General features: G+C 46.9%; 1 protein-coding gene across 2 annotated transcripts; it reads right to left on the bottom strand.

Moving 5' to 3' along the window:
- Nucleotides 1-22647: 22647 nt before the first annotated feature.
- Nucleotides 22648-100666, bottom strand: LOC119461469 (DCC-interacting protein 13-alpha). Of its 2 annotated transcripts, none has more exons than XM_037722787.2 (21): nucleotides 100228-100666; nucleotides 98102-98200; nucleotides 95818-95877; nucleotides 92741-92815; nucleotides 91217-91304; nucleotides 84210-84251; nucleotides 75586-75698; nucleotides 68923-69101; nucleotides 61824-61982; nucleotides 58875-58959; nucleotides 58651-58748; nucleotides 53638-53767; nucleotides 52272-52351; nucleotides 50510-50644; nucleotides 46377-46504; nucleotides 43790-43898; nucleotides 40458-40544; nucleotides 38309-38396; nucleotides 35610-35660; nucleotides 32840-32893; nucleotides 22648-29907 (listed from the first exon to the last, which is right to left on the bottom strand). In XM_037722787.2, the coding sequence occupies exons 1-21, from the start codon at nucleotides 100279-100281 to the stop codon at nucleotides 29761-29763; spliced, it is 2061 nt and encodes a 686-aa protein (XP_037578715.1). In that variant the 5' UTR covers nucleotides 100282-100666; the 3' UTR covers nucleotides 22648-29760. The 2 variants fall into 2 exon arrangements, with proteins under 2 accessions (XP_037578715.1, XP_037578714.1); XM_037722786.2 differs by having other exon boundaries at nucleotides 22648-29910.
- Nucleotides 100667-144179: the final 43513 nt, after the last annotated feature.

A 144179-nucleotide genomic window follows, 5' to 3' on the forward strand; every position in this document is an offset into this window, starting at 1 on the left:
GGAGGAATTTACTCAATCCCCATGCGCTGCGCTCACGACCGGTCGTGGCTGCGCTTCGGCTAGAGTGTACTGGAATACGGTCGAGTAGGACGAGCGGCTGGGGCGGCGCATGCTTTGCAGTGAGGCGCCCGACGTGGAAAAATACTGTGGCGGCGCTGCGATAGAAGGGGATTGGGCCGTATCAAAGTCGCGCCGTTGGAAACTGCTGGTGATGCTGCTCGGCAGGGTCATTCGTACTACTTTGCGCGCTGGTATTTGCGTTCAGACCGCTCAAATGGATTTTCACTTGGGTACCTCGATGCAAAGCGGCGCTGGCATTGAGGCGCTATATTTTTCACGATTGAAGGGCCACCTTAGTGGCGGTCGCCCAAATCACATCTGGTACCGGTTAGTTTGTTCGGTGCTCCGTCGGTCGGCAGTTGTTACTGAAGCTTTGATGCTGCTCCGAACGCTGACTATATTATTTTAGTGTGCGTTTTTTCTTCTGTGTTGTGAACATTTTCTGTCCGTGAAGTTTACAATGTTTTCGCCGGCGGACTTAATGCGTTTTTGAGGACGAGTTAGGTCGTTAGGACTAACGACCTAACTTCTGTGCCGCCGGTTAGCGACAGTGTGATTTACTTGCACTTCGGCCCATCGAAGTCGGCAACTGCACAAAGGATTGGCATTCAAGGAAGAGAAGTATACATTCGCCGCATCGAATGCTGCGTTCATCAGCACTCGTCCGGGATCCAGCTACAAATGCTGAGAAGCATCTGCCTTTGCTCGAATGAAGCCCGGTCATTACAGAGAGGTCGCGGCACTTCGTGATGACGGGCAAACTTTTTGAAAGCTTCCTTCTGTACGCACAGGACAGTGCTGATAGCGTCCCCCTTCGTAGTCGATAAACCCGCGCATTTTGGCTACAGTGCGCACGGACCACGCAGGTATGGCAGCCGGCGCTTCAGGCGCTATAGCTTCACAGAAAAGTGAATGCAGCAAAGAAAAAAAAAGCCCTTATCTGTCACTAAAGCGGTCGCTGCAAACGCGTGAGTTGGCTGTCCGCTGCCGCGCAGACCCGTCAACATTCACACCGCACATTGCCTGCACCCACTTTACCCTTTTGGCTGCATGCAGCGATGCCGCACCTTTTTGCTGCATGTGGCGATGCCGCAGGGAATCTGAAAAATCTTATATTTCCTGGCTTTTTACTGGAGTTGAAGCATCCCACGGCGGCGCACTGCTGAGGCATCTCGCCAGTGATTTCAGCATACACAGCAAAGGCACATGTTTGATGTAATAGTTCAGCAGAAATCCGCTAGGTGGAGATAAGTAATTAAAGGGAAACTGAGACTTCCACCCAAATGCAGCAATTTGCTACAATGGAAACCCGGGTTCCTCGAAAGAAAGCCTCGCAGTTGCAGAAAAATTAGTCCTGGTCCGGGACTCGAACCCGGGATCACCGCCTTTCCGGGGCAGCCGCTCTACCATCTGAGCTAACCAGGCGGCTAGGCGGGTTCGAGTCCCGGACCAGGACGAATTTTTCTTCAACTGCGAGGCTTTCTTTCGAGGAAGCCGGTTGGGTTTCCATTGTAGCAAATTGCTACATTTGGGTGGAAGTCTCAGTTTCCCTTTAATCAGCAAAGTATAATCAGTATACCCGACGACTACGCAGCAACGAAGGAGCGGGCGAGGGAACCAGCCACACCGACGCACTGGCTCGACTGGCGACCCACCAAAAAACATGGTGAGTGAGTGAGTGAAATAACTTTATTGAGGTCCAGAGAAGACGCAGGGGAGACCCCGCGCCACCCGGCTAGTCCCACGTAGGGACCGCCAAGCCGAGCTTGACGGCCCGATCGTGGGCACTCTTGACGGCCAGGGTTTGGTCGTTGAGTTCGGGGCTGCCCAAAAGCGCAGCCCACCTATCCACGCTGAAAAAACATGGTGGCCGCGTGCTTCCCGCATTGTATTGCGCGCGCATGCGCAGAACCCCCCCCCCCCCCCCCCCCCATGAAAAAGGTACATTGCCTATGACTGTCGCGCTCGGCGCGGCCAGCGCGACCGTGGCGCGATATCGACAGTGGCGCCGCCTACGTCGGGCCTGCCGTGGCAGACGACAGCTAACACGCAACCAGAGGAAATCCGCGGAAAACTTCGATCGCGCCCTGCGGAGAAGTTTTTGAGGCGCGATTTCGCTTCGTCAGTCAGCAACTGGCCTTAATAATGCCGTTTTGGAAGTAGCAACGCAACGATGCGAGACGGAGCAAATAAAGTGTGCAGCAAGCGTTTGCGCTCGCCGGATGGTAAACAAAAACAAAAAAAAAAAAGCCTTTTGCCCTTGCCTTGTCGGTTGTGGCAACTGAAGGCCCAGCAGCATGCCATCACAACAAAGTTCTTGTCCCTAACACGTTTGATCCGTTTGTGCGTACAGCACTTTCGACGCACAGGCCCGAGAATGGCGGTCGGAGCGCGCTGGAAAGAAAAAAATATACAAAAGCGCAACGCGTGCTTCCACGTGACACGGCTTGGCCAATGGGGGAGCGGAGGAGGCTGGGGCGACAGGAGACGGCGAGGAGGAAACGCCGGGGTGAGCGCGGTGGCGGCAAGATTAAGAATGGCGCTACTTTTTATATATAGGGGCTTTAACATCGACGTACAGACGCTCTTTTTGCTGCCAGTTTCGGTTTCAAGGAGCCTGCTAAGGGGAACTAATTGTTCGCGTAGCTCCCACATGAACTCCGCTATTCAAAGTTTGATCGTTGGTATAGGTAGTGTCGAGGACGGGCCCCAAAGTACTCATTTACTGTAGCCACCTATTGTTGATAATTAGAAAGTTAACTACCGTAACTTCGCTAATTACGCATGTAAGTGCGGAAATTGCTCTGTATCTAGAGGCCGCCAATCCGTACACTCGAATGGTAAGCATAACCTGACCAAGGTTTATATTTTTCTAATTTTAAAATTGTGGTGCAACTAAAAAAAAAACACCCTGTATGTAACTGGATCACAGTCGCCGTTATTTAAGTGGGTTAGCCGCTCATACTGACCCGTCTCAAGGTAGAACAACGCGGCTCATATACGCAGATATGTGTGTTTTATTCTACGTTTTTACATTATTTCATATAAGCGATGTACCTTTTCCTCAATATTTGACGCTAACAAAGATCTGTGGCTGTAGATATCGATGTAAACAAATGCACCGCTTTGCTAAATCCGACGCGGAAAGCTGCGCGCTCGAAGACTTCTTATATATGCGAAATGTCTAAAGAATGTGTAAAAATAATAAAAAAAGGCGAGGTGCAAGTGCAGAAGCCAGTGACAACAAACTGCAAAGCAGCCGCGACGGCAGACGGAACTCAGCGTGTCTTTATCGGCCGCACTGTTAACAAAGCAACGCACTCATGCAGGCCTGCTCACCCTATATACATTATAAGTTGGTGAGGGCTATATGGCTTCCAAGAACGATATTCTGCCCTGAAGAAGCCATTAATTATTATTCGCGATCCACGAAGCGCACAACCGACGCGCATTCGCCATGGGCGCAGGTTTACAAATCAACCGGCAAAAAACCCGGCACCCTTCCAAAACGTTTCCAGCGGCGTGCAGCAGAGGGCAGCACAGGAAAATGAAAAAGGCGGATTGTATGAGGGCGACAGTGTGACGACCAAAGCATGACGAGAGTCGGATGACGAAGCTACAGTGTACACTGTAACGAAGCTATAGAATAACGACGGTATGACAACAAATGCATCACGACGTAATTACAGCGATGGCGTGACTACGATGGCATGACGAGAGCCGAATGACGAATCTGGAGCAACGAAGATAGAATGACCACAACGGCATCACGACCATGATCGCATACGTCGCCCTATCTGGAAGACAACGTAAGATAGATAAATAGGCAGACAGGCTCAAAATAGCTGAAGTGGTCATATATTCTAATCGCATTCAAAATGTCATCAGAGAGTATTCGGAATTACACTTTCACGCTAAGAAGTCCCGTCACCGATTTCTTTGTCATTCGCCGTTCCCACTTGAACCTTCCTTTAAAATAGGCTTTTCCTTCGCGTACGTTTTTGTGAGGAGAAGCGCACTTGTGCGATTGCCTTGTTGACATTCCTTTCATCCCGGTGCCGACAGCGCACGACTGTTCTCCTGCGAATAAACAGGCCCCATAATTTATTTTCCAGACGCGGGCATGACAGTGGACAGGCCGGCTGGGCTTGTGGTGTCTTCACCTAAGCCCACACACTATTTCCCATTGAGATAAACGTATTGTCTTTGTACCTGAGGTTGATTATACTTAAGTATTTGCCTAAAATATGGCCCCATTGCGACAGTAAACGCTGATTTAGAAGATATAAGCCATTTCTGTACAGGGTTCTGCGGTCTACGTTCGAGGACACAGAGCCGGGTAAACCAGTGACCACGAATATATTCAGCCTCTGATCAATCAAGATGGAACCGCATGTAATGGTTATTTAACTTATTTCATGCATGAAACGTGTTTTCACTCAATCCATCGGCTAGCTGTCCAATGTCTCTCCTAGACTCCACTTCTGGTTCGTCAGCAAGGATGTCACTGCTTCTGTTCGACGCGCCGTACGTCGTTGTGGGAACCAGTTCCCACATATTTTAAGAAAGTACCATCTGCAAAGCGCACTTTTTCTTTTTACTGAAACGAGACATCAGCAATGTCCATACGTTTACATGGGATTGCTTTGGAAATACTGTCTAGTTGTCTATTCTAACTCATGAAGGTGTTCGTGATGATGATTTCGTATTGTGGTCATCCTGTCACATTGACGAATTCACAAATGCACTTTTTTTAAATGCGAAGCATTTCTTGGCGAACATTTGCCACTTAGACTCAATCTCGCACGCGAAAGGAGGAAAGTTGGAAGGCAGCGTGAGGGGGAGGGGGTGCGGCTTCTACTCTGCCAGCAACTGCGTACTTGTACTTTGCGCGGCTGCGGGCGATCGCGCGCACCGTATCTTGAAAGCGATCCGCACTCGGATCCTACCTTTGTATGCGCTGTGCTTTCGCCGCTCAGTTTCGGTTGAAGCGATAGACCGCACGAACCTTCGCCCGCTGCTGCTGTCGCACTTGTTCACGCCAGCGTTTTGACCGCGGTTGTCTGCGGTCATTCAGTGTGATCTATTCATGTTTGCTTGTGCGCGCTGACACCACGCTTGTTAATCCTGTTAGTAAGCGAATGTGTCCAAGTTTATGCAGCCGATAAAACTATTATCCCTATTCCGAATAGCTCTCTACTAATTTGCTATCGAAATTGATGCTTCGCCTTTCGGGCGAAACTGCGACATTTTTTAGAGCGGTATACGCAGCCCGCGTCGAAGCCCCAAAACAGCTGTATGACCAGGCCGTCGGTGCGAACACGCAGCCGGACGCCGGCGTGGGTGATACGTCACAAGGGCAGTTTTTATCTTGGGATGTGTGTGCTAGGGCCACGACTAGACCGTCTAGGGCAGGAGAAGGATAAGCTAGCTAAGCGGGCTGGGAAGCTAGAAAAGGAACTCAAGATCGAGCATAAAGAAAGGAAGGAAGTAGAAGTTAAGCTAGCCAACATAGAATTGAAGCTGAGGACCATCATTCCGCAATGCAATGGTGAATACTTCGATGCGAGCACCACTAACGGCGCTGGCTCAGAAGCGAGCACAGCTAAGGAAGCCGAAACCACTACACCGGACACCGGAAAGCAGTGGCGAACACGTCAGTGATGGTCACGAAGGGACTAACTGATGTGCCGACTGCGGAAGGAGGAGGAAAGAGAAAAATGCAGATGGCAGGGAGGGTTAACCAGAATAACGCCCGGTTGGCTACCCTACACCGGGGGAATGGGAAAGGGGAACACACAGATGACAGGGAGAGAGAGGAGGGAAGGAAAGAAGTAAATTAACGGTGAGTTCGCTGACGCGTGCGATATTGCACTAATAGTCACAGACGTTGACACAAGCCCGTCTTCCTCAAGAATCACAAAAGTGCCTTCATCGCTTTATGGGCCGACGAGCGATGGGGGCGGTGTTCCAGCAGCACCTGCACTGCGGAAGAAGTAACAAAGCCAAGGGGAAGGGTAGGACAGGAGGGCATCGCGGCCTCAGTTGCGGCTTTCCGCGGCGAGCAGGAGAAAAAGCGTTGAATTGTCTTTACTAGGGATTCCAACACGCGTAAAGTAGAACCGATGATAAAAGAGAGGGTAGGTGCAGGCGAACGAGTTCAGGTTAGCGCACTTGCGAGTAAACGGATTAGGGAAGTAATAGCCAAAGCTAAGCAACAGGTGTGGGGCACAATGGAGGATAATGGAGTCACTGGATAATGGGCACAATAGAGGATAATGGGCACTATGTAGTCACTCCGCCCATTATGACCAAGTGGTGATAATGGGCGGTGTGACTGACGTACTGCAAGGACGGGGTCAAGGATCGCGAAGAAAATAGCCAAAAGGGTTACCGACCTGAGGAATGGGTTAGAGGAAGTTCAAATCGCAGTGTGCACGATGCCAGAGCTTGAAAGGTAGGGGTGTGCAATTGAAAGGGCGGTGCTTGCAGTAAACAGGGAAATTTGAACGCTAGCTAAGGCAATGAATTTTACGGTCACTGACATCAACCGAGAAGTGCACCGAGCAGGCCGCGAAGGCGCTTTTGTGCGTGTCGGGATAGATTTTAGCGATAGTGTAGCAACACCGGTCGGACTATTAGGGTGGATGCTTGGGCGAGTTGGTCGTATAGTTCATAACGGCGGTATTGCGTAGCGCGCGAATGTAGGGAAAAGGACAGAGACGAGAAAAGTGCACTAATTTCCAACTTATCTTTATTTGCAGACAAGCATAATATACAGGGTGTTTCAGCGAACACTTTCAAAATTTATTTAAGGTTGCCTGTGGCAGATAGCCCAATTCTAGTTAATGGGCTGGTCTACTCAAAGAGGCGGACATTACTTGCACAAAAAGTTTAATTGCATAATCAACTAATGAACAAAAATTCACTAATTATGTTTTTAAGTAATTACCTGATGGCCCGTATTGCAATTTACAAATTGTAGCCGTGGAGTTCGCAAGGCGGATCCACTTGGAACGAATTCTCGGGATGACACCAGTTTCGGGATATTAATTGCCGAACTTTGCGGAGAAATGCATTGGAGTTCCAGTTAGTTTTTTTAACAAAACGTCGTTTTATGCGTTGAAGCACAAATTTAACTGGAACATCAATGCATTTTTCCGAAAAGTACGGGAACTAATATCTCGAAACTGGCGTCCACCTGAGAATTAATTTCAAGTGGATCCGGCTTGCGAACTCCAGGGCTACAATTTGTAAATTGCAATACGGGCCATCAGGTAATTAATTAATAACTTAATTAGTGAAGTTTTCTTAATCATTCGATTATGCATTTCAATTTTTTGTGCAAGTAATGTCCGCCACCTCGAGTAGACCAGATCATTAACTAGAATTGTGCTATCTGCCACAGGTAACCTTTAAGAATTTTTGAAAGTGTTCGCTGAAACACCCTGTATATTGATATACTCGGAGCGGAGAATCTTCGAAACCTAGTGACGGCTCCGAGAGTGCGCACGTAGCCACTGATAGCCGAATGCTTCTTAAGTGTGATGGTTGAAATGAGCTGGGCTTGTCGTTCTGCCGTACGTGCACAGCACCACCAAATGGCGCTGACGTCTGCGGCGGCGCGCGCCGTTTGCAGGAAAGAAAAAAAAAAAAAAAAGACCCAGAAAGCCAGCCTTCGCGCACAGCGTTCGCCGCAAGCATTTCTCGGTAAAGATTTCCACTTGAATTAATGAAGCGTTAACGCAGAGCTATTATGGAGGTTATTAACGGTTGGAATTCCCAATTTATTCAACGTGATCCTAAAACGCCCGCCTTATTCACACGAAGGTGTTGGATGATACAGTGATAGAATTTTAATCGTCCATGGACGCGGGCTGGGTTATATAGAAGCAAAAAACAGCATTTGGTGACGTATTCGTATGTAGTCCATTTCAATATCGGCAGACGAGCTAGAATATCTTATTGCACGTTGAACGCATATACCTGTGTAATCATGAGCACTGTTATACAAGTTAAGGGTTGGGTCTGTGTTGGTGCGCGAACGCCTATACCGACAAGGACGTGTGGACAGCCCGTCGTGTACGTTTTGTGGCTCCTGTGAGACACTTGAACATCTAGTTTTAGAGTGTCCCGCATTCGTTGCGCAGCGTGCATTACTAATTAAGGAGTATAGACTTATGGGGCTGCAATGTGCGACCCTTGACGATTGCCTTTTTCCAAAGGGGAGCGCTGCAAGACGTGACCAGGCCCATCGAGCCTTGCTAAGTTTTCTGAAGGACACTGACTTGGCCTCCCGTTTATAGACATTATTTGTATTTTGTTTTGTTTTTTTTTAAATTTTTATTTGTTCTGTCCGTGTCTCCATCATTTCTTTCTTTCCTTTTTTCTTTTCTCATATTTTCATTTCCTCTATTCCCTTCTCCTATAGGAGTAGGCAGGCGTTGTGCCCCTCTCGGTGGCAGTTGTCAGCTTGCTCCCTCCTTAATCCATTTGTGTCCTTGTGTGTATATGTGTACAAATCAAATAATAATAATAATTGTGGCTTCAAAATTATCTGCTTGTGATTTCTCAGTTTTTTTTTTTGTATGTGCATTATCAATTTACACGTACACTATGACATTTTGAGTTGAATAAGTATACGGCTGCATAAACGGAAAATATTGTTGGAGGTTAGCGCTGTGTGTTGTCTAGTGTGTCTCGGTGCGCGTCTGTCGGTGTGGCCTGGGCTATAACAAAAAGGATGCCATGCTACCAAGCTCGTATAACTTCCTCATTGAATTTCCTCTCCCTCGTTTCACGAAAAACACGCGGTATTCATTCCCTGTTTCAACTTTATATAGTTCTGAAACGACACATTTTTGGAAACCGCATTAGCTACAAAGTATAATTACGAGCGTTTTGGCATGTTTGAAAAAGAACGTGCATAACCCCACACATACTTTTTCACACACACCGCACTTGACATGCCCAAACCAACATTCACTCTATATTCGATAGTGCAAGCTCCAATAGTTCTCTTTATAAATTTTACTCCACGCCTGCACTCAATATACTACTCAAGCTACACAACCCACCAGACATTCTTATCGTGTGGCCGCCTGGGCACGATTCCTTTCGGGGAACATAGCTGCTGATGCTGCAGCCCAAGTTCATACCAACCGGGCATCCCTGTAAGGCGATCGTGCTCCAACGCCCGTCCAAAAACGATACAGACATTCTAAAACATTACAGATTAGGCAGACGGAAATACCCACCACTCATACCACACTTATTATGGAGGAATCTGTGCAGCTACGAAGACTCCAAACAATTTTTTTTCCCGCACGCCCCATTATTGCACGATACATCCCACACTATAATAGGTGTCAGTTCTGCGGAATAACCAATACGCTGTACCATATGGTTTGGAAGTGCAACGGTATCACGGAGGTGTCACCAAATAGAGCGACATCTAAAGAGCAGTGGCCGGACCTGCTGACCAGCGCTGACCCGGAGGACCAGCGACGGCTGGTGAACCGAGCAACGCCGATAGCCGAGGGCTATAGGCATCCCGGACTATGCAAGTCACCCATTTGAGGGCGACATGCACAAGATCGCCGGCTCTATTTTTAAATAAAGTTTATTTCATCCTCATCATCCATTCCTGCAACGGACATTGCCCGCCACATCTGCCAACTGCTTCACTGCAAAAGGCGAAGAGGGCTACGCGGAACGAAAAAGCCGAGTTTCTGCGCGTGTTGTGGAGATGTCCCGGCCCAGCAATGACATTTAGCAGCCACGACTGCCCTGCACTTTTACTTCTGCTAAGCTGGATGAATCCACCTTAATGAATCTGCTACAGAATTGATAGATGATTTTAGTCATAACCTTCTGGTGCTCATAGAGCTTGTGCACAAACGTGCCACTGATGACTTCTGTGCCGTCTATGAGTTCATGTTCCAGAAATTAACTGCGGAAGTTTTCGAGAACATGGCGAAGATCGAAGCTTTGAAAATAATCTGTTTCACTGTTGTGAGCATGCTTTACCGCCATTGACAAGCAGCTGCTTTCCAAAATCGTTTGTTGCATAGTGTTTACCAAGTAGTTATCAGCAGTAATGCGAATGACTGAGTTAGACGCCTCAACAAATCTTTGCCACCTGCTGTGGGCTCTTCCAGGCATAACACATATACTGGAGCCCTTGCTCAGGTGGCCTGGCTTCAGCAGTGACTGGCATGCTGGCTTGGGCAAGTGGTGTCAAGGTGGCTCGAATTACAGAGCCTTGCTGGACTTCCAGCATGACGCATTCGTATTTATTAGCTTCCTTTTTTTGTTACTTTCTATGCCAAAAGGCAGCCCTCCTCGAAAAAAAAGGCAGCAACGATAACGTTCTTCCGTACAAACATATCCTTGCCACTGAAGTACTTAAGGGTTACTAGGATCATGGCATACTGTAGGCGGTGGTGACGCCTACAGGCCACGCCAACAGCAAGCTACATACTTTGATTCGGGCATGAAGCAAATCACTTAGTTTGCAAGTAAGACGTTTTTTTTTTTACCTACACGAGTGTAGCTAGTGTAGGAAGTCGCCATTTCTTTTAACTGGTGTCGAAAAAGTGTAGCTCCGCCCACCTACACGACGCCGAGCTCTTAGGCGCCCGTTCCTGCGGCGAGCGGCGAGGTTTTTCCTTGGCGTAACCGAGCGAACGAGCACAGCGAAAGATGAAAGCGAACGCTGAGCGCCGCGTGAGAAGAAAAAGCGTAGTGCCGCGCAAGACGGGCGACGACCGCTACGAGATGGCGCCAAAGGAGCGCGCCCAAAGAAAATATCTACGATAATTCTAGGGGAAGCTCTTTGTTGTTTGAAGCCAGGACGGGAGTATTGCGGACTAAGATGTACCGAGTCAAGTACCAAGGTATAGACACGTTGTGCTGTGCGTGTGGAGAAGAAGAGGAAACGGCTGAACACCTCAGACTTTTCTGTAAAGGGCTTAACCCTACAGTGCAAGGCAACGGGGCTGATTTTTTCAAAGCATTGGGGTTTGGGGACAGTGAAGGCAAAATAGACTTTAAGCGGGTAGAAATAACCAAACAGAGATTATCTGATTGGTGGATAAAATCAAGGCAGGGGTGAAATTTCACCCACCACAAAGTACAAATTATGTTAATAGTCATGGCTAGGTGGCGTATGCCACCACCCGATTTAAAGGGTTCAGCCTCATCCGTCCGTCCGTCCGTCCGTCCGTCCGTCCGTCCGTCCGTCCGTCCGTCCGTCCGTCCATCCATCCATCCATCCATCCATCCATCCATCCATCCATCCATCCATCCATCCATCCATCGTCTACGCATCTGCGGCAGCGCCGGCCCAGCGGGGGAAAGAAAAAGAACCAGAAAGCTCGAGTATTTTTGCGCAACAAAAGGACACAGACACGTGGACAAGGACAGCCCAGTCAGCCAAGTGGAACACACGTGATAGCCGCTGCGTGGTGCTGCATTCGTCTGCACGAAGTGTAGGTAAAAAAAAATGAAAAAAAAACTGCAGTTTGGCACGTAAAACCCCATCATAATTTTTAATTTGTTAGGCTGGAAACTTTAACAGTATGTATGTGCGGGCGTGAGTTCAATATCGCACAATTAAATATTGACCATATTACTCTGCAGATAGACCTGTAGCTAACCTTCAGTGGTTCGAAACATGGAAGTCTCTTATCCCTTCCAAATGCGAGGTAATTTCTTTTAACCGTAACCACCTTAACTCTAATTTTTCCTGAGGACTTCCCCTTCCACAGCGGGCAGCGCACCAGCAACTGCATACGTCCACAATTTAAACACAATAGCGGTGAGCCAAGTACGTGACATCGCCATATAGATGTACTTCCTTTCAGCCTTTTTTAATGCGAAAGCATTATATGCCCTATTAAGCGAAAATCTCTTGGCGTGACCGAAAGATGTTACCAAAAATGGCCGACGGCGCAGAGTGAAAACACGTCAAGAAATCCTCGGATTGACGTCAAATTTGTCAGCGAGGTTCCTGTAAACAAAGTCAATAATTGGCTTTCAAAAGAAAATCTGCTACTTTTCGGTCTGAATGGGAATCGAACCTTGGCCTGTGGGGTGCATTATCGCGACGCCCAGGGCGTTCTCTTTGAAGAGGTCTGGCTTGCTGGGAGTGTTGACGAATTTCAAAGTGCACATGTTGCGGGTATGCTCGTTTGGATGGAACACAAGTTGAGGCCAATTAAGTCGTTCCCTAGCTTGCAAACGTCACTACGAATGTTCTTTCTTAAAGGACCGACGGTGTTGATATGTGCCTCTTAGAGGCTGCTTGGGCTCTGCGCTGCGCAGCAAGATTAAAGGAGCCTTCCGATGAGAATCCTGCAGACAGCCAGAGTAGCTTAGGTGACTGTGTAGTGAAGCTTTCACTCGATGCCGTTATCTCAGTTGGCTCCAATGATAATTCGGCGCCGCAATAGGTGGATAGCAAAGTCAGCTAGCGACTTCCGGTTCGAGGGTTAGCGCTTCTGTTGCTTCGTTCAGCCTTGTCAGCAGTTTCTACAGTGCGATTTCCCGCTGTTCGCAAAGAAAACACGCTTCAGCAACGTGATTATGGTTGGCTGCTCGGCATTAGGGTGCGCGAACTCTTCCGTGAAAGGAAAAAAAAAATGTTTCGTTTTCCATGGAATAAAGCGCACGAACGTAAATGGGCAGTTGCCGTCACACGAGCGACCATGAACGGCGAGCTGTGGGTACCGAACGTAGGAGCCAGAATATCTGAAGATCATTTCGTCACAGGCAAGTGTTTTGGCGAATAACTTCGTCTACTAACTTTCTTGTACAAATGCCCCTTTTTTAACAATCAATTAAATACATACAGGTGCACCCAGCAAGGATCCTCAGCACATTGATTATGTGCTTCTTCATTCCGGCACAACGAAAAAGGCAACTGAGGCTGCACGAAAGAGGGAGGAGAGGTAACCTCAAAATAATTCGTGAACTTTTCGGGTACTTAAATCAGTGCTTTCTCTCTGCAGTTGTACACGACATATATGCGTCTCTTGAGAAAAAAAAAAAAAAAAAAAACGGGAGACTGCGAAGGCACAGCAGCCGGCGACATGGCGCGCGCTGGGCACCGCTGCAGACAAAACAGCGGACGAAGCGATCGACTGCACCGTTTGTTATGGGAAGCGTTAGAATAAACAGCCACTTATTAGGTTGACTTACCACTTATTAAAAACTACTTCGTAAGTTAACGAACGTTTATTTGCGCTCGACAAACGTTTGCGCTAGATAAACGTTATATGATTATTTGATGCGACACAAACACGTTAGGGCATGAAATGCCTATGCCACCTAAAATACACGAGTCAAGGGCGCCAACATAAGTACGAAGGAGCGATAGCTCACACAGGTTACGTACGTTTTGGAACTGCCCAGCGGTGCTCAATTGCATCGTGGTTTTTCACCAAAGTTCCGCAGTATATAAAAGAAATTGCCCGCCAATCCACCCTGTGAAGGTGGTTGGAAAGCGAAGCTTTTTACGCCACCCTCACGGTGACTGCGGCGCACTTTATATGTTCTTTCCGCCGAGCCTTATATTCACGCTCTTCTTCTGCCGTCTTTACTTTCCGTGGTCTACCCATAGTGGGGTAGTCTAGAAAATGAACCGAAGCAGTTACTAGACTGGAAGGGTTTCGAATGACCTCAACCCTCTTTCAAGCAGCTGCATAAGCTTTGCAACAGCTGCAATCTAATCTTACGGACCGCGCCGAGCCTGTTTCCGTTGTTTGCCCGCAGCCCTTATCATCCATCATGTTGGCTCATCACTTTGAAGCTTGTTTTTGTGGTTTTTCTTGCGAAAACGAGTGCTTAGTTGTACGCTGAATGCCTGAATTCAAGTAAGCTATACTGCTATACCTGCAATTGTTAGCGGTTCGTCGGGATCGTTTTTTGATTACAACGACGGACACGACAGAACCCTTGGCTGGTAGAAGTACAAAGCTTCGCTTTAAGAACAAAGCGCGTGAAGCAATTAAGGGCATGAAGTGACGGCGGCATAGACGGCGTCGTGCTCTCGAACCGGAAGTTGTAGCAGAATATGCCCGGAGCCCTCAGCTCCGGGTCCGTTTGCCGGCGTTGCCGTACCGCTGCAGCTTTGCGAGCCCTCAGCTCCGGGCCCGCATGCCGGCGTTGCCGTGCTGCTGCAGCTTCGCGAGCCCTCAGCTCCGGGTCCGCTTGCCGGCGCTGCCGTTTTGCTGCAGCTTCCCGTGCCCTAGAATCCGGGTCCGCTTGTTGTCTGCGTCGCCGTGCTGCAGCAGCTTTGCGAGTCCTCGACTCCGCTTGCAGTTGAGCCACCACTCTCGCCTTGCAATGCAATTTTTCTGTTCTTTGTCTGACAAAAGCTGCAAAACAGGCAAACATATGTACATACCAATCCAGATGTTGAACTGGTAACCGTAAGCTACAGAGAGCCAGCTGCAGTGTTGGTTCATGAACTAGACAGATGGAATTACTGCACTTGCAGAATGCGGAGATGCAGGCAGCTCGCCTATTTGAGTCGCTTTCTTGCACCTAGCAGAAACTGAAAGCATTCAAGAAAGGGTGATCTACCATTCTAGCCCAACTTAATGCTTCTCTGATCTTACTTTAAATGGCCTGTAACACCTTTCATTGCAATAGCTACTTTATTTGCTTTACCCCGCTGTTCCCATTTTTTGTCCCAGCAATCATGCTCGATCACGCCTAGACTAGTAGATGATGTAATGACCACAATACTCTACGACTCACAAACTACGTCGTCTTTGTTTGTGCACAGCGTATGTCTACTTTCTAATACTATTTTTGTACTTTTCTTTGTATGCTTGATATATTTGTTTCTCAGTTTTGTTTGTACCCACACCTGCATGCATATGGGCCTGAAGAGGGCCTGCAGTATTTGTAAATAAAAAAGTCACAGTTTCGCCGGAAAGGCGAATCATCGATTGCGATAGTAAATTAGTAGAGGGGGGATAATAGTTTCATCGGCTGCATAAACTTGAACACATTCGCTTACTAACTGAATTAACACGCATGGTGTCAGCGCGCACAAGCAAGCATGAATAGATCACATTTGATGACCACAGACATGCAACCACTGTCAAAACGCTGGCGTGAGCAAGCATAGCAGCAGCAGCGAATGAAGGTTCGTGCAGTCTATCGCTTCAACGGAAATCGAGCGGCGAAAGCCCGGCACATACAAAGGTAAGAGTCGCGTGGAGCAGCAGCAGTTAACCATGCGTGTTAACTGAATTAACAGGCATGGTGTCAGCGCGCACAAGCAAGCATGAATAGATCACACTTGATGACCACAGACAACCACTGTCAAAACGCTGGCGTGAGCAAGCATAGCAGCAGCAGCGAATGAAGGTTCGTGCAGTCTATCGCTCCAACGGAAATCGAGCGGCGAAAGCCCAGCACATACAAAGGTAAGAGTCGTGTGGAGATCGCTTTCAAGATGCGATGTGCGCGACAGCCCGCTGCCGCGCAAAGTATACAAGTACACAGTTGCTGGCAGAGTAGAAGCCGCACCACCTCCCTCCCGCGCTGCCTTCCTCCTTTCACGTGGGAGATTGAGTCGCCAGTTCCCCTTGTGCCCGGTCGCAAGATACGCATTTGGTGCTGCAGCTAAACGTCGCCTCCCCTCCCCCTACGGCCCTTCGCACGACGGAAGACGTCGTGTTTGCTCTCCACCGTGCGTTCACTCTCCGTGAAAGCTTTCACTTGCACATACAGCATGCAGTGACGATTTTATCGGCGTGCGACGCCGACGGCAGAAATCTGCTTGGAGTGTCCATGTAATTGCTATCGCAATAAAATGAGTGAGACAGTGTGAAGCACGGAGTGATGATTTCAACTAATGCGAGTGTACCTAGTTTATAGCTATATAATATAGATGGCAACTCTCAGACCTTGATTTGCATATTTGTGTAGGAAGGGCTTTTGTATCAATACTATTTGTCTCATAGGACTTTCATTACTTCGTGGGCCTTCTGCCATATCCAAAGACCATTTTCACTACCTGTTCCACGAATGTCCAGTTTTGGAATTGACCCGAGGTCCTGGCTGATGTTTTCGGCATACATACCCGGTGCTGGCATTTCCAATTATATAACCAGCAAGGGCTTTGTGTCACAGTCATCACTGGCAGTTACATCAGAACTCCAAGTGCTCATGCCAACCATGAAGCAGAATGCATAATGCAGAGTGCATAAAAGCAGTTTTCGACAAGCACATATTTAGCTAAGGCTGTCTGAGCTTATGCACACTGCAGAAGACTTGAGAAATTTTGTTTTCTCTCTAGCCAATAGACTAGTTGGAAAAACAGCACTCTTATGGTAACAACTGACTCTCCAGTGGTGTCTTTCAATGTCAGTGAATCAATGCCACTCATTGAAAAAAGCATCAAATTACGAGGATATCTGGAGTGTGTTCAGGAATTCGATATTGTCCTCCATCGATTGGCAGTAAGACTTCTGCTATTTCAGGAGGAAAGAATGTGAGCTGCAGTTTCAGCAGCAGTTCCCTAGCGGAATCTACGAATTTCCTATAGTTGCTCAGCAGTTGCGAAAGACAACACAAAGGGGCTCATAGATGTAATCATCCAGTTTTATTCCAAAGAAAGGTTCTTGTAGAAAGCATCTAGGTACAAGAATGCACAACTAAGCGATCCGTATAAAGACAGAAAAACACAGCTGAATGCTACAAGCACCACAGAGCCCGCTTCTCTTCACAGAGGCACGCTCCAAACAGCGCAGGGTGAGGCCAGATGCATTTAAAGCACAGTGCACAGTTTGCAGCATATCATGACAGCTCGTCTCCCGACATGATAGCGACAACTGAAGGTACAAGACACTGCCAAACAACGCATTGTTGCAAACGCTGCACATGGAGTACAATTCTTCTTTGCATAGGTGCGCAGATGCTTGCAGTCGAGTCAACTGTGGCAAAGCGGCCATTAAGGCTTAGCCATCAAAATACTGCAATGATACACATCAAAGAAACTGTGCATTGACACGAGCGCACTGGCTGTCCCAAAATAGTGCTTGACACTGTGTGTAGCGGCTTTCCACAAATTATATTAAACTTGTATATTGACTTACAATTCACTTCAATAGTGCATGTGGTGCTCTTATGCAATGACAAACAAGCTCTGTGAATCACATTTGGAGAACATTCAAACAGAATTCTAATGAAATCTATGCAGAATCTGAATGAAAAAGAATATGAATGGCAAAGAACGAAAAAAAAAGAACATAACAGCATTTATTTCTGTGGAAGTTAAAGAAAAAACAATATTGCTTGTCTAGACTTGCAGAATGTGTCCATTGTCTGACAACTTCCTCGTCGAGGGGATACATATATTGGTTAAAGCAATGCAGGATCAGTAAACACGCATTGGTGTGAGAAGTGCCTTATGAAACTATAGACAATTAGTACATAATTGATTCCCAGATCTCAGGCTGTTAGTTATGGAAGTGTTCACTGTTGTGGCCGATTGCTTAAAATTGTGTGTTACTGATGTGGGCATTATCCGTGCTTGTCCACGGTAGAGAGTACGAAAAAAAAGGGGGGGGGGGTAAAGGGTAGGGGAAGAGAAGAAGGAAAAAAAACCTTGACAATCGCTCACATTATACCAAAGAAATGGACCAAAAAAACAAGGGCTTCATTTGCAATGTAAGCCAAAAAACAGGGTGCCAACATTCCCTCACATGCAAGGGATTTGGAGTGGTCATTTAATTTCCAAACACAGCCACAGAAAAGAGTCGAGAAAGGCCTCTGAACATGTGCAAAGGGGCTGTGATTTCGTAGCAATGCCTTCTTCGAGGCTATTCCTTTTCGCGCTTTGTCAGTTGTCAGAGTACGGTGGCTGTGAACGATGGCTAACAAGTCTTATAAAATTAAGCAGAAGGAATCGCCACCCAATCATGGCCCTGCAGTCCAAGGCAGCAGCAGTATGAAGCAATGCTAAATTGAAGTAACCATGTTGGAGGCATGTCTTAATAAAGGGACCTCGCAACACCATTTTTTCAAGCATCAGAACACCACAGAGTGACTGCGATGCCTTTCAATGAATATATGCCTGCATAAATTTTTGAAAAGGACCTACTAATAAAGGAGATATAAAGAGTGCAACGTTCACTTTTCCCATTCCTTCTCAACACATTTCCCTAAGCTGGTTCAGTGCTGAGAGCAATGCCCTGCTTCTTGCTCTGTTCTCACTTTCTCTTCTTTTCACAGTGCACTTAAGGTAACCACTCAAGGCTGGCATGTGACAAAGCTGCCAGGGAGTGACAAAGAAATGGCGACATGACAGGGCAAGAGGAACGTACGTGTTAACAGTCTCCGTTTCCCTGTTTGCAAGAAGATTGGAATTAGAGGAGTGTGCATGCATTCGTGAGCTTTCCCTCGGGAGTAACTCATGCATGGTCACGAACAATTGCCCAAGGACTGGCATCTGTGGGCTGCTGCCTGCTATTCTACGACGTTGTAGGTGGGTCATAATACAGAGGGCCTTGAAAGCCTTGGGCAAGAGTGAGCAATCTCTTATGCGAGAACGTAGGCTTCCTTCTGCATGCAGCGGAATATTTGGTTCGCATGTTCATGGAAGCACTGTCTCCAAGACGCGAAAAATTCCTCAATGTGTTTGAAAAGTGTTGCAGAAACCACAACTGTCAATGAGTGTTTTCTAAGAATCTTTACTGAAGACATTTGACAGGAGGATGTTCCACTTTTGCACATCTAAAGCCAACAGCAGCGCATACAATCAAAACCAAACCAGGTGTCAAGCAGGTGTCATGCAGATTTGCCGTATACTTTGCAGATGATATAGTTGCACATAGGTCAAGCCTTTGTTAGTGTACATTTCCCCACTTCTGACATCAAGAAGCACATTCTTTTGGGCCAGTTGGTGAAGCATATTAGACAATGAATTGCAAAAGCACAGGGCCAAAAGAAAACAGACAGGACAGGTGCTTACTGTTCATCTTGTCCTCTAAATCTTCCTTTAGTCCTGGACTATTGCACTTCATCAGTTTGAAGCAACTGATACTCTGGGTTGCTACTAGTATTGGTTGTCAGCGGAGAATCCTGGTCCTTGAAAAGTTAAAATGGCTGGAATCTATGTGAGGAATGACTTCTAAACAATTTTTATCCTCAACACTGCATGAACACATTACCTGACAACTAATTATGCTGTGGGAGGTCCCATGATACCCAGACCTTAGGCAAGTTGCTTTGCATAACTATTCATTGGTTGTTCTAAGCACACAGTGGCCATGAAGGATGGTGCAGTAGACAGCCCAGGATTGGCTTCGACCCCATGGAGTTCATCAAACATGTGCAAAGGCTTAGCAACAAGACCTGTCAGCACAACCACTTAACCTACAAATGTAGGTTACAGTTGAAACGTTAGCAGACTTCAGAACACAAATTTTACGTGGAATGTGCCACGGCACTGCATCAGAGTTAACTAACTTCCCACATTTATATGGCAATGTGGGATCCTGAGGACATTTTTGCATGCTGCTAGAAACAACGATGCAAGATACTGCAGATTCAGAGGAAGACAACATTAAGAAAACAAAAAAGATCTAGTGCACACAAATATTGCAAGATGTAACAAAAGCAACAGTAGACACAAGCAAAGCTATGACACATCTTGAACTTGAATGAATACTTAGAAGCCTAAAACTGGATAAGATGACAAACAACCAATCTAACAGCAAAACTTCCATATGCTCCAAGCCTGCAGTTGTGGTGATGCGAACAGTAGAGCACGTCACTGTACTTGTGCGTGAGGAGGGTCAGGGGAACTAAGGGGTGTTGGTATTTAGTTGGTAACCACCGTATAAAGACAACCGAGACTTTGATCTCACACACTTTTCTTGGCTTCGGTGACTGCTGGTGTTATATTGTAATTACTATGACTACTTGACATATATATGTGTGCAACCGTGCTTACAAAATGTTTAATACCACCGTCGACTGGGCACTTTTGATAATCAGTGCAGCCGATAACCACTGCGGTTTTCCACTGCCACCATATGGCTGTGTTCAGTGGCCACTAAAGAAACCTGTTGCACAAGTCTGTTGACAACAGAAGCACTTGTAGCATTGAAAGTACAGTGCTGATACACGTGGCTTGGTTCACCACTACGAAGAAAAAAAAATACAGGACTGAGCACTTGGAATGGTGCCACTGTCCTTGCCACTCTCTACCACCTGTTGCTGGGATGTAATCCTCAATTTCAACAGTGCTGTAGTCGTGAGGTCAACTGTCCCATTTGGAGCGATTTAGGTTCACAGAGAAGCATAGCAATGGTGTTTTGCATATCCCCTACTATACCTCTTGTAGAGAAAAAGCAATTTAGAAATCATTCAACGAAAAAATGGTTCTTCTTAAGTAAATATCTTTGTACTGCATCAGCTACACTCCATTCCCCAATAATGTCGGTCTTGAGGGAAGCCTGTGGGGTGTGCACCGACACTTGAGACTGCTCAAGGTCGAGCAGACCTCTGGTGAAAACCAAGACATGGCGAAAGGACATGTCCATCTGTGCGACCACACTTCTCATTGGTGGGTGACCACTATAGTTTCCGATGCAGTGTTGTGTGATATTGTGAAGTAGAGTGTAGGTCACTGCTTGCAAACTGATCACCATGGCAATTACACCTGCACATTTATAAGTGCCGGTAACAAAAAAATGTGCTCTTCGTGGTATATGTACAATGACTAGAGCATTCACGGTGTTCTAAGCACAGCAGGAAACATTAGTAATTTGTCTCACTGTATTACTGTTCTGACCTGCAGGATTGAGGTGTGGGACAACTGTAGATTTTCAGGTAATAACCTTGCTAAGCATTGGAATTTCAACTGGCTAATAAGACTAAAGGCATTTCCTGCACTTTTATCTGTATCAACAGGTCATGCCAGTGGCCAACACATCAGACTGCTCACAATGTTAAAAAAACATTTAGAAATACATTAAGTGGAAATGCCGAAATTATCTACGATCCATCACCATGAACAACCTTTTCACTTCAAAACTTATACTAGCAAATAAAGGCGTGTATCGCTGAGGAAGTATTTTCCTTCCGAACCCACCAAACTACCATCGTATTTTTTTAAAATTCCATGGCTTTACGTGCAAAAACCACAATTTGATTATGAGGCACACTGTAGTGGAAGACTCTGGATTGATATTGACCATCTGAGGTTCTTTAGCATGCACCTAAATCTAACTACACTGGTGTGACTGCTTGCAAGGTACAATTATACTGCCAACTTCTCTGTGAGCGCGGTGAGCACAAGAATGAAACTGCTTTAAGACGAAATGCAAAAAACCCCATGTTCCATGCATTGGGGGCATGTTACAGATCCCCTCGTGGTCAAAATTAATCCAGAGTCCCCCACTACGGTGTGCCTCATAATCAAATCGTGGTTTTGGCATGCAAACCCCAGAATTCAGAGTGCTTTGAAAAGCTTCGAGAAAACTTGGGAGAACCCATAAAAAGAGAAACTGAAGCAATGTCAGTTGCTGCAAGCAACATTAAGTTGAATGCACCACTTCTTGCCAAATCGCTGGAACTAAACATCATGGGGATACATCTTCAGGGTGGGAAACCACTACACCTTGAGCTGGCAACAGCTCTTCTGAGACAGAACAGTTTAAAACATTGTTATGTTACTAACAGTAAGTTATGAAACATTCCGAATTAGTTCCTTCTTAGAAAAGCCATTGGTGGAGCATATGGTGGAGCATAACATATTCTTTATGTTATGTGTCCACAAAGGAACAGTGGGAGGAGTTCCTAAGAAGCGACCACCACCACATCCAACTCCATGCAGTCCAGAGGGCCCACGACATCACAACGGGATTTCGCCTCCCGGTGACATCGTGGGCGGAGCCACCGACTTGACCTGAGGGAGCCTTCGGCTCCCCCTGGCCAGTTTCTCAGGACCAATAAAAGTTCTTGTCACTGTCACTGTCAGAGCAGTTTAAACCTTTAGCCCCCCCTCCCCCCCCCCAAAAAAAAAATAACATACCAAATTTCCCTTTTTTGTTTTTTATATTTTTTTGTAATTCTTTTGTCATTTTGATTCTGAAAATATATTACTTGATTCTTGATTGCATGTTTTTTCCGGACTTCTACAGCCCTATAATGCTGAAATTTAAGCCAGAGCCAATTACCGACCGTAACTCGTCTTTGGTGGTGGGAGCAGCACAACATTAGGCTGAATGAGTGTGACTCGTCATTGGTCATTTTGGTATGAACTCCCATGAAGAGTACAGCTCGGGATTGGGGTTAAAGGGTTAAGGTACACACCTAAGTAGAGTGGTGCAGTCAGTGTGTCCACAGCGGGACAATACTGCCCCCCTTGATACCACTTCCCCTCCCAAGGTCAGTTACCAATATCTTTTGTCAACAGCTGGCCCTAATTAGACAAAAGTTACTTGCAGCAACTTAATTTTCTAAAAAGGACACAAACGATGTCTTATTTAATGCTCAGATCCTATGCTTAAAAATTTACGACTTACATATCACATGGCTTTTTTTTTTCAAAAACAAAAACAAAACAAAACAAAAATAAAACTGCCTCTTTTTGGATATCTCTGTGATGTGTACGGTATGATTGTGCGTACTGAACTGCTTGTTCGTGTGAGCAACATGTCTTGTTAGGACCAGATTTTTTTTTCTTCATTTTCAGGGCATTGCCACCTGGCTGCAACTGCGGATGCCATTATATTGTGCAATCTGTGCAATACTTGCAACAACGCACGAATATTTGCCACTTCAACATTACAACACCATATGCTCCACCAATGGCTTTTCTAAGAAGGAACTAACTCGGAATGTTTCATAACTGCAGCACCAAGGGGGGCCTAGAGGCAGATGCAGGACAGATGTTAACCCTCAGTCCTTTCTTGTATTGTTCAGTGGCACAACCACTACTGCAGTGATGCCAATGCACAAAGTCAGGGCGATGACAAGTGCAAAGGGACATGATAGGAGTGTTGAGGTGGGCTGAGTGGTGCAAGCCAAGGAGAATGATCTAGTTCAACACAGGATTCAGCAGTAAGCTTGTGAGGGTGGTCTTGTACTTCTCCAGCCTAATTAGTGGCTACGAGGTCGTCGTTGCCAGAATTTTAGCTGTCTTGGTGATTTAAGGTTCAGTGGTGCACGTGGGGGGGCCGATTCTGAGGTGCGCCCTAATAGCGTCTGGCCCTGTCAGGACTGTGGCGAAGATGGTGGCTGGTAGAGCCGTGCACTTAACGTATTATATCTGCTCGCAAGGTCAACTTCCATGTCATCATAACCACAACAGCAATGGTGCTACAATTTCTACACTGCTGCATGCGACAGTTGCGACTCATTAGATAGCCCAGCCATATATGATCATTGGAACTTAACATGTTCACAACTGTTGCTGCTGCAAGTCCACGAGTACATTTTTACACCTGATGTTTGCCGAGAAGTTCAGAACATGCACAGACAGGAGGTAAAGAACAGGTGGATTAGTTTGAGCATGCACATATGGAAAACAGGAAGTGCAAAACAATAGGATCACTGCAGATTGTGTGTAGGTATATTCCAGACTTCCAGAATAGTGCAACTTTGTCTTGGCAATGCAGCAAGAAAAAACGAAAAAAATTTTTGAAGCCTCCTTCATCAAGCATAGCAGTTAATGGTGTGTTAAACTGCCGCAAGTTGTGCTATCTGACAAAGGAATGTAAACACCTTCGGAGCATGTTCTACGCTTGACGCACATGGCCTGACAACTGTGCTGAAAATGTGGCTTCTATCAATGTTCTTTTTTATTTTCTGTTGATGCTTCTGGTTTTATCATGTGTGTGCTGATCGTTTCATACCATTTCAGTAACAACTATTGTGGAGAGTAAGGGCATGTTCATTTTCCTGTCCATGATGCTTTGCACTTCCTGTTTACCAATATGAGACAAAGAAGCACTTTGGTAATACATGTGTGCGTACATGAGCACGTGCTTCCCTTTTCATGTATTTTCCAGGTTTGAAAAACCCGCCTCATACCGTGACTAAAGTGTACTGCTACGTAATGCGAGATTTTTTTTTTTTTCAAGCACCATGGCCGGACTAACAAGTACTTGAGCTATTGAAACAAAGATGGCGCACCTTATATAATATTTGTTTAATTCACTTTCTTACACACACAGTATTTCAGTGGTGCAGCATGGCACAACCTAGAAAGTATAGCAAGGCTGACGCCAATGCCCGACTTCTCTGTCTGGAAGCGCTGTTCACATGCGGTGAGGAGCAACTGAGCAGAAGTAACAGGCAGAATGAATAAAAAATTACAGCCAGATGGTATTTCAAGATGATTTGTGCACTCCTTGTCACTTTTCTAAGACAATCGCTGTAGTTGTAAGCGCAACATTAGGCTGCACTATAATCATAAAATTCACATTTTAGTTTGCTCCTTTCAAGATGGCCTAAAGTTAGCCTGTCTTGTCACATACATGTGAATATGCTATTTCATGGCATTTTCTTTTTACTTTACCAGAACATTTTTAGCGGACTTGTTCGTGAATGCCCCATGTGGTAAGAGGACCTGCATGACATCTAAAACCTGATCTTCGCCACAGATTTGGTCAGAGTAAGAAAGGAAGAAGCCGCAAATAAACGGTGACTTTGCATGAGCAAGACAAGAGAGCACCATCGTCATTAGCAGCAGCTTAATTGTGTTCACTGCAGAACAAAGGCTCCCCATAGCCATCTAGTTATTCCCATCTTGTGCTTACTGCAAGCAAACTATATACTGAACTGCATGAGTTCATCACTCCATCTGGTCCTCTTTCACGTCTGCATGTGACAAAGAATTGCCCTGAGGGTGGAGACCCTTCTCTCGGCATCCAGTGTGTTGCCCTAACATGCTGTTAATTGCTAGCTCTATGCATTACATGCCCTTGCTGACACCCATTTCGTTCTCTCATCTTCAGCTAGAACAATGTGAATATGTGTTTGTCCTTCACAAGCAGGGCTGATAAAGATAACTCATTCGGCAGTTTATATTGAGGAATACAAAATCAGATAACCAGCATTTTTCCCAAGTATATATTTACAAGCAAACAGGCCTTGCCTTTCTGTAGATATAATGTCAAAGCTATGGCACCATACACACGACAGGTAGGAAATTTTAGGGCTAATACATGACTGCTAGGGACTCAAGTGCACCATCGATAAGCATAGTAACACATTAGACATCAAACTCTGTTGAAGTTCAACTGCCAACAATTAAATTTTAGGCAATGTAATGTCATTTTCTGACAAACCCTGTAAAAACCAGAGGCAGCTTAACTCATTATGTACCCTACATTTAAGAGCATTTTGCACATTGCGTTAACATCACGTGGTGTCAAAAAAACAAACAAACAAGAAAAACAGGGAGAGCTCCCAAGCTTCTGCAACATGAACAAAACCAAGCAAAAGCAAAAGTTTCTTGTGGAACTTATTGGATCCTTTATGTCCTGTTGAAATGCGTTGCCAAGTAAAATAAATGTTGAAAAACCACAGATGATACAGATGGCAGAAGAACACAACATTTTTCTAACAGAATAGAATACAATTTAATTGCAATCATGCTAGAGATCCTTAGCATCTTAATTTCTACGGTTTGCAAGAGCTATAAACCTTAAAACATACACAGAGAAACATTCAGGTCCAGTTCATAGAGTTAAAAAGAGGTGACCGGCCTGTACCATATAAACTAACAACTAATGAAACACTGATACCATATGCGCAGGTTGCAACAAGAAAGAGATAGACTAATATAAATTGCAGCACTTCTTACGTGGGATTACTCAAAAAGTGAAAAGTGGCATCACTTGTACAGTCTCTGTCAGAAGTTTTCGGACCAAGGCATCTCGGACAACACTTCATTTTCCTAGAAGTTTGTGACTGTAGCCAGCAAGACTGCACAGAACTGTGTTGTCTACACATAAAAGTACACGCTGGAAATTTAAATACTATGTACCAGGCCCTGTGACCAAGATGTGGAGATATTCAGTTTTTTCTCAGATCTCGCAGTCCGAAAACTTTTGATGCAGACTTGACCACAGCACAACATCGGCAAGCACACGGAGAACTCTCAAGAAAACGATGACAGAGTTTTAGCACCTTGAAAAGTGGCATGCAAAGTGTGAATAAATAGAGGGGACTCGTAGTACTTGCACGGAATGCAAAGCCAGCTTTGTGTATTGCGAACTTCTGCTATTTTAGAAACTTATTAGCACGAGAAGCCATGTACCCAAATGATGCTTAGCATGTCTGCTGGTGCCCTTCAAAGTGACAGCCACAAGTGTCACGCCAATCAACTCGCCGTGTTGAACTGTTATACTTGCTGATCGACAGTAGATGGAAGTATAGTAATGGCTTTCACTCCATGTCATTTTGATTTGGTGAGGAAGTACTATCAGCAAGGACTTCGCCCCACATTTCTTTGTTGCATTCTCAATTTTTGGGGCTTCTAAGCCTAATGAAGGATGTGTTGCGACAGTGATGCCATTGACAGGATGCAGGAACAGAGTTTGCAGCTACTTGCTGTTTTATATTATCTTCCGAAATTTTTGGAACCTCTTGGCACTCAAAGACTGCAATTTTCACAAGATTATTGGCACTTCTCAGTGATGACTAGTTTTTCTTGCTTGAGTACCTTGAAGTTTCCTTGTATTGCCAGTGGTCAGCAGATGGTGATGTAAACTTTAATGGGTTTCTTCATGCAGTACCGTATACATGTCAGTGATAGCATTTGGGTTATGGGCAGCAAAGCTTTTGCGTGCAAGTCGCGCTAAGTGCCTTGCTACATTACTTTTACAGAAAAAAAAAACTCTTCGACATGGGTGTCTTCAAGACTTTGCTGCGTGTTCCTTCGTACTGCATTGCAGTGAAGCATAAATCATTACCAACTAGCTTGCTTTACTGTAACCCTTATGGGGTGCCACTGTGCATCCGATGAATAAACAGACATAAGCCACAAAACTACATCAGGGAACGAAGTGTCCGAACATTGCACACATTGCTTAAAGGGATACTAGAGAGAAACACTATCAGTTTAGACTGATATTTAAAACCCCATTTCCATTAATTTTGCAGTAAGAGTTTGATTACTACAAGATAAAATAAAGGCCAAGCTTCATTTTATTGAATTTTGTGCTGAAGCAATGCCAGTGATGGTACATCATGTGTGGCATCACGGATTTCAATGTATGCTCTTCGTACTTGGTAAATTTTTGGTCCAGTAAAAGTTATCGAAACTAGCCAAGTTCTGTGTTTGGCTCTTTTAAGATACAATGTGGTCCGTTATTTCCGATAAAAGGTTAAATAGGTCAGAGCAGGTGCTGCCAAAATCCATTGTGTCACTGCAAGCTTATGTGGAAACTTCAAGGCAGTGTCGCCACCAGTCTTCGTTTCTGCGTCTTCTGTGGCTAATCAAGCCACTCTTCACTGTAAGAGTGGCACTTCTGGCGTTTTAGAAGCATAATTCACTAATACAGCTCAACTTACTTTTCTCGTTAGTGCCCATTTAAGGTGAAAACGACAAAGAAAATAAAAGCGCTCTAGCTTGCTGCAACTTGTCTGCATTTCAATTCGTGCTAACAGGAGTTTGTCAGCTACTTGACAACATAAAAGGTACAATAGTAAATCTCGGTGACTGACTCGAAGCTGCTTTTTATCCGGCACTGCAGATCAGAACACACATTTGCCTGGGTGACTCAGTGCAAGGTGATGCGTTCTTCTTGTTGGTAGATTCGAGGAGACTCGTTTAGAATCTGCCGGCTAAACGCACTCTGCCCCTGCGCTGACCTGACTAGAAAAACATGCCTTTCCCGTCTCTGTGCTGAGGAAAGCTGCCCCTAGTCAGCCACTGTAAGTTTGCACTAAGACAATGGTGCATATATATTTCTTTCCTTGGAGATCTCTATGAAGCACACTGTGATGGCTGGCATGTTCATCTTTTCACACCTGCTTCATGCTTATTTACGAAGGCTCTGTTACAGCTTGTGGTGTTTGTCAGACATGGCTGCGAACAAAGCTTTTTTTGAGATACGAAAACTGCAAAAGTGCGCGCATACTTCGCAACATTAGTGTGCAGCCCAGAGAGAGGAGGTGTGTTTTGAGGGACATCTGTTCGTAAGTAACACAACCCTGAACGGCAAGATGCAAGCTGCATGCATGAGCCATGATATTATTTAGCTCTGTCTACAGTTTCTGCATTCCCAAAATTTTTGCGGCTAGCTGCACATTGTTCTTCGGGCTACAGGGAAGCGTCTCGGTGAGCTCAAAGAACTTGTCTTAAGCCTATCTCATTGGTGTTCACAAGTTCCTGGTGGCACGAAGTGTCGCAAGTGACTCGATGGTACGTAATGTAATTAATGTACATGCCACAAAAGACCTATTTGCAAACGTTGCAGTTAACTCTCTTCACACTGTGCAGCTTATACTCAGCACGAGAAACAGTTGGCGTTCATACTTTATAGGGCATGCATTTAGCAAAAAAAGCTGTATTCTTGCTGAGTTCTTGTTTGCAGCCCAGTACTGTCTTGGTCGTGCATGCAACTGCAAATCTAAATTCCGGGCTGCTTGCCCAGGCTGAGGAGACATCCACATTCTTCAGAGATTTTGCGTCTCCTTAACTGTTCACACTGACTGTAAAAAGTCTTTGCCAAAGGTATAAAGCCACGGTGAGTGTGATCAGGCCCGTCATGACCGATTTCTGAAGCACTCAAGCTGGCATGAATAGGACCGCACTTTGTGTAACAGCATAACTCTGTTGAGTCTGCCGCGTATGTGGCTGGGCGCGAAGCGCACGAATCTCCGTGGCGTTCCTCTCTCTCCCTCCCACCGCTCTCTCATGAGCTTTGGTGTGCCCTGTGTTGTCAGGATCACTGCAGCAAGACTTGTCACAGTTGCAGTAGCTTCAAAACTTTTCACAGAGACTACACATGCAAAAATACTGAACATAAACAGACTTTCTAAACAGAATCCTGCACCAATATTCTTGCCCCTGTACTTCCCAGCCAGCTTCCATGCCATTACAGTTACAGACAAAAAATTAGCATTGACAGTGGGCACACGCTATAATAGTACACTGACAAGATCTTCTTGACAGTATTACTAGGAATGTTTTTCGGGGCCTACAGTCACTCTCAAGATTTAGTTTCAACCTTGTAAGATGAACTCTACATCTTGTTACCTTCTAACCAGTGAGTATGCCTAATACACACACGCTCACAAAGTGATTCCATGGCACCTTTTATCGAAACAATTCACGAAACCATTCTGTGGTATCTTTAGTTAACACAATCACGAGGTAATCTAGCGACAACAACAACAACAACAAAAAATACACCAGACATTTAGCCGTGCCACCACATCACGCAGGAGAACAGTCTCACGTCGACCTCCTCGGGGAAACATAACATCCACTGTTGACAACTTTTACTGAGCTTGCGCAGCTGATCAACACAAGAGGTTGCTCTGAATGGCCAACAGAAACGAGCGTTTCCGGCTGGAAAGCTGAGCACACTGCCCACTATAGAAGGGCAACCTAACAAAGCCTGGCAAGACGCCCAGTCACTCAAAGCTATTTTAAACTGGCAGTCCCATGCAACCACCAAAAAGAAAAACTGCTCAAGAATGCGCGTGTGGTCAGGTTGCCTTGGTGTCCCCCACTTCTAGAGGTGCAGTTTTCGTGCCTTCTCCAGCAGTAGCACCCAACTCAACTTTCTTGGTGGTAGAAGGAAAAAGGGCATTTTCGTCTGCCGAGAGCTTCAGTTTCTGCAGGAGCTCTTCGTTCTGCTAAAAAAAAATATAGTGAAAAAAAGATAAGGTGATGGAAGGCTTTGGCCACACTCTGGCCTTGTTGTATACAGCAGATATCTTTTACTGAGCTACACTGCACCGCAAGAAATTGCGAAATTACATGTGTGCACCCCCTGCATCCACTGTAAAGTGGCCTGCGTGTAAGGAAGCTGCAAAAAAAAAAAAAGAGCATTCTGCAGTGGCAGCCCCTGCATCTTCTAACAAGTAGAGCTAAAGCCAGCGCTTGCCTCTACTTCACATTTGAAGGAGAGCCACACCAGCTGTAGCCCGCTCGCAGGTTAAGTGCCTTTGTTCTGCTCATGTACCGTATTTTTCGGTCTATAACTTGCACCTTTGTACAAGACGCACCCCCCTCAAAACGGCAGTTTTTCTGTCGCACCGGTGTATAAGACGCAGCTGTTCATTTGGTAAGCGATTTAAAAAGTACAGTGACGTTTCACTCTGTGAACGCGGGTCACGTGCAGGCGTACGAGTGCCATATATATTGCCACTCCAGGCGCATTTCTGCCGTTGTGGCTGCCGCCGTATAAAGTCCAAGGGTGATAACATCGCCCCCGCGCGCCGTATACTGTATGTGCGAGTGAAAGCGTGCGACGGTGACCCGAACTGCGCACAAGGGAGGAAAGCGGGAAGGCAGCACGGAAGGTAGGGGGGGGGGGAGGGCGGCTTGCACTCAGGTAGCAACTGCGTAGTTTGCACAGCGTCGCGCGCCGTATCTTGACAGCAATCTGCAGGTGCGACAACTTCTGGGTCGGTCGACCCACGGTTGGCCTGCCACCCCTTTCGTTGCTGCTCTGTCCTTCTCGCCCGGCGCTAGGGAACTCGATCACGAGAAAAACCCGCCACCTCGATACGCGCACAGAACCCGTAGCAATTAAGTCAACCTGCGCGCTTCACGTGGCCATAACATCGAATCCGATTTTGAGGGTAGTTTTTCCAGAAAAAAGAAAAGTACATAAGTCGCACGGTTCTATAAGTAGCACCGACGTAAAATTCAGAAAAAAACCGTGTCTTATACACCGGAAAATACGGTAAATGCAAAGCTAATTAGAAAATAGAAGATTGCTGTTTCCAGGTAAAGTACTACCTTTGGCTGAGTACTGATATCATAATAAATCTTCCATAAAGTTTGCAAGGGCATTCAGGTTTTATTCTAAAACCTGTGACACAAAAACATTGAGTAGGATCCGTACAGTGAAATTACATGCAGGAATTGAGAAGAAAGCGCTTCTTATGCTCCACACTATAGCCTTATGTCTTTTCATGCCCTGAGTGAGACAGTAGCAGCATATTTTTACTTTCGAGACATCATCTCCACTCCAGAATAGAAAAAATAATAACTAAATGTCCGTTTCCCTGTTTTGATGATGTGTTTGGCAACTGTTTTGGAATATAGCGAGTGGCAGCACGGTTGTGCCCTCTAACCAGGTTATTTGGTTGTGTACTGCTACATGGATGCAAAGAATATGTATGTGCATGGGAACGCAGCACGCATGAAGCCACCAGCCATCTTGGTTTGCACATAACACTTGCACCTGCCGCAGATTACCTCCGGTAGCATAGACAGCCATGTGCAGCTACGTCCGGGCTGGAGGATGAAACATGCACTCGCCTTCTACTGACATTTCACTCACAGTGATGTGAGTACTTATATTTGGTACTTATATTTGGTACCAGTATTTGGTACTTGTAAAACAAAGAGTTTTTGTCTGAATGTCATGCGGGGGCAGAATTGCAGAATCGGCTCAGCTGGAGGTCAGTGAACTGGAAGTAGTGAACTATTTAAGAGACACGATAGTTCACTGACCTCCAGCAGAGCAGATACCTCCCCCTCCACGTTGTCCAGGCCCCTTCCACGAAAAGAGGAACCTACAATGACACGTCAACCGGCTAACACACGGCGCTGCCTCAAATTCCTTCACCGACGATCAGTAGTGCTTTATCTTTCTTTTCAATTCTACACCCTCGCCGCTAACACACCCTCGCTCGTCACTTCGCCCACCCGCCTTAACCTCTCTCCCATTTAGAAGAACCGTACCTATATATACTGTGCCGAGGAGAGCATATGTCGCCTTGAAAAAGACAAGTCCACTTGTCGAAACGTTTGGCTCCTGCTCTCACCTTGTTCTCGCGTTCATCATGATCTGGATATGGTATTATATGTAATGCTGATGCAAGAAAAAATATTTTGGCACTTGAAAGAATCTAGAACTTAGTGAAGGCATTTCGCTTTCAACAAAGAGATATGCACCAAAGTTCACTTGCAAATAAGATGCAAAATCGGCACTGCACCGCGATTGAGAAAACTTGCGTAACACTCGGAGCCCCGTCAATGGAGTAAGATAAACAGGAGTGGCCGGCTTGCCTGACAAAGCAGTCCACCTTATGTCCTGCCAGCTCAAGCTTCGTGGAGCAACACATAGGTGGCGTTGAAATTTACAGCTACCCCTGGCAAATGCTGCACAACATGGTGCCTATGTCCTTTCCCAACGCCGACAATGGCGTGAGCTCTTGGCATAGCAATGTGTCTGTCGCAATTTTTTCCAGCTGCAGATAACAAGGTGACACACTCAGATGCAATCGCAGCCGGGTTCGTTATGCTGGCTTGATCGGACTGGCCAAGGGGCACTGAGTGTTCTCAAGTGCAATTTGTTTATTCTTGGTGCCCTATCCACACAACAGCACACACACTTAGCACTAAGAGCTAGCGCAGGAACACAGGATGCATGTTTCAAAGGTGAAGAGAAGAGAGGGAAGTGGTGAATGAGAGCATTGTAGAAAGTTAGGTGCAATGCATCGCCATGATGAACGTTGGCTATGCCAAATGCCCTGCGAGATAAAGTCAATGCTTCTGTCTATCTTCCTTTGTGGCCTTGCCACACTGCAGTGAGACCTCGCCACTAACCTTCTCATCTTCTTTCTGCGCTTGCTTTTCTTGCTGTTGTTGCTGCTGCTGGCCCTGTAGAAAGCGAAAAGCGTGTAACAGCCATTTGAGTAAAGTTGCCGTCATGAAGACATGCGAACAAAATTAAATTAAATTCTGGAATTTACCATGCCAAAACCGTTATCTGATTGCAAGGTGTGCAGTAGTGGGAAACCCCGGAATAATTTTGACCATCTGGGATTGGACACTCAAGGAAAATATTACGATGAGCTACATCGATAGTTTATTCATCAAGAAATCTATCAACATTTTCTCTGTGCAACTACCGTATTTACTCGCATAATGAATGCACTTTTTTTCCCAAGAAATATGCGCCAGATTGGGGGGTGCGTTCATTATGCGGGGTAAAATTCTGAGTGATTTTTTTTTCCCGTGGTCACCTATAAAAAAGTCGCAGTTTCGTCCCAAAGGTGAACCACCAATTGCGATAGCAAATGCGTAGACAGCTATACAAATTAAGAATAGTAGTTTTATCGGCCGTGTAAGCTTGCAAACACTTGCTTACTATCTAAATTAACAAGCATGGTGTTAGCGTGAACAGGCAAACATGAACACATCACATTCAATGACCGCGGTCACTCACTGTCAAAATGCTGGCGTGAGCAAGTGCGACACACACAGCGAGCGAAGTGACCTTCGGGCTGTGAATTGCTTCAACGCAAACAGCGGCGAGAATGGAGCATGCACAAAGGTATAAGCTGCTGTCTCACCTAGACTCAGCCCCCCCCCCCCCCCCCCCGACGCAGATCGCTTTCAAGATAATGTGCGGGCGGCCACGCAAGGCACAGTTAATGCACCGTGGCCCTCCCTCCTCCTGGCAACATGCGTGCGACACAATATGGCGTGTTTCCTTCCCGCTTTCCTCCCTCGAACGCGGGAGATTGAGCCGCAATCGTCGGCGCCGACGGCAAAAATGCCCCTGGAGTGTTCATATGATTGCTATCACAATAAAGAAATTGACACATGGTAAGATTCGGCGTCCGATACGGAGCCTTGATACAGTCGTATCTGCCAGACGCAATATTGGACGCCGAATCGTACCGTGTCTCTTCTGCTTCACGGCAGCAAATTCAGGGTGCGATCATTATGCGAGGAAAAGAAAGAACACACTTCTTGATGTTAAAAGTGGGGGGTGCGTTCATTATGCAGGTGTGTTCTATATGCGAGTAAATACGGTATTTCACTTTGTTGCATAGAAAATCGCCCCCGAAGGCCCCGCTGCTACTTACGCATTTGAACTGCCTACGTCAAAATGGACGTGTCGATGCAATTTCCATGTGACGTCCCTCTATGCCACTTTGAGGATCAGCCAGTGCTGACGTCACACGTGAGGTACAGTTAAAACTCAATATAATGAACTGCAATGCAACGGAATTCTCAATATACCTAAGTATTTAATTTTTCATAACTTGTCCATAGCACACCATGTATCTTGAACCTCTATATAACAAAGTGTGTTTACAGACGATTTCAATGTAACGAAGTTTCACTGCCGTTGCGAAGGTATACCGAGACAATAAATAGAAACTTGCACGGACGCGGATGGTTTAATGATTAAATTACATGCGGATGCTCGCAAATACACCTCTCAAATTGCGCTAACAAGAGCACCCGCCGAAGCGGAGCAGCATCATGTTCCATGTAAATTCCAAGTGCAATAAGATCCTATCGCGGCCTGCGCGCTGTATGCTTTCGGCGCGAGTGAAAGCTTGCGAGGGTGATCCGAGAGGCATGGTGGCTTGATGAGTGCTCTCTTCCCGTGCAAGCAAGAGGAAAGGGGGAGGGGACCGAGCTCGCGGTAACGTGATTCAGCGTGCGAGAGGGCAGGGTGTGAAGGAAGTGGGAGGCAGGCTCGTGTGCGTTTCTTTTTCTAGCGAGTCCGTGGCCATGCAAGGATGTTAGCATGCCTGAGCGCATACGCAGCCTGAGCGCGGCCTGTTTTATAGATAGCTGCCGCGTTTTCAAAGACTGGGTGAGCCGAGATGGTGTGGCATCGTGCGCTGTCTGCCCGTGCGTTTAGTGCTGGAGGTTGTGTAATCTTAGAGTTTCGGAGACGCGTCAAAGCGAGATGCAGACGAAGCATTCGCGTCCTGACACAGGCGCTATTCACGATAGTGTCGTGCCACTGCGGGCGACACTATCGGTCGCGAGGTCGGAGAGGATGCGAAAGTGCGGCTGGCTTCACTTAATACCGCCGATGTGAAGATATTGTCTACACAGCATGAAAGCGTATCTTTCATCGCTGACTTTCAAATTAAACAAAAAACAAAAACTCCGAATGCCCGATAATGTACAAAATTTTGTGGCCCCTTCCGTGTAAAAAACCATCGGTGACTTTACTTATTTGCTAAAAGACCGAATTTCAATATAACAAAATTTCGATGAAACAAAGTAAATTGCTGATTTTACTGACTTCGTTATATTTACGTGTAACTGTACTATAGTTAACAAATGATTGTGCCATCACTATTTTTTTTTGCATCATTTTTTCCCTTGAAAGCTCTGTTATTGATAGGAAGACGAATTCCTTATTACAGAAGCCTAATCTTGCAATCTAGCTTGACTTAATATTTTTCCTTTGCTCTCTCTTTAACGGGCACTTAGTGCATGGTACAGAAGCTTTTTTGCATTCAGCTCCCCTCATAATGCGGCTGCCATGGCTGCGATCGAATCTGCGACCATTGAGATACGACGATGAGTGATGCGGACATGCAGATGTATGTCTTCTTACCATGAGAGCTTTGAGGGCAATGTTGGCAGCCACGGAGAGGGCATTGCACACCTGGAGGTGGACAGAGAAAAAAAAATTATCAAACAAGCTGCCCTGTGCAACCTTAAGACCTTAAAGCTTGAAAAATACTATAAGGTCGAACCAAACAAATTAGTAAAGCTTTGTGAGAAATACTACTTGTTTTATTACGCATGATGCTGACTGCATTCGAAAAATTATAAATGATTTTTAATAAACTTATTATACAACAAGTCAATTACCACCTTAATTATATGACAAATAAAAAATAAAACAAATTGTTAACTTGTGTTATCGTCTTGTTTCTTCGTGCAGTGCTTTTAAATCAGCGCATTCTTTAAAGAAACTATACTGCCATCTTCCTGTCTCGTTAACGTTCTCTCAGTGGTAACGACCGAATGGAAGGTCATAGCCATAATGTCAAAAGACATGAGTGTCTCAGTGCTAACTAGCATACAGGAAAGCTGCTATAAATTGGAGGAACTTTGGACTGACATGTATGAATCAATTTGCATGCCTTCTTTCAAAATTATGTCAATGGAAGAAGCTTTCTCATAAAAAAAATTAACAAATAAATTAATTTTTCCAGCTCTAAATCTCTCTCTGCTGGCAATAAAAAGATAATAAATCCAGGCTGCGAACATAACATGGAAAAATTCCAGGAGATCAACAAAGAGCTGTTAGTATTTTGTAACATTTTTCGCCTCATTTCTGGTTTATCATGATGCAGAGCTGTGAGGAGTGACAGCTAACACTGCACTTCCTATTTGCCGTATTTAGACGATTTATAACGTGCACCTTTTCCCCCCAGAAAATGGATTTGAAAACTACCTGCGCGTTACAATCAGATACAAAACTGAAACTCTGCTCATGGCATTGGCTACCATCAAAGCCAGCGTCATCGCTGTTTGTCATCCGAAGGTGGCAACAGAACAAGTTTCACGCAGGTTTGCAATGGCGGCACGAAGCTTCTGTTAGGTAAGCACATGAAAGAAAGTTATTTGGCATGCTAAGCTTATCAGAGCCTCGTCACGTGTTTTTGCAGTTTCGGAGGCTTGCATGTGTTTCAGGACGAATTTACGGAGTGGTTAGCTGAGGCGTAGGTCACCGTTTTGTTCACGATTGTTGCAGAGTCATTAAATGTCAAACTCAGTGGACCCCATGGAGAACAACATGTGATCCAGAGGCAGCGATAAAGAGCTGTCTATGAACTGACATTCTATAAAGGTAAGCTCTCCAGGTTTCTTCTTGTTTCTTTTGCGACAAGTGGAGGCCTGCCACTTCTATGTTATACAGTTAAACCTGCTTATAACGAACCTCCATTTAACGAATTCCTGGATATAACGAAGTTTTTCTATTCCCCGCCGTTACTTCATAGAAGCACATGTATTTGAGACCTCTACGTAACAAAGTGGCAGCGGGAGACCCCCTCGAAATAATGAATTTTCCCCGCCGACAACCTAGAGATTTCGCCCCAAATTTTGTCATTTTTGCGCGAGCAGCAACCGGAAGCACCTTCTCCGCGATGACGGAATGCGAAGTGGCGGAGTCGCGCTTGGCGCGGTCGAATTCACGGCGACCACGAGGCGAGAGCGAGCGCATGTGTGCGTGCGTGCAAGCGTGCACGAGGCGGGCCTGCATCCCTCGACCCGGCGATCTTGCCGCCGCGGGCGTGACCTTTCCCCCTCCCTTCATTCAAACCTGATCCCGCCGCTTGCTGCAGCTGGCCTAGCCCACCAAGCCGGCACTCTCCTTTTCCAGTTGATGTTGCCGAAGAAAAAAAAAAACGTTTTTTTTTTCAACGCGCTGGCAGCATCACTCTTTGGTTACTGCACAAGTCTCTGCGCTTCACTAACCTGACACTATATAAGGGCCGTTTATAGTCCGACATAACGTGAGCGCGCGCACGCTACGTCACGTTGGTGAAAACGACCCCCTCTATAGTCGAACGCACCGGCGCAGCCAACGTAACCGGTGGCTTCCGACGCGCCCCGACGGGCCCGTCGCCGAATTGGCTCTTAGCCCATTCGCGCGTTGGTCACGCCGACTGCGCCGACCCACAATGCCATTTCGCGTGAAGAAATAAAGGCGCCCACGCCGCTTCGCCGACGGTCGCAGGCAGCCGTTCAAAGCGGCGCGCGGGCTTGGGATCGTTCTGCGCATGCTCTGAAGATAACAGCAGACGAACGTTACTAGAGTAGCAACGTTGCAGCCGACGGCACGCGCGTCGGAGTATAGAGGAGATGGTGTTTCGGCTGGCGCAGTGCAACCGGCGTAGCGTGACTGGCTGCAAACGATGCTGGCCCGCGCGCCAATAACATCGGACTATAAACGGGCCTTATACGACGCTACGACGCCATCGGTAAGCGGTAAGAATAAAGTAAATACGGTAGGTAAGCGTTTCTTTTTCAAATTTTTGTGCCGAACATGCATATAACGAAATCCTCTTTATAACGAAGTTTTTTGGGAATTTGTCAATTTCGTTATATCCAGGCTTAACTGTGTAATCAGGTGTGCATCAGTTTCGGGGATGAGTTAGAATCTGGTAAATACGATACTTTCTGTAAAGAAAGCGAGGCATAAGGGGTGTGGAGTTTCCAGACTGGGCAGGAAGTGAGACACTATTGGCAACAGCAAGGACCGCTGCACACACCAAAAAAGGTACTTGTGCCAGCACTCACCTCCTCTGCGCTTGTGTTCACTTCAAAGACGTGGCACCTGTACGTGGGCGGTCCTTCACCCGAGTTTATCGTGATGAAGCCCAGCAGTCTGCACAAGGCCACAAAGAGGAACCTCTGTCAAGTCGCCGGTTCGTGAGACACTGTACTCACTCGTGGACAAAAAAAAAGAGAAGCTTTAGCCCGGAGCAAATCTATCAACAAGTCCCTTTGTCCAAATGTTGGCTCCAGGCTGCAGCTTACGTTCATATCAAACTCGCAATCGACGGCTGCGAATTATTATAAAGGGTGTATTCCAATTCTGGCCAGCATTGAAGACCGCCTCAGCTGATCGCTAAGAAGACAACTTTGAGCCCAAATAATGGAATACATCTGGAAGACATCTCTGTGACTGGACGCCAACTTGCGTCCACAATAAAAAGCTAGGAAAAGCACATATTATTAGGGGTGTGTGAATACCGAATGGTAGATTTCGAATCGAATATCGAAAATTAGAAAAATTTTCACAAAATTTATTGCTTACAAATTTTGGGCAAGAAAACATGGTGCTGCAGATGGTGCTACACATGCATTGCACAAGCATTGTATAACAAGAATGTAGCAAGCTATCATTAACTTAGGTACAACATAGAAATCAAGATATACGGCACAGTCTACTCTTATTAGAGGGAACACCAAATTAGTATGCCAGCACTGATTACAGCTCAGTTCTAGTATATGAAGGTCTGGAAAATAATTTTTTTTCTCAATAGAATTACTGTGAGGATATAATCAATTGCTTTTTTTCTTTGAAACTAATGAATTAGTGATGTTCCGCTGCACTGAATACCAATGAAGTCCGCAGTTTAATAGTGGACCTGTGTTTTGTGGAAATCTTTTATTTATTACATAGAAATTTTTTCTACTGCATAGAAAGACGTCCACACTGCCAAGGCCTAATGACCTCGGCAGTGTGGCAGTGACGAATGTTTGCCGCTGGCGGGTGTGGTTACGGGCCGCAAGCCATCCCGGAATGCCTGCCGATAATATGTTCATACGGGTGGCTCATCCGTGACTGGTCTCGAGATCACGTGTGCTGGTTAGACAGGCTGTTGAAGCGGCGTGGAGTTCGTTGCCGCTTATCCAACACAATCTGTGTGCCTATCGGCAACTAATCGGCTCGATCTTCACATTTTACGAAATACGCTGGCTCTTGTTGCTGTTCCCTCTGTCCACGTTGCATAATCATTTCGGTTAGACCTGTTGACCTGGGCGAACCTTGTACTGACTGAAGCAGCTCTAGCTGATGCAGCGCGTTCTGTGAAATGCGGCATTTGGGCGTTGTGCGCGTGATCCCCGCATCGAGCCGACGTCGGGGGCGCTCACAGTGACAAGTCTGCTACCGAGTTAGCAGGGCGGCCCGTACGCGGCGTGCTCGACGCTCCTTTTACGCCAAAACGGAAGAGAAACGCTTGCTTGGGCTGCAACGAGCATGGGGAGCTCTGTGCGTCGAATATACCGGGTGTTTCAGCGAACGCTTAAAGAATTCTTAAAGGTTGCCTGTGGCAGATAGCACAATTCTAGTTCATGAGCTGGTCTACTTGAAGAGGGGGACATTACTTGCACAAGAAATTTACATGCATAATTGACTAATTAACCAAAATTCACTAATTAAGTTTTTAACTAATTACCTGATGGCCCATACTGCAATTTACAAATTGTAGCCGTGGAGTTCACAACGCGGATCCACTTGGAACGAATTCTCAGGATGACACCAATTTCGAGATATTAATTCCCGAACTTTGTGGAGAAATGCATTGGCGTTCCAGTTACATTTTTAACAAAACGTTGCTTAGGCATTGAAGCACCAAAAGTAACTGGAACAAAACTTATTTTTTTTTTCTCCCTCATGGAGGGTGTAGTATGTCCAGGAGGCAAAACTAAGTTGACGGAGCTGTTTGGCCCAGTGTGCAGTCTGATCTACTGGTTGCGGATCCAATTTCTGTTCGACACCAGTCACACATTTTGCTATGCATACTCACTGCAGCTTCGCGATGTTCAGAAATTGTTCTATAGTATAAGGTATAATTTGATTTAACCAGGTTTGATATAATCAGGCTTAACTGTACACAGCAAAGTTTTCAAGGCCACTACAGTGAACTGCGCCACTTGCCTGTTGTTCTCCTTGTGGACTGTCCAAAAGGACACATCAGCCAATGGGAAGCAGGCACGCACTGCCTGATGGGAAGGATCTAAAATCCTGCAAAATGCAAAAAACAGGGAAAGGAAGGACTTCCTTGCTATGGTGCACATTGCCAGGGAGTTCTTTGCTTAAGTGGACGGTAAAGAGAAACACAAAATCAATTCGGATTGGAAGGGTATTCTTTCAAAGCTCTATAGATGCTCCCGTGATGGGAAAAGGCCAATTATACCTAAAGGACAAATGCTTTTTTTCCTTCCTTCACCCATACCATATGGTGAAATAAAAGATAATTTTGTCCACCACCCTCACAACGTTGTTGTCCCAGTTGTTGTAGCCTGAAAAACCAGCGTATCACAATAAAGTTTTTGTTCCCCCCCCCCCCCCCACACACACACACTGAAAGCCGTGGTGTCTGTGCATGTATTTCACAGGCGGCAACTAGCGATCCGAGTCTAGAAGGTAAGGACATCGTCATGTGCATCACAAAGAAGTTGTTCTTCAGAAGAAGGCACCCTCTGTGAGGTCCTGCTGCTGCCACCGTAAATCAGTGCAGGGCCCTAGGAATCCTCAACATCTGCAGACAGACAGACAAGAAACTTTATTTTGCATCTGCAGATTTAAAAATATTTGTGCTCCTACCTCAGCACAGATAACATCCCGGATACCACGGCATTTTAGCACATCTTGGGCCCTTCTATGCAGAAAAGAAGTCCCAAGAAGCTCTGGGCTGAGTTGTTGCTTATTCACATATTTAACGTAATCACTTTTTATTAATACAGTCGAATCCATTAAAAATGAACTCGATAGTCCCGTGAAAAGTGGTCGTTATATCAGTAGTTCGTTATATATGGACTCGCTCTTAAAAAAAGCTCAAAAATGAACCACACTGAAGCTGGTGTCAGCAGTTACAATTCGGCAGCACTTTAATTTGAAAACGAGATTTTCAGTGCCATTTTGTTCCCGGTGCGTTCCCGCACCTAGTTGCAAACTTATATTAGAAACATCCACTTAAAGAATGAAATGCGGCCTCATGTAGCTCTGTCAAAACGGTGCCCGGTTCTTCGAAACTGCAAGCACGGCCACCATTTTTTATTCGAGAGCTTGTGATACATTTTACTACCAGAGGAACATGACTGGGGCCGTATTCTGAAACGAATAACTTCGGCGATACTATCGCCTTGGACACGCCTCCGGCAACGGCGCACACCAACTGGCTGTTTTAGCAAAACTGAAAAGTAACTGGCACCAGCTAGTAGTTCCGTCTACGTCAATTTGACATCACTACACTCGAAAACAACACACCCGAGCCGCTCTGCACTCGCACGGTGTGCTCTCTCGTGCGTTGTGAAGCGTTCGAGAGTGTGTGTTGGTAGTGCATGCTGACATCAATATGCAGCCGGTTGAGTTATTGAACATGACTATCACTGAGGCGATAGTATTGCTGAAGTGGACAGTTTCAGAATACGGCCTCTGTATTCTGCACACGAGAGCGAAACGTTCTAGTTGGCCAGTAGCGTAAACTTCGGAAACTACTGCAGCATGCCGCCATTCTGCGAAGGTCTCAGACGTCACCGTCTCGGCATTACAACTGCCCATCAGCAACACAAGAGCCGTAAAATTACGTTACCTATGTAGCTTCAGGCGGAAAAAAGAATGCAATGTTCGAAGGGTAAACCGTCACCGCAAACCGTTATCAACAATCGGCAAAGCGTAAACGAAGCGCCGCCGAACAGTGATGTTCTGTTCATGGCGTAGATCATTTGCAACAATGCGTGGCGGCAGCGCGTGGTGCAGCATTCTCGCAGACTCGGGCTGCGTCGACAGGAACGCTTGTGCGGCCGTTGTTTCCATGGTGGAAAGAGGTGGTCGTTCCTAATCATTGAAATAGGCGTAATGCACATGGTGCCGCACAAACAATTGCGCAAACATGAGTGGCGCTGCTGTGGCAGCATCTGATTTCGCGCCAGCGCACTCTCCGCGCCATGCTGTTTATGTTGTACACCGCACGCCTGCAGGCATGCCTTGAAAATGCGTAACCACGCGTGACCTTCTTTGTGGCTTCTGAAATCTGCGTGAGGCAGTCACTCGCTCATCTCGAAAGCCGTATCATAATACGGTTGGACTGAAGTAGGGCGCGTGCTGCCGTGCGCCCAGTTTGGTCGCGCTTCTGTGTTTTGGCACTTCGCATGTGTCCCCTTTTTACCGTGACCGGGTTCAAAGCGTTTGTTGAAGCAGTACGGCAATTTAAAAGACGTTCGTTATATCTGGAAGCCGTTTACATGGGGAGGGTCGAAAAATTATAAATGCACTGAAATGTGGTCATTATAACCGATAGATTGTTATATCTGGGATCGCTATAAATAAGTGGGTTTGACTGTAATCAAACAACCAGTCCTCAGCATGAACTCAAAATTGATCTAGTCATGGAATTTCAAGGTAGCACTGCCACATGCCTTTCTTGCATCTAGTATTTTGGCTTACTAAGCTTCTGCTAAGGCTGACCTACCTGGTTTTCCAGACCTGTAGACCACTAGCTTACCTCAACTCCATATGCCATTTTAGTGTCCCTTTGTCATGTACAGCATAGCTAACGAAGTAATCAAAACAGAAATCAATGTTGGCAACTCCAAGTGGGCCATTGACTTTTTGATGAACATACCTGCCAACCTGTGAACATTAAAACTTGTAAAATCCGACAGACACGATGCTGAGGAGAGGGGGTGGATAGCTTGTTCTTGTTTTTTCTGTGCTTGCCCTGAGTACATAAATTTTGAGAGATACCTACGAACTTCATCAATGATGATGTTGCCGAGGCACAGCACACAAGCAGCAGCAGCAAACTTTGGAGCAACAGTGAAGATCAACAAGCCGCACATTGTTTTTTGATCACAGTGACTTTTTAAGCAACTTTGCTATTGTCAATTTCACCTGCTTCAGCAATTTGTCTTCAGGAACCTGCTCGAAGCAGGTACCCCTCTTGCATTCTTTCACCATCAGGAGACTTACAATAGAAGGTTTGCAGACCGACGAGCGAGACAATTTTGTGAACAGAACTTCTTTTCGTAAATATTGACTGAAAATTCATAAAATCAAAACAAAACTAGCTTAAATTCATAAACTTAAAAAAATTACGGAGAGTTGACAGGTTTGCATCGTCTTCCTGTGAACCTTTCTGTCACTTGTGAATTGCTCAGGTGTTGCCACACTGGTAATGCGGATATGCAGCAGCAACTCGCAGAAAGCATTCAACCAGCCTGCAAAATGCAGTCGTGGCTGATCGCAGCTGGCCAGCAGCAACTGACCTCAGTTCCTTCTGGCTGACCACCATGTGTGACTCGGCCATCTTGAAGACATTGTGTGCCATGCGGGCAGCCAGGATCAGGCGCATGGTTTCGCAGACCAGCTGGTCTCCTGCAATAAGATGGTCCACCCAAACATATCAGGTACCATCTCAAACAGGGGCACACGACAAGGGTGAATGTGCCAAACTGCGCAGCGAAAGCTCGCTGACAATTTTAACACGAATGTGTTTTAGGCCGGCTTTCAAGAACGACTTCCTGCAATGGATGTAACGGATGTGACATGCCGCCATCTAGGAGTGGTGAAGCGAAGTACTGCATCGTGACATTAACGAGCGCCGACAGGGAGCGCTTCGGTAGTCACAGCGCAGTGGAGGCTCCAACACGGTGTAGCCATAGAATGAACCAAGTGTAAACGGCTTCTTGACTTTGTACACTCGTCATTTTCAACGAAGTACGTACTGTGTAATAAATAATAAAATAAACATTATTAAATGTGTCCGACAGCAGGATTCGAACCCAGGACCTCTAGTACAGAAGCCCGACATTGAAACCATTATGCCATGGGGGCATTCACCGAAACGTGGTTTAGAACGCCCTTATCAATTTCTCGTGGGCAAGTCAGCGCGTTGAGACACCTCGTGCGTTTCAACGCCACTCGCCAACAGGACGCAGTGCGCGAAGCAAACATGCAACATGGTCGCCGTCCCGCAAGTCGTGCGCCTTTCGCTGCAGTGGACCATGAGTTCATGACGCTAACATGCAACAGCTTCTGTGAAGACACGTTTGACTTTCGTGCTCTAGCAATTCCTATGAAAGAGGGATCAACCATAATTCTTTCCTTGTTATGTCGCAAAACTGACAGTCACCAATGGAAGCAGACAGGAAAATAGTATGGGCAAGTGAGCAAGGTCTGTGGCCTGCTGATTCAGAAGCTTTCCTGGTGGAGAAAGAGGTGCGTTTCCTGGGCTCAGCTCACCCACAACAGCAAGCATAAGGCACTACAATAGCAGGGGAACAGTGAAGTGGCATTCACCACTCGAACTGAATGCACAAACAGACAACAATGAAAAGTGCAAAGAGAAAGAAGAGGTGAAATGCATTGTACAGTCGGCCACAACAGTTTATAGGACATAGCACTCGTGAAAAAGCTGAATCCCCCCAAGCCTGGGCACATAGCCTTGAATTGAAAGTTTCTGTGTGTACATCAAGCCTTTGTGACCTACACAGTGATCCATTAAATGCGAAGCGCTATGCATTATTAACAGAGCAGGAATTCACATTTGTCATGGAACTCGTGCTCTGTAAACTATTTTGGCTGACTGCACATACCACTCTGTGCCCTTAGTTCTCTGTGGTCAACTCCCAAGTATGTATACAAAATTAAATTGCCCAAACTTTAGTCTTAGTTAATCAACAAACACAAAGAGGAAATGTTCAGTCACTTTAGCTTTCCAGCAGCGTGCTATAAAAAAGTTAATTTCTCCTATGCTTTCCCTGGCTTCATTGTACAGTTGAACCTCGTTGGCAGGATCCTGTTAATCGTCAACGCCTGATGAAGTAGCGCAGATTAGGCCTAATTGCCTAGGCAGTGTGGTCGTAATGAAAATTTGGCCGAAGTGGTAGCGGGCTGCGAGCCATCGTGGAATGCTTGCTGCTAATATGGTTATACGGGTGGCTCATCAGTGATCGGTCCCGAGATCACGCGTGAGGTCTAGAAAGTGAACGAACTTCGTCGCTGCGTATCCAAAGCGTTCTGCATGCCCATCGGCGCCTAATTGGCCCGATACCCAAGCATGCTTTTGCATTTAACAAAATATGCGCTGCCTATTGTTACCATTCCCTCTATCCGTGTCGCGCTGTCATTTCGATCGGTTCTGACGACCCGAACGAACCTTGCACTGACAGAGACGGGCATCGGGCCAAAATCGGGGAGCACTCGCAGTGACAAAGTTCGCTACCGTGTTAACCGGGGCGGCCTGTCCGTGGTGCTCTCAGCGCTCTTTTGCGCCAAGAACTAAGTGAAACGCTCGCTTGCGTGGCATCAAGAGGGGCTCCACAGTGCCCAACTGACATGTGGCACTGTGCGGTACACGGAATATATCGAATAGTAGATATTTAATTTGTGAATTGAATTATTTGGACGCTCACTATTCGATTCGGTGATATTTGAGTATTCGCCCACCCCTAGTATTAAATGGTTAGTAGCACTCTGCTGCAAATGCTGTTGTAGGTGTCAAACAAAACCTGCTGTAATATGCCACACCTCTACATGAGATTTTGGCACAAGAAACCTGGTAAATAATGGCAAAGAAATCCGAGTCAGTTTTTGTGAAGCCATGCGAGGCTTTCCCGGATCCCAAAGGCCAGCAAGCCACTTTGGAGGTGAGGGCCCCTGGACTCGGCTATGGTTCCTCAAAACTGATACTAGACAACAGAGGGCTGAGGTTTAATCCTCTTCTGATAAAGCCAGGACCAGCTCTGACAAGCTGGGCGTTCCGAGGACAAATCCGAGCAACGGCTCGACACACAAAACGCCACAGCATTAGTTTCTGTAGCCAGCCACTGAGAGACGCACCACCCTGCTCACCTCTGTCACAGGGCACTTGCATGGAGCCGAGGAATCGCACGGTGAAGGCCTCCCAGAAGGAGCACGACGCATCCTTAGCCGACTCCATCGTGATAGAGGAACCACACTGGTCAAAAGGGTTGATACGCCTGCACCAGATAAGGGAGAGAAAGAGTTGAGGAGAAATGGTGGGTTAGTTAGCATCCTATTTGCATGAAAATCACTAAGCATGTGGAAATACAGTCAACGACCAACTTTTCGGATGCCAGATTTTTCGGACATGCCCGATAATTCGGACGCCTTCGAGGCATCGCATCATACACCATATTGGTCAAGGTATAAGAACTGAAATTTCGGACGCAAGAAAACTTCGCCGTCCAATTTTCCGGACTTTTTGTCATGACCGCAGGTCCGAAACTGTATTATTCGAAGCCACCACCACTGCCATTTTGATTATCTCGCCGACTCGAACCGGTGCTCTCGCACGCAGATCCGCTGGCAGCCGTAGCCATCACTGCGACAATGCTAGGCCTAGCTACTTCGACGCCCCCTACCAAGCTTCTCGCTGTTCGGTGCTGTGTTTTTCATTGAAACAATTCGCCGCTGTTAGCAATGGTTCTGACTCCGCCTTTGTAATCCTCGCCAATGGCTTCGAAGCTCGGGAAAGTGTTGCATAATGCCGGTTCCCGAAAGTTAGCTTCGTCTCAATACAGCAGTGTTTCGCGGTGAAGCATCCGCGAAGTATTGCGGTGAAGCATATTATGAGTGCGAAGGGGCAATTCTGACAGGACACGGTACATATTCCTCAATTATACACGCGTGTACCCGCCGTGTCCTATCACACTACGATCGAGCACCGATACCCCTAATGAGTGTACTGGCACGCCTTCAGAGCTATTTCAGACGTGCCTGTAGCATTTTGAGCCCTTGGGGGCAGTAAAAGGCATGCATTCGTTTTTTTCGGACTGCCCGATTTTTCGGACGTTTTCGCGGCTCCTAGGGAGTCCGAAAAATCGGACGTTGATTAGTAACCTTAGAGACAGAATCATACGAATTGAATAATGTCTGAGCTGAATCAAAACAAATCAAGAATCAAATACATTCTGAATAGTTCTTGAATAATGAGAAGCCATTTTCACTATAAGAAAAAAAAAATTGATCTTCACATCCTAGTATTTTCACAATGTTACCAAGTTTCTGTCATTACACAGCAAGTAATGAAGTGTTGGTTATTAAAAGCCCAAATGGAGCATTCGGAGCAAATAAGTTTATTCGTATACTCAGTACTCATTAGTCGAATGAGGGCAGTTTAGCTGAAAATCTCCGACTCCCTGAGCGACACAGTATGCTTCCCATTGTTTTGCGACCACAGTGGTACCCCACTGACCATTTCTTCACTCTTGTGTTTTCCCAGCTGCTACGCCACATTTTCGTGGTCTTTCGTCGCATCTGCACTACGCGACGCTGCGCATTGCAACGGGCGAACACGAAACACACTTATGGCCACGACGGATTTTTCCTTGGTGCCGGAGTCGTAAAAAAAAGCAACAAATTTACTTTACCGTTGAAATTTGTTTTTCCAGGCCTGCCCGACAATTCAGAAATCGTTTAAACGCCATCTGTGCCCAAAAATATCAGTCATCGACTGTATTTACTTTCCGCCCACAAACTTAAGAGCCAAAGAACAACAATGCGCACGCGTTCGGTGCGCCACGTGCGCCGCTGACAAGCGGCCGGGGCAAAAGGCTTCTCCTTCTCCATTGCCTAGGCAACCCCCCCCGTTTGTGCACTTAGGCCAGCATGCTGCCACCTCATATTTGTTCTCTCTCTCCATTCCTTGTTCGTTCGCTCGAGCCACGTCTCCTCCTCCTTGAATCGCACTCTCCCCTCGGCTGGTGTGCCTCGCTGAGAAGCGCACTCGCTACATCGCTTGTCTGTGGGATTTTCCGGCAACCACATCATAACCGGTAATTCATCTCGCGTGGCTTCACTTTAAGCGGTATGCGTATACATTGAGTTCTATGGGAAGGTAAACAGGAGTCAGAAAATTCCACATTATATATCCGGTCCTGCACAATAGGCGGTTACATTATAAGTGATCTGAGCTGTACTTGACTAGTTATTCGAAACTTCCGCATATTCGCACAGCGGCGGCATTTTTTTTCAGTTTTGGTATCAAAAATGGCTATTTTTGCTGGCTTTTCGTGACACCTACACCTGTATTTCAAATGTTAAGTTTTGCACGGAGGCTTCTCTTTATGTACATTATCTTGAACTAGGCTTCTCACGGAGTCAAAAATTTTGTTGCAGCTGGTCTTTAACAACCACGTGAAGCCAACTGACAATGAAGCCAAGGAAGTCCTCAGGGGATTAAGAAAAAAAGCATGGAAAGGAGCACTGTTTTGTCCCACGCCCCATATATGGAAAAATACTGACTCCTCCAGCCCACACATCCTGTCGCCTATTGAACTCTTGCGCCGTCCACCGCCTCCATGGTGCAACTCAGAAGTACAAAATGCTGGGTGAGCTGGTGTATTCCATACTGACGAAGAATAGCGTGACTCACAAATAACAAGTCAGGCACGAGTGCAGATGGGCTCGTGTCGAGATTCTTTCTTATCCCTTGCGTCTTACGCTATTCTCATTATGGCTTAACTAATGCATTCAATGAATCGTTATTTACCTACTGTTATAGAAGAGTGTAACGAATTCCCAGACATAATTACCAGTATACATAAACCACCAATACTTAGGCAGCACCTCGCCACTCACTTCAGCAAATAAACGCTTGCTTATTATTTTGATCACAGCTACCAAATTATTTATTTATTATTTCCCGCACTTTATTATTTGCAGCTGACATTGCGTCCTTACTTAAAATATCTATAAATATTTTGCTGGTGTTGCAAAATCGTATTTTTTTTTTATCCAGTATACCAAATGCCTGCCGTACTTGCGGGGCAATGAACACACTTGTTTTCCCGAAAAATACGCGCCACATTGGGGTGTGCGTTGATTGTGCAGGGTAAAATTTTGAGCAATTTTTTTCCCGCAGCCACCTCTAAAAAAGGCGCAGTTTCGCCCAAAAGGCAAACCATCGATTGCGATAACAAATGCACAGACAGCTATACGAATAAGAATAGTGCGCAATCGCTGCGCCGCTGCCCTCCCTCCTCCCCTCCCCCCGGCACCATGCATGCAATGGAATACGGTGCGTTTCTTCCCCGCTTTCGTCCCTTCAATGCGAGAGATTAAGCCGCGATTGTCCGCGCGAATGGCAAAAATGTGCCTGGAGTATCCATATATATGCTATCGCAATAAAAGTAGGAGACACACGGCATGATTCGGCATCCGATAAAATCGTACCCGCTGGACGCCATATCAGACGCCAAATCGTACCATGTCTCTCCTGCTTAATGGCAGCAAGTTCAGGGTGCGATCATTATGTGAGGAAAAGAAAAAACATACTTCTTGATGGGAAAAGTGGGGGGTGCGTTCAATATGCGAGTGCGTTCATTATGTAAGTAAATACAGTATATTATTTCCCTTATGTATTTATTATGTACAAATTGTATATTATTTACAAATCCCGCGAGCCATAGCTTTTGCCCAAGCAGGAGGGATCATATATAAAACAAGAGTAGGCTTGCCTAACAACATACCAGCGCAACACATTAATAGAGCATCCCTATATAAACAAGTCGAATGTATTAAGTCTACAGTGCGAAAACATAATAGATAAAGTAATGTAAGCTGAAATCAAAGAAATACGTGTGCAAACAAGTCAAGCATAACAAGCAGCAAAATAAAAACACCAAAAACTAAATAACTTGGGGACACTGGAAAGACCTACAACATAAGTTTCTATTTCCCTGATAAAGTTCCCTAGGGCAATTAAGCACTAAACCAGAGAGGGAAAAATAACTGATGAAATGATAAATTGTGTTTCTTAAAACTTAAATGTGGAATTAATAAGGAAAAGGGAAATTGGAACGGGTTCAGCTCCCACCAGCAGTAAGTTGCACGTTTATTTCCGCTTTCATTTCTCTATAGACAGCTCACCACCGGCACATTTCTTGCCACAAATAGCCGACATTCAACACACAGTACTTCAATAAGCAGCAGAAGCAAATATTCTTCCCGGTTGTACGCACACAGCCGGTCCATCTTTTGGCGAGTGCCCAGATGAACTCTTGTCCTCGGATGGGGAGAACATGTCAAACTGAATGGGCGTATTTGCCAGTTCCTTCAGGTCCTGTTGCGTCACTGGCCTTGGCCGTGCTGTCTTCCTGCAGAGAAAGCAACAGAGACAACATCAAACAAAATCCAATTACGCATTTTAACATCCCAAACCAACATATAGGTCATGAGAGGTGCCATGAGGATGTGAAGGGGGGGGGGGGGGGGACGTTTACAGATTAACTTCCACCACCACACAGGGTTTTTTCAAGTGCATTTCAGCATGTATAAGTACAACACTATTTTCTCAGTCTGCCCTAGTTGAAATTTGGCCGTTGCAGCTAGGAATCGAACCCGCGACTACATGCTTAGCAGCAGAAAGCAGAGGTCGTGTCACCGTTTCGGGGAGGGCGGTTACTGCTGATTTTGACAGGTGGTCCTCACTTTTCGTGTTCATAGCGTATTACTAGCATAAACCCTGCGCCCATAAGCACTCATTAAGATAGCACGTATAATTATATATATATATATATAAAGCTATCAAGCGAAAATGCCGATGCCTGCCGTACTTGCGGGGCAATGAGCGATGTTGTTGTTTACACTGCAGTACCGAAAGGGCCATCACCTGTTGCCTGTTTGGCATAAGAGGCAAACTGCATTTCTCAGTAACTAATAAATTTGTTAGCATAACAATACACACAGATTTACAACTCTACGTAGTTACACTTTGTTCATGGAAGCGCCGGTGAGTGCGACTGACAGCCTTCAATCAAGAACGGTGATGTACCGGGGTGTTGGCACTGCACCGTGTCGCCACTTCCAACTTTTTGCATGTGCATTGTACTATGCTAAGAGTGGTTCACTTCAAGTCGGTATGGCCAGGACTGAACTATAACATCCTATATTTCAGGTCCGCCAGTAGTGGACGAACTTGTAGGCTGCATTAGGCCTAATGAAACTGCGCTGAACGAGATCAAAACCGCCTCAAACTGGCTGGGAAGGGCTGAAAATTGTGCATTTCAACTTGGGAAGTACATTTCGCCTCAATATGAGTGTCAATAAATACATACACAGGCGCAGTTGCTGCGACATTCGCGTTGTTGGTGCGTTGTTCTCACTCGATGGCTGATCGCAAGGCAATCGGCACACTGGTTTTGTCGGCGTCCTTGGCACAAAAGCCTGTCACGCTACGACGACTCACTATTGTCGGTCGTGTCTTCATCATACTCGTATGACAATATATGTCTCCCACTGACAGTCTGCCAACTAGTCACGGCCGAATGCCGGCATCGGTGTCAGGTTGACTTCACATCGATGCAGTGTCGTGTTGGCCTATATTGTGACGTACCGCACGTTAACCGAATGTCGTTGTGAACAGCTGAAATCTCTACCGAAACACAGCGCAAATACCACGTCGTCGGCACTGCACCAACAATATACGAGTTCGCGTCCTCGTTGACTATACTGCGATACGCGTGCATCGTCTACTGCACGAACCACTGATGCCATACAAAATGTTTGCGGCGCTTGCCGCTAGGGTACAGTGCATGTGCACTCGGAGCATGGAAAAGGCGGTTTATAATAAATTATTTAGGGCACTTTCAAGCTTGCCTGTATTTTTTTCGTGGGTTTCGAGGACATTTATTTAAAGCAAGATATAAAAAGTAAAAAAAAATATCATGCTTAGGTTCAAGGCATTACACTGACCACTCTGCAGTTATACAACTTAACACTTACCGTTCTTGACTCTGAGCAGCAGCAGCAGCAGGCATAGAACCGGGCGCTGCTGCATTGGGTAGCGACGGGGTTCTCTCCGTCTGCGTCGTAGGTACGAGACAGGTTGGCAAGGGTAAATGTAGGAACGCTGAAAAATAGTCAACAACACACCACTCTCTTTATGTCTTAGTAAGTACACATAATTTCTTTAGTTGTCTTTCAGCAGGCCTAGTGTCCTTCATCTATTGCTCTAGTGTAGTGGTGTTCAAACAAGCGAATCGTCGCAAGCCCCTTGACCTGCTCACTCTGCATGTCAGTGCATTTTTTGGGAGAAACTATGTATGTTAAACACAGAAGTCAAACATCATATTTGACACGACATAGAACAAAAGTTGGTGAGAGATTCACAAACATAAAAGAATGGTCAGCTAACAGCTTGTTTGCAGTTCGTTTCTTTGCATCTAGCCTCCACGCCATAAGAAATGCTGAGAGGTGCATTACGATGCCAAATGAAAATGCAGTGCTTTGTGTAGCTTGAAATTCTGTAATGTGATCATGGCATAACCAGGTGTTAGGTAGGATCCAGCCTCAAAAGCATGGTGTCTGTGAATGAGTTGCACCAGTGTCCCACACACCAACAAAGAACTTGGGAGACTCTTAAGCTTCATCTTTAAGAGTAGAATGCAATAGCATTCAAAGGTCCCTGACTGCTTCTTACGCTTCGCGGTAACTGCAGCTTATCGTAATCTTTACCGTAATCTTTAATGGGAAACGCTTGCAGCAAACGCTATGCACGAAGGAGACCTTTCTGTTTCTTTTTCTCTCTTTCCCCCGCATGGTCGGTGCCGCTGCTGCCGCGGATGCACGGAGGCGAGCGCCATCTGGCAGCCGAGCGCCGCGCGCCGCTCTGTGATAGGTAGAAAATTTTCGCTCACAGTCAATGCCAGATTTCGGTATAATGGGGCCCTTAAAGCTATCGCTTTATAAAGGCAAAGGGGAATGCATCATCTAGTTTGTGCTCCAGTAATTGTATTTCATTTTGATGTGATAGCACATACAACCTCTCCTAACAACAAACATTAGTGGCAGTGCATAAGTACCACAAGAGTTCTAGAACGAAAAAAGCAAAACCAACAGAAATTATTTAAAAAGAAACTATGTTTTGGCCTCCACATGGTAGCCTTGCTCACAATGACGGGGGAACAGGAAAGGTGCGAGGTTAGTATCTATGATTTCTTCATCTTGGTTGGCAATTGTTATGTGTTCTAAGCGACTCTTTTCATTTAGACGAGATTCCGTTAGTCTCCCGACTTCAGAACTGTAGAACCTTTTTACACTATAATATCAGCCCACAGGGTAAACAATTCACAACTGCGGCCCTCCATACCTTGGCCGTGGGTGCCTCCTTGGGAACGGAGTGTGACCTGCCCCCTGGGTAGCATTCGGCAGCAACATTCATCACCGTGGTGATCCACTCATCCCGTTCTGGCTCACTCAATGCCTGAAGCACGACCGACCTACGGTACACAAGAGAGAGAGAAAAACGAAGAGGGAAAGGTAGGGAGGTTAACCAAGGACGTGCCCGGTTGGCTACCCTACGGTACACAAAATGCAATATACGTTGCTGTCGGGCTAGTTGGTTCATAATGATTAGGAAAACGATACTGCACAAAACAGACAAGAACAAGAGGGCAGAGACATGGACTAGCACGAACATTGAGCTAATTTTATTTCAGTCAGAGTCGTCAATATAAGCACGTTACCACACTTGTACAACAAGGCAGTACACATTTGCTGTGAGAAAAAGAAAAAAAAAACTGTTAAATATGTACAAAATGACTGCGCCACTGCAACATGCATATTGGGCAAACTGGATGCTGTGTTAATGATCGTACAAGGGAGCATAAACTTTCAATGAAATTGCACTCGGTCACGCAAAGCTTAGGCACAGCGAAGCTTACTGGCTGCTACTACTAGGTATGAACTTGGTTGCTGCTAGGTCTTACCTTGGTTTAACTACGCATGTAGGAAGGTATTCTCGAGCGATCATTTTTGGAGGTACCTTCCCTTTTGCGACATTTCGCGTGACTAGTGCTGGACGCATTGGCGCCTACGAGCGACTACTCCTGGCATGCCACAAACGCAGGCAGGCTAACCAAGTTTGCTACAGTGCCAAGAACGCTGCTGCTTGCCGACGCCGAACGCGTTGGAGGCTAGCCGCTCGATATCAATCGGCCAGCTTCGCTGTGTCTTGAGGTTTGCGCGGCCTAGTGCAAGCTTTTTTTTTCTCCTGGCTCAGCGCGCCGCAGAGAGAAGAGAGGCAGGGGTCGGGAAGGCAGGGAGCTGGCGAGGAGGAGACCGCACAGAAAAAAAAGTGAAAACACTGTGCTGATTCATTTGGCATTATTTGCCTGCGTCTCACATGCCCCCAAATCAAACGCACACCCACTTTCTATGTGTCGTAAGTAGAAAACTAACGCAGAAATGAAATTAATGCTTCTAAAAAAGTAGAAATCTAACACGCACATGTTTTTTGAGCAGGAAAAATGGGCAAGGGTCTAATATGTGTGGAACAATAGTGGCCGGTTTCATTTAGCTTCGCCGCAATACATGCGTGTTATGCGGCAAAGCATACAAACACCGTGAAGGCTGTTTTGGTTTTGTATTCAATTGTACCACACAGGCAATTTCCAATTTCTGTCCCAATTTTCCTGCAAAAAAAAAAACAAAAAAGAAAAAAAAGAAGGAAAAGAGAAAGAGAAAAACTCGTTAAAAGTCGGGTAAATATAGTGATCAGACATTGCGAGCTACAGTTATTGCTTGCAAATTTTCTTAGGCAAGGCTGGAAATAGACCTTTTCGATGAGAGATGACATGTGTTCAACGCATTCACTGTCCCCTAAGCTCCTCCGAGGCAGACGCTGCCACTAAGGAGGTCGCTATCGGGGTCACCATAGGGGGTCAGGTGCGTGCGTGCTGACTGGTCAAGTTCGAATCATCCGACGAAGGCTAATTTAAGGATCAAAATAATTAAATCTTGGGCCCATAGGTCCTGGCCGGCATGGGTGCCGGCCAGGACCTTTGGTTGGGACCGAATGAACCGAAAAATTGAATTAACCCGAGTTGAATTACCAGATGTCTACTGTATATCACTTTTGTTTTGCCGTAGTGAATGTGTGCTGCCTGATTGCACATGTGTGGTAACACGGTTAGATTAATGACTCTGACTGAAATAAAATTATTTGAAAGTTGGCGCTAGTCTTTGTCTTTTGCCTTCCTGTCTCTGTATGTTTTGCATGGTATCTTTTTCCTAAGCAGGTACACAAAGTGATTGACTAATTGATTGATCAATTTGGTTTTCCCAAGTGAGCCTGTGGGCTGCAAGAGACATTGTAGTGAAGGGCTCTGGATTATTTTGGCCACCTGCAGTTCTTTAACACTATGCCTCAGATGCAGAATTCGATCAACTTGCACAATAATTTGGACAAATCCATATCTTTTATTGCCATTGATAACTGTTTAATTCTGGAGTGTAACGTTTCAAAGCTACATGTTGGCTGTGAGACGTTGTGGTGGGGGGGGTCTTTGGGTTAAATTCAGAAACCTGGAACCTCCACACTTGCTAACCATTCATGCTTGCACTCATGGCTTTTGGCAAAAGAATGTGTGAAAACTGAAGCAGAGGTCAGTTATGTCCTTTCTGGCAGCCCTCCAGTTATATTAGCAACTGCCGATGCTTCAAAAAAGAAATAAATAAAAGGATAGTGACATCTTAAAGCTCCGGTGTCCTACTTAACGATGAATAGACCACTTTCCTTTCCTAATGGTTCCAAATAAGCAGAGTTCAGTGTGCTGCATGGGGCTCTAGAAAATACTAGTTTCTGAAAAGGACTTTTCAAAAGCTAGGATAGATCAAGTAATCCCTTCATGTAAACTAGACTAACGAGGTGAATCTTTTTAGCTCAATTCTAGTGGCTGCTATTTTCCAAAATAATGCTACCCATTTTCGTTGCCCAATTAGAAAGTTGTGAACTTGATGTAGCAATCTTTATAAAACGTATCCACGATTGTACACTTTGAAAAAAGAAAAAAAAAAGGAAAAAAAAGTTTCTTAGTCAAATATCTGTTCCCAAAAGTGACCGGGGCAGTATTCTCGGGCGATCACTTTTGAAGATACTATCACTTGCTCAAGATTTCATGAAACTAGTGCCACACATGTAGGTAGGTGCGACAGCGTTCCCAGCATGCTCTCTTACCACAGTTGGCAAAGTGCCAGGATGCAGTGGCTCTTAGATGTCAAGCACAACCGGTACTAGTAACGTGAAATTTCACGAAGTGAATTATCTCCGAAAGTGATTGTCTGAGAATACCGCCTTATGATTGAATTTTTCATGAGACGAACTTCATTCAAATTTGTTCCGTTGTTGCATTATGACAGGATGCAGGCATTTCTTGTATTTGAATAACATGGGTACAGGCTAAAGCTTGTCCTTAATGCACAGTGCAAAATGTGCGCAGCACGGCCTGAGTGCTCTTTAGTTGATGGAAATGAAAACAAGTACAGTAGAACCCCGCTGTTACGTTCCCGGGTGCTGCATTTTCCCGGCTGTCATGTCGTTTTCGGCCGGTCCCAGCACAGCTCCCATAGAACCCAATGCATTGGTAACCCCGCTGTTACGTCGCAATGGTGGGACTGTTCTCGCATCATACGTTGCGAACTGCCACACCGCGCCGGCCCGAGTGGGCATTTTTACTTTTCGTGTCGCTTGGCTTGGTTGCTTGACGATGGCATTGGCCGCCCAAAGTGTCGGGGGCGACACTTACTACGTATTTTCGGTTTCCGCTAGCAAAAGTATGGCCTTTGATATCCGCATTTGCTATCTAAAGATGGTGTCTGTGATGCGTTGCGGCCCTAAAATTGGTTTTGGCTCATAGATGTTCCGTATAAAGTCCAAGGGCGATAACGCCGCGCGCCGTATGCTGTATGTGTGAGTAAAAGCGTGTGAGGGGAGCTGACGACCGCGTCTCACGCGCAAAAGAAAGAAAAGCAGGGAGGAAGTGTGCCTTCTTTCGTTGCGCTCGAGGCACCGGCGAGGGAACAAGGGGGGAGGGATAGCGGGCAGCGTTGTGCTCTGGCATCATACTGCGCGGCGGCGTGCAGTAGCGCAGTATGATACTTTGGCTGTAAGACAGAAAGCGCGACAGAAAAAACAAGAAATGAAGAAAAAGGAGACGCAGGCGATGATGAGCTGGCATTGCTGACGTGGTCGACAAGCAGTTGCATCTCCAGCTGTGCTCTGGAGACGGGAGGCAGCAGCTTCAGGAACCATGGACCGAAGAGGAGACGTTCGCGAGTTGGCCAGCGACAACTCCAGCTCCCGAGCTCCGACTGCGTCGCCGTGGCTGTGTTCCACGGCCCCGGTCCAGCTCCAAGCTGCCGTAACCAGTTGCTGCCCTTTGCCACGAAGGCAATCGCCAACGTCACGTCAGCGTCATAACAGCCGACATGGCCCAGACCGCGTCCTGTGCCATGTGGGTCTCTGCGGAAGACCACAACCTCATCGCTATCGAAGGAGGTCGACGCCCACGCTGCGTCGGAACCATGCAGGCCAACATCCTTTGCCACACTGGGCCGGAGTCCAACAGCATGACTGGCGACGGTCAGAATGTTCGTTTGTTCGTGACTTCGTGTTGGTTAGTCGAGCGGAGGAACAATATGTAGTTGAGGGCTTGTTTGTTTTTATATGTATAGCTAGTTTTTGGAGTGTTTGTGTATGTATAGTGTTTATAGTGGGTCAGGGTAGTTTGCTGTTTGTTTTTCTTCAATATCATTTTTTCTGTTTGAGCTAAATGTTCTTCTACGTATTTGCTTTCTGTCTCTGTCCGTTTCTGGAGCGCTGAAATTCGTGACACTACTACAGACAGTACTTAAATAGACAGGCATTGCATGCCTGCACATACTTCAGATACAGGATGCAGTTGCAGAATTGTTAGTCAGAAGGTTTCTTATTTGCATCATTGCCTTCAAGTGCATTTGTGCCCCCCCATTAGGTAAAATCCCAACCAACATTAAAGTTATCTCAAAAAACGGTTCCAGCATCTACTGCTGTGCTGATTCAGTTACAAAAAATACTAGGCATTTATAAAAAAGCACTGGTGTGTCAGATGAAGTGAACTTCGAGAAAAAGGGGTCAAATTTGTTTACAGCTTTCTCATTAAAAACTCCAGATTTTTGAAATAAATTCCCCATGGATGTTTTTATTCCTTAGCTACTGGCAACAGTGATTTGTGTTGCATACCATAGGAGCAGGAAAATAAAATTGAAACTGAATTCAAACCGAATTTGACAGGTTGCAAGAGAGGGTCTCGCAAAGGGAAGAGTGGCAGTGACGTGGACCTACTTTTTGCCGTTGCTGATCTGGAAGACATTGCGGCGGTCTTCGTCCAGGGCGTGTGCCACGCTACCCCGGTCGATCTCCATCACAGCACTGCCAACACTCTGGGCACAGAGTGAGAAAAAGAATACCATGCATGTACGACGTGTAGCAGTTTGCGTGCGTGTGAATGTGTGAGCGCACGTACGTGCGTGTCAGAAATAAAAAATGTTTCACAAGGAAAAACTCACCTCTCCCCGTGGAATATGCATAAGATGGCAACCAAGGGTGTAGAAGTATGCTCGGTCCCAGCGGCTTACCATGCCCGCAATCTTCCTGCAGAGATCATCATCATCATCAGCCTATATTTATGTCCCTTGCAGGACGAAGGCCTCTCCCTCTGACCTCCAATTACCCATATCTTGCACTAGCTGATTCCAACTTTCGCCTACAAATTTTCAAACTTCATCATGCCACCTTGTTTGCTGCCGTCCTCGACTGCGCTTCCCTTCTGCTGGTACCCATTCTGTAACTCTAATTGTCCACCGGTTATCCATCCTACGCATTACATGACCTGCCCAGCTCCACTTCTTTCTCTTAACGCCCATTAGAATATTGGCTATCCCCGTTTGCTCTCTGATCCACACCGCTCTCTTCCTGTCTCTTAACGTTAGGCTTAACATTTTTCGTTCCTGCACAGATAATATACAGCACACTTAAAGGGGGCCTGTGAGGTTACACTGGATAGATTACACTTCCTGAAACAAGTTTAGTGACTTCTAGTGAGGTGAACAACGTAACTCACCACATAAGCTCCCTGCAGTGTCACGGATTGCAGCAATCTATTCTGGCAACCTGTGGATAGGGCTAGTTACGTTACACTTATTAAAAGGCAGTCGACAACTTCTCGCAGTGATTCAACTACAGTGGTGGTCCAGCCAGTTTATGAATTGGAGCAATTTTCGGAGCAGAAAAAAAGCTGTTTTGTAGCAATTTAGGAGCAGCTACATAATCATTTTGTAGCAGTTCTGTAGCACAAAATTTTGCATTTTGGATAAGTTGGAGCAGGAGAAAAGCAAGTGCATGACATTTGGTGCAGCTTATTACTACTACACAATTGTCAAGTACTTCTTTAGAGCAAATGGACACAAGCAAGACAGACTGACGCAGCCATTTAGCTCGCGTGCCCAGAGCAGAAAATGTTGCAAACAGACTTTATTTGCCTATGTAAATAGCACTCGTAGACTACTGAGAATAGTTTTATGCAATCAGACATAATAAAAAGCGAACAGAAATGCAGAAAAACAATTTTGTGCAACAATGCTAGCCGCGCGTGCAAGGAGTCGACGCTCGATGCGCTTAGTCGCGCAGTCCCAAGTGCCGATGCACAAAATGCCTAGCCGCGGGCTCGAGGAGTTTACACCCAATGTGCTTAGTCGCGAATTCCGAAACATCGAGTGCTGAAAGGCGTAACTGCGTGTCCGATAGAGAACTCCGTGCGCGAAGCTTGGTCATGAAGTTCGCGTCGCCGATGCTCAGAATGCTTAGACGCGGATCTGTCCACAAACGGAGGGATCGGCCACGCTACTGCGATGTCTGCGTAGTGCCCGAGGCAAAGGTGGCACTTTGGCGCACTTGGCGCAAGTTGCACTTTGGTGGGTGCAGCAAGGCGCAGACAAGTAAATAGTAGCAAAATGGCACAAATGGCGCAGTGGTGGCGCAGTTGGACCACCACTGCAAGTAGGTACTTTTTTTTTGTTTCCCCTTTCTTGTTATCCCTGTAGTTTAAGTGCTACAAATGCAGTACTGTTTGCAGATCCGTGTGTAATCGATATCATTCCTGGAATCAGCCATTCTGTTCAACAGATGATAAGAGAAAGAGCAGAACCAGAGGAAAAAAACTGCCACAAAATAATTATGCCACTTTCAGACAGAAATTTTAAGCAAACAAAATAAACTCTGCATCCATACATGTTGAATTGCACATTATTTTTTCTCAGGGCAATGATATAAAAATATTCAGTGGAAACCATCTCACGATGACTGTCGATGGCAACGCATGAGCACTGAATCAATCTAGCGACACAACATATGAAACAGTCGAAATTAGTTATGTGTGACACGTGTACTGCAGCGGAACTCCTCTTTCACGCTTCCCCTAAGAACACTCGGCGCCATCTAGCACTGACGCTGAGAAACCTGTGTGTGGCCTCCAAAATGCATGGTGGGTGTGAACACTGCGAAACGCGTTATGTGGCAACCGGGCTCTTTAATCGCACTTCTCTCTGGACACTCTGCACCATCTAGTGGCAGTAGCGAGAAGTCCGTGCATGACCTCTAAAACGAGAAGTGTGGCACGCTGGTGCCTGTGAATGCTGAGAATTGTTCCCTCGCTTGCCACACGCAGTTGGCGAGAGCTTACTTGAAGAGCGGCACATGCCCAGTGAATTCATGGCACAGCTTGCTAAAGCGTTGGCATGAAGGGCATTCATTGAAAGTGGCACATACCCAGTGCATTTGTGGCATAGCCTGCTAATGTGTCGATGTGCTGTCCTTGGGGAACCCCTGTGATGCGACTTCGATACTGCTCAGCATCAGATATTTAAGGGATCCTTTTCGTCATTGTAGAGTGGCACATTACCAGTGACACATACAATAAAACCTCGTCAGTACGTAGTTGGCGGGGAACGTGCATCAGGTAGGCATTAAGCAATGTACTAATTAACCTACAATGGCAGATAAGTGGCTATAGACTTACCGGCCCAAAAAAAAGCATGTCGATTCTCACTTAAACACACACGCAGACAAGTTTTACTTGACAGCAGGCAGCAAAAAATCTGTGATTTTCTAGCCTTGCACAAAGTGACGACTGCATCCTCAAACTCAACAAGGCTGCGAGCCAGTTTCTCCATCACGCCCCACTTCTCAGCAAATGCCCTCATGACAGTCAACGCACTAGCTGCGTTGGACGATTGGATAGGGAAGGGCTGTCATCCGCGTCGAACGGTTGGATACGAAAGGGCTGTCATCCGCGTTGTCATCCATGATGACAGCGCGAAGTGAAGTAAATGTATTAAATCTTGTGGCCAACAAGCTAGTTCATACAGTCTACTTCCTGGGTGTTTGGGTCCCTGTCCCAGTTTTGTTCCGAGTTGTATGGCCAAAGCAAGCCGGTGCAAGTCACCGCAGGGCACACTCACGTCCGATGGAACAGGTAGCCCGACTTGTGGGACAGGCCTGTCTGGGCAGGCGCGGAGGCACCCTCAGCGAGATAGGCGGCACTCTCCTCCCCTTGCCGCGCCAACGTGCCCGCCTGCAGTGCTGTCTTTTCTGTCTGGGTCTGGAGCTCTCGTTGCACCCTGCAATGTCAGTCGCTGTTCAGTAAATCCTTAAATTATAGCACGCAGTTCTCCTCCCATGCACATTTCAGCGATAAGTAGTTTATAGTGACAGCTGGTGAGGCTTTTTACCCCATAGATATTTTTGCCGTATATTGTACTTAACGTATTTGTTCAATTATAAGGCGAGGGGGCCATTAGGAGGACCCAAGAAAGAAAACTGAAGTATGCACACCATAAGGCGATATAGAGTAGCCGATGGATTATTCAGACTCGGCAGGGATTGCCCTAAATACTGAATTACTAACACAGCCAGAGCACATAATGCGGACCATGAAATATGGGGGAAGGGAGCTCCAACATGGGGAGTGCGGAATATATGTGAATTTTTGCCTTTACGTGTTCCTTCACGGCAGCAAAAATATCGCCTTATAATGTGGCTTCACGGCATTTCGGTGCATGCTGCTGTAAAGCCATGCTTCAAGGCAAAAGTGACACTGCCATGAAGCCACACCTAAAGGCAAACTTCGTAAATAAGGTGGGGTGCGACTTCGAAGCTAAAGATTCTGGGAAAAAGCCTCGCCTTATATTCGAATAAATACGGTACTTATGTTAGTTTAACGACATATTGTAGCCCGAAGGCAGAATTACAAAGACACAAAGACACAAGTCATAGGTGCCTGTGTGTGTCTTCTTTATAATTGTGCCTTTTCGCACTACAATATATCAATAGGCACACACCAACCAGCCCAACAATAAGTCCTTCTGCAGATTACTTGTGTAAGATCCATGCTTTTTTTTCTGAATCTTAACAGAGTGTGGCTTTTACACGAGCCAGCTAAGTGACTAGTACAGTCGAATCTCGTTAATTCGAACTTCCGGTTTATTCGAACTGACGCTGTGCTCCTATCAAAGTGATGTGTATTTTAACGGGTGAAAACGCCCGGTAATTTGAATGCGCAAGAATTTGCGACGGTTAATTTGAACATACTGCGCTCCGACAATGCTCTCACCAGTGCGCCAAATCATGCGGTGGCCCCTTCGACCAGCATTGCTCCGACGCTGCCATAGAGAAAAAGCTTAGGAGAGACCCCCAAATGCCACGTGGGAAGAAATAAAAAACTGCAGCGGTAGCTTCACCTTCTCTCAAATGGCAAGGCCGCCGTTTCTGCGCCGTGCTGGAACACACGTATACGTGCCTACATCTCAGCCCAGCTAGAGTGTACTAGAATGAGGTCTAGTACAGTCAAGCCATGCAGTGATAATAGCCGTGAACCCTTCTCCGTTCTGCTTCCTCTTATTTTGTGGTACCGTTGTGACCTTGGATGCTACGGCGTAGGGGGAAGCAGCGGCGTAGGGCTAGTCCGGTCAATGAAACTGCTCACGCCGGCCGACTCTCGCTTCCCCATAACGGCAGAAAACGAAACTTCAGAGAGCGGGCTAAGCTGGTGCGGGGCCGGCGGGCATATACGGAGGCAGTCGAAGGTAAGGGAGTTACGAGGGAGGGCGAGGGGAGCCACCGAAGGCACTGCCACTGAAGCGGTGGAGTCACCGAGGCCAAATCCACTTCTCTACTGCCCTCCTGCCTCACCTTCAACAATCTCCGCGCGCATTCGGCCCGTCATGCCACCACCAGCTTAGCCCGCTCCCTGAAGTTTCATTTGCTGCCATTATCGGGAGGCGAGCGTTGGCCAGCGTGGGCAGTTTCGTGGTCCTCGCTCGCTGTGTGCTTGCGTGTCGCAATATTTCGTGACTCGCACCGTTCATGCATCGTGGTACGGTGCACGAATACTTAGAGAATAAGCTCTTTTATTTTGAAAACATTTTCGGGCCCTTTTGAGTTCGAATTATCGGGATTCGACTACCTGCTAAATTCGTGAACGACATGACAAATGATGTACAGCAGGGGTTCTCAAGCATGTTCGTTCCAGGGAACCCTGCTACGCTCCATGAAATGCCAAGGAACTTCTCCCACTTCCGAATTAAAATGTCCTAATTAACTGAATGTTGAATTATCCAGGGTATGAAGAAAACAATAAATGAACCCTTACTACGTTAATATGCTTTTATTTACTGAATGAGTCAGCAAATAATATTCTTTCTATTTTGCACAAGAGCAGTGCAGAAGCGAAATTCTTATCTCATGACTGAATAGAGCTAGCAGCGGCGAAGACCTCTCGACATCCTTCACAGCGCGGCCGCAGCGTGCGTCTCCATCTGAGACACGATTTTCATTACCGTGCGCACATCCCGATAATTTTTTCGCTAGGAAGCTGGTCGCCAACAAATTGTCCATTCATCGCGATGTAGCCAGTGCTCCTCATCTTCGACACCTTTGCACAGAGTCAAAGCAAAACTACTTCTTGCCACAACCGCTGTGCGGACGAAACCGCGGCCATTATCGACGTGACGGCGACCTTGTGGTTCAGAAGGCAGGCGGCCGACGCAAGCACCAAGTCAAAACGAAACTACCGTTTGCTACAACAAGTGCGCACGACAACGTGGTAACAGTGGCTGTACCACGGTCACTATTGATGCGATCATGGGTGGCGACTACGCAGTTGTGAAGGCACGCAGCCGACGCGCGCACCGAGTGAAAACGAAACTACTGTTTGCCGCAACCACTGCGAATGAAACTGCGGTGGCTATCGACGTGATCATAGATTTATTCATTCATTCATTCATTCAGTTTATTCACCAGACAGTACTGGATGGCTACCTAGGCTAAAAGCTGTGTAGACAGCTTGACAGAGGCCCAGGTAGCCGTTACAAGGCAGATACAACGAAACAGCAAAAACAAGATACTTAGCAATAATGAAGTGGACATGTAAGCATACGTATATGTTGATAAACAAAACCAGCAAGCAGATGGTGACTTCCTACTTACGGAGGCACACGGCTGGCCGCCAACGCGGTGTTACGCGCGGCGATTAACGCAAGAATAAAGTATTTGAGGGCACAATTAGGCACGAAGCGTTCCGGCATTGCTGTCAGTCACGTATCGCATACGATTGCCGCTGAGGACCATAGCGATGTGGACCGCGCTGCTTCATTTTTGGACGCTAGCGCCATTTTTGCTCTTTTGGGGCGGGCATTTGCGGTGCTCCGCGCATTAATTTTTTTATTCCTCCAACGTATACGTCAGTGCGCACGCTATCGGCACCTACCCTATCTACAAACGGGAGAAATGCGCATGGTGGTAAGTTATGGCTGCCGAGATTCAAGTGCGAAAGCTTAGGCACGCTGCCCGTTTTCAGAGGCTGGGGCTACAAGCTGCTTGCGTATTTATTGCGCAGTTCGCGCGTTGCCGTTACGCACTGTGATGTGCTTTTTGACACTTGGGCATGGGTAATGGAGGTTCTGTGGATCGAGCGCACCTTGTGTTCCCCGTTTTAACCACTTGGCGAGCACGCGCCACAACGAATAATTTATCAGTGGCTTGCGGAGCCCCGAGCAGGGGCCTGCGGAACCCCAGGGTTCCGTGGAACCCACTTTGAGAACTCATGATGTACAGAATAATGCCACATATGCTGGCTACCCACACACATTCATTTATTCACTCAAGTTCCACTACATTCATGATCACCCTTGATGTTACCCCACTAGTCGCCAGCGCTTACTGCCTCATTGGAACACACACACACACAAAAAATGGTTGTCCTTGGTTCTGTCCATGCTGTGAGATACACCTGTAACTATAGAACTTTTAGCAATGGTATCAACTGATACCAAATACCATGCATTCAAGCTCCCATCTTTGGCGAAACTTTTTTTCTGAATTTGGAGCACTAAAGAAGGTGGCAGAGAGTCTTATACAAGTAAATAGAGTACCTGCCAACCTGCCAACCTGTGAAGATTCAAATTTGTAAAAGTTCTGTGGCCATGATACCGAGAGAGAAAGGGGGAAGGGGGGCAGCATGCATTTTTTTAAAGCTTGCCTTGAGCGCAAACCTCTGCACTGTACTGTGCCAAGAGTTGGTTAGTCTGTCATCACAAAATGCCCAGTGGGTGGAAAAGAAAACCCTCTTCTCAGGGCCAGGTAACTACTTATGAATTTTTTCCAATTACAGTTAAACCTGCTTATAACGAACCTCCATACAGCGAATTCCTGGATATAACGAAGTTTTTCGATTCCCCGCCGTTACTCCATAGAAGCACATGTACTTGAGAGCTCTACGTAACGAAGTGGCAGCGGGAGATCCCCTCGAAATAACGAATTTTCCCCACTGACAACCTAGAGATTTCACCCGAAATTGTCATTTTTGCACGAGCCGCAACCGGAAGCACCTTCTCCACCACTACGGAATGTGAAGCGAGCGCACGTGCGCTTGCGAGCGTGTGCGAGGCGGGCCTGCATCCCTCGACCCAGCAATCTTGCCGCCGCGGGCGTGACCTTTCCCCCTCCCTTCATTCAAACCTGATCCAAAGCTGCAGCTGGCCTAGCCCAACAAACCGGCACTCTCCTTCTTCAGTTGATGTTGCCGACGCGCTGGCAGACGCTGTGACACATCACACTAGATGAGCGCGAACACGCGCTGTCAAACGCTGGCGGCGTGTGGAAGTGCCGCTGCAGAAGCGAGCGAAGTGACCTTCGTGCTGTTGTTTATCCCTTTAACGCAAACTGAGCGCCGAGAACACACAGCACGCACAAAGCTACGAGCCGCCGACGCACCTACACTGCCTAGACTCTGCCCCAACGCAGATCGCTTTCAAGATACGGCCCGCGCGACCGCGCGGCGCCGTGCAGTACGCAGTTGATGCCAGAGTACAGTACAACACCGCCCGCTATCTCTCCCCCCTCGCTCCCTCGTCGGCGCCTCGAGCGCAACGGAAGAAGGTGCCCTTCCTCCCCGCTTTCTTTCTTGCGTGCGCGAGATTTAGACGCTGTCGTCGGCTCCCCTCGCACGTTTTCACTCGCACATACAGCATACGGCACGCGGCGACTGCGTTATCGCCCTTGGACTTTATACGGTACACCTATGAGCCAAAACCAATTTTAGGGCCACAACGCATCATAGACACCATCTTTAGATAGCAAATACGGATCTCAAGGGCCATACTTTTGTGGCAGAAACTGAAAATATGTCATAGTTGTCGCCCCCGGCACATTGGGCGGCCAATGCCATTGCCAAGCCACCAAGCTAAGCGACATGAAAAGTCAAAATGGCCGCTCAGGCCGGCGCGGGGTGGCAGTTCGCAACGAATAATGCGGGAACGGTCCCACCGTTGTGACGCAACAGCGGGGTTACTAATGCGTTGGGTTCTATGGGGAGCTGTGCCGGGACCGGCCGAAAACGACGTAACAGCCGGGAGGACGCAGCACCCGGGAACGTAACAGCGGGGTTCTACTATAACACTATAGGACGCTACGATGCCATCGTGATGCTCGCTCTTCGTTTCCGATGCCTCGCGCTTGTGTGAAACGACACGCGTCCGAGCATCCAGTACCTGGTGTGACATTCCAAGGATGAGTGCTTCAACGAAAACTGAAAACGGGTGCGCGTTACAATCGAGGGTGCGTTAGAATCGAGTAAATACGGTAAGCGTTTCTTTTTCGAATTTTCGTGCCAAACCTGCATATAACGAACACCTCTTTATAACGAAGTTTTTCGGTAATTTGTTAATTTCGTTATATCCAGGTTTAACTGTATAAGCAAGGTGTTTTGAATAGTGCACGAAGGAAGTTGAACTAAAATAACGAAAGAGTAGGCGAACGTTTTACAGTTTGATGTGTGCGACGAGGCAATTAGACGTGCCACTTTGCGCATGTGTTGCAGACGAGTGCAGTCCAGTATTGCAAGCCTATGCTTGCAACAGTGAGAAGGCCAATTTTCGTTAGTGCACGCAGCAAGATTTCTCTTCTCACAAATAATGAACCTGAAACACTTGCATGAGAGAATTCCAATAAGTAAGCATTTTCTATGCATGGAATATGGCATCAACACATCGTAAATAAAAAATTTGTTGTCAAATGCTAGCGTAAATGCGTTTAAGAAGGAACACATCAGTGCTCCTCAGTTAACGTCACTACAACTAGTCTGAGCTGATGGAAGCAAACATGCTTGAGCTGATGGGAAAACAAACCCCCGTAGTAGAAATGATGCCATTCTTGGTCACATTAATAAAATTCTTGGCGCTCACCTGTGGCAACACTTCCTATCATTGATTCCTAGATTTGATTATGTCTCCCTAGTTGCTGTGAGCCCAAAAGAGATCTAAGACAGGCGGAAAGGGTGATGGCACGCACACCTGTGAGCGAAAGTTTACGTTCCACAGGCTCACTGAAGAAACTGAATTCAGTGGCAATTCAGACGCACAAACTGAAATTGACGAGTGCACTGGAATGTTAGCAATGCCAAGCTCGGACTGCAGTTCTCACTTTTAAGTTACATTCACAGATAGAGTAGAAAATTAGCTTTATTGCAGATTCCCTGGTTTGCACACTTTTGCTCAGGAGAGTACTGGCCAACCTGTGAAATTCAAAATTTGTAAAGGTCCTGTGAACACAACACCAGAATGGGAGTAGAAAAGCACGCAATGTGTTTTAACTATGACCTGACTGCACATCTTTTATGGAACAATACATCCACACTTTCTTAACGATTCACTTTTAGACGCAGTACACAAGCAGCTGCAAACTTGGAACAGCACAGACCGACAAGCAACACACTGTTTTTAGATCCCAGAGATTTGCTCAGTGACACTGTTGCCCATTTCGCCTGCTTCAGAAACTTGTGTGAATAAGCTTGTCTGAAGCAGGTACTGCTTTTGTGTCCTTTTATAATCAGAACACTTACAAGGAATGGTATGGTCAGAGACCAACGAGCTATACTTTTTCGCAAAGAAAACTTATTTTTTGTAAAGCCTGGTGAAACACTTGTAAAACTGTTGAACAAACACGAATTCGCAAACATTACAGAAAATATGGCACAGAGTTGGCCACTGTAATGGCGGGACTCACTCTCCCAGGCTGGTGGCAATGTTGGCGAGGAACTCGTCCTGCTCGGCCGTGTGCATGGTCTCGTGGGCGACGCCAAACAGGGACTTCATGGAGTGCACGTAGCCCAAGAGCGGCTCGATCAGCGCCATCTTGCGCCGGTACTGCAACGCATTCAGCTGGGCATAGAACTGCAGTGCCACCTGCATGGTCCGAACGAGAAACAACAATTTTGTTTTTATTCAACGCATCAGGCACTCTGGGTTCAAAACCTTGCTTGTGGGTTAGACGAGCTGGAAAGTATTAGCCGAAGCACACACAAGGCACTGCTGGTTAGGAACATACATGAAAAAGCAAATGAATGACACGAAATGGATACTGTGCAGCTTTTCTACTAGTATAGAAGTTACCATATTTTTTCACATATAACCCGCACCAAAAATTCGGAAAAATTGCTTAAAAAGTGGGCGTGCGGGTTATCTGCGAAGATTCACGAAGGGAGGGGGAGGGGTTGGCTTCACGGCAACGCGTGGCCTACCGTGCAGAGTCTGCGTTGCCCGCATGCTTATCGACATCGACATGTGTTAGGCCAATAAGAGGCCAATACAGGTTATAGCCAGATCCACATCCATAGTCTGGTTAGATGTTTTTTGCACGCTTTTTGCATGAGTCAGGTGCCATTTCTTGCAAGCCCAGTTTGCACAGTTGGCCAGCCTTGTTTAGGCATCACGAGTGTGTCTCGGCGGCAGTCTTTTACAGTGAAACAGAAACTGAAGATCGTAGCCGCTGCTGAAGAAATCGGCAACAGAGCTGCTGCGAGATGGTTCTGAAGACGATTATGTCTTTGAGAGCGGCGATGAAGCTTCGGATGGCAGCAGTGAATCGGACGACAGCACTGACAACGTTGCGGCAGTCGTTTTGAAATAAATTTGTTTTGAAAACGAAATGATGACTGCGCGTAGTTGTAACTTCCTAGTCCTCATTTGTTTTGGATATGCGTGCGGGTTATACGCGAGGTCATATTTTTCTTTTTCGTGGAGTTCAAAGTTGGGGGTGCGGTTTATATGCAAGGGCGGGTTATACGCGCGAAAACACGGTATAAGACTGTGCAATTGGTGTACTTGAGTTATAAGTGCGTAATATTGAGACACAAGCATCGTGCAGATTAATTGCATTTGGAAAAAAGATAGGAGGGGAATCAGCATCAAATCGGCACCAATTAGCATCAGTCCGCAAAGCCCAAACATTATTCCACACCCCAAAAATTAAAACAGTTTGTTCACCTTTATTTCTGGACATGGGAGTACATTCATATAAAAAAAAATTCTACTTACATTGAATATTAATTACTGCATTAATTGATTATAATTGATTTGGTGATATATTCTAAACTGAAAGTTGACTTCAGAGTGTCAGAAATGTTACCTTGAGTTTTGCATTAAGTTTCACACGCTTAAATCAACATTTTGCAATATCAAACTCGCCATATTAAAGTAGTATGAGGGCGGTCCGATAAGTACTTAGCCTTCAAAAGAAAAACGAAAATTCTGGAATGGTGTCGATTTATTTCTCAACATAGTCCCCTTTCAACTCTATACATTTGACCCAGCGATCCTCCAACTTCTTGATCCCGTCAGAAAAATATGTTTTCTCCTGAGCTGCAAAGTACGCTTATGTGGCGGCGATAACTTTTTCATTCAACTCAAATTTTTGTTCGGCGAGCGACTTTTTCAAGTTGGGAAACAAGAAGAAATCACTCGGGGCCAAATCTGGAGAATACGCTGGATGGGGCACCACTTCGTAGCCCAGTTCGACCAACTTGGCCGTGGCGACGGCGCAGGTGTGAGCAGGCGCGTTGTCATGGTGAAAGAGCACCTCTTCACCAAATGTGGCCGTTTTTTTCGCAATTCGGCGTCGAATCGGTCCAGTAATTCGGCGTAGTAGGGCCCTGTCACCGTTTTGCCCTTCTCAAGGTAGTCGACGAAGATTACACCTTGAGAATCCCAGAAAATGGTGGCCATCACCTTTCCGGTCGATGCAACAGTCTTCACCTTCTTCGAAGCAGATTCTCCGGGTGCAGTCCACTGTTTTGACTGTTCTTTGGTCTCTGGTGTGTACCAGTGGATTCATGTTTTGTCGACGGTCACAAAACGACGCAGGAACTCCTTCGGATTACGCTTAAACAGCTTCAAACACTGCTCTGAAGTGGTCTCACGGACGCGCTTGTTGTCCGGAGTGAGCAAACGCGGCACCCATCGCGCCGACAGCTTTCTCGCCCAAAATTTCATGTAAGATATGACCCACGCTGTCTTTTGAGATGCCTACTGTCTCAGCTATCTCGCGCACCTTCAGTCGGCGGTCTGCCAATAGGAGGTCGTGGATTTTTGCCACGTTATCGGCCATGGTAGCCGTTTGCGGGGCCCCTGGGTGAGGCTCATCAAAAACTGACGTGCGACCACGTTTAAACTCGTTGAACCAATTTTTGACGGTTGCCATCGAAGGAGAAGACTCACAGTAGACGGCATCCAGACGCTCTTTGATTTCGCTGCACGATTTCCCTTCCAAAAACAAGAATCGAATCACCGACCGATATTGCTCTTTTTCCATTTTTTTAACGGACACACAAAAAATCACCTGCTTCCTCTTCCTCAAGCGGCCAAAAACAAAAGCGCGAGCCTGATTCGACTGGACCTTTGCATGTGTCCCTCTAACAGAGCGTACTCAACGTCAGTATATGTCTCATGCGATAGCGTCGCGCTCTCGCGGTGAGGCTAAGTACTTATCGGACCGCCCTCGTATGTTGGGCATTCTAATTAACCCTTCGACGGTAAATTTTGTTCACCAAATGTGATCCTGCAGAGTCGACATTTTTTGTTGCAGATTTCAAATCTTCAGAGTGACCTATGTTTAAAAATATTATCGCAATTTTTTTAGTGTGGCCATAAAATGACAAAAAAATATTTTCCGTGGGTAAACATTCATTGTTTATTCATTTGAAGCTAAACATTTCGACAAAATTACCTGTCGGGTTCGGAAAATTTATTAGGACTTAGACAGTGACTCCAACCAAGTAAGGGTATTTATTAGCCCAACGTTTCACAGCCAATTCGGCTCCTTCTTCAGGGGGTATTTTTCGGAGGTGGCGGTGTGCAGCTTTTAAAAGGTCCATCGTTAGAAAGGAGGAGGGGGGAGAGAAAGGAAGGGGGGGAGACACTTGACAGGGCACCTGTTCTTGACAGACGGAAATGGCGAAAGGGTGGGGTGGTTGCGGCGTTGCTGGTCAGCTGGGATGACCGATGCTGGGGGGCGCTTTACCTCTGGGAAAGCCGTCGAAAGGGGGGCTGGGGGGGGGGGGGGTAAGGGAGATGTTTTGGTGTTGGTGACCTAGAACGGGGTTTTTTTTTCTTCTTTTCGCCGTGTCTCCAAGGCCATGGACATACACATAGGGTAGGATGACCTTCACGCGGTTTATATTACCCGCCGTATTCTGAATGTGCCGTGACTCTAGTAGCAGCCTTTTTCGCAAGTTTGTCTCTGTTTGAAGGGTTTGGGTTTCTTAGAAAGCAATTTTGTGGTTGGCGTCTTCGGAATGTTCAGCGACGGTGCTGCGTATTAAGCAGTAGTAAGCATCAAAGGAATCACTGCTCGACTCGAAAAAAAGCAACCTGCCCCACACATCTATAGCGTAATCGAACTGCGTATATGAGTGCTCATATGAAAGCTCTACGATTGTGTGCCTGTCAAAACCAAAGGTGTCAGCAACTTGCAGTAATCCTTCGTCCCATCACCAATGAGGGGCAATCAGTTTTCGCGAGCCTCAAGGAAAGAAATGCAGGCATGGCAGCATCGTTCGCCATATGGCAGCATCACTTGTGAACAATAGCTGCCTGTGAACAGGTGTAATCCCACCCCTGTGAGCAATAAGCGAGCAAGCCTCTCACGGTGACCCTTTGAGAGATAAAAAACAAGCCAGACGTTAGTTACTGCGAGCGTGACAAACGCGAACAGCCCGCGATATAAAACTAATACAAATTGCTCCATCTCCCGCTAAAGGAAACCATGTGTGGATGCGAAGCAGCAGGGAGATGGTTAGCTTGAGCGGGAAATGGATCCACCGCTCGACGTTGACGTTTCGATTCGGCTTCGCGTTATCGCACCGCCTCGGTATCCACCGCTCGACACTGACATTTCGATTCAGCTTCCCGAGCCCGGAGTTCAGGCTCCGCTTGCCGCCGTTCACGTTTCCTTTCGGCTTCGTGAGCCCGAAGTTCGGGATCGCCACGTCGCCGCTCCCGTTTTACGGCGCTGCACAGGAGAGAGAATGAGGCGAGCTCGCTCCGTCATTTTCATACCGCGGAACTACCGTGGTGCCCCCACCGGAGTATGCAGCTGTCGCACCACCTGTCGAGCGCACCGCTCCGTAGAGTAGAGGATTCCTAGAGGAGAGAAAGTGGGGGGGGGAGCGTAGGAGAGAAGAGAGAGGGGGAGGGGACGCGCATGCGCTGTGGGATGCGGGCGCCGCTCCGTAGAGTAGAGGATTCCTAGAGGAGAGAAAGGGGGGACCGTAGTAGAGGAGAGAGAGGGGATGCGCATGCGGTGTGGGGGTGTGGGACGCCGCAGGACGGAAGGAGGGACGGAGAAAGCCCCCGCCATAAGCTGCTTCGCATCTAAAACTAACCGCTGTGTGCTCGTGACCGTGCGGATGCACTAGCAGTCCCCGACACGCTGGTGTAAAGAAGCCGTGAACCAAAAGACTACGGAGCGAAAAAAAAAAAGAAAGGAAATCTTGTCTCCATACAGGGCGACAGCACTTGCTGGGTAACAGAGAGCTGAAAAATTGGTGCCTTTTTCATACATAGAGGCGTCGTAAATATACGGCATCAGCCATCTGGGACCTAATCGTGGCACCGTATATTTACGTCTCAGACCCCCAAAGGGTTAATTCTGTATTTTATCAAATAGTCATACGCGTGTGTGAGTGTTTCAAAATTTTTTTTGTGCATGTTTCCATTTAACAGTTTGCGCTTTCTTTTACGTGGATGAAATGGCAATGTGCTTCGTGTGTTTCATATGTGTCCAACAGCGTGCAGAGTTTCCACAATAGCTTGTTTGACGTGCTTGCTGCCCAGACAGTAATGGAACATGTGCACATATAATAGTAAAACTATGTCCTTCTGCATGCACTCGCCACATTACAGGCATCATAACAATATTATTGGCATTATAAGACTATTCTAATGATGAAAACTAATTGGTACAGGAGTAAAGAAATCAAAATGCTGTCTTCGTCTTCTTCTTTAGAAAGAATTGTTCCTGTTGTCCTCTTTCATATGAGTGCCTATCGCCATTTCTTACCACAGCAGTGTAACTACAACTTTGACTGCAGCTGGCACATGTCACGTGGAGAAGCCAAACCAAGAAACGAGAGCTGTGTAGGGATCACGAGTGTCAGAACATGCGAGTCCAGCGACATCACAGACTTTGTCAGACAGAGGACGTAAAACAGGCTGAAGATGATGACATGTGCCCCCATGTATAGTTTCATGCCAGACTTGCGCACAGGGCCAATCACATAAAGAGCTGAGGGACACAATGGTCCACAGACCACACTGCTATAATCAAGTCGCAAGAGAGTCACTCCTTCAGTCAGAACCACAGTGCTTCTGGAATAAGGCTGACTATGTTTAGTGACTGTAGACATCTGTGTACAGTGGAATCTCGTTGATACGTTCTTCAAGGGAACTGGAAAATAAAGCGTATCATCCGGAAATCGTATCATCCAACATATTATCCAACAAAATCGTATTATTGGGAAAAGAAAAAGAAACGTATTATCCCAAAAAACGTATTATGCCAAAACGTACCAACGAGATCCCACTGTACTTACTTTAGGTTAAGGATAAATGTAAGTTTCTGATCAAGAACAATAACGAAAAAAAAAAAGCATCTTAGACATTTGTTGCGTGCTCTTTCTTCAAGCTGTCAACAAGCATATATGGTTCAGCAAGCCAAATACTTATGTCAAGTTCTGTATCTAAAAAAAATGAAAGGTAAATTTTCTATAAATGTTTTGGTCAACCATTGAAGCCTTAATAATTATGTCTGTTACTTCAGACAGTGGACAATGCAATGCACTTTAAGCCTCAGAATGTTTATGATGCACCTAGAAGATGCCTTTAACCACGGTAGCTGGATAAAAAAAAAAAAAGGTGCGGCCTGCCGCGTGCATCGAAAACGGTGTGATCCGCCGTGGCGCCACATGCCGGGGGCTGTTGTCTGGCATCGGCATAGCAAATGCGTCAGGAATGCGCTTGGAACGCCGTCGCGCGTGCAATCCGACGCGTTCCAACCCCGTCAGCTAGCACCGTTCGGCCCAGCCAAGCGGCTGACAATGCAACTACGGTCGTCACGTTCGTTCCCATAGCAGCACGCCCAACGCGGCAGGCCGCACCTCTTTTTATCCAGTGGCCTTGCTTTAACTCTGATGCTAGAAGCACTGACCAGTAACACCGTGGAAGACGAATGTGCAGCCACCAATAAAAGGGCGCAGTACCTACAGGCGAATTCTGTTAAAAAAGCAATGTTCTGACAAACTGTCACTAGCATTTTAAAGCTCTTCACAGACTAGCAGGCTTCAGTCAGAAAATGATTGTGGTCAGAATGACAAAATGACCCCGTGCAACTGACCGTGTGGAATCGGCGGTTTGCCAGGTACATCTCCTCGCTCAGGTCCAGTCGCTGCCGGTCGGTGTCCTTTCGCCGCGACTGCTTGCAGTAGCGTCCCATTGCTTGCTCCCGCTCTGCAGTTTTAAAACAACAGCACATACTATGTCGTTCACGGTATGCTATGAACATAATCAAGTTTCCAGTGTGGGTCCCTGTCAAAAAAAGCAATTGAATCCAATTGGGAAATTCCCAGTCATAAATTTGTACATAACTGGACCAATTGAACCAACTGGAACGTGACCAATTGGTTTTGTTGGAGTGACCACTTGTACCCAATGGGTACCAATTGGTTTGAAACCAACTGGTTGGAATGACCAATTGCACCAATGGGCAATACCAATACTATACCCCACAAGTCCAACCTAAATAATATTCCAGCTTTCAGAAACAGGTTTGCTATAGCCTTAGTACTGCATGCATAGCTATAACTCATTCCAGTTTCCTTGAATGGCTTCATAAACTGAAAGTATGATTTCCCAGTTGGTTACATTCTAGCTAGTTTATTCCTATTGGTAGTCCAATTAGACTCAGTTGGGATTAATAAGTAAGGTTGGCCTAACTGGTTCAAACTGGCAAGTACAACTGGACTCAATTGGTTGCATCCCTGACTCAATCGTAACTAATTGGAGGTAAGGATTTCCCAATGGGCCCAATTGATTCCAATTGGCAAGTCCAATCGCACACAATTGATTTCACTTTGACTCAATCGTAACCAGTTAGAACTAGGGATTTTCCAATCAGTTCCGATTGGGTCCAGTTCATTTCAATTGGCAACTCCAATTGGTTTCTCCTCTGACCCAATCATAACCGGTTGGAAGTAAGGATTTTCCAATTGGTTCCTATTGGTCCCAGTTGATTCCTATTGGAAAAGCTAATCGGAGTCAATTGTTTTTTTTTTTTCGACTGGGGTGCCTCTCTTGCGCATATTGGCCTCAATCAGTATGGAGTGTGATCTGGATACCCATGTGCTTGCTGTTTTTGTTTCCATGCCAAAAACTTCAATGCGGGAATTTTATGCACAATCATAGTAGTCATGCAATGCTATCAATAAAATTGACTATTGATAGTGTTTTTGACTGTTGATAGTATTACTATCAATAGTATTGTGACAGGCTACTAACTTGTTAAAAGAGTATGTACAGTCGAAACCCACGATAACGAAATCCCACGACTATGAAATTCTCGCGACAACGAAATATTTTAGTATCCCCGGCGAACGCCCATAGGATTCAATGCATTTCGTACCTCTTGACAACGAAATGTTGCTAAACTGCAATCTCACAACAACAAAAATTGACTGGGACGCTTCCCTATACATTATCTAATCGCTCAAGGTAAGCAGACTCCAAAATGCGCTCAAATGCCATTGCTTCATATTTAAATTGTGTAAAGTACCACCACATTGCGCTTGCGTGGGCGCTGCCATCTTTGTTTACAAAAAACGGCACGGTGCCGGAAGCAGCTGCACGCGCCGGAAGTTGTCATGGCCAACGTGTTGCTTGTTTAGACTGCTTTTTCTTTCTTTCTTTTTTTAATGTACGGCCCCATCGCCATCGACCTGTTATTGGCACATTCCGGCACCACGCACCACCGAAGAACCGTTTAACTCTTTCTGTACCGCGCCCATTGGGCAGCGTTAGCGCTCTATCGATGGTTTGAAACGCCGCTTTCGAGACCTTCCACGCCGCTCATGGACATAATGCACTATCGGACATGAAGGAGGATAACTATATTTTAGTTTTCTATGCAGTAAGCTTTTCCCCCGCCAGGTGGTGATTTTTAAATGCGCTCTGAAGTTTAACGGACGTCAAAGCAGAACGCAAAAATGTCCGGATCCGGAAACGGTGCACGCGCTTCAGGAGATCGCAGATATCGCGATTCCGCTGTCTCTGCGGCTAATCTTATCGATATATCGAATAGCAGCGACTCAGAGGACGCTGACTTTTTGTCGGACTATGAGTCTGAAAGCGACGACGACGCAAACCAGCCCGGAACATCGGCGGCCACAGCCCGGCAGGCCCAACTGTAGTGCTTGCAGTTAAATTTTTGTAGCGCAATACCTGTCTAATGAAAAATTTTGATTTTTTGTAGATAGTGCTTAATAGACGGCAATACATTTTGTATGTCTAATAACTTTTGCAACATTTTTTTCTTAGTAGATACCCAAGCGTGTCTTTACAAACTTTGTTCAATTTTATTGCACAATCTTGATTTCAACAATTTATATCTTTTTTATGACATATCTTTTTTATGACATACATCTCTCTCATAAAATTTGATGCGTGAAAAGTGCATTAATTTTGCTTTCTGTTTATGTATTACATTAAATATTGAGTGCAATCATTCTTTCAGTAACAAACAACTGTCCGTAACGTACAAAAAACATCTATTTTCCCCATGGTAGGGAAAGCGTTAACAAGAGTGACGCGCGCAAACAGACGCTGATGCCGAGAAAACTACCGACAAAAGAGGTAGCTCCATGTCAGCTCCAAAGCACAATGTTTCTTGCCGTTTGTTTGCTTTTCACATTCCTTGTCATGGACACCGTAACTGTATCGCTCGAACTATGCCAAAGCGCAAGCGCACGTAAACGACACCGTCCGGAAAGTGCAAAGTGCGACCATATAACACGCCCGCGGCGTATCCCCACTAGTACAGAGGTTACATTTCTCTGCGCGCGTAGTTAGTAATGGCCGCAGAAAGAAGCATGAAAGAAAGAGGCGTGCACGGAAAGAAGGCATGAAAGAAGGAAGAGACGTGCCTCCGTTGCTAGGCGACATTTTTCTGGCCGGAGCATGCATGCTCGCAAAACCTGATGCGTCGTCGCCTCTGCAATAGATTAAAAAAAAAAAAAATGTTTGCGTCCCTCCCCCCCCCCCCCATGTGCCGCGGCGTGCGATGTGCCGTGGAGTCCACTCTCTGCGCCTTGTCATCTGCTAGCCTACTGTTTCGGCTGCCGTGAATGATGCACGGAAATCTAAGAATCCCTAGATTTCGGAATATTAGTTCGTAGTACTGAGGCGTTGTTAACATGACAAGGAAACTGAATAACAATCGTTATTCTGAATTTTGGCATTAGGTTTTCGTTTTGCTCATCATTTCCTTATATGAACTATGTTATTTTGTGAGAACGAAATTCTCACGATAGCGAAAATTTTCGGTATCCCCGCCAATTTTGTTATTGCGGGGTGCAACTGTATGGCTATTTGAAGTCTTATGAAGTTTGGCAAGCGATAACACCAAAAATTTGGTGATAAGTGAGTTAATACTCAGTTTATGCTTTTTTGCAACCACTTTTTTTTTCAATACATTTGCACGGTTCTCAACTGTCAAAATCCCAAATATGGCTATGACTAAATTTATACTGAAAACGAACTAGTGTTACACCAGAGAAGCAAAATTAAACATTCTTATTATTTTCAATCTATAAATGTGATTAAAACTTCTTGCAGCGCAGTTGATAACATACCCCGGTTTATCCCAGGCATTTATAACTGCTTTGTTTATGGTCTAACTGAACAGTTACGCATGTAACTTAACCCTTTAAGGGTCAATACCGTACATGAACGGCCTCCACAAACACCCTCAAAATGGTCAATGGCGTACATGTATGGTATCGCTTGTACATTTAAAACGCCTGCCTCTTTCGATCATTTCTTGCGCTTGGCATGTGCTGCCACTCGACGGAAGCACGTGAAATTTTTTACTTGCGCCAATGCCTCTCCGGGTTTAAAAAAAATTTTTTATGGCAACAGCGTGTCGACTATCGCTCGCGCATCCGGGCGTGTGCGCGCGTGTGCGGTGGCGACAAGTGTGCGATTCTTTCGATTATTTCTTTCGCTTGGTATGTGCTGCCACTTGGCGGGAACACGTGGAATTTTTTAATTGCGCCAATGCCTCTCCCTTTTTTTTTATGGCAACGGCGTGTCAACTATCACTCGCGCATCCGGGCGCGCGCGCTTCTCCTGCGGCGGATCCTGCTTGTTGCATGCGCTAAACTGATAGCTATCTGGTTTCAAATCTCTCAAACGGTGACTGCTTGTTACTTGATCGTTTATCGCCGACCGCAGCGCGATTACACCTGCTCCCAGGCAGGCACCTATATACACAAACGATGCTGCCGTTTTTGCGTTTCCTTTTTTGGAGACCACAAAAGCTCTATCGCACCTTGTTGGCAATAAGACGAAGGCTTCTCACTTGTTTCGGTTTCCGGACGTGCACACAACCATTTTTCAGTACGTTTATCTTCTTATTCATGAATAAACATTGTGTATTTTACAACACAAACAATTTTTTCCTCACTTTATTGTCACTTTAAAAAAGTTATGACCATTATTTTTCGAAATAGGTTCTTTCGAAGAATTTAAATCAGCAATAAAAAAAATCGACCCTGGGGGGTCGCATTTGGCAAAAAAATTCGACCCTCAAACGGTTAATCATGCTTTAAGTGTTGACCTTAGATGTTGTAGGAGCTAATTAAAGAGGAAGTGGGAAAAACTGGCTGCTAAGGTCTTCAACGATATGTACTGTGAACTGGGGTGGCATGGTGGGCTCTAGTATGTGCAAACTCTGCAGTCATAGTGTGCAGGGTACATCTGCAGCACTTGGTGACAAGTGCGCAGTTCACTACGATCATCACCATTGTTTGCATAGTGATGACTTGGGACTTTGCAGGCCAACAACACCAAGTATATGTTGCAGCGGCCATGTGCAGTATGTTGCGTGATCTTACACCATTGATAATACTATTGATAGCTTATTATCGGCCGCTTTTCTTAGCATTCATAGTTGAGTAAATTACAGTAAAATCTCGGTGATACGAATCTTGCGGGGTCACGTGAAATATTCTTATCACCCGAAATTTGTATCATGAAAACATACACAAAATAAAGAAAAAATGAAGTTACTTTTAGCAGAAAAAATAATAAAATAACGGGGTTCCTAATAGTGGGAACCCGACCTAAATCTTACATTGATTTCCATGTATTAAGTTCCCCTTGATACGTTGCCAACCTGCAATTTTCCTGCATCTTACGTAGCGTTTGAATGTGGCGGTCACATAAATTTAGCAGTGCAGCCTGCTTCTAGGTTGCAACAAGTGACCGGTGAAACAAGCGACTGGCACGTTGCCGATACGGCGCGGCCGCCGTATCTTGAAAGCGATCTGCGACGTGCGCAAAGTGGGCGCCCGCGCGGGCCTCATCTTCAAAACGATCTGCAATGTTGACAAAGTTAGCCTAGTTCCGGATAGCTTAGTATGCACTACTCTTTCGACATTTAGTTCACTTTGAAGTGAGAGACATCCTGAAGGTCAATTTGCTCGCTGCTGCTGCCACGCTTCCTTACTCCAGATTTTTTACAGCGAATCCCCGCGATCATCGAGCGAGATGGGTTCGTGTTTACCTGTGCGTGCGACATCGTGCTCGTTAATTTAGTTAGTGAGCGAATGTTTAAAGTTTCTACGGCCGATAAAACTATTGTCCTTACTTTGTACAGCTGTCTACTAATTCACTATCGCAATTGTTGCTTCCCCTTTCATGCGAAACTGCGACCTTTTTTTTTTCGCGGTCCTTTCGTATCAACGGGCTTCTATTATCCGTGTGCATTTTCTTCTTGCCCAAATCGTCAACGATCGCCTTCTGGAAAGCGTAAAAGTGCGCGCACGTGATCTCACGAATGTTTTCGCACACCACTGAATGCCTCAGCACGCCAAGTACAGGGAGCGTTTTGGCCGTCGGGGCTGCTGCAGTGGTCATCGTTGCTGCAGTGGTCCTCGTCTTCTGTCTCGCTGGTCAAAGCATCAGCTAAGCTGTGATGTGGTTCGGTCCATTCGATGGGGGGAACCAATGAGAGATTGCGCAGCCGTGTGACGCAGCCGGTTGCTTGGCGACTATGGATCCCGTTGACTTTCATGACGAACTTCGCGCATTAGAAAAAGAAGCAGCAGTGTGATGCAGAATGTTCGCTGGCTTGTGCCACATGTAGCGAAAAATAGGTGTATGGCACCGCTTGTCGGCCGGCTCATTGTCAGTGTGACCCATGCTTGCTTCTAGACGTAACTGCATGGTTCGTGACTGCCTGTTGAGAAATTTTCAATCTGTACACGTAGCATGGCCGTGGCTCTTTTTTTTTTTTTTGCACGTGCGAGATAGCATGTTGCCCGATACTATTTTGCTTGAAGCTCTAGCTGTTGTAGTACGCCATCCATTGCCTTGTTCTATTCTTCTTTATCCACAATACTACATTCAAGTATACCGTCTTTTTCTGCTTATAACCGGCCACCACGTATAACCCGCACCACCAAAAACAACAGCCCTGAAAGAAAAACCAAAGCAATTTGCACGTGTAACCTTACCTAAAGCTCACATCTTTGCAAAAACAGTCTCCATTCGCAGATGCATGACTCGTCCAAGTCGTATTTTTGGCTAACGGCTCTGTTGCCCCCCTCTTTGGCGATGCCGATAATGTTCTGCTGTGCTGTAAAAGACGGCCGTTGAGCGGAGCTCGTCATGATCCGAGTTCTAGTTGGCTGGTGCCACTTGAACTATTGCTACCTCCGCATGCACTTCGTAACTACTTAACGCAAAATGTCGACTCATAAAGCGGAGGAGAATAGACGACCACGATGGTGGGTGAAGGGAGGAGCTTCAACAAGCAGGGGTGCGGAGAGGGTGGGGTTCCCAAGGAGATAATGAAACTTTGAATGGTGGAGAACGCTGCCTTGAAGTGTGGCTTCATGAAAGTGCGCCGCGCTGCCGTGAAGTTTTGTCGCATGAAAGTATGAATTAACGTATTTTGCAACTGCTAGTGGCAGGAACTGGTCAGGATACAGTTAAACCTGGATATAACAAAATTGACAAATTCCCGGAAAACTTCGTTATAAAGAGGATTTCGTTATATGCAGGTTCGGCACGAAAATTCGAAAAATAAACGTTTACCGTATTTATTTTATTCTAACGCGCCCTCAATTGTAACGCACACCCGTTTTCCGTTTTCGTCGAAGCACTCATCCTCGGAATGTCACACCAGGTACCGGATGCGTGGACGCGTGTCGTTTCGCACAAGCGCGAGGCATCGGAAACGAAGAGCGAGCGTCACGATGGCCGTAGCGTCGTACAGTGTTACAGTAGAACCTCGCTGTTACGTTCCCGGGGGCTGCGTTTTCCCGGCTGTTACGTCGTTTTTGACCGGTCCCGGCACAGCTCCCATAGAACTCAATGCATTGGTAACCCCGCTGTTGCGTCGCAACTGTGGGACCGTTCCCGCATCATACGTTGCGAACTGCCACCCCGCGCCGGCCCGAGCGGCCATTTTGACTTTTCATGTCGCTTGGCTTGGTGGCTTGACGATGGCATTGGCCGCCCAAAGTGCCGGGGCGACCATTATGACGTATTTTCGGTTTCCGCCAGCAAAAGTACGGCCCTTGAGATCCATATTTGCTATATAAAGAGGGTGTCCATGACGTGTTGTGGCCCTAAAATTGGTTTTGGCTCTTAGATATTCCATATATAAGGGTACGGCCACGCTAGCGGCAAAAAACGCGCGCGTCATGCAGCGAGCGGCAAGTTGCCGCGCGTCAGCGCCTTGCCGCGAGGCCACCGTGGCACGCGCGTCTCGCCGCGCGGCAGCGCGATAAGATCTCCCGCGCTCTCCGAACGGGCGAGCAACACCGCGAGAGCTCGTTGTTCCATGCGAGAGACGACGATCGTCGATTGAAAACCTGGCGCGGATGCGTATGTGCGAGTTGAAAACGTTGTGAGGGGGAGCCGACGACGCGTCTAAATCTCGCAGCGCGCAAGAAAAGCAGGGAGGAGCGCGCCTTCTTCGTTGCGCTCGAGGCACCGGCAAGGGAGCGGGGGGGAGGGATAGCGGTGCGGCGCGCGGTCGCGCAGGCCGTATCTTGAAAGCGATCTGCGTTGGGGCAGAGTCTAGCAGTGTAGGTGCGTCGGCGGCTCGTAGCTTTTCTGCATGCGTGTGTTCTCGGTGCTCAGTTTGCGTTGAAGCGATAGACAACAGCACGAAGGTCACTTCGCTCGCTTCTCCAGCGGCGCTTCCACACGCCACCAGCGTTTGACAGCGCGTGTCCGTGCGCATCAAGTTGTGTGCCACAGCGTGTACCAGCAACGTCGGGCAACATTCAGCTGGAAAAGGAGAGAGAGTGCCGGCTTGGCGGGCTAGGCCAGCTGCAGCAAGCGTCAGGATCAGATTTGAATGAAGGGGAGGGGGAAGGTCACGCCCGCGGCGGCAAGATCGCCGGGTCGAGGGATGCAGGGCCACCGCACACGCACGCACGCACACGTGCGCTCGCTTCGCATTCCATTGCGGCGGAGAAGGTGCTTCCGGTGCTGCTCGCGCAAAATGACAAATTTGGGGCGAATCTTTAGGTGGTCAGAGGTGAAAATTCGTTATATCGAGGGGGTCTCCCGTTGCCACTTCGTTACGTAGAGGTCTCAAATACATGTGCTTCTATGGAGTAACGGCGGGGAATCGAAAAACTTCGTTATATCCAGGAATTCGTCATATGGAGGTTCGTTATAAGCAGGCTTAACTGTATTTGCCTGCTTTGCGAGAGCACATCAACTCACCTGCAGTGGCCTTGTTGTACTGTTCTTCAAGGGTGAAAATTTCTAAAAGCAAGAAAGAAAGAAGAAGATACGATTAAACAATACAAATCTCTGTTACCAAATGTCCACAAGCAACATGTAACTATTTATAGAAGTTAATCTAATGGGACAGCACTGCTAGTCTAGAAACACAAGCTATGGTGGCCCAATCATTCTGCTCATAATCAAAAGCTAGCTAGACAATCTTCCAAAAAAGAAGTTATAAGCAAGGCCATAAAGTAAAATAAGTGAATACTAGAGCTTGCCATGCTATCCATTCTGGTTGAAGTTTCGGTGGAGAAAAGCGCACATATGCTAGTGGTACATTTCTCTCTCCGGCAAGTACTAATGCAGTCAAATCTCAATAAAACTAATTATCGAATATAACGATGTAAATCTAAATGTTTCTTGCCAATATCACCATAAGTAAATATATGTTAGAACAAATGCAATAAACCTCATTGATAAGATCCCATTATGCACAATTTCCCGATGCCAACATTCGCGATCGAGAAAAAAAGGAATGACCCAATACAGCTAAGCTTCCTTTTCATCGGGTGATACGTTCCTGGAAAACGCGATCTCTACGGCACCAACGTTCAGTCGATCGCCAAAGTGTGATCGTATGATACTGTTTTCCGGCCACTAGACCCCATGTAAACAAGAAAAAGTGCAGGGCATACTCGCCCATCCATCTGACATGAAAATGCTGGCGCGCACCGTTTCCCATTCCAGTATCAGCAGGTCTCCTCCTGGGTCATTCTTGCCACATTCACACTTACCGCTGCCAACCCTTATTGCGATAAGCATCTTCCCCCATCTGTTTCACAGAGCCTGGGATGTAGTGCCATTGGATGCGTACCGCACGCCTTTAATAGGCGATAACACAAATGTGCCGCAGTTCTCTGCTGCATGTTGCACAGTAAGCGTCATGTTTCGCTCTGGCGGAACAAAGGCATCATATTCAGGTGCCGACCACCAGCTTGATTTCGTTTCAGTTTCCCATTGCTATTTCAAATTCAAAACACTACGCAATAGGAAAACAGCACAGCATGTCTCATGTCAATCAGGCCCCATCAGATCGAAGCACGTCGGCGTCTCATGCTGCAATAATTTTCATCGAGTGGGCACGTCAAACCTTCCCGTCAAAATCGAAGAAGCTGCTTACCCAGGCTGAACTCGAGGAGCGCAAATGTAAGCATGCCGAAGCTACAAAAATTATAACGCGCATCTCTGGCTTCATGCGCCCAACTAGCTTGGTGTGTGTTGGCATTTCGTGCTGCAACGATTCGTGCAGTGCTTTGCATTGCGTAGATGTCAACTATAGTTGAATTTGTCAAATCTTTTAGTGGCTTCGGATTGTATGTTTTCCCAGTTAGTATGTTTTTTGGGTAACTGGTAATTAGGATAAGTGGAGATCACTGGGAGACGTCTTCGTCCTGCAGTGGACATAAATATAGGCTTCTGCTGCTGTTTTTCTCTGCGTTTTTTACCCCAGAGACGTATAAATGAGGTTCTACTGTACTGTATAATGCACTACAGGAAAAAGGCTCCACATTAATTCTGACTCCCTGGTATGGGGTGTGCGAATAAAGTTAAACCTGGATGTAACGAAATTGACAAATTCCCGAAAAACTTCGTTACAGTAGAACCCCGCTGTTACGTTCCCGGGTGCTGCGTTTTCCCGGCTGTTACGTCGTTTTCGGCCGGTCCCGGCACAGCTCCCATAGAACCCAATGCATTGGTAACCCCGCTGTTACGTCGCAACTGTGGGACCATTCCCGCATCATACGTTGCGAACTGCCACACCGCGCCGGCCCGAGCGGCCATTTTGACTTTTCATGTCGCTTGGCTTGGTTGTTTGACGATGGCATTGGCCGCCCAAAGTGCTGGGGGCGACATTTATTACGTATTTTCGGTTTCCGCCAGCAAAAGTATGGCCTTTGATATCCGCTTTTGCTATCTAAAGATGATGTCTATGACGCGTTGCGGCCCTAAAATTGGTTTTGGCTCATAGATGTTCCGTATAAAGTCCAAGGGCGATAACGCCGTCGCCGCGCGCCGTATGCTTTCTTTCGCGCGCGAGACGCAGTCGTCGGCTCCCCTCGCACGCTTTCACTCGCACATACAGCATACGTCGCCGCGCGCTTTCACTCGCACATACAGCATACGTCGCTGCGCGGTGCTGTATGTGCTAGCCGCGCGGCCTGTACTGAAAGCGTGCGAGGGGAGCCGACGACCGCGTCTCGCGCGCGAAAGAAAAGCAGAGAGGAATGCCTCCTTCCACTCGAGGCACCACAGGAGGGGGGGGGTAGCGGGCAGCGTTGTGCTCTGGCATCATACTGCGCGGCGGCGCGCGGCGGTCCGCCCTAACTAAAAGCGATCTGCGTGGGGGTAATTCTACGCAGTGTAGGTGCGTCGGCGGCTCTCTTTGTGCGTGCTGGTATGGGGTGAAGCGTAGACAACAGCACGAAGGACTTCGCTCGCTTCTGCAGCGGCGCTTAACTGCGCGTGTCCGGGCTCACAGTTGATGTGTTCATGTTTGCCTGTGGGCGCTGACCTATGTTTGTTAATTAGTTAATAACCGAATGTTTACAAGTTTATAACGATAAAACTACTATTCTTACTTTGTATAGCTCACCGCAATGATACTTCGGCTGTCGGGCGAAACTACTTTTAAACCTGGATATAACGAAATTGACAAATTTCCGAAAAACTTTGTTATAAAGAGGATTTTGTTATATGCAGGTTCGGCACGAAAATTCAAAAAAGAAATGCTTACCATATTTACTCGATTCTAACGCACTCTCCGATTGTAGGGCTCACCCGTTTTCCGTGTTCGTCGAAGCACTCATCCTTGGAATGTCACACCAGGTACTGGATGCGTGGACGCATGTCATTTTGCACAAGCGCAAAGCATCGGAAACGAAGAGCGAGCGTTACGATGACGTTGTAGTGTCGTATAGTGTTACAGTAGAACCCCGCTGTTACGTTCCCGGATGCTGGGTTTTACCGGCTGTTACGTCGTTTTCGGCCGGTCCCGGCACAGCTTTCATAGAACCTAATGCATTGGTAAACCCGCTGTTGCGTCGCAACTGTGGGACCGTTCCCGCATCATACGTTGCGAACTGCCACCCTGCCCCGGCCCGAGTGGCCATTTTACCTTTTCATGTCGCTTGGCTAGGTGGATTGACGATGGCATACTTTTGCTGGTGGAAACCGAAAACACGTCATAGCTGTCGCCCCCAAAGTGCCGGGGGCGACAACTATGACGTATTTTCGGTTTCCGGCAGCAAAAGTATGGCCCTTGAGATCCGTATTTGCTATCTAAAGATGCTGTCTATGACGCTTTGTGGCCCTAAAATTGGTTTTGGCTCATAGATGTTCCGTATAAAGTCCAAGGGCGATAACGCAGTCGCTGGGCGCCGTATGCTGCATGTGCGAGTGAAAACGTGCAAGGGGAGCCGAGGACCGCGTCTAAATCTCGTGCGCGCAAGAAAGAAAAGCAGGGAGGAAGCGCACCTTCTTCTGTTGCGTGCGAGGCACCAGTGAGGAATCGAGGGGGGAGGGATAGTGGGTGGCGTTGTACTGTATTCTGGCATCAACTGCGTACTGCGCAGTGGCGCGCGGTCGCGCGGGCCATATCTTGAAAGCGATCTGCGTTGGGGCAGAGTCTAGGCAGTGTAGGTGCGTCGGCGGCTCGTAGCTTTGTGCATGCTGTGTGTTTTCAGTGCTCAGTTTGCGCTGAAGTGATAGACAACTGCACGAAGGTCACTTTGCTCGCTTCTGCAGTGGTGCTTCCACACGCCGCCATCGTTTAACAGCGTGTGTCCGCACTCATTGAGTGTGATGTGTCACAGCGTCTGCCAGCGTGTCGGCAATATCAACTGGAAAAGGAGAGTGCCGGCTTGGCAGGCTAGGACAGCTGCAGCAAGCGGCAGGATCATGTATGAATGAAGCGACGGGGGAAGGTCACGCCCGCGGCAACAAGATCGCCTGGTCGAGGGATGCAGGCCCGCTTTGCACACGCTCGCGCGCACGTACACGTGCGCTCGCTTCACATTCCGTAGTGGTGGAGAAGGTGCTTCCGGTTGCTGCTCGTGCAAAAATGACAAAATTTGGGGCGAAATCTTGATGTTGTCGGCGGGGAAAATTCGTTATTTCGAGGGGGTCTCCCGCTGCCACTTCGTTATGTAGAGGTCTCAAATACATGTGCTTCTAGGGAGTAACGACGGGGAATATAAAAACTTCATTATATCCAGGAATTCGTTATATGGAGGTTCGTTATAAGCAGGTTTAACTGTAGTAATTTTTTTAGACCTAATCGAATACGAATTGAATAGTGCTGGAACGGAATCGAACTGAATACTGAATTCTTTTTGAATAGTTTTTGAATTAGTAAAGCTGTTTTCACCATAAATATACAGTAAAACCTCGATAATTCGAAGGTCGCCGGACCACGAAAATTCTTCGAATTAAGCGGATTTTCGAATTAACCGAAATGAATAAAAAAAAGAAAACAAGCAAGAACTTGCCGCAAAAAGAAACAATCTTTATTTTCCATGTCCGAGTAAGATTACTCGAAGTAATCACTGATGCGGGATTACTTGGCGCGGTAGTTCGCCGCCCCTAGTGCCATGCTCTCCAGCTGGCTCACAGCACGTAGCATACAAATATCACCCGCACTGCACTCAACAAAGTTGCGAACGATGTTCACGGAATCGATAACTGCCGCGAAAGCGGGCGTGGGGGTGTTTGACTTCAAAAATTTGGACTTGATGGATATACCGGACTTCAAAAATGCACCGTCGGGGTTCCCATTGAGTTCATGCATTTTCGCACCCAATTTTTTCGGACGAATTGAGACACCAAAGGTCGATTTCCCGGACTAAAAATTACTCTTTCCGAGCCACACTACCCAATCTTGGAGGCCGCCATGTTGGATTTTGCACTGGCTTGGATTCCAGTGGCTCGCTGTATAGCCTCCAAGATTGGAAGGCGTGCGCTATCAATAGAGAGCTCGCGCCATCCTCCGGTCTCGGAGGCCATGGCCGCTCTTCCTTGGCTGATAAAACGCTCCAGAGTACTGCACTTTTTCTTTTTCCTTTCTAGTTTATGCGCTCTGCACTATCCTTTCAACCATTTATTGTGGGATGTTTTTTTTATTGACGCGCGCTTTCATGTAGAGCGAACGCACGGCGGAGCGTAAACGCGACTTCCTCCCTCGCGCGAACGGCGTACTCGCGCGAACAACTGCGTACTTAGCGCCGGAGCGGGTTCTCGCGCGCACCGTATCTTGAAAGCGATCTCCAGACGGCCCTGACCTATGTGCTGTGCTTTCGCCGCTCAGTTGTGGCTCAGTTTCCGTTGAAGCGATAGACCGCACGAACCTTCGCTCGCTGCTGCGGCGGCCGCGCTCGTGCGCGCTGACTCCACGCTTGTTAATTCAGCGAGTTTTTTTTTTTTTTATCTCTAAAGTTTCGGTTTCTATTTTGAACGCGGCGTGTACATTGAGCAGGTGTCTCGGAGACCCACGTCTCAGTGATCGGAGCCACCTCCTGTGCCTTCGTTAGAGCTAAGCGGTGCGAAGCTTGTTTCTTGGATCTCCATGGCGAACTCCGTTGGCGGAGATCGCCAACGCGGTGACGTTCGTGTCGACTGTACACGGAGACAACGTCACTGCTGCGCAAATCCAAGGAAGTCGATCCCCTCCAAGCGTAGTATGAGGCAGGGCATTATTAGAGTATTTTTTTAAGCCGCACTAATAATTTTCTTTGCCTAACGAGTTTTTCGGACTATTTTTCAGTCCCCACGAGCTCGGAAAATCGGTTGGCGACTCTACGGAGCGCCCTAACCTAACCGCCGCACATTGCTACCAGCCGGAAACTTCGAATTATCCGAATAGAGCTACGCGGGCCATTCAAATTATCCGGTTGAATTTGCATTGAGAATGACGGGACCGCTCAAATTCTTCGAATTAACCGAAATTTCTAATTAACCGAGTTCGAATTATCGAGGTTTTACTGTAAAACAATCTAATCTTCATTTCCTAGTATATTGTTCACAAGGTTAGTAATTTAGTGTAATTACATTGCACATAATCAAGCGTTGTTTAACAAAAGCACAAATGGAGCATACAGGCAAATAATCAGTCTATTTGCATACTCAGGACTCACTGGTGTGTGCGAATGATAGCAGTTTAGCCGGGAAAACTCTGACCTCCCAAGCAAAATAGCGTGCTCCACTACGTAACTTCTCGTATTTTATGTCTAATATGGTCACCGGGATGAAATTTCTTGCACTTTTCGCAGTTTTACACGCACAGTTGTCAAATTCAAATATTCATGAACTATTAGATAAATATTTGCACTTACAAATAGTGAATATTCAATTCAAAGACCGAATCGAATAGGGCAATATTAAAATCGGTACTCAAATGTTGCGAATGTTCGCACACCCCAATTCCCTGGAGGTCTTTAGTGCCCCCCATCACATAATCTCACAAACAAACCTGCACGCTAAAATTCATTTGAGCCTCCTTCCACCCCTTAAGGCGTGCACAGTTCAACTACGGCTTTGGGATGCAAAAACACCACCTATAATTATCAGCCATGGTTGAACAATGGTCGAACCAAGGAAATTACAACCTAAAGTTAACATTTCAAGGATGTCATTGATGCAAGTCCCCATGTTGTAATGCCGGCTCCAGGCTAAGGCTTCTCTTGTTCATCAACTGCTGAGTAAATGAAGTCTCCATTTTCAAGTGACACCTGCATTACTTGGGCCTATAACATTGAAATCTCGTTGATACGATTCTGCATAATACGTTGTTCGGGATAATACGTTTCTCGATAATACGGATAATACGAATCTCGGATGATACGTTTTATTCACTGGTTCCCGTGAAGATCGTATCAACCAGTCTCGACTGTACTACTGCTTCTGAAACCTCGAGTGAAACATATGCGTGCCCGAGAGACAAGACTTGCCTCTGAGGTCCGACTCCAGAAACCTGGAAAGAGGGTAGACCATGCCGTCCCCTATGTGGGCGCTGCACATTTGATGCCATGAGCTTATCTGCAAGAGGCACACAAGCGCAGCGGGCAGACGCATCGGTCAGGTAGTATCTATTGGCGCATGTCAGGCTTGGCACACAGATTGGCTGAATACAAAATAACTAGTGTTTACTGTATTGTAGAGTACGGCACTGGCTCTCTTTCAATTAATCGGGTACTGGTTCAAGTGAGCACGAAAATTCAATAAGAAGTTTTCCTGCTTCTGAGTGACCATTCTCCAGTAGAAATGAACTGATATTTTTCAGTGCTTACTACACTGGCACCAGCAGAAATTTTGCCATCCTGCACGAAGCATAACACTGAAAATGAAAATGCACTACCAAACTATAACATGCTAAATTGTTCACACTTATCAGGACAACCTGCTTGTTTGCAAGCGATAGTAAATTAAATGGAATTGTGCAGAAGAAACACCAGACTAACACGCTGGCGATTTTCTGCTTCACTATTGGCAATTTCTAACAATTATATTTGGACGTTTATAAACTGCGCAAAAGCAACGAAGACACAAGAAAGAAAACACAGACACCACGAGCGCTCGTGGTGACGTGTGTGTTTTCTTTCTTGTGTCTTCATTTTTTTTGTGCAGTTTATAAACGTCTAAAAGCTATGAACCAACTAGCCCGCCAGAACGTCCTACTAAATTATATTTGCCAAGCAACTTTTTAAAATGAAGGCGCACTTACTAATTTTGCCTCTGATTTTTCTTTTTTTCCTGCGCCAAATGCGGTGCAGTAGCACCACATTTTTGCAACATCATATTTTGCAGCTTGTCTATAACTGTGCTCCTTTTTCAGTGAAAACATGCTTTCTAAGCAGTGTGCCACAAAGTAATTGAGATGCAGATGTTTTAAAGAGTTCCAACCTTTAAAGATAGCAATTTCTTTCTATAACAAATACAGATAACGAACACATGTCAATATAACAAATACAGATAACAAAACCCATATCAAGAATTATATTGTGTAACTATTATGCTTAGTAGATTATAGCTGCTGCTCATGCCACTGATTGTCTAATCTACAGGAGAAATTACTCCTTGTTCATTTCTATATAATCTTTGGCTGGTTTCTCACACAGTGTTTACTTCCACGGTGTGCACATGTATTTGCTATGCTGCTTTGAACTTCCTTTGGCAACGATAAGCTTTTCATGGAATACATGTTCTTCACAGACCCCCCCTGAAGATTTCCTGACAATTTGCACCTCTGAGCCTCCTTCTGTACTATGTTACCTTTGCATTCTATGTAACATTCCACGTAAACTTAAAAAGTTCCAGAAAACACTATGGATTTCTTGAAATTCTGAGATATACTGTGCTGGGTGCCCCTAGACTACTGAAAACGTTTCATCTATAAAATGTGTGAAAATTAAGCGCAGAGGAAAAGCCAAAGGTTTTACAGCATAACTTGAAGTTGGGCTGGTAGTGCCACCTACCTCTTCTAGACTGCAGGAAAGTTGCCTAAGTGTCGACCGGAGGATGCTATCCGGATCTGTGTCCAGAGGAAAGTCCTGCAAATTGGCATTTTGGTCCACTCTCAATCATGGTTTAGCAGATACAACCAAGCACTGTTGCCACTAAAGCAGATTTTCTGCAACATGTTTTAAGCTGCTTCAGTTGAAGAAATGTCTATTTAGACAAAAGGGTATTTCAAGTAAAATTTCTCGGAATACCATATTTTCTGGTCTATAAGTCGCACCTTTGTGTAAGTTGCATTGACCTCCAAACGGACGGCAGTCTTTCCGTGAAAAAACATATATAAGTAACACCGGTGTATAAGTCACACCTGTTCATTCAGCAAGTCATTTAAAAGCTCATTGAAGATCGGGTCGTGAGAAAGTGCGACAAAAATACATGCTCGCAGCGGCCGCCGCCTCTGCATGCACCCCGCAGAAGGTAGTGCTGACACGGATGCAAGCACCTTACAACATCTAGACAATACTTTTCAGCAGTATTTTATTCCAAAAGCATGAACAATGCTATTGATAGCTTAGTTGATGGGATTTTCCGTACTTTCCGGGGTATAAGACGCGTTTTTTTGCTGAATTTTTCGTCGGTGCGTCTTATAGAACGGTGCGACTTATGTACGTTTTTCTTTTCCCGGAAAAACTGCAGTCAAAATCGAATTCAATGTTATGGCTACGCAAAGCGCGCTGGTTGACGTAATTGCTACGTGTTCTGTGTGCGCGCGCTATCGAGATGCCGGGTTCTTCTCGTGATCGAGTTCCCGAGCGTCGTGCGAGAAGGATGGAGCAGCAACGCAAGCAGCGGCAGACCGACCACGAGTCGGCCGACCCCGAATTCGTCACATCTGCAGATCGCTGTCAAGATACGGCGCGCATCGCTGCGCGAACTATGCAGTTGCAACCAGAGAACAACCCCCCCCCCTCCCTCCCTCCCGCGCTGCCTTCCCGCTTTCCTCTCTTGTGCGCGATTCGGCTCCCCGTCGGACGCTTTTACTCGAACATACAGCGCATGGCGCGTGGGGATGATTTTATCGCTCTTTATCGCCCTTATACTTTATACGGAACATCGGGGGCAACCACAACAGCAGAAATGCACCTGGAGCGGAAATATATGGCACGCATACAACCCACGTTCACAGAAAGAAACGTCAAGAATCTTTTTTTTTTAAATTGGCTACTGAACGAAGAGGTGCGTCTTATACACCGGTGCAACTCATACGTTTTTTTTCCGGAAAAGCTGCCGGTTTGAGGGGGGTGCTTCTTATACAAAGGTGCGACTTATAGACCGGAAAATACGGTAGTCAAAGCCATCAATGTCGTCCTCCGCCGAGTCACTTACAAATAATGCAGCTACTTCAGGTTGGAGTTCCAATGGCACATCACTGTCGTCTTCCGACTCGCTGGTATCCAACTTCCAAACATCACCATCAGTCGCGAACAGGATCAACCCAGCCTAGTGAAACACTGCCACAATCGTTTTCTCCGAAATTGAGTTCCATGCCTCAATAACCCATTTGGCCACTTCTCCAAACTCCACACGTCACATGTGCCCCGTTTTTGTGAAGCTATCCTCCCCTTCCGACATCCAGGTCTCCCACAAACGATGCAGAACCGCTTTAAAACTGCGGTTTACAGAAATGCATAGTGGCTGAAGCAAATTAGTCATGCCGCTGGGTATGATGACTGGTATGCAGTTCTTTGAACTTAATTTTTTTCTTTGCCGATTTCGCTTCGCATGTGGTGTCATGGTTAGCGAGGCTGCGATGACACACACGAAGTGCGCAGCAAGAATGGCAACGAGTGCAATGAAGTGTAGTTGCTGTGCATGGCAGAGGTGACGCGCAGTGGAGCGTCATTAAATGCCGCTCGACACAAAGGGCGTGGCCATAGCATCCAATCAAATTTTGGCTGTATATAAGTCGCATTGTTCTATAAGATGCACCGATGAAAAATTCAGAAAAAAAAAACGCCACTTATACACCAGAAAATATGTTATGTGCTTACCAGTTTCAGAAATACAATTAATCCATACTGAGCATTTTTTTATTTTTGGTGGCTTGTTTACAAGAAAAAAAGAAAACACACAACGCTGACAATCTTTCCCAGTGCCTGCAGTCAATGTCTTAAATGTTGCGGTAAAATGTCTGTCGGTAGATTTTTATTCTACATGACAAAGACTGTTTCTTGAAAGGTTTCCAACCAGCATTTCACACTTGGCACAAATAAATGACGTAGCATAGCAAAGTTTACAAATCTTAGATGCATCTCTTCAGTATTTGGGGGGATTGCTAGCCAAGTTATTCAAAAATTACTTAAAAGAGCTTGTTTGCTACATTTCATCTTAATTGTTGTTGAAGTTTTTAGTGAACTTTTGGTGAATCTGCAATAATGTTTATTGGGTACTGAACATGTTTTTAGTGAAATTACTGGGAAAAAGAGAAAGCAAGAGTAGCATGCACGCATGTACCGTATAGACCTGTGTAACGGCCGCACTGTTTTTTTTTCTTCACAATTTCGACGAGGTGCGGCCCTTACACGGGACCGAACCTTTTGGTTGAAATGGTGCTGGCACAGCCAGTGACTAGTGCACACCCTGGATCCCCGGATGCACCATTGCATCAGAGGTCAATGCGCAGCTCTCGCCATCTAGTAGTGGCATGCGGAAGTATGCAGCACATGAAAATTCGCTGATGCGTGCGTGGCACTGGGGCACCGAACACAAATGCTTCTCCAATGAAAATTTTTTCTCCAAATTTTGGCTGTCCAAGTTGGGGGTGCGGCCCTTACACGAATCTATATGGTAATCGCATATGCACACGCACACATACACACAATGCCCTACCTCCTGAGCTAGTGTAAAGTGCCACGCTGTCGGTTCTTGGCTGCACAGGTTGGCATACCCACTAGTACTCATTTCAATGGCACAAGTGTGAGTGAGTAACGAAGTGTGTGAGTAGATGTGAGTACGAACGTAAGTGAGCCTTTGCTTGGCTGCTAAGCACAGCTGCTACGTGCCGACTATTAAGAGACGAATGTTGAGTACTCACCTGAGAGTCATACTGCCTCATATGGAACGCCAAGCTTGCTGTGGCATCTGCCAGTTCCTTCTGTAAGTTATGAAGCAGTTGGCAAAAGAATCAAGACATGTACAAAAGCATCTAGGCTGGTATGCAAGTTAGATTAAAAAAAGTGCACTCGTTAGCATGCATAATGAAAATGACTGACACCAGGGTGTCCTTGAAGCACAAGTACAAAAACAAAAACAGAATAAGAAATGCAATACCAAACACACACTCAAACACAAAAAGACAGCCAATGACACCCCAGTAAACTAAATACATGATGAAATTTGTTAAGTTTTCATTTCTGCCTATTCCAAGCATAAATTTATGTTCTGGCAAGAAAATTTGAATAGATCAGTATGAGCAATTCATATGAAGTGCTGTGCAGAAAGTGGAAAAATGACACCTACTTCTCAAGAAAACGGGCACGCTTGCTTCCCAATGAGCACATGTACAATATGCGCTGTTCACAGTACTTGAATAGTAGGCTTGTTGATAGAACCAAATATGGTGAACACATGTTTGAAGACAAAATCCTGAACGGCCGTTTTAAACTTTCATACCAAACTTCTATTTCAAGGAATACAACAACATTGTGCACTTCATGGAAAACGGATTAAGAAACCACTGTTACAACTTTGAGTTTGTTGCTTGCTATGTATTCATGACCAACATATCAAGACTTAGCACTGGTGTATAACTCTCCCTCTGTCATTCTTGTCTTATTGATTGTACAGTTCTCCACATGAAGTGTCAAATTGCTTTACTGCATGAAACTGTGTGTGCTATTTGTACTGCTCCTCTTGTAATTGGTGGGCAAGAGCCTTGCCAGCTGAAAGAGCAACATTTCCGCGCCTCCACCACCATACTTCAAGAACTTGAAAAAAAAAAATGATTCGTATTCATATTCAAAGCACATGCAACTTATCCGACTGTTGATACATACAGACAGTTTGCATGTGCCTGGCTCTTAAACCCAAATTTTAACAAAACATCTTCTCTAATTGCAGGATTTGTCAATAAGGCAGCAGCGAAGCTGGATCTCTTACTAATGTGTTCAATTTGCCCTTCAGACCTTATGCCACAAAATCTGCATAGAAGGGAAACCCCAAAAGGTAAAGTGCAAGTCACACGTAATGACATCATAACGGTTGTCACTATGATATGATGTACTAAAGTTAAATCAGTAACCAAAGAATAGTTATAGGCTAGTTGAGAGTGATGTTCTTTTCCACTACTTTCGAAGCACAAAGCATAAAAGAGTGTAATTTTTGATGACGACAGAGCCTAACCATCTGTGCAAAGCTGTATTTCAGCGTTGAATCTACATTGCAGAAATTGTACTGTGACAGTAAAACCTTGAATATTATGTAAAAACAGCATTTCAGATATGAAATCCATTGGCACGAACTTGACGGACACCACAATTTTTGGCGAAAGGTAAACTAATGAACAGTGATCATCACATACATAAACATAGGTTGGTGAAAGAGACTCAATGCTCTAGTTTCTCGATCATCAGTGCAATTACAACCCGCCGTGGTTGCTCAGTGGCTATGGTGTTGGGCTGCTGAGCACGAGGTCGCGGGATCGAATCCCGGCCACGGCGGCCGCATTTCGAAGGGGGCGAAATGCGAAAACACCCGTGTACTTAGATTTAGGTGCACGTTAAAGAACCCCAGGTGGTCAAAATTTCCGGAGTCCCCCACTACGGTGTGCCTCATAATCAGAACTGGTTTTGGCACGTAAAACCCCCATAATTTAATTTTTTTTTCAGTGCAATTACACTCTACATTCAATGTGAACAAAGCCCATTTAAGTTATAACCAAAAAAAAAATTAAATGAAAGAAATATTTCTTGCAGAAACCATCTATGATAACTGTCTAAGTTATGCAAGAGCCCCACTGGCACGACCCACATGCTTTATTCAACTTCGATTACAGCTGATTGAGCGGAGCAAGGTAGCGAGTCCATTTGGCTTTGTTGCTTTTGCAGTCAAACACAATGCGCGTCGATATTGTGACAACACGATGGTGGCAGTGTTATTCCACTCTACGGTCACACATATTCCGCACCCCTTCTCAAATGTTGGCATAGCACTAAGGATAGGCCCTCACTTACCATGCTGCAGGCCCAAATTTGATTTCTCGTAGAGGCTATGTTTTACTCATTATTTTCACGCGGTCTTGGTATCCAGGACAGACAGATCAAAACGACGTAGGGTAGCTTAAGAAATACTCTCAAATTTAAAATGCAACAGACACTCACCTCAGCGTTCCATATGCGGTTGGCATGCTCGTACATCACCCTGACATATTTGTCAAGGTGGTGAGCATCTTGCTCGAAGAGATGGACCAGAGACCGCGTCTGCACAAGCCGTCAATGCAGAAATAAACACCACGAAATAATGCAAAAGGTTCTGTGGCCTAATGGGTAGAGCTTCTGGCAGTATGACGGGCTGTCAAGATATGCTTGTTGATGCTGATGAAACTTAAACCTTGTAGCGTCTGTTTCAAGACATGTTTGCTATTACCCTGATGCGTAAAATATTATGCATTTACCATCAGCATAATTTTTGCTAAAAATTGTTAAATTACTTGTCTTATTTCTTCAATTACCTAAATGCATTATTTCTTTTGTACTTGCAGCATCATGACAATTCATTTATTTTTTACCCTGTGTGTAATTCTGGATTGTTGGCTAGTTGACTAGGATTGTATATGATCTGTGTGTTACTCTGCATTTTGTTACACCTGAAATATTATGAAATGCCTTGCTTTGCTCACATTTCTATTTGTATATTTATTTCCAGGCTGGCAGCTTTTACGACAAAACCTCCGCCTGCAATACTTTGATTTGTAGATCATTATAGTACAAGGACATGAAATTAAACAAACAAAAAGAGCATATCGCAGGTAGAGGTTTCTAACCTTCTATTGTAACCACTTTTGGTTTCGTTTACATCTCTTCAACACAGCTGTCAGACAAAGTGATGTACTTGCTTGTACACTGATATTTTTTTTTAGAGCAGCAATGCAAACATATGTGCTGAGTCAAACCATACGCAGCTCACTCATTTACTGGGTACAGAACATCTACCAAAGTATCGAAAGCTGTCGTCTCAGGCAAGACAAAAAGGCTTCCTATGAACATGGCTAGCAGTGAAAAAAAGAGCTGTTATGTACCTTGTTCTGTGAATACAGCAAAACATTTATAGCTGGACTGTTGTGCAGCCAGTAATGAATACTTTGGGCCTCATTACCTCCATGTTTAAATTTTCTGCATTGTGCTAATCAGTTCTCCTGTCGTGTGGTTTTTAATTCTGTCCTTGTATACTTTTCAGGCTGCCATTTCAACTCCAATTCCTGATCTACATATTACTCTGAAATATGACACAAAATCAATTGCTTCAAAAGTAACTCATACGAATTCTGAATGGTAACCTGCAGATTCATTCGTGAAAGCTAACCATTACACACCGTGTGCAATATACATTTTTGTGTGCAATTGTAAGAAAAAGATTGCAATTATTTTCAAGCTCCATAAACTGGGCTAAGTGCCGTCTGAAATATCAACTGTTGAAAACCTTAGCAAAAGATCTACGACTCAGCCCTCTCAGAAGTTCCTTCTTAAACAACCTTGGAAAGCACATGATAACGTGATATTTCGTACATGCTTTCCTAAACCAGCAAATGCTGAGACTGAGAGCGACAAACTTAAACGAATGTTAGCAATGGTGCAACCATCTGCATGTTATTGCGTTCCTTCACAGCGAAACCAGTATATGCCGTTACTTTACTTAGTTAACGCACAGCTCTTCCTTCCTATCTTCTGCAACTGTTACTAGATATTATGGCCAGTAATTACAACGTTCCCTATGGTAGCCGAGATCTACACACGAACCATACTGCTGGCAAACAGAGCGCAAAATGTACCATTACCTGCCGTGATCCTGTGTAATGCAAATACGATACAAACTGCGTTTTTTTTTTTTTTTTTTTTTTTTTTTTTTTTTTTTTTTTTTTTTTTTTTTTACTGTACACGCGTTTATTGTCAACAACCCCGCCTACTCCTTGCACGCAGAAAATTCTTTGCGAGAGCGATGAGATGCCGGCGCCAATCATGTCCTCTTCGGCGCCAAAGCGAAGGACACGGCGCGTAAATAAACGCGAGTGGGCTTGTCACCAACTGGAAGTACCTGCGCGCGAGGCAGCAGCGAAAGTACAGTGTGACCGAGCTCGCAAGTTGCTATGAGGTGGCGAGAAAATATGCGGCAGTTACGCTGAGACAGAAACGGCGAGTGATGGAAACAAAAACTATGCTACCGGAGGGCACGCCCACGAGATATTCGAATCGCCAAGACTCGGGAAGATCGTTGATTGGCAATCACCAACCTGCGGATTATCCTCCAGCGCGTCTTCCAGATGAAGTGCTTCTGGTCCCTGCATCTTGGCGGTAAATGAAAAAAAGAAAAAGAAACACACGCTAGCGGCAGCGTGGTGAGCGCCGGCGACGATATGGATCTTTCTCACGGGGCACCGTGATGTTGCCGGCCTCTCGCGAACGTTGGCGCACACACGCACACCTGCTGCTCGCTTGTCGACGAGCGCCTCGATCACCGCGCACAGTCGCCACCCATTGGTGACAGAACGAATCCCCGTTCGTACTGATGCTGCTGTCGAAGCGGCGCGCAGCTACGAGCGACGGCTGGTGCGGAGTAATCGCCTCCTTCACCCTGGCTTTGCACAGCGAAACTTGTTTACAGAATCACGCACACAGATTTCACGACTTCGCCCCTACAGACAAGCAGCAGATCATCGCAGAGCAGCCACTGACAACAGCTGGCTCTTCGACTGGATTGGATTGCAGTCGTGTATTTTATATTTAGGTTTCGGCAACGTCTGGTTTCGGTTTTGGTTTGGAAAGGTGCTCGCCGAGCGGTTTGCGGCCTTTCACGTGCTACGGTACTCGTTGTAGTAAAATTAATCATGAAGAGATAGAAGCATTAGGCTTTGATAAATTACGGCCAACTAATATTGACAAAAGTATCTAATCCCTCATTCGTTTACGTAATTTTCTATCAACGGAAGCTCTGTATACGGACGTCGTGGCACTGTAATTAAAAGCAATGGCACACCGTACAAAGAGAAAAGTACAAAGAGAGAAGTGGTCGTAAACGAGCGTGACTTTAGAATCAGTAGACCCGTAGAAAAATATGTATGAAACTATGCAATTGCGGCTTTAGCAAATATCTTCTTAAATTCTAATGCGTACTGTTGTGCCATAGCACCTGCCATCATCGTCACCCGTCCCTCTGGGTCCTGTCGACGAGTCGCCAAGGGGACGCGACGACACAATACGACAGGGGTGCGTCAGCAGCCGCCCCGTCCGGGCCCTCTCGACGAGTCGCCAAGGGGAGGCGACGACACAATACGGCGCGGGCGACGTCAGCAACCGTCCCGTCTGGCTCCTGTCTACAAGGAGCCGCCGCCAAGGGGATTTAAGGAGGAACCGGCCCATTGTTAAGCCAGAGAGTCGCCACCGGCAGCCCCGTCGGTCTGGTGCGCTCTTACTGCTTTGACCAGCTATCACCAGCTAAGGGCAGCTATTACCAGCTATTACCTGCTATTCCTGCTATATCTGTACATATTTGTACATATTATTACGATATCATCGAAAGATGTTCAAGGGACGAGCCGCCGCGAGAAAGACGATGAAGTGTGTCTGTGCTCTTGGTGCGAGCGAGTGTGGTCCTGGCTGTCTGGCTCCAGTGTAAATAGCCTGTAAATAGCCTCTTTCGTCTGTGTCCTTCCACACGTAACATTCTGGTGGAGGTTAGCGATCCCCGTCCTCGCCACGGAACTCCGAAGTGGTCGGTACATCGAGTCGGTACATCGGTACATCGAAGTGGTCGGTACCATGCCCCCCGGTGACGAGACCGCCTCTGCAACGGCTTCCGGTCGTCCGACTACTCCTATCGTCACGGTTGCCCAACATCGCGACCCTGGTGTGTTCTCTGGCCTGGAGGGACAGGACGTTGACGACTGGATCAAGCTATATGAACACGCCAGTGCTAATAACAGGTGGGACCCAACGATTATGCTCGCCAATGTCATCTTTTATCTCGGCGGCACCCCACGCGTGTGGCACCAAACACATGACGACGAGATAACATGTTGGGATACTTTCAAAGAAAAGCTACGGGAACTGTTTTTGACCCTATTGGGCGCAAGGTTGCCGCGAGAAAGGCTCTTGCGTCTCGTGTTCAGACCTCTACACAGCCGTACGTTTCGTACATACTCGACGTCTTGGCTCTCTGCCGCAAAGCTGACGATGGTATGTCTGAAGCAGATAAAGTAGCCCATGTGCTAAAAGGCATTGCCGACGACGCTTTCAATTTGCTTGTTTTCGGCAATGTCTCGACTAGCGACGCCATCATAAAAGAATGCCGTCGCCTTGAACACGCTAAGAGCCGCCGTATCACACCCCACATCACGCGGCTACCCAACACTGCTGCTACGTCGACATGTGAGGGTCGACTGCGTCAGGCCACTACCTGTGACGACGTGACCCGTATTGTTCGCCGCGAGCTCGAGGCCACCTGTTCCCCAGCTTTCTCCGCGACGCCTCCCGATCCGCCAGCTACCACGATTGCGATGATTCAGGCCGTCGTAACAATATTGTATAAAGCTTTCGTCTCCTCTTCGCCTGCTTCAAGACTCAGTCTCTCGTCCCCGACCCCGAGTCACAATAGTACCCATACCCCACGAAAACATTTTGTCCGTAAGGCATTCACATCGTGTCCCAATATCCGTGATGCGCTATTTTGGAGACAAATAGGAAATCCGCAGGACATACAACTTCGAATATACCATCGAGGATGTCCCTGGTATATTGTATCTGGACCTTCCTTTGGGCCCGAACGTGGATAGGTAATCTCAGAGGCCATTGCTTTCAGTTTCCGCGATCGTGACAGAATTAAGTTTTTCGCGTATTGCAATTAAGCCGAGGATAAAACATGTCTGCAACTCAAGTGTACATCTTGTAGCTGCTTTGCGTATTTTTTTTTATTGCGATAGCAATTATATGAACACTCAAGCCGCAGTGCTGCAGTCACCGTGATGCTCTGTATGAAGTCCAACGGCAATAACATCGTCGCCGCGCGCCGTAAGCTGTACGCGCGAGTATGCGCCGCAAGGGAGGACAGCGCGGAGGAAGCGCGCCGTCTTCAGTCGCGCGCAAGCCGCCGGGGGGGGGGGGGGGGGGGTTCTACCCCGGCGGCTGCTGCGTATGACGCGGCCGCGCGGGCCCTATCTCGTTCAAAATCCGCCTTTTTCATTTTCCTGTGCTGCCCTCGGCCGCATGCCACCCGAAACGTTTTGGTAGGGTGCCGGGGCTTTCGCCGGTTGATTTGTGAACCTGCGCCCTTGTTGAGTGCGCATCGGTTGTGCATTTCGTGGATCGCGAATAATTATTAATGGCTTCTGCGGGGCAGCATCTCGTTCCTGGAAGCCATGTAGCACTCACCAACTATATATATAGGATGAGCAGGCGTGATAGCGCTGTTTTGTTTATATCGTGGCCTATAAAGGTACGCTGAGTACCCTCTGCCGGCGCGGCTGCTTTGAAGTTTGTTGTTGCTGACTCCTGCACTTGCACCTCGCTTTTCTTTCAATTCTTTTTGCATATTCTTTAGACATTTTGCATAAATAAGAAGTTTTGACCGCGCAGCCTTCCGCGTCGGATTTAGCAAAGCGGTGCCCTTGTTTACATCGACATCTACAGCCACAGATCGTTGTTAGCGTCAAACATTGGGAAAAGGTGCATCGGTGATATTAAAAAAAAGTCGAATAAAACACACATACCTGCTCATATGAGCCGCGTTATTCCACCGTGAGAGGAGTCAGTATGAGCGCCTGAGCTACTCAACGGCGACTGTGATCCAGTTACAAATATCGGGCTGTTAATTTATTACTGATTCTCGCTTTTCTTTAACTTCATCATACTTAGTTTGCGCGTGTCATAAAGCATTATTAGAGAAAAATGTGCTCACATAAGCGCTCATTTAAAGGCCGTGTTGTTCTCCCGCAATAACGCGGATGCCATCGCTGACACCGTTGGTATATAACTGAGCGAGGCGGCTGTTCATGCTGCTGTACCGAATGTACCGTACGTCTCTTGTTTCGCGTTTGACGCAGAGATAAACAGTATATCTCAGGAATTAATAAATGCGTGAGCATACCAACACGTACAAACCGACCCATCTACGTTGCGAATACGAGCGGCAGCCTACGGGAACGGTGACCTACAGATGTTGGCACAGCCGTTGGGCACAGCGCTGTGTCGCCGCTTGCAGATTATTGTGTACGCGCCGTGCGAAGCCAAGAGTAGTTTATTTAAAATCGCTAAGGCCAGAACTGAACTATAAAAGCAGTTTCCTTCGTCCTAACTTGCTTACTTTTCAGTACAGGTCCGCCGGTAGCGGGTGCACGAACTCGACGGAGCCAGGCCTAAGCTTCGCTGAAATCAACATTGGCTCAAACTTCATGTGCACTGCTTGAGAGGGTCGAAGCCTGGCGCATTTCAACCTTTCTACTTCGCAGGCATGTTTTGACTCACTTTGAGCGCGATTATTTATATATACCAACGAAGGCGTTGCGGCTATCGCGTTATCGGTTCGACGGCCTATCGCGCGAGTTTCGGTCGAACGATGGTATAGGCACGGTGATTTTCTCGGTGCCGTCGACAAGAAAGCCCGTCGCAGTACCAAAGCCAGTCTTACGCTACGCACACTTTCAGTACTGCACTGACGTCGAGCTACCAGTGGAGTTTCAACGCGGTACACGGCACGAGTTGTCAGTAGCGCGCGTCCGAGCGCATTTTTTTTTTTTTTTTCGGGGGACGTTTCTCCCAGATGGGGCCGCACGGCCGCGCGCGCGACCCTTCCAAAACGTTTCGCGACTAATCCGCCAGGGCAGGGCACATGCGCCGTCGGGCCGTGAAAAAGGCGGATTGTCGCGCGACTCACGCTCGAAAAAAAAAAAAAAAAAAAAAAAAAAAAAAAAAACGCTTTTATGTAGTACGGGCATCTTGGTTTCACGCGAACTCTCGCAAGGATCAAGCAGAAGTACTACTGGCGAAAACTTACAAAAACCGTGAAGCAGTATGTCAGAAGTTGTCGTGATTGTCAACGTCGCAAAGTTCCACCTAAGAAACCAGCCGGTCTGCTTCAGCCTGTACGACCTCCTAGCAGTAGCGCATCCCGGATCTCTGCAAGGGGGGGGGAGGTTAAAGGGGGAAGCGAGCACTTCGCATAATATGCAATTTCCTTGCTTTAGCCAGAGGAATCCAACAGCAAATAAAATGCTGTCACAGACCCCGTGAGCGAGGCGCAGACGCCGGACCAAATTCCAAAGCCGACTTATCAGCTTCCGAAAATAATCCCACGAAAGCAATGGCAATTAAGAGTGGGCCCTCTGGTGCGCCAGCGAACGCCGGTTGCTGTCCAAAGACCGAGTCAGAACCCAGTGTTGTCAAAACACAGCAAAATATATTCTTCACACAAAGCAGTTACACACACACTTGCATATACTTAGGCTAGACACAACACAATACAAATCAGAGGGTATTAACAAACACAAGAAAATAATTCACGACAGGCGCTAAGAGTCCAACACGTTAATTACAAAATGAACAGGAACACTAAGTGTCCAATCGTATTCACCCGTGTTGGTCCTGTCAGACGATCTCGGTGTAACTCGGGGCAAATCTCGAAGGAACTTCTTCCGGAAATGCAGACGCTCGATGAACTCGTCGACTAGCTTGCCGGGGAATTCCCTTCTTCCACAGACGCTCGGTCTTCACGTTACAACACTTCACCGGCGCGGACTGAACTCCACAGAATTCCTGAATTCCTCCCTCTGATTCTCGCACGGCCGTTATATAGTTTCCACAGACGTTCTCGAACATTCCTATCGGAGTCGTGATCTCGTATCATGGCCAAAGCTTGGGAACCTTCGAGACTTTTCTCGTACCTTCGACCGCCGCCTTCGCAGCGTTGTCAAGGGGGCGTTGATGACTCATGCTGTTAATGCTGTTGGCGCACGCTCACGCTGTAGTTATGTCTCTCGACACGTCGGGTGAGAAAGGTGTCTCGGCGCGCGCGTGTCCTCTCTCTCTCTCTCTCTCTGTCCGGTTAACGTCGCTTCGTCGAGGCTCTTCTAGATGCTTCGGCGCCGTTCGCGTTGTTGTTTGAGGCCACTTGAGGCGTATGCGCTCTCCTCCTCTGTTGAAGTTGCCGCGGGGCCGGCGTGTTCTTTCGCTGGCTTGCGTGACACGTGGCGCTTGCTTGCATTAAGCGCTCTTTTGTGACAAATGCCTAAGATTATATTAATGACACCAGTCATAATGACGATGTTTACTTCAGCGTTTTACTCAAAGTAATTTAAGAGTGAATGAATAAATACAAGACAGTGATAGTGTTTTTCGTAAACGGGGAAATTCGACCTCAAGCCACCTCCTGAATTGTAATGACAATGTGAAGAGAGCGCTGAAGGTACACGTTGGACTAGGGACTGGTGGGGCTGGACGCGTGGGGGGGGGGGGGGGGCGCTTACAATCCCCCCCCCCCCCCCCCCCCGTCGTTGCGCCACTGCCTCCTTGCTCACCTTTTGAACAGGTCGGGATGGATTTACTCGGTCCGTTTCCCAAGTATTCAGCCGATAACCGCTGGATTGTCGCCACCGCTTACTTGACTCGATTCTGTGAAACCCAAGTCATTCAGCGAGCTACTGCTTCAGATGTGGCCAACTGCTTTGTCAAAAATATGTCCTGCGACATGGTGCTCCAACTGTCGTCATCACAGACCGTGGTACGGCCTCCACCGCGCAGTTGGTCCGAGATATTCTGCAGCTGAGTGGTACAACGCACCGTACGGCAACTGCGTATCACCCGCAGACCAATAGGTTAACTGAGCGTCTCAACAAAACGATCGCAGATATGCTTTCCATGTATGTGGCCACGGATCATAAAAATTGGGACGAACTGCTCCGGTATGTGACATTTGCGTATAAAAATGCGCTTCAAGAAACCACCAGGTTTCCTCCTTTTCGTTTGGTCTACGGAGGCGACGTCACCACTGCTCGACGTGATGCTCCTACCAACTTCGTCTGATACGACCGCCCCAAGTACAGATGCTTTTGTTTAGGGTGCCGAAGCAGTACGGCAGCTTGCACGACAACGAATTCTATCTCGGCAAAGTCAAGATGCTCGTCGATACAACATACGCCACCGGGACGTAACATACAAGCCGGGAGATCTCGTCTGTGTTTGGACCCCTATACGCCTACGAGGCCGCTCAGAAAAATTATTGCGACGTTACTTTGGACCGTACAAAGTTTTGCATTGCCTAGGTCAACTACGAAGTTGTCCCTGCAGAAACATCACACCAATTTCGTAGACCCCGTGCCTATGACATTGTTGACGTCATCAGGATGAAGCCCTACCACTCGCGCTGACTCCAATTCACAAACTTTGTGGTGCGGTCCCTGTCCTCGCGACCGTTGGCTTTCTCATTTCTTTTATTTTCCCTATGTGGTATTTAACCTGTCACCAACTTTTGTCGCTTAACTTTCACTGTTCTTTCCTGTAGTGACATCGAGACGATACCTCTTTTTTTTTTTTTTTTGGAGGGAGGGGTAATGCCACGCGTTAGTAACGCTGGAGGACGAGGACGAAGGAGTTGTTTTTGGTGGCTGCTGCGCCTAACAGCCGTTCGCTTGGAACTGACTGCTTGTCTTTCTTTCTATCTATCTACCTATCTATCTATCTATCTATCTATCTATCTATCTATCTATCTATCTATCTATCTATCTATCTATCTATCTATCTATCTATCTATCTATCTATCTATCTATCTATCTATCTATCTATCTATCTATCTATCTATCTATCTATCTATCTATCTATCTATCTATCTATCTATCTATCTATCTATCTATCTATCTAACAACCACCAAAATTGGTGGCTTCTCAAGGGTGTCCACAATGCTATCGGCACCAACAGGTGGGAGACGTCAGACTCGACTTCGCTCAAAATTTCTTTGGCTTTTATGTCTACCGCGCACGAATAGGGGACTTGTCTCGTTAAGTAGTTGCATTGTTTCCTGCACCAGTGGAACTAAGCGGCAACAGCAGTTTCCAAAAAAGACACCCGCAAAAGTAGACGAGTAAGAACACAATAATGACAGCCCGCACCATTTATAATAAACCATCCGATTGATAAGTGTCGGATTGAGCTCCTTGCATGACAACAGCTAACGATTCAGCGGTGACGTCACTGTGCCGGTACCAGTCCGCATACGCCTATTCAGGCAAATAACTTTCTTTTCGATTCGACTCACCTGCGAACGAAAATAGGCACACAACTGAATTGCTGCAGCAGTGTTAAGGATCAACATGGTAAACACTAAAGTTAGTGCCCGACTAAGAAGCGTACCTATTTGCTTACTAATCCATAACCCCTTCTCTTAGCGCGGAAGTCAGAATACCGTCACGAATCGGCTTCCACGAGTGCTAACATCGAACTGGGGGCTCGGTGATTACCCCATGACTCAAATATACTCGAAGCGAGAGAGAGAGAAACAAGAGTCGTCAAACAAAATTTTAAAGTAAGTGCACGTGCTTGCTGTTTCGTCTGCACTTATATCAGCCACGTCAGACTATGCCAGACTTTTTCCTCTGTGCGCTGGTGAGCTCTTCGTGATCAATAAGACACAGATGCGGACAACGCATCATTAAAATCGAGTGTCGGTTAAAAAAGTTCAAACAAGCTCTTTAGTGCAGAAATACTAGTGAAAGTTATATGAGCGCGTGCGTGTGCTTTGTGTGATCGATTACACAAAGCTCTCTAGCAGGCGGAGAAAACTCGCTTTTGGTGCTTCATTGGGGTGACAGCACCAAAACACTGAGAGTGCATTGATTTGTTTTTATGGCTTATTCATTGATCTGTTTATACGAGTGCGTGCGTTTGTCTGTACCTCCGTATGGACCTGGTGGGCGTGTGCACGTGTGTGTGCGTGTGCGTTTCTCAACACCATGGTGAGTCTGGTTCCGGAGAGCGAATTCACCCAAAATTACACAAAATGCATTCTGAGATCCAAAGAGCAAAAAAAAAAAAAAGCAACAACAATATTATACACACGTAATCATTTCATGAGGTGACAAAGCAATAGAAACCTGTACCTTCAGTCGCTAAGTTGTCAGTTCTTTTTTCTTTCTTTTGGTTTGTGTGTTTCCTTTTTTAAAGGCTGTACATGTTTGTTTTAAATATGCAGATCCAACGCTCACGTGTGTTGGAATCAGCGCGAAGCGAAGCTTAAGTGAAGCCGTTAAGTAAATGGTTTTTTAACTAACGGCGATGCGTGCAATTTGGTTTACTTTCATGCTATGCTGTGTACGTATAGCCTCATGGAAGGTTTATGTTTATCCACCACCAAGGGTAACAATTTTATAGTGATGCAATTATTATGGTTTTGCACTACATCGCTTCAAGATAGGTCGAAATCAAAACTCTAAATCCGGTGATGCGCAGTGTGAGACACTATGCATCAATGTCACGAGGAATGCGATGCATGATGCTAGCTGAGGGAGGAATGGTGATGACTGGTGATGGTGATGATAGTATACGGAGAACCGTACGACGCGTATCAAGCAACGTTTAAAGATTCTGTGCTTCTTGCGTCACAGGGGCACATACGAGTCTGGAGTGTTGGCCAATACTACAGGCGTACACGAAGTGACGCATAACCAAATGGCTAAATCCAATCAAACAATCTGGTAATTATGGCCACGTCTGGACTATACGCAGACAACAATAATAATGACGGGAGTTTTAGCGGACTCCACTTCGTAGTGTGAAAGATCCAAAGACGTAAAACACGGCTCCACGCTTGATGTCTTAAGCAGGCTGTTTTAATGCGATTAGCATTCTTTGCCTATTTCATGCGTTTTGTGCCTATCTATCTATCTATCTATCTATCTATCTATCTATCTATCTATCTATCTATCTATCTATCTATCTATCTATCTATCTATCTATCTATCTATCTATCTATCTATCTATCTATCTATCTATCTATCTATCTATCTATCTATCTATCTATCTATCTATCTATCTATCTATCTATCTATCTATCTATCTATCTATCTTCAATCATCATCATCATCAGCCTATATTTATGTCCACTGCAGGACGAAGGCCTCTCCCTGCGATCTCCAATTACCCCTGTCTTGCGCTAGCGTATTCCAACTTGCGCCTGCGAATTTCCTAACCTCATCATCCCACCTGACTTTCTGCCATCCTCGACTGCGCTTCCCTTCTCTTGGTATCCATTCTGTAACCCTAATGGTCCACCGGTTATCCATCCTACGCATTACATGGCCTGCCTAGCTCCATTTCTTCCGCTTAATGTCAACTAGAATATCGTCTACCCCCGTTTGTTCTCTGACCCACACCGCTCTCTTCCTATCTCTTAACGTTACTCCTAAGATTTTTCATTCCATCGCTCTTTGTGCGGTCCTTAACTTGTTCTCGAGCTTCTTTGTTAACCTCCAAGTTTCTGCCCCATATGTTAGCACCGGTAGAATGCAATGATTGTACACTTTTCTTTTCAACGACAGTGGTAAGCTCCCAGTCAGGATTTGGCAATGCCTGCCGTATGCACTCCAACCCAATTTTATTCTTCTGTAAATTTCTTTCTCATGATCAGGGTCCCCTGTGAGTAATTGACCTAGATAAACATATTCCTTTACAGACTCTAGAGGCTGACTGGCGATCCTGAATTCTTGTTCCCTTGCCAAGGTATTGAACATTATCTTTGTCTTCTGCATATTCATCTTCAACCCAATTCTTGCACTTTCTCGATGAAGGTCCTCAATCATTTGTTGTAATTCCTCTCCATTGTTGCTCAATAGGACAATGTCATCTGCAAACCGAAGGTTGCTGAGATATTCGCCGTCGATCCTCACTCCTAATCCTTCTCAGTCTAAGAGCTTGAATACTTCTTCTAAGCATGCAGTGAATAGCATTGGAGAGATTGTGTCTCCTTGCCTGACCCCTTTCTTGATAGGTATCTTTCTACTTTTCTTGTGGAGAACCAAGGTAGCTGTGGAATCCTTGTAGATATTTGCTAAGATATTCACGTATGCCTCCTGTACCCCTTGATTACGCAATGCCTCTATGACTGCTGGTATCTCTACTGAATCGAATGCCTTTTCATAATCTATGAAAGCCATATAGAGAGGTTGATTGTACTCCGCAGATTTCTCGATTACCTGATTGATGGCATGAATATGGTCCATCGTAGAATATCCCTTCCTGAAGCCAGCCTGTTCTCTTGGTTGACTGAAGTCAAGTGTTGTCCTGATTCTATTGGAAATTATCTTGGTGAATATTTTATACAATACTGAAAGCAAGCTAATGGGTCTGTAATTCTTCAATTCTTTAACGTCTCCCTTCTTATGGATAAGTATAATGTTGGCGTTCTTCCAGCTCTCTGGTACACTTGAAGTTGTGAGGCATTGCGTATAAAGGGCCGCAAGCTTTTCAAGCATGATATCTCCTCCATCTTTGATTAAATCTACTGTTATTCCATCTTCTCCAGGCGCTTTTCCCCTGGTCATGTCTTTCAAGGCCCTTCTAACTTCATCGCTAGTTATAGAAGGAGCTTCTGTATCCGGTTCATCACTATTTCGAATGAAAGTAGCTTGGCTGTTTTGGCTACTGTACAGGTCAGTATAGAATTCTTCTGCTGTTTTTACTATGTCATCGAAATTGCTGATGATATTACCATGCTTATCTTTCAGTGCATACATCTTGCCTTGTCCTATGCCTAGTTTTCTTCTTACTGATTTCATGCTGCGTCCATATTTTACGGCTTCCTCAATTTTTCCCACGTTATAATTTCGAATATCCCTTACTTTCTTCTTGTTGATCAGTTTTGACAGTTCAGCGAATTCTATCTGATCTCTTGAGTTGGACACTTTCATGTTTTGTCGTTTCTTTATTAGGTCCTTTGTTTCTTGGGAGAGCTTCCCTACAGGTTGCTTTGTTGCCTTACCTCCCACTTCAATTGCTGCTTCTGAGATCAGCCTAGTTACGGTTTCATTCTATCTATCTTCAATAGTTCGCAATAAACCGCCGATAATATGCACAAAGGCTGAGAAAGCGCCTGACCGCCTTTTTATCTGAAGTAACAGGGAACTGTGCGACAGCGGGAATTTTTTTAGGATCCGGGCGGACTCCCGCGTGGCTGACGACATGGCCAAGGAACTCTAGCTCCTCAAAGCAAAAGTGGTATTTCTCAGGCTTTAGGGTGAGGCCGGCGAACCGTATAGACTGCAGAACTGCTTCAAGCCGTTCGAGGTGCTCCTTAAACGTTGCGGAAAACAGTATGACGTCATCGAGATAGACTAAGCAGGCTTTCCACTTCATCCCCGAAAGCACGGTATGCATAAGCCGTTGAAAAGTAGCAGGTGCAGAGCACAAGCTGAAAGGCAAGATCTTAAATTCGTATAGATCATCTGGCGTGACAAAAGCGGTTTTCTCACGGTCTCTCGGGTCTACTTCAATTTGCCAATACCCGCTTTTTAAGTCCATTGAAGAGAAATAACGAGCGTTTCGAAGCCTATCAAGTGAATCGTCTATGCGGGGAAGCGGATACACGTCTTTTTTTGTCACCTGATTTAGCTTTCGATAATCCACACAAAAACGCAGGCTGCCGTCCTTCTTCTTTACCAAAACTACAGGTGATGCCCAGGGGCTCTTGGAAGGCTGAATCACATCGTCTTTAAGCATTTGGTTTACCTGCTGCTGTATCGCATCATGTTCTTTTGGGGCCACACGATAAGGGTTTTGGTGAATCGGTCTCGCTTCGTCCTCTGTGATTATGCGATGCTTGGTTAGGGGCGTTCGACCAACTCTCGACGTCGTCGCAAAGCAGTCGTGGAACTCGGCCAGTAGTGCAAGAGTCGTTCTCGGTCGTGTTGCAGTAAAGTAGTGCTTATGTCAAGCACAGGTTCTGGGTCTTGCGCATGCGCTTCTTTTAGTACTTAAAAGCACCCACGAACATCAGCGACATCGTCAAAATAGGCAACAGCCGTGTCCTTTGGTAGGTGCCGTCGCTCTGTGCTAAAATTGGTCAACAACACGTTCGTGCGCCCATCGGTGACATTTACGATGCCTCATGCAACGGCGATACCGTGAGTAAATAGCAAGGAGGTTACTTGGTCTGCAACTCCTTAATAATCAAACGGTACGTCACATGCGACCGAAGCAAGGATACAAGAGCGACGTGGGACGACCACGTCGTTTTCGATTAGACGACAGGCGATGCGTTTTGGCGATAAGCAGGGAATTAAATCCGGAGTCCTGTGAAACGTAACCAAGCGGTCCGGGATGTTGATTATGGCGTCGTATTCCCGTAGAAAATCCATGCCTATGATTAAATCTTTACAGCATGTTGCAAGAACGACGAAAGTTTCCACGAAGGACGAATCTCCTATGGTGACTCTCGCCGTACAGCTTCCAGCAGGCGTGAGCAGTTGGCCGCCCGCAGTCCTTATATGAGGTCAGGTCCAGGGCGTTTTTACTTTCTTAAGGTACACTTAAGTACACTGTACTTAAGGCGAACGGCTAGAGCTTGACTCATTATCGAATAATCGGCACCAGTGTCGACTAGCGCTGTCGCTTGCAGTCTGTCAACTGAAACAATAATATCGGCGCTCACAATTTCGTCAGTGTTAGAGTTTGTCGGCTTCACGGCGTCCTGCGGCGGGATCATTGGGGTTTTTCATCGTCTTGTCGGCCCGCAACCATACCCCCAGAGGTCGCCGCGGTTAGTTTCCCCGGCGTGGACTGGGCGACCTTCTTCCCCGGAGGTCAGCCAAAGTACGTCCACTCGGTGCAGATGAATGAGCAGGGGACGGAGAGCGTGACCGCCGGCGAAAATCGGTCTGGTGGTTGGGCTACAGTGTACTATATAGTTGGGCTGAGAGTCGTCGTTCAGAGTGCGCGTTGCGGGAGCACCTTGAAAAGTAGCGTCGTCGCGGCGTAGCATGCAGTCGTCACTGGTGCGTCGACCGTTGGACCAGGATTGACAAGGTTGAAATGAGGCATCGTGGTACCAGCAATGGCGGGAGACATGGCCGATGCCCCCGCAGTGATAGCAGAGGGGGCGCCTAGTGACAGTGTGCGATACGTCCGTTCTTCGAATTTGCGGCCGCCTCGAAGGCTCGTCTTGTGGCGGTGACCAAAATGCAGCTGACGGTGGCTGGTGGTAGGACGGAATCGGCACAACGGGCGGATGTCTCAAAGGTTCCTCTGTTGGGGACGACCATGGTGTGGCTCTCGGTGGCTGATGATACGACCGCATGGGCGTCATAGCTGGTTGACGTCGGACAACGTCGGCGTAACTGAGGGGGCGCTGCTCGTGAACAGGAAATTACAGGATCGCCGGCCGAGAATGTGGAACTTAGGGGGCGCTGCTCGTGAACAGGATCGCCTGCCGAAAACGCTTGCCTAACTTCATCACGGACGATTTCGGCGACTGATGCCATGGGCGGGCCCCACTGCCGGTGTCCAGAGCTTCTGAAGTTCTTCGCGAAGAATCTCCCGAATTAAATCACGGAGGGAGTTCTGACTGGTAACGGTCATTGCGGCGGAGTTGATAGGAGTGCTGGTGGGCAAGCGATTGTACTGCCTGCCTCTTAGATGGAGTGCGCGTTCAAAACCAGTGGCTTCCTTTATAAAATCAGCCACGGTACTCGGTGGATTGCGCACAAGTCCGGCGAAGAGTTTTTCTTTTACGCCACGCATAAGGTAGCGCAACTTCTTTTCCTCAGGCATGTGAGGGTCAGCTCTACAACACAGGCGGGTCATGTCCTCAGCAAACATATTGCCACAGTTTCATTGGGTTTCTGGAAGCGCAATTCAATTAGTTGCTGGGCACGGTCCCGTCGATCAACACTCACAAATGTTTCAGTGAGCTGATGTTGGAAATCATTCCATGTGGCGATGTTGGCTTCACGGTTCTCAAACCACGTGCGAGCACTACCGTCAAGGGAGAAATAGACGTGGGAGAGATTTTGTTGAACTGTCCACCCATTGACCTTGGCAACACGTTCGTAATGGTCAAGCCAGTCTTCAACTTCATGTGCGCCACCATGATAGCGATCGGGAACCAGTGGTTGCAGAAGAGTTACCTGGGACGTACTGTGAGTAGAGCTGTCTTGTGGAACTTGTGGAACCTGTGGTGGGCTGTTGGTCGCCATTGACAGAGGTAGACAGGGCTCGGACGAGCGTTCTTGCAGGGGGTTGAGCTCGGGAGCAAGGCCTAGCAACCGCCGACTGAAGCGATGCACAGGAGTTATTGGAGATGGGCTGGATGAACGGCTTCCGCTAGGAGTCTGGATCATCAAGCGGGGTTGTGTACCCAGCACTTCCACCAGTGTCACGAGTCAACGCGAATAAGAGGCAACACGTTGAACAAGACGGCGGAACAGCTTAAGAATCACCAGCACAAAGACATCTTCGTCTTCGAATTAGCCTGTCCTACTACACGGAGTCAGTTGAAGCACATACTGTCATCGTCGTTTAAACGTCTAGATAGAGTACGCGTCAATATCAAGAATAGCATTTGCAGAAGATGACACGTACAACGCAAATTATTTTGCAATTTCAGGGCTTATAAACATGACACAAAACTCATCTGCAACTTAAAATTCTGACGTCTTTTTAAGTAAGGCAAGAGCTCCGAAGAGCTGTCGCTAAGTCGGTGTTCAACGCGGTGATAGACACCACACATTACCAAGTGATTTCGACGTCTGACGTTTTGAAGAAAATTTTCTACATGCTGCTCCATCCAACTTATGAAATTCGCTGCGCACTTTTGTGTGTGTACTGTGCCTTTTGATAACCACAAATAAGCCGTGATCTTTGGTATCGGCATTGCGCGCCCTCCGCCTGTCTGCCCGACATCTTTCGTACTCACTATTAACGGAGGATATTTAGGCACAGACGTCAGTATATTCAAATTCTGGTGAGATTTAAGCAATGTGGAAGAGAAATCCTCCGTTGTTCTCATCTTTCCAGCCGTGGCACTAGTGCGCTGTCGAAAGTAAAGCCCCTGGAAGAAAAGGCTTTAGTCGAAAGAGTTTCCTGTTAGTAAAAGCAGTTCACTGTGTTTTCCGCCTTCTAGAACCGCGAACTTGCGAATGACATAAGAATAGGCAAGTGGTCGCTGTCTTTTGTATCAGAGTCAAACTGCATGCCACAATAAATTCTGCTATACAACGGCAGATCATATCGTCAGATCTGTGCAACTGGCGCAGTTACAACCACGCAAATGAGTTGGGGAACCATCGATAAGCAAAGTTTGTGTCTGTCGATAAATGACTATACGCGCAAAGCCCGCCGATCAGCGCGCGTGTTCAGTTCCACATAGTGTGTTACGAGTATTGAAGTATTACAAACTGTGTATCACAAACTGTGTATCACAAACTGTGTATCACAAACACGATCTAGTGCCGCCAATGTTATTACCGTCATAGGTTCAATGTATACGCTTATAATACTCAAGAACAGTGATTAACAGCGTACACTGCACACCACATATTCCGGAACCGTGGAATGCAAAAATGACAGACACGTAGACACAATGCCTTTCCTCACACAAAACATAGTGCGGCTGGGTCTCGTTGGTCTGCACGATAAAAAAATTACCTTGTTCGAAATCCGTAAATCAGCTGGTACTCTTACTTCGGATACGGCTAGTATTAGAATAGGGTGCCGTTGACGAAACCGACGAAAGTGTGCACACTTAGAGCGTAAACAATTTGCATTCCACTGAAGAATAAAAGAATAAATGCGTTGTTGTAGGAACCAGGCATCTTGGACCACTGGGCAAAGAATTGCTTGTGATGAAGATAATAATGGTTCAAGCACCAGCAGAGATTCGAGCCCCGGAAGCTGCGATGCCTGAGGCAGTGAGCGGATGATGGCGCTTACTGCAGAAAAAATTACGCGCAGCACGAGCTGGTCACTCCTGCCTGTACGTTCCTGGACACTGAGTTGATTTGGTTGAGTGGCTATATGTAATTGCCTGTGTGCTTGTGTTCGTGATCGGGATCGTGGAGCCTGAGCTGGAATATTCGCAATGGTCGCGGTGGTAGCAAAGGCAGGGAATAACGCAATTTTAGGAGGCCAGTTCTGTGCCCGGCTTCTCGACTCCAGACGTTCAGGGCCAGTCTCCCTCGGTCACCTACCACGTTGTAATACCGGCATTGTGGAATGTGGAAACGTGTCTACGCGCATAATAAGGGGTAACTATGCATGTGGTAACTTATTTTAGGGAGTAACTGCGACAAGGAATGGAAGTTGCTTTGGCAAGGAATGAAATTTACTCCGGGTAAGGAACGCAACATTTCAACTGCCGAAGCAAAGTTTCTTGTGCTGGAACACTTGAGTACAGCGTTTCAAAGCCACCTACAAGTGTTCACAGACGGTTCAGTGTGCGCACAAACAGATATCTGTGCTGTGGCATTCTGCATACCCTCCCTTGATGTGTCATGGTCTGGACGCCTGGATCGCGTCGTTTCCTCTACAACAGTAGAAAGCGCCGCAATTACCGCGGCTTTGCGGAAACTACGGGCCTTCTCTGCACGAGATGTCGTGGTGCTGACGGGCTCCAAGTCAGCGTTACAGAGATTATATCGTGGCCTACCTCGATAGAAATTTACAAGGCAATCCCTGGCACTGGTTAACGACCCAACGAGCAAAGGATTTAACGAATTGTTTCAATGGATACCATCCCACGTAGGAATTGATAGAAACGAGAAAGCTGACGCCATTGCACGCCTAGCGCTGACATGCGTCCCAAAAGTGAACGCTACAAAAACTTTTCAGAACCCTAAGGATGCAATCCGCTTTCACTTTAGAGCAGTGGCGTAGCCAGAAAAATTTTTCGGGGGGGGGGGGGGGGGGGGGGCTCACCTTGCAGCGCGGCCTCCTCCTCATAGAATTTGTCGTGGGATCAAATACATGAATAATAACTGCATTGTCATTGCCAATGCCATTGTATATTAGATGCTGCAAACAAATTATTAAACGCTATTGCACTGTCAAGTAAAATATGTATTTCGTCATAAAAGAATATATTCGTGTGTCCCAAAAATTGTGGCAGAAATAATTTATATCAAGGCTTCCGCGTTATTTTTTGTCTATTTAATAAGTAAAGAAAATATCACACGAACTTTAGAACTATATCAGTTCTAAACCAGCAAAGCAGTGCATGCAGCTGATATTAAAAGTAAAGGCCATGAAAAGAACGAGTTGAGGACAATTATTTTGATGAATCTTTTGTCATTCAAGAACCTTCTTTACATTTTTGTACACGTGCAACGGCCAGGAAAAAAACCTCAGTGACGCTGTCCTTCGTTGCAATAGATTGCGCAGGAGCAGCTGTTGCCGGTCGTGCATTGTAATTACACTGATATTATAGTCGCAACAGTGATTACATATAAAAAGCAGGAGTTCTGAAAAATATACATTAGAAATGCGAAGATAGAATGGAATATACAAATGCGAAGATAAAACTTGATAAAGTTCAAAAAAGTGGCGTGGCAATTTACGCCGACGACATTACGCTCTGGGCGACCAAAGGCTCATACGGGGACAAACAAAACACACCTCAGCAAGCCCTAGACACGGTCGAATCATACACAAAACATGCCGGCATGAAATGCGCACCGAGAAAATCAGAATACATACATATTCGACCACCAAGAACCCAAGCCAACAGAGCTCCGCCCTTACAACTACTTCTAGACGGAGAACCCATCCGAAAAGTCCAGCAGCTACGAGTGCTCGGAATGCAAATACAGGAAACGGGCAGTGCCGGCATCGCCCTGTCCAAACTCAAACGCACGGTTCGCAGTGTTACTAGCCTCATTAACAGAATAGCACATGGCAGAGAGGGAATGACGGAGACAGACACCATTTAATTAGTTCAGGCCTTCGTCATAAGCAGAATCACTTACGCTCTTCCTTTCCAAGCGGCCCGACAAACTGACATCGACCCAGCAAATCGACTGCTCCGGATTGCCTGCAAGGCGGCGCTCGGCCTGCCCGAAAACACGAGCACTGACCGTCTCAGTGAGCTGGTCATGATGAACACATACGAAGAACTCGCCGAGGCCACACTCATGGCCCAGCGCGAAATACTAAACGCAACAACCCTGCAGGGGCGCTCCGTGCTAACACGACTACAATACCCTCTAACGCCACAGTTCTGCGGAGACGAGACCATACTTATTCCACCTGATCTACGAGCAATAATCCATGTGAACCCCATCCCACGTCACATGAACCCTCACTTCCACGTGAAACGGCGACAAGCCCGAGCAGCCATCCTGCGCAAAAGGCCGGAGGACGCAGACACATACTTTACTGACGCGGGTTTATACACCAGAGGTGAGACAGCGACTCCTACTTATGTGGCTGTCGCGACAAACCGGGGGAGACCGATCGTAGCAGCGTCCGTACGCACGACTTCAAGCGCCACGGCGGAATCCGCGGCCATAGCCCTAGCCATCCGAGACGCTGAGGCCAAGAGCCAATCGGCTTATATACTCACAGACTCGGAAGACGCCTGCCGGCTCTTCCTTCGGGGAGTTCTACCGGCCGGGGTCCTTCGCATACTAGGACCAAGCCTCCAAGTGGACCACGGGATAACCTGGTGTCCCGCGCACACCGGAGTGGAAGGCAACGATCGGGCGGATCGTCTGGCTCGAGGTATAACAGGCCGAGCCGCGATACATACCGCTCGAACGGACGCCTCTCCGACACCCGGCAGCACACCGAGAGTCTAGAGACATACTTGAGGCACAACGACTAGGAAAACGAACCAAAGCTCCACCTCACCCCAAGCTCAACAGGCGACAGGCGAGGGACTGGCGCCGAATACAGACAAACACCTACCCACATTTACATAGACTGCACAAAATATTTCCTAACAAACACAGCGACAGATGTCCATGGTGCGACTCCACCCCGACACTTAGAACACATCACTTACCAATGCACGCAGCGTCCGGCAGACGCCGTCTCGCCGCTACTTAACGATACCCTTAGCAATTGGTCGTGGGTGGCGCGACTCTCCGAACTGAACTTGGGAAGCCAATTGGCGACCCTCGACCAGGCCCGGCGCGCCGCAATAGCCAGTGGGGCCCTGGAAGAGGGGCTCCACCCACAGTGACCAAGCACGATCTTAATTTAAATAAAATTGTTTCTCTCTCTCTCTCTCTGCCGCTGGGAACAGTTCACTGCTGCTATATATACCAAAAACCTCGCAACAAGATATTTAAATACACGTATGTCTCCAATAAATCTACGTATTTAAGCAAACGCCACAGTCTATAATGCGTCAAACAAGACAAATAAAGTTGTTGCGTAGTCACAGATAGTAAACTTTAGCATAGAAAGACAGACGATCCAGGCAAGAACAAAACTACGATCGCAGAAATCGTGATATGTACTTGGGGCCATGTGGCGGTCGCGACAGCGCCATATAGGTAGAATAATAGAGGAATAATGCAGAAATCAGAACGAAAATGTGTAATTTAACTGCCTGCAGAGTGGGAGCAAATATTCTGCACCCAAAATTAAAGGAGAGGCATTGCTTCGGTTCAAAAAAGAAGTAAAAGCAGGTAGCTATAAAGGAAAGAAAAGGCCAAACGAAAGCCACAGATGATGCGGTAAGTGGAACTACCCAATATACGAGTGTGTTTGTTGGGAAACGCCGCGTGGGCCGGGCTTTCAATCAGCAAGGTCGGTCAAAATTGGTTATTGATGTCCTCGTAATTTTCATCATGATGCTAACTGTTAGAATAAACAGCGAAAATTTCTGCAGATTTAAAAGCTAATCAACAGTCATACGTTTTCATAATTACGAGTTTATGTACGTGAAGGAACAGAGCTTTTTACTTGCATTGATTTTTGCTGCTTCGCTATCTAAAGGACTCGGCGGGGAAGTTTAGCGAAGCGGTCAATGACTTCGGACACGTTAATACCGACGTCTCTGTGGGCGTATAGAAGCGCCAGCCTAACCATGCGTTCTTCAGAAATTCTAGAGCGCAAGTAGTTTTTTAGTAATCTCATGTAAAAAAATATTCTCTTTGCGCTGGCAGTGGTCACTGGACGGGTGAATAGAATCTGCAGCAGTTTGTACAGATTTACATAGAACCTGCCGTCGCAATGAGAGAGGGCATCTATTTCGAGGCTACTAAAACACCCCTTTGATGTCGTTGGCATCCTTGTTTAGGTACCTTGCACAAACAGTAAGCTGTTCGATTCCAGCAGTATCCGTCGTTTCGTCAGCAAGTATGGAGAAGCAGCCTGCAGCGTTTACTTTTGCATCTACGCTTTCTTTGATAATTTCACCACAAATTTCTATAATTTGGTTTTGTACATCTGGGCTTAAATACGAGGCATTACTGGGACAACTTTCCAAATGGTTCTCGAGATATGTATCTCCACAATCAGCTCGCGTGCGAAGAATCGCTCTGAAAATACCAGTATTTTCAGCGGAGGCTTTGTTTATATCCATAGGACCACTGTCCCTATGGCCACGGAGAACCAGACCTTGTAGCCCGCAAAAAAAGAACTGCCTCCATAATAGGCCGTTAACTTTCTTCCGTTTTCTCTTATTTTACTTTGTCTGCCCTGGTCCAGCTGATCGATCACATAGAGTGCGCTTCCTGAAAATGTTTGGAGAAAATTATCAGCTGCCAGCTGGCAGTCACGGTCATATTTAGTATTTTCGTGTGTGTGGAAGATTGCGAGCGCGTGCTTCCATTTCAGGAACAGCTTGTAGACGAGCGCTCCTGTGCGTGCATGTTGGCCATGTTTATAAGAACATTAAACTAATAAGTTCCAGAATTGAAAATCTAAAGCACGTATTTTGAAATGTCAGTGCACCTTTTGCGTCAAAAGTTTATGAGAACTTTATACCCATGAAGTTTCAGAATTGAAATCCATGCGCTCCGTAGATTCCGCAGCCGCTGCGAGTTGCCGCAATGCGCCCGCTCGCTATCGAAAAGCCCTTGAAAGTTTGTGCTCGGATGGGGCTCCTTGCGTTATGTGACTCCAGGTGCTTGGGCTTTGCCACGAAATTCAACCCGAGTTGGCAATGTTCGTGCCAGAGTGTCTTTTCGAGCGTGAAAAAGACATTGTCGACAAAATCCAGAATAATTCCCGGCAGTGCTGGTTGTTGTGGTCGGCGGGTCATGCCAGCACGAAAAAATCCCCCCCCCCCCCCCCCCTCCTGGCTACACCCCTGCTTTAGAGTGATCCACAAGACTCGGCACGAAGCCTGTGTGACTCATGGATTTACTCGCGAGGAAGCGACGCTGTTGTACCACGTCAGGACTGACTCTGCGTACACCCCAGCTTGGTTATTCAAGACTGGGCGTTGCGCTTCCCCGCTCTGTGACTTCTGTGGTGACATTGGTGACATCGAACATTTCATTTGGCTATGCCCGCAGTTTGACACAGACAGAAAAACGATGGTCGACAGCATGCAAAAGAGCGGTCTCACTCACAGGACCTTTGAAGACGACGTTTTCCCTGGAGGGCCCGCGGTAATTAGGAAAGAAAGCGCAACGACTGCTGATAGCCTTGCTGCGAGACACGGGGCTCATCGACACCTGGTGACACACCCCTGATCTCAACTCAAAGGAGGATCAGGTGGAACAATTGCTGGCTATGTATGCCAGGCTAACCCCGCCTGCTTCATCATCATCATCACCACCACCACCACCACCAGGAATGCTTCGATCAATTTACGTGCTGGTCGATGTTTATTTTACCTCGAACATTATTCCCTGAACCATGGCCCGCATTTGCACAGCATGGAAGTGGCCTGTCAAACTAGCTGTGCTAGTATTCTTGATGTTAGTGTTCTTGATGATGAGTCATGTTACCGTATGCGGCTATATACGTACTTCGTTTTCACCTACGTAGGCAATTGCAAATGAAGAAAAATAACGTGCGCCAGCTCGAGCAGCGGCAGTGGGCGCTGCTAGCGCCGTTGCTACCAGAGGACGAACGAGTTAGACGTGCGTGCCCGGGTCTAATCCCTGTTGTTGTTTTGCTACACTTCAAGCGGTGCCGAAACCCACCCTGACGGCTGACCCTCGACTTCCGGCAGTGGAGCAATCCGTCACGAAACGTGGCTTCGTTCGGAGGGCCATCACCAAGGCCACTGCTGCGATCAACGCACTACTAGCAGATGAGGCCTACCCTTGAACATTGAACCAGCATCTTGAACTCATCTTAGAAGAAGCAGGCGGAGCTCACCGAGTTCGACCGCGCGATCCAAGACACGCTCAAAGATGCAGAACTGGAGGCCGACCTGACCGCAGCCTTCGAGTACGGGCAAAAAGGCCAGCTTCATTAAGACAAGCGCGCGCCCCGGCACCGTGCCACCTCTCATTCATTCATTCATTCATTCATACAGAAAACTTTATTAGAGTCCTGAAGCCCGGTCTTTTCAGACTGAGGCGGGCCGCGTCCACGTCGGCACCGTCAGGCCGAGTCTTATGGCGCCATTGTGGACCCTCTGGACAGCCCGTATTGATCTTGATATGAAGAGCTTGATATCATCTTGTGCCGGTAAAACAATTTTTCTTCGTGGTCAGCGAGAGTCGCGGGACAGCCCGCCAGCATGTGTCTGATTTCAATGACGTCATCGCACACGTTACATTCTTTCCTAATTTATCTTTCGGGGTGAATTTTATTTACGAAATACGGAGTGGAGTACGTCCCGGTTTGCAGTAAACGTAGCATGACTGCCTGAGCCCTGTTAAACTTTACGTGTGGCGGTGGGAATCGCCTACGCCCCAAGTAGTACAGACCCTTTCAGTTTCTGTCGACTCCACCGCGAATCATAAAGCGCAACTTACCTCGATACCGCACCAAGCTGCCCCTTCCGCCTCGCCAGGAGCTTCGCCCGCAGCGACGTTGTACCGGGTTGCCCTGCCAACGTTGCACATCCCGAGCTTTTAGGGGGAGCGACGAGGGTGGCAAGGATTTTGGGACCAGTACCAGACAAGCATTCATGATGATGACTCGCCACCCAAGAATATCCGATGATAATATTCTTATTTAAATATTTGATGATGAACCTGACTGGGCCAGCCAAGACAGCAATTCAGGGAATCCGCCTCGCCGAGACACACTACAACGTTGCGATCAAGGTGCTGTCCGACCGGTTCGGCCGCCAGGACAGGTTGATCGACGACCATCTGAACTACCTTCTCACACTGTACCACCTATTCTTAGTACAGCCGATATCGACAAGCAGCGAAATCTCTATGATGAGATTACTTTCCGCCCTAACGCACTTGAGGACCTAGGCTTTTCCGTAGACTAGTACTCTGCTGTTCTGCGAAGTGTCATCATGAAAGCATTTCCACCTAGACCTCCGTGGCCTGTACCGTCAGCGCTTGACGGAGGCTTCTTCGTCAAACAACGCTGACAGGGTAGCGATTTCACCAGACAAGGTCGAGCAAGTGAAAAACCTCATCACCTTCCTACGAATTCAAGTCAAGGTAGGGAGGGTAGGCGGTCTCGACCAAGCCAAGCTCATCTGCAAGTCAGTGGCATCATCAATGTGAGCTGCTGTCTCTGGAGCTAAAGCAGCCCTCTGCAGCAGCTCTATCAACTAAAGCAGAATCGCCGTACACGCGTCCCTGTCTGCTGTGTAACGCGTCAAACCACACAGCTCAGGAATGCTCCGCGTCGCTCAATCCAGAAGAAAAGCGAAGAAGGCTAAGGCGCGCCGGAGTTGCATCCGGTGCGCACAATGCAGCTACGTCGCCAGCGAATGCTGAATCACCAGAAATTTGCAATGGTCCCACAGTGCTGGACCGCACTTGACGTCGCTGTTTAACATCTTCATCCCAATTCAATAGCAATGAAAGCGTATGGGCAATGTGTCTGCGCCTTCAGTGGAACGAGTAAGCATGCCGGAGTCCATCCACACGCCACCTCGAGCAACCTCTGTGTCTGCGAGCGGAACCGGACTCACGCCCGTATCCCGACAGGCAGGCAGAGTGTGGACTGTCGCACAAGTGAGGTCAGTGGTGCTTGCGATTCCTTCTGGACACGGCTAATTAGCGCACTTTTGTTCGGCAGGACGTTGCTCGTGCCCTCAGTTGTCCTGTTCGAGGCTTTGAGTGCTTTACTCTATTCACCCCAGGGAAAACGCGACGCTATGTGACCCTTACGTGTAAACGAGCGTCAGTGAATCCGAAGCTAGTACAGTGCCGACGAGGTCACTATACCGGGTGTTCAGAATTAAGTTTTACGGAATTTTTAAAAATCGCCTGTTGCAGGTAGCGCAATTGTTATCGTTAAGCTGGGTTATTCGAAGAGGCGGGCATTAGTAGCACGACAAATCGAAACATATGTTCAATGAATTAACAAAAATCTCTAATTACCTTAGTTAATTACTTTAGACAAATATTGCAATTTATGCATTGTAGCAGGTGAGCTTGTCGGGCGTATCCACTTGGAATGAACTTCAGCTCAACTTCAGGTTTCATCCAATCGTCATGGCGTTTCTTGCGCATCGCTCAGCTCCTGACAGAGCATCAATCATTTCTACCAATTGCTCAATGGCGGATAACCAGCGTTCCCTTTGGCGCCACGTCTATATACTCTATTTCTGTTAGCGGCACCGCTGCATGATCACTTATGCGTCTGTGAAAGCCAATTATCGACATAATGGCATGCTTTAGAGAATTCTTTTAATGCAGACTATTTGGTAGTTGGTGCGGACAGCGTTCAGAAAGCACTCCAAATTTATTCGGAGGCAAGGAACATTCTAGAGGACACCGGCATAGAGCTTCGTAAATGGGCATCAAACCGGATTTCGGAAACGAGTCCATATACAGTTGTCGGGGTTCACTTCTGCGGACCAGTTTATTGTCGTTCAGCCCAGCAAATTCACCCCAAAGCTATACATCCTCGTCTTCTCATGAGCGGTAACGCGTACGGTAACGCGTACAGCTGACATGACAGCCACCATGATTCCTCACCGCCTTTCTGCGTTTCATCTCTCGTCGGGGCATTCCTTCGACCATTTATTCGAACAACGCCCGTCTACTTTCATCAGTGCGCTCGACAACTTGAAGATCATCCCGCATCCTGTTGGGCAGATCACTTCAGTGCACATAGCATGGAATGGAATGTCAAGGTCGAGCGAGCGCACTGGTGGGGAGCATGGCACGAATGACTGGTCTGCACCACCAAGGACACACTGAAGCGCGCTACAGGCCGCAATACCTTGAAGAAATTACAACGGTTCTGTGCGAGGTCGAAGCGAACACAAACAGCTGTCCCATAAGACATTTCTTTGTAGACTCTGACGAGCTATGCCCACTCAGGCCTTCAAACTTCTTACTTGGCAAACATACAACGTGCTTGTCTCAAGAGTTGGGCACCGCACTACCCCGGACAAGAAGCATCGATCTGCGACGTCTAAGCATACCTCGACAAGCTTTAAACGACCCTATCTGGATGCGCTGGCGCAAGGAGTACTTGCTATTTCTGCGCTCTTCACAACGAGGCGGCACGACTTGCCAAGCTGCCACCACGACTTAGTGGCAGCTTGGCAAGTTGGAGACGTTGTCCTGGTGCACGACGACGATTCGCCGCCTATCATATGGTGACAGAACTGCTTCCTGATTGCGACGACGTCACTCTGAAGCTGCCTGAAGCTGGCGTCCGGTTCCGTGATAAGGCGTCTAAATGGCTCACCATCCCGACCTCGCGCAAGTGGATGTCCCGCGAAACTGTGGCAAACCGCCACTACAACTGCTCAGGGTGGTATTCTTTATAACCATTAAATGGACCATGAAGCGAAAAATCCGGTGTTAACATCCGTAGGTACTAGCACCCAATGTGAGCAGCTGGTGACGTCACGTGATGACGTCACGTGATGGCAAAACGTGAATCCGTCCTCACCTCAAACATTGCGTGATGACGTCGTCACACCAAAGGCCGCGTGGTAACATAATCGCGTCAAATGTTACGTCACGTGATAACGGCATCGTCACGTCACGATATCGCCTGATGGCATCGTGTGATGACGTCATCAAGCCAAACGTGACGTCACGCGATGACGTCCTCGTCAAGTGATGATGTCACCTGAGGACGTCATGTGATGCCTCTTGGAGAAGCAGCATACTGTGCGCTTCGCCGCTTCTTGTCACTATCTCTGGGATCGGCCCACATTTTTGTGTGAGCAAAGGCCGCGCACGCGGACACGAAAAATCTCGAACTTGAGGCTAAGAGCGTCGCTGTAAAATTTTACTTTCTTGGACTCGGCAGCCTTTAGCATTCTTCCCGGCCGCGGAAGTGTATTGCAAATAAACACGCTCGCACCGTTGCTGCCAGAGAACGAACGAGTCAGACATGCGGGTCTAATCACAGGTCGCTCTTTTGCTACATTCCCCACGTGTCGTCAGGATTCCATAGGCCGCATCTGTATCGTACATACGGCTTCACATGGTTCTCGCCGTAACCACCGCCGTACTCATTATCGCGAGCAATTCCGGAGCACAACTGCAAGAGCATATGTGGCAAAAATTGGTTGATTGATTGGTTTATTGATTGATGGATCAAGTGGTCGAATTAGCGAGTGAATAATTCTCATATTGGAATTGTCGGCAATAGAAACTTTATCGACTGACTCTCAATATCGTTACGTTGTTGCACGAATAAAAGAATGACGCAATGTGAGGTGAATTTTTACAAGGATTAAGCAGTAGGCTATCCCACGCGGAGAACTTGATTCCTAGAAAGTTCACGATAACCCTGCAAGTAAGTGGACAATTGACTATGGCATCACACCGCCTGTGCACTTGTCGGTAAGTGATGCTAATTAGTACAAGAACATTTCTATCCGAAGAAGCAGCAAGTTGACCGACAAGATGCTCTCGCCAAAAACTGATGCAAGATAACGAGAGCAGTAAATCAACAAATGCAAACGGTGCGCAAACATTACTTCGTGAAGCAATCCTTGGGCGAGTTATTAATTGTGATATTGAAACGTCGGAAACGACTATGCTGCCGGCCTCCCACAACGTTACGCTGTTGTATGGATAAACTACTGACGTGAGCTGAAGTGAATTTTTAGTGCGATTAAGCAATACTACATCACACATGACACGGGACGGGAGCAGTCATTTGGATAAAAAGTCGCAAAAATGGAAAATAAGCATTGAAAATACCGTGGCATAATACGGCCTGGGCACTTGTCTGTGAGTCGTATTAATCTGCACAGCAACACCCCCGTGCCGAAGACACAGCAACTAAACCGACAAGGTGCCCTCGCAAAAACTGATGTAGGATAACGAGGTAATAAATCAACAAACGCAAACTGTGTGCAATACCAGCACATTAGTTTGCGGCGCAGTTCCTTCGTCTTCGTACAAGACGACGAATTCCGGCGGGTGCCCTGGTATCGTTCACTATTGGACGGGGAACGCATCGACGCCTACACATCAGCTCTCCCATGAAAACTAGAATTGCAATGGCGCAGCCAGCGAAGTACAACTTCAAGTAACTGAAGAAAGGTGTCTCCACAGTAGTCGTCAGTGGGGGTTTCGGAAGCCAACGGAAGTAGGAGTGGTTCCGGTAGCCGATCTTGGTCTCCAGCACCCTCTGGAGAAGTCGCTTGTGAGCGAACCTGCACAGAGGCAAATGAACACGTACGTTGATCACAATCAGCCAGTGAAGGAAGCGTTGGATATAAATAACATACAACAGACGTTTCTTTGTACGCTGAACTACTTATACGTAAACGGAAGTGTCAGATTTTAACCCTTCACCTTTTGCCGGTGCTTAGCAGCAACTTGCAGGACATTAGTGACAACATTTTTGCTTCTAATATCCGACTAACCGCGTACCCGATTGGGACAAATGGTAGCCTAGCTATGTCAGTTACTTCAAAAGAAGGTGTTCCACATAAAAATAAATACCTGGTATGTATTTTTACTTGATTCTTTATTCGGTGCGGTGAATGCGAAATGACTTCGTGAGCATTACGTCACATATCTTTGAGGTCCCGGATCCATGACTTAAACCGCGTTCATCACATTGCAAAGTGTTGCTCAAGAACTCACTCGACACACGCCTTGTCTCGTCGAGGAGCGAAATGCCCGTGACCTTGGTCGGAGCAGATCCTCGTCAATGTCTCTCTCTCTCTCTCCATATATATATATATATATATATATATATATATATCACGTGACCAGCTTCTCACACTTAACACACACACTTTTTTCATATTTGGCACGCCTAATGCTAACACAATAAAATGTTCAGCTCACAAGTGCTGTAGTACATCGGTTTAAGCAAGCGTTTTTTTTTATTGCCGGTTCCGAAGAATGCTGTTCTCGTTTAGTGATCATTTGCGAGTAAGACCCCACTACCATGACGATGACTGAATGATGGTGATGTCGTGCAGGGGACGACATAATGACGAGACGATGACATTGCATGTGTTTGCGTTGGAGCTCACGTCCACCCTTACGTCCAATATATAACCAGCGCGATGTTCACGATTTGCACAATATTGGCTGGCGATTTGCAGTATGTCCGGTAGCGAACAATCGTGCAGGACAACCTCCACAGACCAACAGCCAGAACCGGGAGAGGGATGGGGGAGAGACAAAGAAAGCTTCGTTTTATTATAAAAGACAAGGAATCACACAGGCCCACTATTCACTTATAGTTGACTTCTCGCTTTGTCTCTGCACACGTGCGTGGGTTTGTGTATTTGCGTGTCTGTGTGGGCTGGTTTGCATTTGGGCTGGTTCGTTGATCACTTCACAAAAAAAAAAAATTGCAGAAAATAACGGGACGGGAGTCAGGGACAGACAATGGAAATGACAAACAACCAAACGTTAATTCTCTCAAGCAGCATAATGCAGTAGAGATGGGCAAAACGGCTCACTTCAGTGAGCGGCTCGGAATGGCTCAGCTCGCTGAAATGAACCGGTTAATTTGAACGGCTCACCGGTTCACTTAAACGTGTAACCTGTGTTATGCATATTCTACAGTTATCTGACTTTGAAAAAAAAAACAATATATGCATAATTTAACAACCGTGTTGTTGCTATTTACGCAATGTTTAGAGATTATTTTTACATATATTAAAAGCGTGAAATTTTAGTTTTAATGAAACTTTCTTTTCTGATATTGGGGATAAAATGGTTATGATACTGTGACAGGCAGAATGCGACGTACTTTTTTCAGAAAAAAAATGTAACTTCATCGTCATTACAGAAGCTTGTCTGTTTTTGTGCTACTTTAAAATCAACTTTTGTCAAAATAAAAACACAAAATGATTCTACATTATATTTCAACTTTATTCATTTATTCACATACGTACGTTCAGAGACTATGAGTAAGCTGTAACGCCATGCAAAATGAATGTAGAAATCATTTCTTGAAGTAATATACAAAAATCACACGAAAGATCCACAAAACTGCCGCACGTACCTTTCTTTTTTTTTCTTGAGTGCACGCGCGATACTGGCGATCATACCATCATACGCCAAGACAAAAAAATAAAAATAAAAAGGAGAAATGAAGTTCTATTACAACCAACAGATCATTGGCCTCGTTTTATTGTCGTGCTAATGATACACGCTCAGAAAATGCAAAGAAGTGGATGCCATGGGCGACATTTTCATGACTACACTAATTAGCACAAATGAACACCAGGACGTAAACTGTACGTTCACCTGTTGTCTCTAAAGACACGGAAGACCATCTTCGAAGTGTTATTGCACCAGCGCACGATGTGCGATCGGTGAGAGTCGTGAGACATCGTTCGAACAGCAGCAGGCAACGAACGTTACCATCCTTTGCCAATTAAGACTTCTTTACTTCTCCCCTCGGTGGCATCGGGTGACACACCATAGGACGCAAAAAAAAAAAAAAAAACAAACAAAGGGACTGCTGCGCACACCACTGCGAGCGAGTACCAGTAGCGCGAGTCTGCCCACACCGGCCACCATTCGTCGGTCAGAAATCGAAACCTCGAAACCCAGCAGAAGACCCAGCTCTGACGGAACGGTTCGGCACGGCTCATTCAAGGAGAGCGAACCGGCTTCCTCACTCCGAAAGAAACGCCGCTCACTTACTGTACCACGGCTCAATCGCTCTTCAAAAGAGCGGCTCAAAAGATCCGGCTCGTTCCTGAGCGTTTTCTAGGAACGGTTCCTCACGCTCAATGAACGAGAGAGAGCACAGCCGGCTTCCTCTCTCCGAAAGAACCGCCGCTCACTTACTGAACCACAGCTCCCTCGCTCTTCAAAAGAGCGGCGCGCTCAGGAGCGAGCCGGATCTCTTGAAGAGCGAGGGAGCCGTGGCGAAAAGAGCGGCTCGCTCCTGAGCGCTCAGGAGCGAGCCGGATCTTTTGAGCCGCTCTTTTGAAGAGCGAGGGAGCCGTGGTTCAGTAAGTGAGCGGCGGTTCTTTCGTTCTTCAGCCGAAGGCGAGGGGGTGAAGGCGACTCTTGCGAGGAAGGGTGGGAGGGCAGTTGCTTTCTCGCACTGCTAATAGATGGCGCGGAAGTCGCACCCAGCAGAAGACACGGCTCTGACGGACGCATCGGCACGGCTCTCTGAACGCGAGAGAACCGGCTCCCTTTCTCCAAAATAACCGCCGCTCATTCTTACTGAACCGCCGCTTACTCGCTCTTTAAAAAGAGCCGCTCACAAGATCCGGCTCGCTCCTGAGCGACCCATCTCTATAATGCAGTGTTGAACAATCCCCCCCCCCCCCCCCTCCTCAGAGAAAAAAAATTGCACGCGTGCTTTCTTTCCGCCTTTTCTTTATATGAGCCTGCACATTTACTCTGCATCTCAAATTCGGCTCACCTTTTACGAATCCTACACCTGCTCGTTGCTGTTGGAGGGCTTTCGATACACTGCACACGTGCAACCCATCTCCAGTACAAACACCTCGGATAAGTCGAATTGACTTCTATATCTAACACGAAAAATGTGCTGAGCGATACTCAAGCCACGTAATTCTCTCATAGCGACGACGACGTCAGCCATTTCGAAATCGGGGCGTCCGCTTGGGGCGTCAGGGCATCGCCTCAACTGCTGCGCTACAGCTTGCGAACACATGCGCGTAATAACAGTATGGACGTTATTTTCCTTCTACGCCTCTCTTTTGCATCTCTAGGGCCCACACGTAAGGCGAATGCTTGGCCAAGAAATTGCTCCGCACTGCACGACCTGGCAAGCTCTGCGTTTTCTTAAATCTCAACTACCATGCTATCCACTAAATTTTGATGAAGCCACCGCCACAGGAAGATTCCACAATTTAAAACCTAAAACGACACTCTGAGCAGCGCCCAAGATTTCAGTGTCCTTGGCTGCCTACAAGGTCGCGACTCACCTGAGAGGCCAGTTGAAGCTAGTAACGCACATTTGCAGGACGAGGTCGAGAGATTCTTTCCCCTGCACAAGTCCGTAAGTTGAAGCGACCAGTGCTTCTTGTTCGCAGCACGTAGTTATGTACACCTGAGTTTCTTCAGCGGCTTTCTTGAAACATTTGTGCTCCCCATAATTTTGAAAACAAGGCGGCCCGCACTGCAGAGACTTTGCGTGGAGCAATTGGAACGTTTCCGTTTTGGTTATGCTCATGTATCGCCTCATGTATTCCTGGGAGCACGGTCGCAACTTGTCGCTTCGGAGGGAACTCAACAGCTTGGCCTCGGTATCCACGTTCGGCGTATGGGTGGGCATATTCTTGGACGCCGTGATGCTGGTCTGCATGAAGACGGCCAAGATTAGAACTCCGCTCATCCAAACGAAAGCGGCCAGGCGCACCGAGAAAGCATGTAAGCGCAGTTCACCTGACGACCGGCCTAGGAGTGTAGACAATAGCTGCATGGCGAGTCCAGAGGGCGCCATGCATCGCACCGAGCACTGACACAGACGCCGATGGACGGCTGTCGTAGCAAGTACCGATGCTCCGAGGAGGGCAAGTCCTAACACGAGAACCCAGAGCGACAGCCAGGAGTCCAGGAAGGACGGAGGCGCGAGTCCTTCATGTCGGCTAATAAAACAAATGTGACACGGTGAGAACTGCGCGTTTATATAAAAGAACTTAGTAGCAGTAGCAAAATCGCGGCTTGGCGGAAACAAAATGAGGTCGAATAGCTTGTCGGCAAGCATTTGCGCCGGGAACACCGGCTTCGACTTGAACTCAACTAGAGTGTTGTTGAGCAGTTCGTAGGCCTCGATCAGGCCCGCAACCTCCGGGTACAGCAGCGGAAGAACGAGCTCACCGCGTGCGAAGGACTGACGGAATGTTATGCGTCTGTCTTTGGGATACAGACCACGGTAAAAACTGAACTCATGTTCGACAAGGCCTCTCGGCGTCGTTATTCTTCGAGCTTCGCACGAGTAGTATCGGTCAAGAGGAGCGCTGATGTCGGTCGACGTGACCGTGGCAACGTTGCACAAAGATTTACGAGGAACTCTGCGCAGTAGATGACCCTGTTCTTTCGTTAAAATCATCCAGAGGGCGTTGCGACGGTGAGCCCATGTTTCATTCAAGAATGACAGCATCGGCTCTGGTTTGGTATGTGGGGATGGTGAAAAAACCACAACCTTTCGTTCTGTTTGCGGGCTCATTGCGGCCTTCAAATATAGGGGCTTTCGCAGCGTCGTCCACAATCCTATCGGCACCGGCAGATGGGAGACTTGGGGCGCGATTTTGCCCAATTCGCTGGCTTGTATGTAGATAGCTAAGTAGAGGGGCCTCGTCTCGTTGAGTAGTTCCATTGTCTGGTGCATCAGTGGATTTAAGCGGCAAAGGCAGGTTCCAAAAAGATCTGCGCAAAAGTAGAAGTTAAGGAGACGCACGAACATGTTGACCGCACGGTGTATAATGATCCACTGGACTAATTAATGTTGTATCGATGTTCTTGCAAGATATCTGCTGTGGATTCAATGGTGAGATTGCTATGGAGACTGTCACGTGTGTGCTCTTCGAGTAAAAAAGTCTTTTTAGTCTGACAAGTGTACCAATAAAAAAAAAAGGCTGCTGGAATGCTGCAGTGCGCTTACTGACCGATGTAATTAGTGCAAAAACGCACTCATGACACACAAAGCTCGCATTAGGGTTACTTGCTAATCAATACCTCATACCTTTAGCTCGGAAAAGCCAAAGACATCACGAAACAAATGTACAAGCCCTTACTTCGACGTGCCTGTTTATTCTCGTAAATATTGCCGGGAACAAAATAACGTAGGAACCAAAATAAGATGCACAAGAAAGATGGGAACAAACAGGAACGGGTTACATAAATCAAAAGCTCGAAGTAAGTGATCACGCTTGCGGTTTCCTCTGTATTTATCTGTATCGCTCTAAATGCATTAGCGTAGCAACACGCTTTCTTTCACCTGTGTTCTAATGGGGCTTTCTGCGATCCGTGAAGTATGCCGGGGCGAACACGAATCATTGCGAGTGAGTGCGGATTTAAAAAGCACGAACAAGTGTTTAGTGTGGAAATGCTGAGCGCTTTAGTAGCTTGTGTCTGAATCAGCTTTCCGCGATCAATAGAGCGTCAGCGAGCTCTCTGTCAATATAAGAAAAAGCTGTTTAGATGCTTTATTCGATTATGAAACCAGAACTGTGAGATATATGTTGTTCATTTGTTCCTTCATGCGTGTGTGTGTGTGGGGGGGGGGGGGGGGGGGTAAGGTCGCGCGGACATGCTTATGGTTTAAAACTGTTGTGAATATGGTTTCGGAGTGGTAATTGACAATCACACGAAATGAATTCCGAATAAACAGATACTTTTATGACATTGCAAATTACCGACTTGCAATTGCTATTACAGAATTACAGACCAAGACCCAGCTAAATTGTTTCTTGCAGCAGTTATACAATGGGGGAAAATCAGGTCCATGTAATTTAACCACACCCTATCAGATGTTGTCTGAAAATCACTCTTGAACTGGACCCCGTTACGTCCTAACTTAAATTTGGTGTCCCACTGTACACTTCGTTCTCTCAGGACACTGAGAAAACATCCGTATAACAGTTTCCATAGCACCGTATATTAGCACAAATGTATACATTAGTCTTTGCGTGCATCAAGGCATAGCTTGCCCCCCAAAAGTCCCACGCAGGGACTACGCACGTACAACACACACGCACACTCGCATGTGTGTGTGTGTGTGTGTGTGTGTGTGTGTGTGTGTGTGTGTGTGTGTAAGCGTGTGCTTGAGCGTGCATGTGTATGTGTGTTGGTTGTTTGCGCTCTTCTGTCCCATGTCCAGGGCGCTATACGCAGAAGATTTCTAGTCAGAACTGCACAAATCGCTGAAGCCTGCTCTTCTTAATTGAGAGGGACGTTCCGAAAGTAAGTTTCGTAATTTATTTTCGCACGGAAGCCTTATTGCCAAAACAGAATACACCATGGAATTATGAACTGCACATTTTGCACTATTTTCCCGCATACTCGCCACCGACATTGAGACATTTGTCGTAGCGTGCGAATCAGTTTGAAGACACCACTGTGACAAAACTCGGTGCCCTGCGATTCAAGGAGTTGTCGCTCAGACTGCTCCACCTCGGCATTTAGCGAGACATGACCTCTTCCCTGTACACGATCTGTAGGCGTTCATGGATAACGGACGCACAAGTGCAACGTGCCCATTCATACCGGATAACGGCATGCACTTCCCCTGGGGACCACGTTGTCAGCACACGTCTGTCTGCCATTGGGATTTGTACTCGAGTAACCTCGGGCACGCCGGTCTGCTGCTACTCTCTCTTCTTCGGCGCTCTGCGCATGCGTCATTCCTCCTCCGCTGACACGCCTTCCATCGTTGAACCAGGAACGGGCGTGGATTCTTATGGCGATTGTTGGCTTCACCTGGTGTACCATGTTCTCTTTCAAAAAAAAAATAAAAAATAAAAAAAAACGACGAAACTTACATTCGGAACGTCCCTCGTACATGCAGCCATGTGTTGTGAAATCGGAGTTCTGAGAGAATGGTACAAGTTTAATTTGATGCAAAGTTACGGTTAGTGAATCTAAACAAAACAAGAGGCTGGGGGTGTCGTCGTCGTGAGACTCGCACACAAGAACACCGTGACGTCAGGGAGTTTGACACCATCTGTCCGATTTTAGTTATTGTGTTTCATTAGGATTGACTGCATTACAATCTAAAAGAACCAAAGGCTCGATGTAGCAAGTCTGAAGAACTTTCCATGCCCAAAAATGACGCACATCGGAGAAGATGCTTTGAAATCTTCGACGTCGTACTGAGTAACCGACGCAGAGGATACAACGAGAATTGTGAACAATGGAACAGTTTTGCCATTTTTGCGATTATAGAGACGTTCGAAAACTGTATATGCCCATTTTCATGCACCCCCCCCCCCCCCAAAAAAAAAAAAAGTATATATATTGTGAGGTTTTCCGAACTGGCGTCAATGACAAACGCGCAAATGGACAAGTCTACTGCACCATTTCGTCCGCCAAGTTATGCCGAAATTGCCTCCCGGCCTCCCTCGACCGTTCAGTCTCCACCTGCCGAACCTTACCGCGACCCCCTAGCTTCGCTGGCAGCGAATGCTACTGCACAGCCGTACTACTCTCCGTTTCTACTGCGGTATTCGCGGACACATTTCTCGCTACTGCCGTCTGCGTCAGCAAGATGAAAGGCGGGGCTATGCTACCTTTGAGCGAGACAGCGCACCTATGTTTGACTCCTCGTTCCCGGGTGTCACCCAGGTGAAAGGCGAGGCTACGCCACTTTTGAGCGAGACAGGACACCAGGGTTAGATTCGTACGTTCCCGGACCGTACACAGCCTCTTCTGGTCGCTCTCCTTCACCTTCCCAGGACATGGCTCGAGCATCCCGCTCGCCCGGGCGTCGCTCTCCTGCGCCTTACCGCCGTTCCTCATCGCCCTTGCGTGCTGCTTCCCATGTTGTGGACACCCGTTCGGAAAACGAGAGGTTGCAGTTTTTGGAGGAGAAACTGCATCGTATCGGACTGTCCCAATTCCTCCTGCTCACCCCGTCAATTTGCTCTCGGTTTGTGTGGAAGGTGTTTCTGTCGACGCCCTTGTAGATACTGGAGCCGCTATTTCTGTTATACATCGTGAACTGTGCTTCCGTCTGTGAAAAGTAGAAACGCCGTATGTTGGTCCGGTCCTATGAGGTGCCAATGACGTTTCCATTTTCCCTACCGGACAGTGTATAGATCGCGTTCTGGTAGACGGTATTCGTCATCATGTGCAACTTGTGGTGCTTTCGACGTGCGCTCATCAGATGATATTAGGATGGGACTTCCTGTCCGCTGCTTCTGCACTAATTTGGTGCGGCGACCCAAGCATTTACATCAGCGACACCGAGACTTATCCCGTTTTTGATTTCCCGTGTCCCACCCTCATTGCAGCAGCGGATTTTATTATCTCACCAGACGAAGAACGTATTCTTACCGTTGAGTCAACAGACGTTGTCGACGGAGACGCATTGGTTGTACCTTCTCAGCGCTGCATTTCTCGAGGACTCGCCATCGTTTCTAGCTTGGTCCGGTTCTCCAGTGGCTATGCCAACCTCACAGCCTTTAGTACGACTCCTGAGCCACTACTACTGCCGAAAGGGTCTACTGTCGCCAACCTCGCCGACGCTGTGCCGGTATGTGTCGTCAGTGTTTCGCCTGCCACGTCTTCCGCGCATTGTACGCCCGCAGAATTCCACACTAGTGCTATTAAGGCCACCTTGAGTGCAGATCTCAACCCGGACCAGACCGACGCACTCCTAACCATTTTAATGAAGCATGAAGCTTGTTTTGACGTTTCTTTGCGAGGCCTGGGTCAGACCACTGTAACGACTCATCGAATTGAAACAGACGGCTCTCGCATCATTCGCCGTCGCCCGTACCGTGTGTCACCTTCGGAGCGAAAAGTTCTGGAAGAACAAGTGAACGACATGCTGACACGCAACATTATAAGGCCTTCAGCAAGCCCTTGGTCTTCTCCTGTTGTGCTTGTTAAAAAAAAGGATGGTTCTGTGCTCTTTTGCGTCGATTATAGGGCGCTAAACAAAATTACCCGTAAGGATGTTTATCGAATGCCTCGTATTGACGATGCTTTGGATACCCTACAAGGTGCCGAGTATTTCTCGAGCCTCGACTTGCGATCCGGATATTGGCAGATTCCAATGCATGAGCCGGATAAAGAAAAGACTGCGTTTCCTACACCTGATGGACTTTTCGAGTTTAACGTGATGCCTTTTGGACTGTGCAATGCACCAGCTACGTTTGTACGTATGATAGATACAGTATTCTGTGTATTAAAATGGAAGACCTGCCTTTGTTACTTGGACGACATTGTCATCTTTTCGTCAAGTTTATCCCAGCACCTACAACGTCTAGACCAAGTTCTCGCGCGTCTAGCAAAGGTGGGTCTCCAACTCAATACTAAACAGTGTCGCTTTGCAAGCCGAAGCATTAAAGTATTGGGCCACGTCGTTAGTAAGCATGGCATCTAGCCTGAACCCGATAAGATTGCCGCAGTGCTGCAATTTCCGCCACCAGCCACACTTAAAGAACTCCGCAGCTTTCTAGGACTAGCGTCCTACTTCCGCCGCTTTGTCCGTGACTTCGCCACCATCGCCGCTCCTCTACACGAACTTCTGACTTCGAGCGCGTCCTTTGTGTGGTCGGACGACTGTGAAGCCGCCTTCCAGACTTTCAAATGACTTCTCACGTCAGGGCCCGTGCTCCGTCATTTTGATGCAACCGCCCCTACTACTCTACACACTGATGCCAGTGGGCATGGAATTGGCGCTGTCCTGCTGCAGCGGAATCAGAAGTCTGAAGAGCAAGCCGTGGCTTATGCAAGTCGTGCTCTTTCTCCTGCTGAGCACAACTACACAATTACAGAACAGGAATGCCTCGCCATCGTGTGGTCAATCCAAAAATTTCGACCCTATCTCTACGGCCGCCATTTCACAGTTGTGACCGACCATCATGCTCTCTGTTGGTTGTCGTCCCTGAAAAACTTGTTTGGACGCCTCGGCCGTTGGGTACTGCGCTTGCGGGAATATCACTTCACTGTCACGTATAGGTCCGGCAAACAACATCAAGATGCCGACGCTTTGTCGTGCTCCCCGCTGTCTCCAAACGCCCATGCTTCACCTTCGGTCTGTACGTCACCATCTAGCCAAACGTCTCAGCACACGCCCAGTAGCCCGGGATAGGCGGTTGCCTCAGTTGACTTTCTTCCGTCTACTGACCTCGTCTCACTCCAACGTACTGACCCATACTGCCGAACGCTGATCGACCGACTTACTGGCTTGGCACGACCCCCCAACAGTCGCTTAAGACGACAACTTTCACGTTTTAAGCTTCAAGGTGGAGCGTTCTTTCGATTAATCTACCATCCTTCCGGTAACCGGTGGGTACCAGTCATACCTCGCTCACTTCCGACTCCAAGTATTAGAAACATTTCACAACGACGCGACGTCTGGCCACTTGGGCTTTCATAAGACTAACGACCGCATCAAAACGCGCTGTTTCTGGCCGGGCCTTTCTACCTCTGTCGCCAAATACGTTGGCTCCTGCGCGTCATGCCAACGCAGAAAACGCTCGACATCCCTTCCAGCCGGTCCTCTGCAGCCTCTACCATGCCCGTCCACCCCCTTCGAAATTGTGGGCATAGACTTGTACGAACCCCTCCCACTCACGCCCGCTGGTCACCGCTGGATCGTTACCGCAGTGGATCATCTAACGCGGTACGCTGAGACAGCTGCTCTTCGCTCTGGTACTGCCTCAGAAGTCGCCGAGTTTTTTGTGCACCGTATCGTTTTGCGCCACGGCGCACCTTGTGTCCTCCTGAGTGACCGTGGCAAGACGTTCCTATCGCATGTCCTTCGTGAAGTCTTCCAGTCCTCTGACACCACCCATAAGACCACTTCAGGGTACCATCCGCAAACAAATGGTCTTACAGAGCGTTTTCATCGAACTTTGTCCGACATGATGTCAATGTATGTTCGACCCGATCACACCAACTGGGACACCATTCTACCTTTCGTGAAGTTTGCGTATAATACTGCCGACCAACGTACAACCAATTACAGTCCCTTCTTCCTTGTGTACGGTCGTGCGCCGTCTTTCGTCTTGGACACTACACTCCTTTCAGCACCTGCTGCTCCATCCGCGTCTCTTCCTGAAGAATTTGCTGCTCGCATCGCCCGCTGCCATGAAATTGCCTGCGCCAACACCGCTACCATTCAGGACAAAAGGAAAATTCGCTATGATGCGACGCGTCGCGTTCCTTCGTTCCGCCCAGACGACGAAGTTCTTTTGTGGACACCTGTTCGCGCACCGGGCCTCTGTGTGAGAGAGAGAGATTCAACTTTAATGGTGCCAGCAATTCACGAGAGCGGACGCAGCCTCCCTCCGCCTAGCAGACGGCCGAGATTCCCTGGGTCTCAGCGGCTGCCTCGGCTAGCTGGACGGCCCAGACCTGGTCTTGCTGGTCTGAGCTGAGCAGAAGGGTCTCCCACTGCTGCCGGTTTTGAATTTTGCGGCCCTCGAAAGGAGCCGCCTTCGAGCATGCCCGTAGAATAGATGGCAGATCCGCCCTACTTTTACATAATTTGCATTGATCGTTGTATTGCTCTGGATAGAATCTGCTGCAGGCCACCGGGTTTGGATACATGTTTGTTTGCAGGAGGCGCCAGGCCACCGCCTGTTTCCTGGTTAGCGCGGGATGAGCTGGTGGGTACCGGGCCCTTCCCAGCCGATAGTAATCATTTATTTCTTTGTAGCTGACCATGCGGTCTCCTCTCGTTCCCGGCTGGGCGGGCTCACTTGCTCGGCGAGTAAGTCCTCGAGCTACGTTGTGAGCCGCCTCGTTGCCGGGGAGAGAGGAGTGCGTGGGTGCCCAAATAATTTGGATCGTCCTGCGATGACGGTCGCTGTTACTATTTAGAATTTTGAGCGCCTCTGGCGAGATGCGTCTTTCGCGAAATTGTGAACTGCAATTTTTGAGTCGCTTATGTGAAAAATTTCTCCACAGATATCTCGGCCCCTACACCGTTTTTTCAAAGGACTTCGGCCGTTAACTACCGCGTCACTCTTGTCAGCTCAGCTACTGACCGCCGCCGCCGCACTACGGAAATCGTTCATGTATCTCGGCTGAAACCCCACATTTGCGGCTTGCGGTCTTGCTGACCGCTTTCCTAAAGGGGGGGGGGGGGGGGGAGTTAGTGTGAGCGCATTTTGGGCATATCGTCGTCGTCATCTGTACATACGACTCATCATCTTGTGTGAGCGCTATTTGTGGATATCTTCGTCGTCATTTGTACATACGACTCATCATCATCTTTTGTCTCGGGCGGTGCTTCGTCTCTGGCTCGGGCGGCTGCTCGGAAATGAAGGCATCGCATCGGCCGACGTCTCACAATATATATATATATATATATATATATATATATATATATATATATATATATATATATATAATCACTCGGGAAGCTACTGCTTCAAGGAAATCCGTAGGATATTATCGTGAATTGAGATACTCCACATGCTCTGCCGTAAGAACGCTACGGCGCCGTCCTACGTCGACGGCTTCCCCCGTGTAAACCGACTCTCCTCAAATTTACGACTTTCGTTGGGCTTGCCGGGAGGGACGTCTCGGGGAGGAGGCGGGGGCTGTGGGAAGCTTGGAGAGCGGATGGAGGCGGAACGACTCAAAGGAGCTGGTGCCTAAGCATCTTATTACGGCCGCTCAGACGAGATCTTAAGATGTTAAAGGAAGTGCTCTGATTAGTGTAACTGTAACTTGAAGAATAAACGACAGTATATACATCAAACGCCAGTGCCTTCCTGAACGATCATCGACGAGAACAACCAGTAAGTATTACCACAGTTCTTATTTCGTTGAAATAATCAGCGGGTTTTCAGACACGAGCAGTAAATGTTTTGCCATTGTTCGTTAGTGATAGCCTTTGTAGAAAATTAATTACTCAAGCGTCCTGCGGCTTCATAGTGCCATTAACCGCAGTAATTCCCAGAGTCCTAATAGAACTGTACAAGACGCCAACTTCGAACTCGGTGAGAATAAGGTGAGCGTTAAATTTAATGTGTAATGAAACTGTGACGTTTTTGGCTTTATTAGAAGCGTTGTAAAAATTACTGAACCCTCTGTGTTCTTATTTTATCATGAGCATTTTGTAGTTTTTCCGGCGTCCTCGGAGAACTAGAAAAAATTGGAGGGCGCTTAAGCTTTGCCTTTAATAGTGGAATGCGATAACGTTATCGGGCCCGTTTGGATCGCATTTTTCTTTATGAGTAGGTTTCACTGCAACACAGAACGTGAAAAGCCAGCTTACAAAGACTAAGCTTAAACCGATCCCCTTAAAGTCGGCTTCACTTTTAAACAGAAATGCATTGCTGGGAAATGTTTTTCCAGGGGCCATATAAGTCATCTTATATTAAAATGTGAAGGCCCTAGGATCTTTTTTTTATTATTTTATTGACTGTTTGCTATTGCCCCGACGTTCGCGCATGTCCAAAACGGATTAGGCAGGCTCAGTCCCAATTTGACCTGCCGAGGATGCGAGCGCCATCTGGATATGATTTTCGCTAGTAACCTAGCCGAGCGCGCCGCTGTTGGTATGGTAAAAATGCTGGAAAAGGGGTTGGTGTTTGAGTTTCCTCGTAACAGAATTATGTTTTCTCTTAAATTCAAATTACAATCCGACGCCACCATGTCTGTAGGTTGTGGTTAAGTCGTACCTTACCATTTTTCTGACGGATTTTACTGTGAGAAATTCAATTTTTGTTCGCTAACACCTCGCTCCACTTGGAGGGCCTGCGCGGTCGGGGTGGTTCGGGATGATTTTCTCCGCCACGGGCGCCGACACCTACGCCGACACCGACGCCAGATTTTCTGCGACACGGGGCCCTTTACACTATCGCGTTAAAAGACGCCTGGTTTATATTTGTGTATGATGAAGAAAGGTTATGGGGTAATGTGTAGACGAAGTTAAATGTGTGCGGACAAATTACGGCCTTAGCAGTAAATTACGTATGCAAGCTAAACGAAGCGTTAAAAGTACGTTCTACAAACACCTCGAAATTTACCCTCTTTCCTCGGGTAACTATAAGTTCTACCAAGATCACACCTAGAAAAAATGAAGAGAACATTGCGGCCGATGTTCTCGCGAAATAAAGTGTGCGTGGTTGAATGGCTGTTTTCGTAAAAAATTATTGACCAGTGTTCGAAAGCGTTATAAGCGGCGAATGTTCCAAACGGACCAGCCATGTAGGCGCAGCGTTTTAAATTATGTGATTTGATTGCAGGCATACTATATTCTTATGTCTACTGCTCGAAACAAGCAGCTTCGCTGAAAGTTGGATTGTGATTCAGCAAGGTCGCACAAGTCTGCTGTCTTTTTTTTTCTGCAATAATGTTAGACCTTCTCTCGCCATATGATTATAAATAGCGTTTTTGCGAAGAAAACTTTATGATGAAAGGCAAGATCTCACGATACAGTAGGTAGCCGCTCTGGCCCGCTTCCAATTGGGCTTATATAACGTTTGAATATTTGCCTTAATGCAACTAATGATAAATGAATAATTGGACTTTGTTAATTAATTAATTTAGGATCGTTGTTCGTGGCGGATGTTTCCTGTTGTCGTTATAACTGCCGTGTCTTCCATTCACGCTGGTCTGTTTGTAGTGCATTATTGGTGGAGTGTGTTCACGCGGTGAGCAGTGGTGATTGAAGCGGTGCATGTACAGTGAGATGGCGCTTCGCAGGCGCTGACCTAGCTCGGTATGTTAAGGGTGATGTGCAGGCAAAGTCATGTGGGCTAAATAGCCGCTACATGAAAATTGCTAACACCCGTTTCCTGCGTGTTTTGCGGCAGTATTCATGTCACGGAGCAGCCTAGTTTCGGGTCAGTGACACGCCGATTAACGGGCGTCAAAACCGTCGTGGTCCCACGGTGCGGCATATAATTTCGAGATAGCGACACGCCGATTAACGGACCAAAGTGTGTGCGTGTGCGTCCGTGTGGTGCAGTGCGGGGGCGCGACCTTGGACAGCGAGGGGGAGAATCTACCGTTCCCTCGCCCCTGGTTAAAAGGGGCGCGGCCAAGACTTTTGGGTTGAGTAATGAAATAATTAGGTGAACTCTGCATACCTGCAGTTCCC

Source organism: Dermacentor silvarum, chromosome 8 (assembly GCF_013339745.2).
Source record: "Dermacentor silvarum isolate Dsil-2018 chromosome 8, BIME_Dsil_1.4, whole genome shotgun sequence".
Lineage (NCBI taxonomy): Eukaryota > Metazoa > Arthropoda > Arachnida > Ixodida > Ixodidae > Dermacentor > Dermacentor silvarum.

Bases quoted from the DNA above. Each gene is read 5' to 3' on its own strand.
- LOC119461469 (XM_037722786.2), bottom strand. From the start codon at position 100,281: ATGCAGGGACCAGAAGCACTTCATCTGGAAGACGCGCTGGAGGATAAT. The intron at 84,252-91,216 runs GCAAGTCTTGTC...TCTTGCTTTTAG, and splicing joins TCTGGAGTCGGACCTCAGAG to AAATTTTCACCCTTGAAGAA. The intron at 32,894-35,609 runs GTAAGAAGACAT...CGCTTTCTACAG, and splicing joins TTGCCCTCAAAGCTCTCATG to GGCCAGCAGCAGCAACAACA.